This window comes from Carcharhinus amblyrhynchos, chromosome 4 (assembly GCF_965287045.1).
Source record: "Carcharhinus amblyrhynchos chromosome 4, sCarAmb.v2.hapA, whole genome shotgun sequence".
NCBI lineage: Eukaryota > Metazoa > Chordata > Chondrichthyes > Carcharhiniformes > Carcharhinidae > Carcharhinus > Carcharhinus amblyrhynchos.
Genome location: NC_137327.1, coordinates 70,984,762 through 71,128,940, shown reverse-complemented (window position 1 = coordinate 71,128,940; position 144,179 = coordinate 70,984,762). Strand labels below are relative to the sequence as shown.

Here is a 144,179-nt window from a genome sequence, read left to right as displayed (position 1 = left end):
GTTTTTGATAGGCAAGGGGATTAAGGGTTATGGGGAGGGGGCTGAGACACGACTGAGACACGACAGATCAGCCATGATCTTAGTGAATGGCGGGGCAGGCTCAAGGGGCTAGATGGCCTACTCCTGCTCCTATTTCTTATGCTCTTATTTTCTGAGGCTCGTCTTCTGTCACCAATCACCCTAGATTTATAGTGTGTTTGGAACGCCATTCAATGTCTACAGAGGGCAGGTCAGCTCTGAGTCTTTCAAATGCCACCTAAGTGGACCCAGCTGGTTTTAAACTCCACCTCTGCTCCTTCTGTATTGGGCAAAAAAAAGATGAGAGGACAGAGAGAAGTTAAAGACAAAGTTCTCAGTAATGGAAGAAGACAGAGAAAATATGAGACGTGCCTCAAAATTCTTTTATAGACTTGAGGTGTGCCATGACATATAAAAGTTTGGGAACCACTGCTCTACACACCTGAGGTTCTCCTACTTAAAATCCTCTTCACACATTGTGACACTCTCACTCTCCCCCTCAGATATGCCTGAAGACCCACTCCTCATTCCTCCCAGATATAGTTTTGTTGCACAGCCCCTCATGTACTCATACTATCCCACTTCACGCTCCCCTCAGTTCCACTCTACACCACGCTCAGGATATTACCACACAAGTTCACAAAATTACGTCCTACCGCCTTCATCTGTTTCATGAATAGCCTTTCCTCCATCAGAAGTGGGAATGTTTGCTAATGATCATACAATGTTCAGTTTAATTTGACTTCCAAGATATTGAAGCAGTTTTTGCTCGCAATGCAGCAAGACTTGGACAACATACAGCTGTGAGTTGATATGTGACAAGGAATATTTATGTTTTACAAGTGCTAGGCAATAGCTATCTCCACAAGAAAGAGTCGAAGTATTATCTCTTGACATTCATTAGCAGCACCATCGTCAAATACCCCACCATCAACATCCCGGGGTTACAATTGACCAGAAACTGAACTGGACTAGCCATATCAATACTGTGGCTACAACAATTGGTCAGAGCTTGGGTTTCCATGATCAGTAACTCACCTCCTGTCTTCCCAAAGCTCATTCAGCATTTACAAAGCACAAGTAAGGAATGTGATGGAATATGCTGCACTGGATACTGCAGCTCCAATTAACAATCTGGAAGTTCAACACCATCCAAGACAAAGTAGCCCAGATCCATCACCTTAAACATTTATGCCCTCCATCATCGAAGCACAGTGGCAAAATCTTGACAAGACGCGCTGCAGCAACTCATCACAGTTTCTTCCACAGCACTTTCCAAACCTATATCATCTATCATATAGAAGTACATAATAACATAGTTATTTGCATGTTTCCCTCTAAGCCACACACCATCCTGACTTGGAACTATATTGCATTCCCTCACTGTCACTGGGTCAAACTCCTGAACACACAGCATGGACAGCAAGAGTTCAAGAATAAAGTTCAGTGCCAGCCTCTCAAGGGAAATTGGGAATGGCAATTGGAGCTTTAGCAGTAATGAGCACATTTCAACCGACTATATCTTTTTAAAAAAAATTCAGTCCCTATCCCACTTGGGTCGGCCAACACTTCACTTTCATAGAATACACCTACAGTTCCACAGTACACTCTCCTCATTTACAACATCAGCTCCACTCCCTTTCCCCTTGGGTATTCCCACAGTACATTCCATACTGTCTCAGGTTATCTTGCATTCCCATTCTATTCAGATTTTTCTATACTTCCAATCTACACCCCATCATCAGATATTCCAACCAAGTCAGTTTGTATATCAGGTAGTCTGACAAGTTAGTCCTCAAATTCCTCCCTCTTCATGCTTTTCACAGTTCGAATCCCACTCTAGGTCTCAGCAGAGCACTCTTTAATCCCAATTCATTTCCACTTCAGTTACTCTGAGAAATCCTACTCCACACATTCTCAATGCAGAATCTCTGCAGTTCCACTCAGATCCAATCAACTACCCTGAGACCCCAACACCAAGCAGCCTTCTGCTCTTCCTACAGTCCCAGTCCATACTTCCCTCAATTACACCTACACTGTCCAATTCATCTCTCAGTCACCTGTCACCAATTAGTCATTTATGAGGGGACCTTTCCAATTTGTCAATTCCCCTCCCAGGCAAGTCTTGAGCTGTCAGCATCGTTTTTGACACTGGGTCAAATCCAATACATTCACCTGTTTTTCAATGTCATGTTTTGCTGCTTATTTTAAACATGTCATTTTGAGTTGTTTTGCGTTCTTCTTGAAGAGGCAGAATGGTTAAATCCAAGAATTTGTCAGTGACTTTTGCTGACCATTTCTTTGAATTGCAAGTGTAGAATATTTAGCTTTTTTTCCTTTGTGTTTAATATAATTACACAGAGCTGTAATCAGAAACAAATGGGACACCAACTCAATGGAGATAACAGTAAGGGTGTTGAAAACCACTCAGTGAGGTGGATTTACCACTCTATTTTCCTGGTGGCCTGTCCTACTCAAATTAAACATCACTTTTCTTTATTTCATCTCTCTGTTTTGTGCAGGGGCACAATCGTAAAAGTAGAAACTCCAACCCCCCACACCTCCCCCCGGCCCCCGCCCCCTGCCCCCACCACCCAACCTTATCGAATGCTCTCCAAAGCTGCTTGTGTGTGTGTGTGTGTGTGTGTGCTATTTGATTAACATTCACATGGTGAGGAAAGTTTCTGGAATCCTTCGTATCAAGTTACACTGCAAAGGACATGAGAGAATCAGGACTGCTGGAAATGTACAAACTGAAAATGTTGGCAAAACGTAGGCAGAGATTCCAGATGGAAGTTCTTCATCAGGACCATCTCCTCTTGGAACTTGGACCTATTTTTATTTTGACCTTTGTTTTCAGTTCCCCGACAAGGAGCTGTGTTGTTGTGTGTGGCTCAGACCAGCAGGTGGTGCTCTGAGCTCCCAATGAGGAGCAGCTTGCCGGTGTCTGGTTATGGCCACACTCTTTCTGCAAGTCCGAGCTCTTTTCTATGTCGGTGTGCACAGAATTAGAAGCAGTGCAGTTGCTGAAAACTTTGCTGAGTCATAATGACAATCTCTGTTTGATAGTTAAATAAAATGAAAAAGAGCTTGCCATTAAGTTAGTGTCTTTCACAACTTCAAAACATCCAAAGTGTGGTCCCTGGTGTCATGCAGGAAATGTGAATTCGGCAGACTAATGACTATCTGAGAGAATAAAAGCATGCTCCTTAGTTCAGTCTTAATGGGAGACCACTAATTTTTAAATTGTGTGCTTGGTTGTAGAATCATGCACAACAAGAAACATCCTCACAGCATCCCACTCAGTCAAAGCCCATAGCATAATATATGTTTCAGTCAGATCAACGCTCTTCTAAACCTCAATGGGCCAATCTGTTCAATATTTTCTCATTAGGTAACACCTTCTCCCCAGCAATCTGTCCAGTGAAACTTCTCTGAACTATTTATTTTATAAGAAGATCACTTTTTAAGTATAGAGGCCAAAACTATATACAGTGCTCCAGATGTGATTTCACAGAAGTCCTGTACAACTGCAGCATAACTTCCCTACTTTCATTTTTGATTTTCATTGCAAAGGACCCTGACATTCCATTTGCCTTCCTAATCATTTGCTGCATCTGCATACCAACATACTGTGATCCTTGTTTAAGGGCACCTGTTACTCAGAGTTTTGAAATCTTCCTTTGAAATGACGTACTTTATAATATTATAACATATTTTAAGTGTGTAACTTAAATAATTAGATGAAATGTATTACTGTTCGGAAGACATCGGAAAGCAGTACCTGAAGGTCCAGATTTTCTGTGTATAACTTTGTATTTTATTCCTTATTTAAAGACATAGAATTTTACAGCACAAAATGCCACAGAATGTAGTTGAGGCCGAAATATTGTCTGATTTCAAGAAGAAATTAGATCTAGCTCTAGGGATATAGGGGGAAGGGTGGGATCATGATATTGAATTTGATGTTAAGCCATGATCAAAATGAATGACAGAGCAGGTTCAAATGGTTGAATGGCCTTTTTTTGCTTCTCGTTTCTATGTTTCCATTAGGGGGATGTTCAGCTCATCCTGCTCTTTCTAGCTGTGGTGGAGGTGGGCAATTAATACAATTCCCCTTGCTCTTACCCCATAGCCCTGTAATTTTTTAACCTGAAGTACCTATCCATTTTATTTAGTCTGTTAGTGAATCTGTTTCCATCTTCATGAACTGCTTCAGGCACTGCATTCCAGATCGCAACAACTCATTGCAAAACTAAATGTTTCCTCCTGTTGACTTTTGTCAATCACCTGAATTCTCCAGTTACCAACCCCTAGGACACTGAATACAGATTCTTTACTCTCCAAAAACCAGTCAGAACTGCTTTTTGTTCAGTGACAATACTCTCACCTCTGGATCAGAAGTCATTGGTGTGAGTCTCAAAATCTATGATCTGAAGTTGCACTCCAGAGTCAGTGCGTGGTAGAATCCACAGTTACAAAGCTTGTATTTTTTGGATCAGACTCTAATTGAAAGCATTATGAACATTCAGGTCTCTAGGAAAACTGAAATACAAACATAAATGGAAATGTCAGATATCTGGAGAATTGAATCCTCCTTCAAAGTTTGAAGAGAATGTATGTGCACAAAGGAATACCCAGAGCGATGATAATTCTATGATGTTTGGATCCTGCTAAATTCTAATTGAGCCTACTGTTCCTACTAATTGTTAATTTGCTTGTCTTACCACATGTTACCTATACAATTTGTAATAAGTCATTTTTAAAATGTTTATGATGTTAGGAATTTACTGTACTTTGAAGCTTCTGGAAAAAAATTCACTACGGTAAATCTTTTTTTCCAAAGGTGAGGAGAGGGTGGGGAGAAATAGTTTGATGGAAGCCATGGTATAAAAGCTTGTATTTTTTATCTTCGAATCAAATTAAAGGGAAATTGAATCACCAGTCTTCATGGGAAATTAGAACTTAATTTAAATCTAAATCTGAAAGTAAAAGGTAAATTTTAGGTTGCTAGGGAAACTGAAACTGGTTGAAACAAAATTACAAGCCAGACCCAGCCAAGTTCAGATCCCAGTGGTGAAATTCAGGCAGGCTGAAGAAAATGAAAATTGAACCTAGGAGCTGGCAATAAGCAAATATAAAATTTTGGTGGCATTTTCCATCATTTAAAAATACGATAAAACATACAGGGCCCAATTTTACCATTTTGATTTTAAGTGCTGGGCGAACTTGAATCTGGGAGTGTTTCGGATCCAACTTTTAGTCTTGTTCTCCGGCGCCTCCATACAGACTCTGTCTGGAAAAAAAATCAGCAATTCTGAATTGTGGTGCAGAAGCCTGTGATACTTGTCACACCCTTAACCCTACAGCAGTGATGAAAGCGTTCAACTGTGCATGCACAGTTCGAAAAAGTAGAAAAACATTCGCTTGCCACATCGCTCTTGGGTCGGATAATGCCTCCCCCTGGTCTCCTCAGACATTGTCCCATCCCCACAACGTTACTGATGCCCTTATCCCCCCCACTCCACTCACCCCACTACTCAGACTGATTGCCCACCTACCCCTCCACCAATCGCACGCAGGGTGGCAGCAGACGCCTCCTTCTTCTCCACCGATCACTCACAGAGTAGCAACAAACCTCCCCTGCCTTAACACCCTCCCCCCACCACCAGAGAACCACTTGACCCATTCCTTCCCCCGCACCAGAGAGCCATCTGGCGCACCTCCCTCTCCCTCCAGAGAGCCATCTGACCCACCTCCCTGCTCCCTCAGTGACTTATCTGACCCGCCTCCTTCACCCGCAACAGAGAGCCACCTGACCCCTCCCTCCACCCACGACAGAGACCCATCTGACCCACTCTCTCCCCCTCCACCAGAGAGCCATCTGACCAGCCTCCCTCCCACGACTGCGAGCCATCTGACCCACCTCCCTAACCCCTCCACCAGACAGCCTTTGACCCATCTCTCCCTCTTTCCACCAGGGAACCATCTGACCTGCCACCTTCCCCCGCACCAGAGAGCCATCTGACGCAGCTCCTTCCCCCCGAGCAAGCCATCTGACCCGCCTCCCTAAACCCACCAGAGAGCCATTAGACCTGCCTCCCTCCCCCCACACCAGGGAGCCATCTGACCCGTCTCCCACCCCCCTCCAGTAGAGACCCATCTGACCCACCTTCCCACCCCCCACAACAGTGAGCCATTTGACCCGCCTCCCTAACGATTTGAGTCAGAGAGCACTTGGAAGCTCTGAACATACCTCCTCAGAAGCTGGAGTGTCTGAATTGGACCTTTATGGACCATGTCTGTTTTGTGCCAAATCTGGATGGGCGAACGTGGTGGTAAAGGGGAAAGTGCTGGTAAGTTTGAGTGTACAGCACATTAAGTCAATTTAAATGCAGTCCCAATGGTGCAGTCCCAACGGCGGCCATTTTTGGCGATTGATAAAGGGGGAAAAGGCACAGAGGCGTGCACGGATCGTGTTACTTGCCTCACGTCCAACTTTAACAAGTTTTTGTGCCTGAAAACGGGTGCAGCTTGATGGTAAAATCGAGCCCACAATGTCAGGGTTATAAATAAGAAATTTATGAAATGTTATGAGAAAAGCCAAGGACCCGGGCTTTTACCTTTTGAGAGAAGCGCAACTAATGGGATCAGAAGTGGATGCGATTTCCACTCATGCCCAGGATTGGCTCCTGGCATCAAGTATACATTGGCTGGTCAAAACATGCCAGCCATGAAGAAACATGTCCTGAGAAGCCTTAATGTTGTCGGTCAGAGTAAGAAGATGATGGGCACAGCGACCAATAAGGGTGCAGGTGAAGGTTTAAAATACCTGAAGGGTGGTAGTTGGTATTGAAGAGTCTCAAGGAGTTACTTTGACATTCAATCTTTGGATTACAGTTACTTGTGTTGTGACAATAGTGTGCATTTCAGAATTGTGTTTTTTAAATCATGTTCTCTGCAGTTAAGCAACACTGGGTTTTTATTGTTGCCGAACTGTCTGCTAAAGTCCTTTTACTGTTGCTTCAATGGTTTAAATAGAGTTTTGTTTATTTTTACTTTGGGCGATTTCTGGGATCTTTTTTATGACCCTGCACTGTTAGGGGGAACATTGATTGACAAGCCAAAGTCAAGTGGCTCCTCCCCAGAAGAATCCAAGGATTCAGTTTTAGTTTTGGGTTTAGAGTTAGAAGCTGTCCTGGTTGTCAAGTGGCGGGCAGGCTTTCTCTCTCCTCTCCTTGGTCTTGTAAATTCTGCTGGCCAGCTGGAAGCAAGTCTCTTGGCCTTTTTGGAATGAAAGTTGTTTTGAAGATGGTTTGCTAGTTAGTAAATAGAGTCTCTCTCTCTCTTCCCCCTGATAACTTCAAGCTTGTCTGTGTGTGTATCAAGAGAATTGCAGCATCCACCAAACGACTAAGTTCCAGCATCATGTAAGCATTTGTATTTTCTGTGCTAAACCAGTAGCAAATGTTTTATTTCAGGGATTTTTTTAGTTGGAATGGTATTTAGCTGCTAAGTTTATACAATGTCATGGTTGAGTTTTCTCTGGTTTGTAATGGGTAAAAGCTATTGCTAATTTTCTCTAGTTGGTCATTTGAATCATACTTGAAGTGCCAAATCTCATGTTTACCCTCACCAAATTCAAATTGCAAAATCTATGATCCAGATGGGCTTCATAAAATGCTCTGGAGTTTCTAAGCTGCGCAGTGCTGTCACGGTGGACAGTATGTCACGCACACTTGGAGCCCATGCCAGGCAGAATGAGACTGTCTGGAACCAGTCTGTCACCACACCTGACTTCTCCAACAATAAGGTCTCACTAGTGATAATTTCTCATCAGTATTGTATATTGGTAAAAAATGTACCTTTGTCTTTGTTTGTAAAATTTGAGATAATGTGCTTCATGAAATTATTGGGAAAGAGGCCTGGGAGTCATGTTGCACTCACATAGAAGTCTACAAAGTTTATTTCAGAGTTTCAGACTTGGGTGGAGAGTGACAGGGTTGCCTCATCAGTACCAGCTAAGGTGCTGTTTCCATGCCATCACCCTGCCTCCTTGCTTTAGCAGAACAGAAAGTCCTCTGAACAAGGCCTCCCTGCCTCCCATGAACATCCTCACATTGGTCTCTACCTCCTCACCATGGTGCTTCTAAGACCCTGGTGTAGCTTGCTTAAAGGTTGCCAGTACCAAATATTTTTCTTAGGCTATTGACTTCATGGCTGTTGACACAGTTGCACTACCATAAATGATCATTGAACAGTAAGTTGCTACAGAAACACCCTTCAAATTCCTTGGACTAACCCCCACCTCCCCCAGTTCTGAAATACGCCCTCCAGCAAACAGTGTCACACACAGCTGTCCCTTTGAACCCACTACAGCTCACTGGGACAGACACTAAACTCAGTGGAACCTACTTTAGCCTTGGCAGATCTAAGAATCCAGGTGGCCTACAGTTCATTGACAATCTCCTCCTCCAGGCTGCTGAGCAAGGCAGGAAGTCCTCTTACTGAAGACTGATGGGAAGAGACTTGCTCAATGAATAAAATGAGGAAGTAGTGGAGGCAGTCAGCAGCTGTCCAGAGAACCTGGATCCATGACCAAAAGCAGATCAAAAAACGTCTTCACAGGATCAGGGTGACTGACAACATTAAGAACAGAAAAAATCGGAGCAGCAGTAGACCATTCAGCCCCATTATCCTACTTCAGTGGTCAATAATATCTGAGGCTGGAGGCACGCTGTTACTATTGAGAAGGCACAAAAAGGTTTTAGGCATTGATAAGGTATATAGTCAACATCTTTTCTCAAAGGGAGGGGAGTCTAAAACTAGAAGGTATAGATAGGTTTAAGGTGAAAGGGGAGAAACACAAAAGGGTCCAGAGGGACAATTTTTTCCACACAGAAGGTGGTGTCTGGAATGAGCTGGCAGAAGCAGTAGTAGGGGCAGGTACAATTATGCCTTTTAAAAAAGCATTTGACAGTTACATGGCTAAGATGGGTATGGAAGAACATGGGACAAATGTGGACAATTGGGATTAATTTAGTGGTTAAAAACTGGGCAACATGGACAAATTGGGCCAAAGGACCTGTTTTCATGCTAAAAGCCTCTATGACTCTATGCGAAGCAGCAGGTAGGTTCATTTAATAGATGTTCACATGATAGCGTTCAAAACCCAACTGCTGGCAATCTGCGGAGGCCCAGATCATGTCACAGAGCGATCACATGACTATCCTCCTAAAAGGACCATGCCAGAACACAATAACTCCCCAAATGCAAGACAAAAAAAATTATGACTGATCTGAAGTGGCCTTAACTCTTTAATTTTCCTACCTGTCCCTCATAATGTTGACTCTCTTGTCAATCAAAATTCCATCTAACATAGCTCTGAATATATTCAAAGACTCACCTTCCACTGCACTTTGGGGACAAGTATTCCAAACACTCCAAACCCTCCAAGAGAAGACAGTCCTCCTCACTTCCACCTTATTTGATAGTGTGCCCTCTTGATCTAGATTGGCTATGAGGGGAAAAGTGTTTTCAGCATGGCACAGTCGGCCTGTGGAAAGGTTGCTGCTGAGTGGCAGAACGACACTGATCCTAGAAGCTGAAGCAAGCGGGCAAGGTGATGACATTGTGATTTCTATAGTCTGAATAATGAACCCATTCCATGCATTTCCACAGAAGAGGGCCCAGAATTTCAGAGAGAGGGCACAGATTGGTGGCAGTGTCCCCTAATTGTCATTCTAATAACCATGGAGGAACAGATGCTGCAGCTGGCTGGCTACCAGGAAGACTGCGCCATCACTGATGGTGAGGCTGGAGCACCCATGGAGGAACATGAGTCCCTGCAATGAACCTAATGGGGATCAAGTGGAAATTACAAATGACAGTGACAAACAGGTGCCTAAGCTATAGGCTCTGTGGGCTTACATTGGAATGGTCAGTGCAGTGACAGGCAGCTATTATCTCCGGGTCATACCCCAATCTGAGGAGGAGGAAGAAATGAAGGGAGGTTCTCAGAGGGTGCCCTATCCCACTCTTACTCTACACTCTCCACCAGCTCAAATACTGTCACCTCAAAGGGCATGAGGCGAGTTACAGAATTAGGGTCATCACCTGGTTTAAGCACTGTACGAATATCAGAGCAGCAGTCTGCCCTCTGACCCTCAGAGGACTGTGGGAGACTTAACCAATGCTGATCCCCAGGCTGATGATGAAGCTCTAGAGCTGTGACAAAAGAGAAAGTGCCTGGGGCTCTGCAGAACCCCCTCCCCTACCCCCCGCCCCACCCCACCCCAATCCCATATGTGACAGGATCTGGTAGAGATTCCAGAAAAAGTGATTGGCTGCACTGACTGCGGAATGTAGAGCTTTGGTTCACTAGGTTGCTGGAGTTCAGAAGAAGCTTTCATTATCAGAAATTTGTAAGCCTCCCTGGCATTTACAGCTTGCAGCATTCCAAGTGGAAGGAGAAGCAATAAAGCAGGGCTGCTTCATCCCAGATGGTGTTGAGCTTCCTGACTGTTATTTGAGCTGCACTCAGCCAGGCAAGTGGAGAGTATTCCAACGCACATATGCCCTGTAAATGGTGGGCAGGCTTTGGGAAGTCAGGAGGTGAGATACTAACAGCAGGATTATTAGCCAATATGCATAAAATGTTTGCAATTAAATTTTGAAGAAACTTATTTGGCTTTTCATTGGACCTTCTCAAATGGTGAACAAAGTTAACATCTAGCTTGCAATCCATTGCACATAGATTGGTGTTCAGATGTGATATCAATGACTAAACCTAACGTCATCTAATTCCATTTTACAGTCCCTTCCCCTGCCACAAGTAAATTCCCAATCCAGCCAGAGCTTGAAGTTACACACTTTCCTAAAACAAACATGTCCAAGTCACCTTCTCATAAACCTTAATGTTCAAATCTTCCAGCATTTTCCATAGTCCGGTGACACACTGGTTAGCATTGCTGTCTCCCAGTGCCAGAGACCCGGCATCAATTCCGGCCTTGGGTGACTGTGTGGAGTTTGCACGTTCTCCCCATGTTTGTGTGGGTTTCATCTGGGTGTTCCGGTTTCTTCGCACAGTCCAAAGATGTGTGGGTCAGGTGGATTGGTCATGCTAAATTACTCCTTAGTGTTCAAAGAGGTGTAATTTAGGTGGATTAGCCACGGTAAATATGCAAAGTGTGGGATAACCTTTCGCAGAGTCGATGCAGACTCAATGGGCCGAAAGTCCTTCTTCTGCACTGCAGGGATTCTATGGTTTTATGGTTTTCTAATCTTGCTTCAATATAGCTCGTGAAAAAAAAATCCAGTACAATCATCAAGATGAAATGTTCAGCATTTATTGCATCAGTACATGGCGTGTGGATATTACCTGTCCAAGTTAGTACACTATTGTCAACACTAATGTTGTGGAATCTCATTTCATACAGAATCTTCCACACATCTGTTTTCTAAACTGTGGCTTACAATACAATAAATCATGTCCATGTTTAGAATGTTACAATTAAATTGTTCATTACTTTCACTTGATTTGATTACCAGCAGTCTTGAAAATTACCAATAAGCATAAGTTCTCAATTAATACAGCAAAATATCTCTAATTAATGTCAAACAATTTCCAGAGTTATTGGCTGGAATTTTCTGACCTTATCCACAGCTGTGATTTTCCAGGCCCGCTGCAGTGACTGGAGTTTTGGCTGAACACCAAATTTTCCATTCTCGTTGGCTGTGGGGGAAGGCCGAACGAGATCAGGGAATTCTGGCCTTTCTCATCAACCAACAAGAAATGATACAAATGAATCAATGTCAATTAAATTAAGTTGAACCAAAATAACTGCAATGGAGGTTAAGAAGACAACGGTTCACATCAGTAATATTAATCCATTGTTGATATCGGTGACATTGGAGCATATGAGGTTCCAGTGAGTTAGTGTAACACATTCCAATACTTCTCCTGCCACAGTAACTGCTCTTCTGCTGCTATTTCAGGTCACTTTCCTCTTCCTCTTTCCAGCCAGCTGGAGCTAATGTATTGGCCATCATTCTGACAGTGAGTTTCACTCACTCTCTTGATCAATGTGTTGTCCATATAATGATGAGTGTCAGTGATGGCATCATTGCATGTCTGAAAGGTCGTGGCTGCTTTGGAGGATAGAGACACAAACCCCAATCAAAGAGTTTATGACTAATCAGGGCCTCATAGGGCATTGTTCCACAATGGAGTTGAAGTGATTATGTAACGTTGTTCAGCATTGGCTGGAGGTTATTGATTGTTACTGTGGTACAACCCACCCCCCCGCCCACATGAATCCTAATCCACCATCTGTAACATCTGCTTCTCTCCAATCAGTCACTGAGGATCAAGCGCCAATTTTGTTTGGTGGCAAACAGTACAGTAAATTTTGTGTTTATCTGGCATTTTACCAAGCCAAATTCTCTACTAACCGGAATTGCTGATGTTCCCTTAATAGTTGTCACTTTACCAACCAGAAGAAATTAGAAAGCTCCCCCATATATGTATATTACATTATTTTATATTTTAATTTTTGTTTGAATGTACAGTTGAAGGTTTGAAGCAAAGAATAATGTTCTTTACTTTAGGAGCATTCACATATTCATTCGTGTTACAAGTGTTTTGCTGTCTTCCAGTGGTAAAAGGACCTCCCATTATCTGGAATTTTTGCCTGACCAGCAAACCCATTTCTCGGGTATGCTGGAAGCAATGAAGAGTGATATTGGACTAGAAATGTTCATTTCTAGTCTCCACAGATGCTGCCAGGCCTGCTGAGTTCATTCAACATTTCTGTTTTTCAGATTTCCAACATTTGTAGTTTTTAAGTGAAAATCTCAGCAATACTCAAAATACGTCATAAAAGGAATGTTCATAATTAACGTATTTCCTCTCATTCCCATTCCCAGAGGTTTTCCTGTTCATGGTTCTCAGCTCTTCACCAAGTTAGGATGATGGACAGTCTGCATGAAGGACGGTCAGTGTGAGGGACGGTCTGTGTGAGGGATCATCTGTGTGAGGGATGATAAGGATGATTCTATATCTGGGTGGTGTCTCTATAGTAAAAAGTCTGACAACACCAGGTTTTAGTCCAACCGATTTATTTGATAGTAAACGCACAAGCTTTCGGGTTAGTCCCTTCGTCAGGTGAATGGAGAGTTCTGGCCTCAGACAGAGCATATAAAGCACAGACTGTTTAGAGATTACTGATTAGAATGCGAATCCTTACACCTAACCTGCTGTTCAAGATCTGAAGTGGCTAACAATGTGAGTGGAAGGAGTTACTATCAAATAAATCGGTTGGACTAAAACCTGGTGTTGTCAGACTTTTTACTGTGTTTACGCCAGTCCAACGCCGGCATACCCACATCATGGTGTCTCTATGACAGGGAATCTGTGTTCTTACTGCTGACAACAGTCTGATGCTGGTGCCTCTTCTTTACTGTTCCATTCTTGGAATCTGCTGCTTCTTGGACAGAACAAGATTCATTGGACTGGTAGAGAATTTATCCCTTTTCAAACAGACACTGTTTGCTGCAGCAATGGTTCTAAAGCTAGGACTGAGACAGATGTTCAGTGTAAGTGGATAATGGTTGAAAAACACTTCCTTAAAAGACTTCCTCTTAATAAATCTCTTTATTGTGTTCAGTGTGTGCCGGAAGAAAGACTGCATTGTTAACCTCATCACTGTTGGGAATAGAATTTGGCAATAAATGAGGCTGGAAAAAACAGCCAAATAATTTATCAAAAGGTGAACAAAACATATAATCCCAGTGCTTTTGACTCCACTATAGACCCAGGACCATCCATTTCAGTAATGATGCTGTTATGAATCAATCAGGGACATTGCAGAAAAGGGAGTGGACATTGATAGTGATGGATTCAGTGCCAGTGAAGAATACAAGCATTTCTAACACAAGCACAATGGGCTGAATGGCCACTCCTATTGTCTGATTCTATAATTCTTGGAACAAGACAAATTTCCTGGTCTTGTGTTTAATGGAGGGAATTGTATGGATGTAGTGAATTTCTGATGTTGACTGGATTCCTTTAAAGTTCACAGGTGGGATTTTCCGGCCGCACTTGTCCCAAAACCAGAAAATCCCACTCGCGGTCAACGGACCTTCCTATGGTCTGCCCCTCACCCACTTCGGTTCCTGTGGCAAGTGGAACAGGAAAATTTGCCTCTACAGCTTTTGGGTTCTCTCCTTAGATTACACCTAGACAAAATCTTTCACAAAATACTACAGCATGGAAATAGTTTCTTAAAATGGGCCAGTAAAAGGGAATATGAAAGTCCAGTGTTAGACCCTTTAATATATCAGCTACGGCATTGATTCATTGAATTGATGTTTACTTTGGATCATTTTCATCCGTCCCAAATGCAGCTTTCACCACTCTCCGTGCATTCTCTGTGAGATCATCCAGTGCTCCACTCAGCAACTTGTAGGTCATAAGAAATGATGATCCTGCTCCAAAGATGGATCCTACAATTGGAATGAAATCAAGTGCAAGCTCAAGACCAGTTATGACAACAGCACTGGATCCCCATGCTAATCTGTTTATTATATCTGGAGTTATTTCACCCACCATGGGACCTTTCATCACAGCTTTCAGTTCTTCCACAGGTTTCCCTGCCGTATCGGCCAGTCTTTGAAGGGAGGCATCATCCAAACACAGACATTTACGGAAATGTATGATTCCTCCAATCAGTATCCCAATATCACAACCAAGGGAGACTCCAGGAACTGGCACTGCTCCCAATACTCCAGAAAGTGATGCCAACCTCCAAACTTGCATCTTTAGCTCTTTCTTTTTCTTCTCCACAATTTCCAAGGTTAGTCTGGGGAGGGCCAAAATGTACACACTTCTCTTTAAACTGGGAAGATTATCTTCAAGAACTTTACTTAACAGGGCAAAATCATACAGATGCAGGTCAAAGTTTGAAATCAGGAAAACTTGGGGTGATGTGATCCCTGCCTCTTTCAAGCTCATGATATAGTAATTCCTGATCTTTTCCAATTCTTCCTCTTCATTAAATTTCCTCCTTCCCCTTTTCATTGCATCAAGGTCACTATCAATTTTAGATCGAACGAAGTAGAATTTCTTCCCCAGCCGTTTAATTGCTTGAGCGAGTTTTACATCATTTTCTGTGAATCGACAGTGCAAGATAATGATGAAGAAATCGTATTTGTCAAATTTTATGTGCGTTAGGTATTTGTTCGCTGGGAATTTCACTGTTCCAATTCCTGGCAGATCCCATAAAATAACATTTGGCAAACTGGGATGCTTGTATCCGGTTGGTTCCATTGTGTTTTCTGCGTTACCAACCTCAGCAGCACCCTCATCATTGATCTGAAGTCCTCTCATCGCATTGACGAAGGAGGATTTCCCTGTGCCTGCTTCTCCTGTCACTGCAATGTTCAGCTCTATGTTGTCCAGGTCATTAAATCTTTTCTGTATCAGCGATACTACCTTATCCACCCCACCTGATTCAAAATTAGATTTCAGATTCTTCAGTTCATCCTCACTGAACAATGAAGTGTTTGAAGCTTCAGCACTTTGATCTCTGAAAGGAAACATTTTACATGATTTGCACCAATTGAAAATAACTCCTATTTACAACACATTGTCACATCTTCAGAACGTCCTTACACATTTCATTGAATCCTTTTGCAAAACAAGTACAATTGTCACGTAGCTTATTAAGAAAGCTAATTTATGCACAGCAGATCCCAGAGTGAGCTATTAGATGAATGACCAGTTAAGTTGTCTCTGCGTGAAAGTTACCTTGCCCCTTTTTAATTATGGACCCTTTAAATATTGATCCCGAGATGCCCCAGCTAAGGGCAATCATCTCCTGTTTCTCCAGACAGCAGCAACTACAGACTCATCTCCCAGCCCAAATTCCTCTTCACCATCTGTGAAACACCTTAGCCTGCCCTTAGTCTGACTGAGGCCTCCCCAATGGTGCCTCTTACTTACTGATTGTGAGGCTCAGATGCATTGATAGGACTTGTGCAATGAGGGTTGGTTGAAGTCCAGACTAAGGGCCCTGTTTCTTGAGGCTTCACCTCCTCTGCTGAAGGGCTGAAGAAGAGGAGAGGTGAATGGAGGTACATGACCTGTAGAATTGCTCACGACATTCGCATTAATGTGCTGACATTGAGCAATGACAATAGTTTGCAATAACAAGTTGTGATGTAACTAAAGGAACTGAAGAGATACAATATGAGCAGTTTCTTGACCAACCTGGAGCTGGCTCCTCTCATCCTGCTTCTCTTTCTCTCGCTGCTTCCCTTGTGTTAGCGTCCAGTGATTCCAGAGTTTCCTCCCCAAAAAGGGCGAGAGGGCAGAGGCTTGTGGCTGCTCCCCCTGATGTCACTTCTTTAACTTTGGTTATGTTGGGTTTTCTCCTTTGAGAGGAAAGTAGAGAGTGACTGTGAATGGCAGAACTTTATTTACCATCAGATAAAGGACAAGACTGGTGTGAGGAATCATCTTTAATCAGGCTGTGAACGGGAGTAAACTGCAAAATTCCTAATGAAGGTTTTTCCATCTTCGCTAATTCAGAGTGTGAGGGAAGGAATATGGTAACAAAAATATTGAAATGTTTATGTTCTCATTACTGAATTGAAGCACTTCAAGTGTGCATCTTGATCTCTGGAGAAAATTCTGAGTATCATTGCACTTTCTTGCTATGACAATTTGAAATGTTTTCTAACATCGCTTTCAGGTATTTTATGAGTAAAATATATTGTTTGTAATAATAATAAAAGGACAGTTGGATGAGACCTGCAAAGAAGTCCTGTCTGGAGACAAGATGCATCTCTTTAACCTATGCTTAGTGCTATCTCCACTCACATTGTCTGCACCTTTAAGACTTGAATAGCAGGTTGGCTGTAAAGATTTGCATTCTAATCAGTATTCTGTAAACTGTGTGTGCCTTTATATGCCCTTCTCTGATCAGAACTTTCCACTCACCTCATGAAGGAACAGCATTCCGAAAGCTTGTGGGTTTACTATCAAATAAACTCCCTGGGCTTTAACCTGGTGTTGTGAGACTTCTTACCGTCTTTACCCCAGTCCAATGACGGCATCTCCATAGAATGGGCACTACCAGTGATTTGCTGTGGCCCTTTTGACCGTGTGGTCAGAGGCAGCAGACGGTGTGTTATTCAGTGACTTTGTTACCCATGAAAGCAAGTCAATGGCCACTTTAGGAAGGACTATTACTTACGTGGCGAAAAACTGCAGCAGGCGACGGTGCAGAGGGACCTCGGGGTCCTTGTGCATGAGTCGCAAAAACCCAGCTTGCAGGTGCAGCAGGTGGTCAGGAAGGCGAATGGGATGCTGGCCTTCATAGCGAGGGGGATTGAATATAAAAGTAGGGAGGTCTTGCTGCAGCTGTATAGGGCATTGGTGAGGCCGCAGCTGGAGTACTGTGTGCAGTTTTGGGCGCCGCACCTGCGCAAGGATATTTTGGCCCTGGAGGGAGTGCAGAGGAGGTTTACTAGGCTGATACCGGAGTTGAGGGGATTGAGCTATGAGGAGAGGCTGAATAAACTAGGCTTGTACTCGTTAGAGTTTAGAAGAATGAGGGGAGATCTCATTGAGACGTATAAGATGATGAATGGGATGGATAGGATAGAGGTGGAGAGACTCTTCCCGCTCAAAAAAGACAGTAGGACTAGGGGGCACAGCCTCAAGATAAAGGGGAGGCGGTTTAGAACGGAGTTGAGGAGGAACTTCTTCACTCAAAGGGTGGTGAATCTCTGGAATTCTCTGCCCGTTGAAGTGGTGGAGGCTGCCTCGCTAAATATTTTTAAGAAGCGGGTTGATGGGTTCTTGATAAGAGAGGGGATTAAGGGTTATGGGGAGAGGGCGGGAAAGTGGAACTGAGCCACGACAGATCAGCCATGATCTTATTGAATGGCGGGGCAGGCTCGAAGGGCTAGATGGCCTACTCCTGCTCCTATTTCTTATGTTCTTATGTTCTTAAAACCGTTGAAAACAAATGTGTTCTTTTAAAAAGCTGGCAAAGTATTCAACATCCATGCAATAATATCGAACAAAGTACTTCCTTCTTCCAAATTTTTCATCAGCTCTGCAAAGTAACAAAACATGAGCTGATCTGCCCACATCGCAACCACCGAAAACGGAAAGTTGCTGAACTCCTCTATTCACTAATAGCATTCAGATTGAGCTTTATCTATCTCTATGTCCTGTTTTAAAATGGTTTCCACTCCCCAATCCGATAAACATGCGGCTCGTCATTTCCTGCACTGTTTGTAAGTTTCACTTTCGCTGGCCGTCCTGAATCCTGAATATAAAACTTGCTTTTTGGCAACTTTTGAATTTTGAACACAGCCAGACCTTGCAAGGAAAGGGAACCTGATGGAGTGAAACACGCGCGAGTACAATCTTTAAAAGTTGTGCTGGAATTCTCTTCAAACCTGTTGAATATAATTCACCCTGAATTTTGACCACCGCGCCGAGTTTCAATGTCTTGATTGTTACCTGTGCGGCTCCTTGGCGAGAGGAGAGTGCTGATCAGGGAAATTCTCCCTCTATGAACATCTCCGTACAGTGTGCTTCCGTCTCGCATTCGCGCTGGGAATACAGTCGCAATGAAGAGATAAATTAACAGCTTTTCAATACGTCAGTGGGTAGGTTCCTGCACACTATCCAATGACAATCAAAACCCTGGAAGATCACTCGTTACTAGGGAGAATTTGCTTTTCCATTTTCCAGGCAGTATGAATCACAAAAGGTGCTCACTCACTCACTCAATAGTTTGAAAACTGGATGCTCTGAGTCTGAATTTCAGATAGTTGCTCTCGCAAGGTGGAACAGATAGATGGGTTCAAACACTTCCTACTCCCCAAAAAGATTGTGTTCTGCTTAAAAAATATCCTTCGTTCATTTCCTTCAGCTCTTCAGGCTTTACTTCGCTGGATTCCAAACACTGAATAGCATCTGGATGTCACTCAAGCCGACAATATTTAAATAATTTCCAGCTAATATTCTGCACTAAACACAACCCAGAAATTTCATGACACATTGTTGTTCAAAGGGTTATACAAGAGCACTCCTGTACCTATCCTAATGAAATGTTTAACGACTACATTAGTCAAAATCAATTGACAAACACTGGTCCTTTGTCAATCTGATAGAAAGAAATAGATTGTTGAGTAACTTGTGGTCCATTGTTATGTGAGCAGCAATACAAACTATAAAATAGTGGACATGAGGTCAGAATATAAATTGTCCTGCCTTGGCACATTAGAGTGGTAGTAGTGGTGAATGTTGGTGATACCAAGATCATTTGTAGAAACCTACTGTGACCAGGTCATCAATAGAATTCAACAGAAGCAATTATGCAATTTATTAAACAGGCTAATTATATCCTTCAAGCAAGAGAACTGATCCTCTGAAAAGTATTGTTGTCTTGTACAGATCTTAGATGGGACATCCCTTGTTTAAAAACTGCGTCCCCTAGTTCTAGATTCCCCCATGAGGGGAAACATGCTTTCAGAATCTATCCTGTCAAACCCTCGATAATCTTCCTTAACTTTACTAATCACCTACTCTAATTCAGGGCTGCAGGGAATCGGAGTCTCTCCTGGCAGACACTGTGCTTTACATAAGAACATAAGAACATAAGAAATAGGAGCAGGAGTAGGCCATCTAGCCCTTCGAGCCTGCCCCGCCATTCAATCAGATCATGGCTGATCTGTCGTGGCTCAGTTCCATTTTCCCGCCCTCTCCCCATAACCCTTAATCCCTTCTCTTATCAAAAACCCATCAACCCGCTTCTTAAAAATATTTAGCGAGGCAGCCTCCACCACTTCAACGGGCAGAGAATTCCAGAGATTCACCACCCTTTGAGTGAAGAAGTTCCTCCTCAACTCCGTTCTAAACCGCCTCCCCTTTATCTTGAGGCTGTGCCCCCTAGTCCTACTGTCTTTTTTGAGCGGGAAGAGTCTCTCCACCTCTATCCTATCCATCCCATTCATCATCTTATACGTCTCAATGAGATCTCCCCTCATTCTTCTAAACTCTAACGAGTACAAGCCTAGTTTATTCAGCCTCTCCTCATAGCTCAATCCCCTCAACTCCGGTATCAGCCTAGTAAACCTCCTCTGCACTCCCTCCAGGGCCAAAATATCCTTGCGCAGGTGCGGTGCCCAAAACTGCACACAGTACTCCAGCTGCGGCCTCACCAATGCCCTATACAGCTGCAGCAAGACCTCCCTACTTTTATATTCAATCCCCCTCGCTATGAAGGCCAGCATCCCATTCGCCTTCCTGACCACCTGCTGCACCTGCAAGCTGGGTTTTTGCGGTTATCCATCGCAGGGCATCACTCAATAATCTTACACATTTGAATAAGATCATCTCTCATTTGGCTAAGCTCCAATGAATATAGGCTCAACCTGTTCAACCTTTCCTCACATGACAAAGTACTTCTGAATTATCTCCAATGCAAGTATAACCCTCCCTAAATTAGGAGATCAAAACTGTTTGCTGTTATCCAGGTGTTCTCTCACCAATGCTCTGTACAGTTATTGACAGATTCCCTATTTTTATGCTCCATGTCCCTTGCAATAAATCCCCGAATTTGACTTGATCTCTTTTTTGTTATACCTGTGTGCTAACCTTCAGTGATTCATCTATGAGGCTATCCAAATCCCTTTGCACTGCAGCATTCTGCAGTCTCTCTATTCTTCCCTTAGTGTCCAATGAGATGCAGGTTATGTGGACTGGCAATGATTAATGCGTAGGGTTAGGATAGGGTGGGTGTGTAGGCCTAGGTAGAGTGATATTTTGGAGAATTAATGCAGATGTGATGGTTCAAATGGACTCCTGCACTGTCGGGATTCTGTGGTTCCCAAACACCATAATTTGCAATCCCACATTTTCACACATTATTCTCCATCTGTCTGTTTTTTGCCACTCATGTAATCTACCTAAATCCCTTTGCATTCTCCTTTCATTCTTCTGACAGCCTGCTTTCCTAACTTTCTTCGTATCATCAGCAATTTTGGCTGCAATACTCATAAGCCCTTATTACAAGTCATCAATTATAGGTTCAGCAGTTTGTAAAGCTGTTTGTAAAGATGAATACCATCCAACCTTTAGTTGCCTGTTAATTAACCAACCTACATTAATATATTATTCCAACACCATGAGTTCTGCTGTAGTAACTGTTTATGTGGCATCTTAATGAACACACTTTGGAAATCCAAATACAACACATCAATTGGTTCTCCTTTATCCACCTTGCTTGTTACCTCCTTAAAGAACTTTAATGTATTCAAAATAATTTCACTTTCATCATTGACTAAGTGTATTAAAAAGCAAATTCTCACATTCTTCCTTACAGGTCATCCATTCATTCTGTGAACAGTGACAGATGGACTAGAATACTATGACTGCTGAATGATTTGGTGTACTCATATGCTATTATGGGATACTTAGCATCCAATGTGAAAAAGCAAAGAGATTATATGCATGATTTTGGGAATTATAATGTGGGAGCTAAAAACAAAACAGGACATGTTGTTATGTTTTTATGTTCTTATTACATTATTAGATTTTCCGCTTCCATCTGCATTGTGATTGGAAATTTCCACAAAAATCAACAGACCTTTTGCTGGTTCATCAAATTATCCATCCTACCTGTGGTGCACAGCAAGTAGGATGGGAAAATTTAAGCCTTAGTGCGTGTGTAATGTGGATAATAATTGTGAAATGATTCACCAGCTTTGAAAGCAACCATTGATTCACCATGGTACACCCCAACTTAAGTAGTTTTTATCCCAAAATCATTTGTCATCTGAATTGCTATGTGACAATGAAAGGAACATTACAAGTCAGTTTATTTCAAGGGAGATATCAGGAGAAAGGCTTAATTCTTTTGTCAGGTGAATTTAGGAACAACCTTGACTGGTGAGGCTCTAGCCCCTCATGCTGGTGATAGAGGACTTACTTGTATTCTCATCTGGGTTGTCCAATAAAGTCTGTCAATTATTGGGTTTTGATTGTTTAATTATGGAGTCGTCCAAACTCATTTCACACTGTCAGCATCCTGAAATGGGGTTCTCCGAATATTTCCAGCAAATTGCCTTGATGATACATGTATCCTGGGAGAGGTCCAATGGGTGACCAGGATTTTGCTGTGAATTATGTTATGGGCAGTGGAGATTTGGATGAGCTTCAGTTCATGCTGTTGCTGCAGACATGGAGGCCAGGATTCTCTGACTTCAACAGTCTTTCTTGCGGTTTGAACTTTGTTGTAAAGCCTTAAAATTCAAGGTAACAACTTTGAATCATGAACACAACCTCACCAACTATGCTTATTTCTTTCATGTTAAGAAAACTTAACATCTCGGGACTCCTTTGCCTGTGAGAAAACACAAAATCATTCAGAAATTGGTTGGTTTGTCAGATCTACATTAAGTTAACGAATTTGGTTCTCCTGTTGACTTGGCTAGAGAGGAGAAAATTGGGTTCTTTCTTTGGTCAGTGCCCATCGATGCTTGCTAAAAGCATAGCTGTTTGAACATTGAATTATTGTGTGGGACACACACGGATGCCACAGTTCCCACAGGCACACAACCAGGCACTGCTGTCCTGGCTCGGCTTAGAAAGATATTCACAAAACATGGCAGATGCTGGAATCTGAAACAAAACAGTTAGGATTCTCCAGTTCTGCTGTTGTGAATGGAGATTTGGTTGAGCACCAAATTCTCCATTCTTGCTGGCAGTGGTAGCGGGGCGTGAACATCCAGACAACCCCAGCTAGAGTTTAATTACTCACAATGCAATCTCCAGAATGAACTTTTCACAAATCAGACTTGCAGCCTCAGCTCCAAAGATCCAAACTTCACCCACTGTCGGAGGTGAAATTTGAAAGTAAACAATTAGAGCTTCTGTCACCTGTTCTTTTGAGAATTCACCGGAAAAACTACTGTGATTTCCATACAGGATTCAATGTGTTACACTCCAGAAAGGTGAGAGCTGAGAACAGAGAATGTGGAACTCCCAGTGACAGAGAGATTCAGAAAGAAAGAAACTATGTGTTTCAGGGAAGTTAGTTAAGGTTTGTGAAGGGTAGGTCATGCCTTACTAACCTTATTGAGTTTTTTGAGAAAGTGACCAAAGAGGTGGATGGGGGTAAGGCAGTTGACGTGGTATATATGGACTTTAGTAAGGCGTTTGATAAGGTTCACCATGGAAGGCTTCTGCAGAAAATGCAGATGTATGGGATTGAGGGTGATTTAGTTAATTGGATCAGGAATTGGCTAGCAGATAGGAGACAGAGGGTGGTGGTTGATGGTAAGTATTCGTCATGGAGTTTGGTTACAAGTGGTGTGCCTCAGGGATCTGTTTTGGGGCCACTGCTATTTGTAATTTTTATAAATGATCTGGATGAGGATATAGTTGGGTGGATTAGTAAATTTGCTGATGACACCAAAGTCGGAGGTGTGGTAGTTAGTGAGGAGGGGTGTCATAGTTTACAGAGAGACTTGGACGAGTTGCAGAGCTGGGCCGAGAGGTGGCGGATGGAGTTTAATGCGGAAAAGTGTGAGGTAATTCACTTTGGCAGGTATAACAGATGTGTAGAGTATAGGGCTAACGGTAGGACTCTGAATAGTGTTGATGAACAGAGGGATCTAGGTGTATGTGTACATAGATCCCTGAAAGTAGGGAATCAAGTAGATAAGGTTGTTAGGAAGGCATACGGTGTCTTGGCGTTTATTGGTAGGGGGATTGAATTTAGGAGCTGCAACGTCATGTTGCAACTGTACAAAACTCTGGTGTGTCCACACTTGGAGTATTGTGTGCAGTTCTGGTCCACACGTTACAGGAAGGATGTGGAGGCATTGGAGAGGGTGCAGAGGAGGTTTACCAGGATGTTGCCTGGTATGGAGGGGAGGGCCTATGAGGAGAGACAGAGGGATTTGAGGTTGTTTTTGTTAGAAAGAAGGCGGCTAAGAGGGGACCTTATTGAAACATACAAGATGATTAGAGGTTTAGATAGGGTGGACAGTGATAGCCTTTTTCCTCGGATGGAGAAAGCTAGCACGAGGGGACATAGCTTTAAATTAAGGGGTGGTAGTTATAGGACGGATGTCAGAGGTAGGTTCTTTACCCAGAGGGTGGTGAGGGATTGGAACGCCCTGCCTGCTGCAGTTGTAAATGCGCCTAGTTTGGGGGCATTAAAGAGATCCGTGGATAGGTTTATGGATGGAAAGGGATTGGTTTAGGTTAGAGGGTCATTGCTTTTTAATTGGTCGGTGCAACATCGTGGGCCGAAGGGCCTGTTCTGCGCTGTAATGTTCTCTGTTCTATGTTCTAAGTAGGTGTGAATGAAAATAGAGGGTGCTACAACCACCCACCAGATGAAGGTCCCCAAAGTTCTTGATCCTAAAGAGACCCTTCAATTTGTTATCATCTGGCTGGGATACCCCCAAATTGTTACAAACCCAGTGAGGAGGGATGAACTTCCCCACCCCCGCCGTCTTTATCTGACTCACCCCCTTTGTTGGTTACAACATTTAAACTGAAAAGGATCCCTTTTCATGGATATCTTTTCCCAGACCCAATAGCTATGTTTTAAAAGGAGCACATTTAACCAGGTTTTCTTGTGGTAAAGATTGAGTTTATTAATTACAAAAGGCAAGAAAATGCTCAAATACATGCATTTACATTCAGAGTGAAAAGGAGAACTCAGTTCAAAATAAGCTAAAAAAAGAAAGGTATACAGAACAGCTTTTGATCCATGAGTAGGAGATGATGAAGAACTGCAGCCATTATGATTCAAGATTCCAGCAGAGTTGACTTCACCAAGTGAATAGGTGGTTCTGCAATTGCAGTGTTCTGTAGTTTGACAGTGAAGATTCCCAGTTCCCTTTTCTGCCTTGATTTTTTTTATGGACTGGGCTGAGTTCCAATCATCAGGAAGAGATTTTTGTGGTCAGACCGAGAGGACATGTCCTCTTTTCTTCATGCCCTGCCACTTTTTTGTGATGCCTTGGCCTTATCTTGTGGCTTGTTGTCCTCTTGCTTCCTGGGCCTTTTCCTTCTTAAAAATTATATATTATCATTCATGTTTGTTTCTTCTTATGTGGGATGGTGAATGGGGGGAGAGAGGAGAGAGGAGGAGTAGGTGGCGGGAGATAAAACAAAGTGAAACAGGGTGGTGGTCTGCTTCTGTTGTATTTTAGATGGTTGGGGGAGGTGGTTGTTGAGGTCATGTGTGTTAGGTGGAGGGGGGCTGCTAAGTTGGGGATTTACGTGTTTCTGGGCGCTGGGATGGATGTCCAAGTGGTGTGTGTGCTGGAGACTTGTTTTTGGGGGTTTCCTGGCTGGGGAGGTTTTGTGTTTGTCGCTGAGTCAAATTCTGTTTTTCACGGTGGGGGGTAGGTGTAGATGGGGGGAAGGTTCTGTTAGAGGTTGGGTTACTGAGTAGTCGTAGTACTGGGTAGTACTGAGTAGTCAGTGAGATATTGGGACAGGGCAAGAGGTCAGGTGGTGGGAAAAAATAGTCCTGGGGTTTCCTCAGAGGGATGTTTGTGGGTAGCTGTTGGCTGAAGGGTGGTTTGTTGTCCTCCCCTGCCTTTACACTTTCATTACCTGTGTGTGCCTGTTAGGGTGGGTGGGATGAGGGGGCTCCTAGAGCTGACGTGATGGGGTGATTTCTAATTTTTGTGGGTGTTTTATGCTGTGGTGGGCAGGAGAGAGAAATCTGCAAAATGGCTATTTGCTGGGGCATTGTGTGTCTGCTTACTGGCTCTTTTCCCTCAAAACATCCAGCACTTCTTCACATAGTGCAAACAGCGAACCTGGAGCAGCTTTGAATGGTTTTGAATCCATCTTTGTGTATTCCAAGTATACTCTTAGGGATCATTTCTGTAGTATTTTCCTAGAGAAATGTTTTTCTTCTTGCCCTGTTGGCTAAAATCAAGGGTAATAGTGTCGACATGTGTGCTTGGTTGAAGTCATTAGGTTACATTTTAGCATCATTTGAAGCAATTTTTAAAAGCGACATCTCAACCTTTTGGCTAAGATGCAAATGAGATCAAGCCTTGGAAGAGGAGCTATGCCTACTCCAATCAGCTTGGATCATGTAGATCAAGCCCAAGACAGGAGGTGAGATCCCTGTCTTGTCAGCTTGGATTGGGAATGTCCCAACTTGTTGAGCCTCTGAGTTGGACTTGATTTGATTGAATTGGAATAAAAACAAAAAGTGGGAAAGCGAATCCACAAAAAAAGAAGTTTGGGCATTCCACAGGAAATCCCTTGATGAGAGAGCCATTATGACTGTTTGGCTGTACCGGAGATGGCCATTAGTGTGTCGGGGTGATTTAGACATATCTTGTCCAGTAACAGAATGGGGTTTGATTGCCTATAAGAGAATTACTCTGCAGCAGTACAGCCAGAGTTTGTCTTTGTCAGTCATCTTTGGGATTGTGTATCCACTTAAAAAAAAAATTCGGGTGTTATTTAAAGTCCAATATTTCCTGGTAGGATTCCATCTTTTTCCCCATAATCGGGACAAAGTGAATAGTGATGGAGCTGGCTGGGAAAGGTGGAAGATGGTTAGTGTGGAGCATGAACACCAGTTAAATGATCTATTTTTGCAGTGTGAAATGTTATGCAATTTTAGTTAGATGGAAATGAAGCAGAAAAGAGTTTTATATTTATACAGCACCTTTCAGGACCCACGATAACTCAAAAGTGTTTTCCAGCCAATTATATACTTGAACAAGGCAGCTGATTGGCTCACAACGACCCCCACCCGCCCCCCCCAAGAACAATGATATTAATGGTTAGTTTTTCTGTTGACTGAGGGATAAATATTGCCCAGAACATGGGGAGGGGGACTTTCCTGCTCTTCTTCAGCACAATCCCATGGGATCTTTGACATCCACTCAAACAGGAAGATGAGTTTATTGTCTCATCCGATGTAAGTCACCCCTGACAATGCAACACTTCCTCATTATTGCACTGGGGGGTGGATTCTACGCTCAAGCCCTGGAGTGAGGATACAACCTCCGGAACCTTGTGATTCAGATGGGAATGTGCTACATGCTAAACCACAGTTCACACCGTGGAAAGGGCATTTTAAAATCCAAATCCTTCGCTGAAGAGTGGCAATTATTTGAAAGTAATTCATAATCGGAATGTATATCTCGATATCAGTCTCACGATTTGTTTCCAAGCATTGAGCGGGAGTCGAAATTTCTTTGACCCTGAGTCAGGATTGTAAAAGCAGCCACCTCCCTCCGTTCCCCCTCCCAGCAACAAGTGAGCTCCCGATTTCATTGGATATCGTACAGCAAACTGACATGACCATTGAAAGCTCTGTTCAATGTCACGACAGTCCTTACTCCTAATGTCAAAGAGACATGGAAGCAATGGGAGCAGTCAGAAATTAACTGAGAATTTCACTTAGTTTCACTCTTCTCCCTCCAGGGAAACAATGCGGGTAAGGAGCAAGAAATCAAACTTCGTGAAGTTAACTAAGTGACGAGAGTGAATCAAATTCAACAAGTTTAAAAATACAATTCAGAATAATTTAAAAGTGGTTAGAAGGGATTTCTCAAGCTCGCTCTATCTTCTTTCCCTCTGCAGATTCTGAACACATTCTTTCTGAAAAGTAAACTATTCACGGAGCGGATTCTTTGACTTTACGTGTGAAATAATCAAACCAGGAAGTGGCTGGTCCTGTCTTCTTAGATACAATATGGAGTGCTGCAGAATCCTAATCAGGATACAACCAGTGCAAATGACCCTTCCACACTAAACTAAAACCCTGAAAGCAAGAGTTAATCGAGAAAAAAAAACACTTTCATAACGATTTCAAACTCTTTGAGTGTCCGGATCACTTACTGAGATTCCGGGTGTGGGGTGGATGGGGCGGGCCGATGTGATCAATAGTTACGTATCCTATTGTAGAGGGAGGTTCATGTGCTCCTGATCGTTGTGCATTGTCGCCAATACCTGGGTTGGCAACATTTATATACTTTGCAATCCATCAGGGTGCTTATTCTAAAAAGGAAATGTCTCTCTTTCAAGTTTTTCCATCATTAAGTTAATCCTTGGAAATAGTTTTCTTTTCTCTCTGTCTGAACCCAGTCATATGGTCAGTGAGTAACACCTAGGCTCTGTTAGGTGCAGACTGTAAAGCAATGGTGGGCAACCTGGGGCCATACGCGACTTAGCAGGGTTCTGAGTGAGGCCCACCAGATATTTCTTTGACTGCTGCTTCCCGACCTTTTGGCTGAGCTCAAACGTTGGAACAAGTCCAGGATGAGGTGCAATGCCTTATCTTGTCAGCTTGGATCTTGTTTGTCTCTCTTGTGGGTTCCATGAATTGGATTCAATTGGAATTTGAATTTGGTTTTTGGAGCAAGCAAGGAATGGATTTGGATTTGCCTAGTCTGCTGAGCATTGGCTTTACAACATTGAGAATTGAGTAAAACATTTCAAAAACAATTATTGCCTGTTGCCCATGTGCAGGGTTGCCACATTGTGATTTCTATCTGCAAAGCTTTCTTCCTACCATGATGACTGAATTAATATATGTATAAAACAAGGGCAAGTGAGGTGTGTGCTGAGTGCTGGCAGCAGTGACTGTGAGAGCCCTGCTCTCCCTCTGTGTCCAAAGTGTCAATATTACTTCTGCTTTTACCATTTGAAGTTGATAGTTCTATTAGGAAATAAATGATTAAGCATTTTCTATTGTTCATTATGAAATATTTGCTGTATAGTAAATGTATTTGATTTTATGTATGGCGTGATTTTATTTACTGGGGCTGCTCTTGGTTGTTCGAGATTGGCCTAGTGCTTCGTGTCGTTGGTGTGTGCCTAAACTGGACAAGATACTGGGCAAGACGACAGCTCAGTGACTATCGCTGATTGCTGTGCAGACACATGGATTTGGGCCGGTGTCTGTGGGAGTTTGCGCATTCTCCCTGTGCTTGCGTGGGTTTTCTCCGGGTGATCCGGTTTCCTCCCACACCCCAAAGATGTGCTGTTAGGCTGATTGGCAGGAATAAATTGAGGGAATCTGATTTAGGGACAATCTGGATGGCCATAAAACATTAGACAGGGGTCGTGGGTGGAGAGGGGGACTGGTGGTGTTGAGACGGCGGCGCGGGCTCGTTGGGGTTACAGGGATCGGGCTTGAGTAAAATACTCTGTCATACAGTCGGTGTAGACTCGATGGGTTGAATCAGCTCCTTCTGCACTGTAAGAATTCTCTGATGCAGTGATCACAATTTTGGAAGGTGTTGTCGTAAGAGTCCTGGCAAATCCCTGCAGTGCATCTTGTAGATGGCACACAATGCTGTCACTGTTCACCATTGATGGAAGGAATGGATGCTTAAGGTGATGAAAAGGGAATAATCAAGCGTGCTTCTTTGTCCTGGATCCATTGAGCTTTGAGTGTTGTTGGATCTGCACTCATCTGGGAAAGTGGAGAGTATTCCATAACACTCCTGACTTGTGCCTTATAGGTGGTGGACAGACCTTGGGGATTCAGGAGGTGAGTTACTCAGCTCGGAATTGCAAACCTCAGATCTGTCAATGGTAAGCCCCTTGACGTTGATAGTGGGATATTGAGTGATGGTGATGCTATTGAATGTCAAAGGGAGATAGTTAGACTCTCTTTTGTTGAAGATCGTCATTGCCAGGAGCAAATATTATTTGCCACTTGTCAACCCAAGCCTGGATATCATGCTGGTCTTGCTGCATTTAGACATGAATTGTTTCAGTATCTGAGGAGTTGTGATTTTTATAGTGTATTTACATAATAGTATGTCAAAAGGCACTATATGACAGTAGTAACTTGTACTTAGAAAGCTTATTAGGCTTAGGAGTGTCATTTTTAAAAAAAATTGACTCTGATTAAAGTTTTAAGCAGTGACTCCAAGAAGGAAGTAGAAGCAGCAAGGTGGAGAGGTTATGGAATTCCAGAGTTTTGGGTCTAGCCAACTGAAGGCAGAGTGAAAGAATAAAAATTGGGGATGCTCAAGAGGATAGAATTTTATAAGCATATATATTTTGCAGGATTATGGAGTAGGAGGAGATCACCACCTAGGGAGGCTGAAAGCAGGGAGGAGAATTTTAAAATCGATACTATTACCAGAAGCCAGGGTGGGTCAGCAAGTTCAAGCTGAAAGGGGAAGGAGACTTGGTGTGAGAGGACATTGGTATCAGAGCTTTGGATGATTTTAATTTACAACACATGAGGCCAGCTAGGAGTCACTAAGTAGAGAAGTAATAAGATCAAATAAACTCTTTAGTGTCAGAAAAGCAAAGGCAGGAATGAAGTCGAGCAACATTACAGAGGTGGAAATAGGATGTCCCAACGAGGTGGAATGGCAAATTGCACGGAGGGTGTGGAGAGTCTACAGAAGGATCTAGATAGGCTGGGCGAATGGGCCAGGAAATGGCAAATGGAATTTAATGTTGGCAAGTGCGAGGTGGTCCAGTTTGGGAGGAATAATGGTAGGAAGGATTATTACTTACGTGGCGAAAAACTGCAGCAGGCGACTGTGCAGAGGGACCTCGGGGTCCTTGTGCATGAGTCGCAAAAACCCAGCCTGCAGGTGCAGCAGGTGGTCAGGAAGGCGAATGGGATGCTGGCCTTCATAGCGAGGGGGATTGAATATAGGGAGGTCTTGCTGCGGCTGTATAGGGCATTGGTGAGGCTGCAGCTGGAGTACTGTGTGCAGTTTTGGGCGCCGTACTTACGCAAGGATATTTTGGCCTTGGAGGGATGCAGAGGAGGTTTACTAGGCTGATGCCAGAGTTGAGGGGGTTGAGCTATGAGGAGAGGCTGAATAAACTAGGCTTGTACTCGTTAGAGCTTAGAAGAATGAGGGGAGATCTCATTGAGACATATAAGATGATGAATGGGATGGATAGGATAGAGGTGGAGAGATTCTTCCTGCTCAGAAAGGACAGTAGGACTAGGGGGCACAGCCTCAAGATAAAGGGGGGGCGGTTTAGAACGGAGTTGAGGAAGAACTTCTTCACTCAAAGGGTGGTGAATCTCTGGAATTCTCTGCCTGTTGAAGTGGTGGAGGCTACCTCGCTAAATATTTTTAAGACGCGGGTTGATGGGTTTTTGATAAGAGAGGGGATAAAGGGTTATGGGGAGAGGGCGGGAATGTGGAACTGAGCCACAACAGCTCAGCCATGATCTTATTGAATGGCGGAGCAGGCTCGAAGGGCTAGATGACCTACTCCTGCTCCTATTTCTTATGTTCTTATGTTTTTATGTTATATTTCATAGATCTGTTATTGAAAACTCATCTTGAAAAGCTATTCGCCAGAAATCTACCACCTCACTCATCACAGAATTGGAGCAGGTGAGAAGCGGACAATGGAAATGTCCGTTGACCTTAGACATGAATTTCAGGTCTTGCTCAAGTGGGGTGGCACAATGCTTAGCACTGCTGTCTCACAGCGCCAGGGACCCGGGTTCAATTCCAGCTTGGGCACTGTCTGTGTGGAGTATTCATGTTCTCCCCATGTCTGCGTGGGTTTCCTCTGGGTGCTCCGGTTTCCTCCCACTGTCCAAAGATGTGTAGGTTAATTGAATTGGCCATGCTAAATTGCCCCTTAGTGTCAGGGGGACTAGCTAGGGTAAATGCATATTGTTATGAGGATAGGATCTGGGTGGGATTATGGTCAGTGCAGACTCAAATGGGCTGAATGGCCTCCTTCTGCTCTGCAGGAATCTATGATCCCACCATTGTGAGTCGTCTTGTTTGGTCTCAGCCAGTTGTCATGGGGAGTGATGGAGTCATTCATTCAGGAACAGAGTTTGAAGTCGATGGTTTCTGTCTTCTCAATATTTAAATGACGATTCCTTCTCAGCCAGGACTGGATGTCAGATAAATAGTTTGATCATTTAAAATGGCATTGGATCTGAGAGGCAATGTTGAGGTTGATGATAATATTGTCAGTGTGAAGCTAACAATCTGATTTTGGATAATGTCACTGAGGGGCAGTATGTAGATGAGAATGAGAAGGGGTTGAGGATCGATTCTTGAGAAACAGCAGATGTAATGGTCCAGGAGAATGAAGAGAAGCCATTGCATATGACTGTGTGGCTACCGTGGAATTAAGTGTGGAAACGTATAATCAGCCATACCCAAGCTCGATAACAGGGAGAGAAGAGAGAGAACCATTAATAATGTCAACTCACATAGGAAGCAGAATGGAAAGTTGGGTGGTCAGCAGTTTGGTGGCAACAACAGGAGGTGTTTCTTATTGACAGGCTGAGCACAAAAAGGCTTCCTACAGAAGGAAAACGAGGCAACAATGTGCATTCTGGACCAGAGAGGGATGTTTAACCTCATGGGTGAGAAGAAGGATGAGAAGTGACAGGTGCAGCTGATCACATGGTCTCAATCTTAGTGATACAAAAGTCCATGAGCTCTGCACATGTCTGTTACTACACGCCTGCCCAGCAGTGTGACCTCGCTGGGATTTCTCACTGAATTACAATGTTTTTGGTCTGTGAGGGAAGGTGTCACACACAAGTTGTGGCCCAGTCTGTGTGGATGTGGCCCTGGGAATAAGTGCATCCATCAGTTAGGAACTCAAATGCTTCAGGAATTTTAGTTTCCTCGTGATGGAGCTAAGGTAAGATAGTTATGAGAGTTGAACTATGATTTGAACTGAATCAGACACAAACCCAGATTTTCCATTTCCACTCAGCTTGCTCTCCCTGTGATCCACATCAGGTGCTGCCCCCCTGAGATATTGAGGGGGAAGTACAACATTTTTCACATCCCATTCCTTCCCTCGGTCTGACTTAGTGAAGATGGAAAAAGCTCCATTAGGGATTTTCCAGCTTGTTACTCCTGTTCACAACTTGATTAAGGATGATCCCTCAAACTAGTTCTGTTCTTTATTTGTTGGTAAATAAAGTACTACCACTCACACTCTCTACTTTGCTCTCAAAGGGGAAAACCCAAGTCAACCAAAAACAAAGAAGTGACACCGGGGAGGAGCCACAAGCCTCTGTCCTCTCGCCCTTTCTGAGGTGGAAGCTCTGGAATCACTGGGCACTCACACAGGGAAAACAGTGAGAAACGGAAAAACAGATGGGACAAGCCAGCTCCAGGTTTGTCAAAAAGCTTTTCATATTGTGTCTCTTCAATTCTAACACAACCTGTCATTACAATACTTTGCCATTGCTCAGTGTCAGCACTTGTAACAAGAGTGTCCTAAACAGTTCTAGAGCTCACGTACCTCCATTAACCTTTCCTCTTCTTCAGCCTTCAACAGAGGAGGAGGAGCCTCAAGAACCAGGGCCGTCAGTTTGGGCTTCAGCAAACCCTCATTTCATCAAGCCCATCATTATGTCTGCATCTTACTTATGTCAGTCGAGAGATGTCTGCTCAGGAGGGCACTGTCAAACTGCGGGGGGACTTCATTATTCACAGGCTGAGAAGTAACTTGGGTGGTAGGTGAGGGGCAGCGGTTAATGTCTGAAAGATCAGGAAATATTTACTCTCTATTTACAGATCACAAGGATCTCAGAGAGCACCAGCTAAATGTTAGGAGTTTAAACACATCCAGTCAGGAAAGATAATGTCCAGTATTTGCAGCATATGATGGGCAGCAGGTGGGGCCTGAGACCAGTGATGGTGATTGGCTGTTGCAGGTAAGATTTGCATAGGTGCAGTCAATGTTCCCAGAAGATACCCTCTGTCTTTAAGTGAAGGCAAGTGTCAAGCTGAGGGCATCAGAGCAGCAATGCTGATTGGTGCTGCAGGCAAGATTTGCATAGACAGTCACTGCTACAAGAAGGTGGACCTCTGGAAGGCACCCTCCATTGTCCAGTAAATGTGAGTGTTCAGGGGAGGGTAGCTGATTAATGATGTTAATTAGTTGTTAGTGTAAAAATTGGCTAGTAACCCTAAGGCTAACTGACAGCTGTATGACTTTGATGATGTCACCTGTTTGCTGGCAGGGACCTGAGGCAGGGTGGGGTGGTTACATCAGGCCTGACACCCTGCAGAATTTTGTCAGCACCACAGGAATATGGAACCTGGTGCATGCTGTCTAACGGACATGTAAGAACTGCAAAATCTTTTTCTACTCAAAAAAATGTCTTTAAAGTTTGCCTTGGTTAATGTACGCAGTGTTAAAGACAGGTTGAGATGTGCGTCCACATTATCCTACCTGGCCAACGTCAAGGCCGACCTGCTGTTCCTGCAGGAGTGTGGGATACCCCACCTCACCAGCTACAGGCGTTGGTCGAGTGTGTGGTCCCACGGACCGTCCATCTGGTCAGGTAGAAACGACTGCCGTTCCTCGGGCCTCAGCATCCTGCTGCGGGGAGGTGGCTACACCATCTCCGAAGTTAGGGAGGTGGTGGGGGGACGCCTCCTCGTAGCAGATGTCACATACAAAACTGCCCTCTCAGGTTGATTAATGTGTATGCCCCTGCCGTCAAAACCGAGCGGCTGGCAGTCTTTGAGCAGCTGCCACAGCTGCTCACCACCTCCAGGTCGGTCATTCTGGGTGGGGATTTCAATTGTATCATAGACAAGGCTGACCGATCCAGCAGGGCTGAAAACAAACTGGACGCTACGTCCAGAGCCCTGCTGGAGACGATCAAAGATGCCAAGCTGCTCGACGTCTTCAGCAACCCAGCAGACGGAGGGCAGCGCAGGTACACATGGTCGCGGCCCGATGGGTCAGTTCGCTCCAGGATCGACTTTATGTTTGTGTCCCGCACGCTCACGGTCAGGCCCACCGACGTCAGGCCGGTGTTCTTCTCTGACCACTGCCTCCTGCTGGCCGACTGTCAGCTGGAGGCAAACCAGAAAGTGGGCAGGGGGTCCTGGAAGCTGAATGTAGAACTGTTGACCCCAGAGAACCTCGAGGAACTCAGGAGGGTTTACCACGGTTGGAGGACCGTCAAACCCTTCTTTGAGTCTCCATCGCTCTGGTGGGAAACCATCAAAGACAACATCAAAAGGTTCTTCATCCGCAAAGGGGTTCAGAAGGCCAGGGAGAGACAGGGGGACATGTCCCGACTCCAGAAAAGCATGCAGGAACTGCTCCAACTGCAGTCGATGGGGGTCGATGTCAGGGAGGAGCTCCAGGAGGTGAAGAGCCAGCAAGCCTCGCTCTTCGCCTCGGAGGCTGCCAAGGTCATCTTCCGGCCCAGGGTCCACTCTGTGGAGCAGGACGAAAAGTGCTCGCGCTTCTTCTTCCAGAAGGTACACAGAGAAACCTCTGTTATCAGCAGCCTGAAGGAAGAAGGCGGCTCAGTCAGGTCATCGCAGTCTGACATTCTGAGGATCTGCAAATCTTTCTATGCCGGAGTGTACGACCTGAAGCCGACAGACAGCACGGCCTCCCAGTCTTTCCTGTCGTCTATCATGCAGGTCTTAGACGACGGCGAGCGGGACAGCCTGGACAGACCGGTGTCTCTGGACGAGCTGACCAAGGCCGTTGAGTCCTTTCAGAAGGGTAAAACTCCCGGAAGCGACGGCTTACCGGCTGAGTTTTACTCGGCGTTGTGGGACTTGACGGGCCCGGACCTCCTGGAAGTATACGAGAGTATGCTTCTGGAGGGCAGGATGTCAGAATCCATGAGGAAAGGCATCATTACCCTCATCTACAAGCGGAAGGGGGAGAGGGAAGAAATTCGGAATTGGCGACCCATTTCGCTATTGAACGTGGATTACAAAATTCTGACCAAAGTCATTGCCAACCGGGTCAAGTCTGCTCTGGGGTCAGTGATCCATCCTGATCAAACCTGTGCTGTACCTGGCAGGAAGATCTCTGACAGCCTGGCGTTACTCAGGGATACGATCGCCTACGTGCAGGACAGGCAAGTGGATACCTGCCTCATCAGCCTCGACCAGGAGAAGGCGTTTGACAGAATATCGCACAGCTACATGATGGATGTGCTGTCCAAAATGGGCTTTGGGGAGGGAATCCGCAATTGGATCTGGCTGCTCTACACAGACATCAGTAGCGCAGTCTCAGTCAATGGGTGGGAAACAGATAGCTTCCAAATCAGGTCTGGAGTCAGACAGGGTTGCCCTCTCTCCTCCGTCCTTTTTGTGTGTTGCATTGAACCCTTTGCCGAGGCCCTCAGAAGCGACCCGGGCATCAAAGGGGTGACAATCCCAGGCAGCGGAGGCACGCAGGTCAAAGCCTCCCTGTACATGGATGATGTGGCTGTCTTCTGCTCGGACCCCTCATCTGTTCGCAGGCTCCTCCAGGTCTGCGAGCAGTTCGAGCTGGCCTCGGGAGCCAAAGTCAACCGGGGTAAGAGCGAGGCCATGTTCTTTGGGAACTGGGCCGACAAATCCTTTGTCCCCTTCACCGTCAGGGCAGAGTACCTGAAGGTGCTGGGGATATGGTTCGGAGCGGCAGGGGCATGCACCAAAAACTGGGAGGAGCACATCGCCAAAGCCAGACAGAAACTCGGCATGTGGGAGCAACGCTCGCTCTCCATAACAGGGAAAAACCTGGTGATCCGGTGCGAGGTGCTGTCTGTGTTGTTGTACGTGGCGCAGGTGTGGCCTATCCCCAAATCCTGTACTGCAGCAGTGACGCAGGCCATCTTCAAGTTTATCTGGAGATCAAAGATGGATCGCGTCCGGAGGGAGGCGATGCACAAATCTCCAGAGAACGGAGGGAAAGACGTTCCCAACGCCGCCCTCATCCTGATGGCCACCTTTGTGAGCGGCTGCATCAAGCTGTGCGTAGATCCTCGGTACACCAACAGCAAGTGCCACTATTTTTTGAGGTTCTACCTGTCCCGAGTGTTGCGGAGGATGGGTCTGGCCACACTGCCGCGGAACGCTCCGAGTAGTTGGACCGTACCGCAACACCTGTCCTTCGTAGAGAAATTTTTCCGCAAACACACCTTTGACCACACGGCGATTAAGCAGTGGTCAGTGCGTAACGTCCTTGGGGCCCTGAGAGAAAAGGAGACGGCGGATCCTGTCGGATGGTTCCCTGAGCGGACTGTCAGTGTCATCTGGCAGAACGCCTCATCACCAGAACTGACAAACAAGCACCAAGATCTGGCTTGGCTGGTGGTGAGAAGGGCACTCCCCGTCAGATCCTTTATGCACACTCGAGGTCTCAACAGAACCGCACGCTGCCCTCGAAGCGGCTGCGGGGCTGACGAGACGGTCGCACACCTCCTTGTGGAATGTGCCTTTGCAAAGAAGGTCTGGAGTGAGATGCAGTGGTATTTGTCGAGGTTCGTCCTGAACAGCTCGGTGACGCAGGACTCTGTGCTCTACGGGCTGTTTCCGGGGACGCACACCAAGACAAATATCAACTGCTGCTGGAAGGTCATCAACTCGGTGAAGGACGCACTTTGGTCCGCCCGAAACTTGCTGATCTTCCAGCTGAAAGAACTGCCCTCGACCGAGTGTTGCAGACTGGCACATTCCAAGGTCCAGGACTACGTGCTGAGGGACGGGCTGAAGCTTGGGGCAGCCGCCGCAAAGACACAATGGGGAAAGGCCACACTGGAAGGCCTTTTAACGGAGGCAGACCGAGGGCCCAGGAACTGCAGAATACCCTCGACCTGCGTAGCTGTGTGCCAATCTGAGCACTAACGGCACACAGTAATTTATTGAAGCATGTAGAAAGTTTTAAGTATTGAAATGCAATCATTGTAATTAGCACAAATCTGTAAATATTGAGACATGGACATAGTTTTTAAGTATTGAAGTGTAGTCACAGTAGTTTGGACAGACCTGCAAAAATGTTTTGATCCCGCACTGTTTTGCTATTCAAAGCTCTGTACATTGTAATAGTTTACTTGAGAATTTTTTGAATAAAGTATATTTTTGAAAAAAAAAAGTAGTTGCAATCATTGTTATGAGATGATTTCCTTCCTTTTGTTCTTGTATCAGGCTGTTGATCTGTTTTTCAGTTATTAACTGCTACCTCTGTAGTATCTATACCGCAGTCTCCTTCTTCCTGAGTCTTCTGGCACAGCCTTTGTGGTACCTTCTTTAGATTGTTGTGTGCCTCTGTGAGATGTTGCCCTCAGGATTGTGTTGTTGCTGCAATCACCCTTGCGTTTCAGGTCTTGTTGCTAGAATGCAACTTCTAAACTTCCTCATTGATGCTGTTGCTCCTGCAAGTTTTCAAAAGAATTCTCACCCTTTAAGAATTCAATTTTAGCCTTCAGGATTGGTTTGTTATGCAATGTCAAGTTATGGTAATTCTTCTTGCTGTTGGTATGTTCACTTGGCTTCAGATGCTGCTGCACATTGTAAAATTTTGGAGGAATATTGGTGTTCCAAACTGCACTCTGAACAAGTCCAACTCTTTTCATTCAGTCATGTGGATCAAATCCCATCCAAACATCCTTCATGAATTTCTGTGCTGGCTCCTTTTTCTCCTGTTGTTGCCATTGATTATGATCAGCAATCTTTTTATCCTTGTTGACTTTTAATGCATGAAGGAACTCAGCAGCTCCTTTTCCAAATGGAATATTCTTTTCATTGAACTTGAGGATTTCCTTACGGCAAGGAGTTTCGAGGTGCGCCTTGATTTCTTTTTGGTCTGTGGTTATGAATTTACAAAGTGAGCATGTAAACACATTCCGGTTATCCTCACTACATTTTTCAGTATATTTTTGACCTTCATTTTGTTCAAGCATTCATATGCATCTCCCATATAAGTCTTAATTCCTTTGTGTCTGCATCCTGAACCATATTTGTTACTGTATGCTCTGCCTTTGTTGCCGTGGTCCCAGCACTGCTAACCTGAGCCTTGGCCATGGCTGCTACTTCAGGCTTTTGGTTGGGCTTGCTTTGGACTCCGACATGAGATTCACCTTGGCCCAGTTTAGCCTGATTCTTTCCAGTTACCCTTAATGATGTGCAGGAACTGTGATCTATCCATTCAGCTGAACATTTACAACCCCACAACAGATCACTGCCCCTGTATACGCTTTGAGTATTATCTTTGAGGGTTTCAAGGCAGCATGTAACAGTTTCTTTTGGTAAACGGTTCTCAATACCAACAAAACAGCGACTCTGGTGACCATCTCCACTTTTACCAGTTGATCATTCAGTAAGGTAATGGCCCACTAACGGCAGGGTGCACCGTTAATTGACCATACGTTCAACAATGTCTCATCATCTGAGTGTGACTCTGGCCCTTTTTAATCCCTTTTCATATCACATGGCTACTCTCCCCTCTATTTGGTTTTCCACTTGATTCATTTGGATCATGTTTCTTATAATCATTGTTGGAAACTTGTTTCTTTCTCCAACACATATGTTCAATGTTCCCCTTTTAGCCACAATGCCAGCATTTTGCACCTTTACTCCAGCAATCTGCTGCTGTGTGCCCAGTTTTTGCAATCGATAGAAATTTCAAATCTGTGTCTGTGCTCAGGTTTCAGCTGGTACCTTATGGACTTCAATGTTTGAGCTTAATTAGCTGCTCGTTCCATGGAGAGCATAAAGCCTTCTTTAGGTCCAAGTTGCTTTCTGTTAACAGCCTTTTCTCAATGCTTCGCTTCTTAATCCACACAATAGCCTGTCTCTAATGGTATCATTCAAGACATCTCCAAGTTCACAGAATTCAGCTAATTTCTTCAAAGTAACTACAAATATTGTGATTGAATCCCTTTCTTGCTGGTTACATTGATGGATTCTGAACCTCTTGGCGATGACCCAGGAAAGATGTGGCTCTGTAACATCTCCGCAATCTCACTGTAAGTTTTGAGCCTGGTTTTTCCAGTTGTACCAAACTACTTTATCTATGATCTCAGAGTAAAGGCACCTCTGATAGTAACAACTACAATATGGTTGAATTTTACATCTAGTTTGAAAGGGAGAAGAGTGGGTTTAAGACTAGTATTTTGAACTTAAATAAGGTCAAATGTGTGGGCATGAAAGTTGAGCTAGCTGAAGTTAACTGCAATCCTAAGCTGGGGGTAATCAATAGAGAAGGAGTGGCAGACAGTTAAAGGACATTCCAGGGTATTCAGAATAAATATATTCCCACACTGTAATGAAAAATGATCAGAACATAAAGAATGGCAGAGAATGACTAAAAGGTTACTCGAGAAAGGAATTGGAGAATGAAAAGAGGCTAGCTAGAAATGTAAAAGTGAAAAGCAAGAGTTTCTGCAGGTATTTAAACAGGAAAAGAGAAGTAAAGTTAGTGTTGATCCTCGAGAGAGTGAGAATAGGGAGTTAATATTGGATAATAAGGAGTAATAATAAGTGGATAATAGGTGGAGGAAATGAACAGATATTTTGCTTTTGTCTCCACTATAGAGAATACAAGAGACATTCCAGTAATAGCTGTAAATCATGAGGCAGAAGGGAGATTCCCTAGGGAAGCATTACTGCGCAAACTGATGGAGATGCAGGCTGTCAAATATTGCGATCCTGATGGACTTCCTCCTGTTGTTCGTCCATCATCATCGAAGAGGACCTCAACACCATTAGTCATTTTGAGGCTGGTTGCGGTGTGTCCAAAGATGACAGATCAGGCCAATTCAGGCACAGAATGTCCTGGCACATTTTGGACAGACTTGTGTAGACACTGTAGTTGTTGCACTCGTGGCTCTGGACTTGCGCAGCTTGCGCTTAAGTTGTGCTTCAGCAATACATCTTGCTTCATGAGCTTGACAGCCATTGTGGATGAGGCAGCGCCAGGAAGGGCGGTTTTGTGCCAGCGTTTCCCAGGTGGTCATGTCAATGTCAAATGACTTCAGGGAGGCCTTGAGTCTGTCTTTGAAACGTTTCTTCTGCCCTCCCTGCGAGCGTCTTCCAGCAGAGATTTCCCCAAAAAGGAGCTGCTTGGGTCTGCGCTTGTCCGACTTACGGATGACATGACCTGCCCACCGGGTCTGCGCTCTCATCAGCAGCATGTGGACTGATGGTAGTCTTGCTCGAGAGAGAATTTCAGTGTCTGGTACTTTGTCTTGCCATCTGATGCGTAATATTCTGTGAAGACAAGTCATGTGGAAATGGTTGAGCTGTCTTGCATGCCTTTTATACACAGTCCACATTTCACAAGCATACAGGAGGATAGTGAGTACTGCGGCGCTGTAGACCTTCAGTTTTGTTGCTGGGCTGATTCCTTGACATTCCCATACAGTGGAGCGCAGTCTACCAAAAGCAGAACTTGCCTTTGCTATTCTGCAGTTAACTTCTGTATCAATAGTCACTGCTTGGGAGAGGGTGCTGCCAAGATAAGTGAACTAGTCCACTGCCTGTAGTTTCTGCCCTTTGTGATTATGGGTTCTGTGTACGGTGCGTGAGGAGCAGGCTGGTGCATGACTTTGGTGGTCTTAATGTTGATGGTGAGTCCAAAGTTGTTAGAAGCTGTGGAAAATTTGTCCATACTGACTTGCATCTCTGGCTGTGAGCCAGCATACAGGGCGCAGTCATCGGCAAAGAGGAAATCTCTCAGAACTGTCTCTTTCACTTTGGGAATAGCTTTAAGTCTCCTCAGGTTGAAAAGCTTCCCATCCACTCTGTACTTGAGGCTGATACCAGCAACACTGTCCTGGAAGGCATCATTTAGCATGGCAGTAAACATCATGCTGAACAGTATGGGTGCAAGCACACAGCCCAGTTTGATGCCATTGGTGACTGGGAATGCCTCAGAGGATTCTCCGCTGTCCAGTACTCTGGTCATACCATCATGGAACTGGCGTACCATCTGAATGAATTAGGGAGGGCAGCCGAACTTTGACATGATCTTCCACAGGCCTTGTAGGCTTACAGTGTTGCAGGCTTTTGCGAGGTCAACAAAGGTTGTGTAGAGCTCGCGATTCTGCTCCTGACACTTCTCCTGAAGTTGGCGTGCAGCAAAAATCATGTCAGTAGTCCCATGACCTTTGTGGAAGCCACACTGTGACCCTGGAAGTCGGCCCAGCTCCAGATGAATGACCAGACGATTTAGCAGGACTCTTGCGAGGGTTTTTCCTGTGATGGAGAGCAGCGAGATTCCTCGGTGGTTGTCGCATACTTGCCGATTGCCCTTCCTCTTGTAGAGGTGTATGATGGAAGCATCTTTAAGTTCCTGAGGAATGGATCCTTGCTTCCAAAAGGACTGGAAGAACTCGGTGAGCTTCTCGATAAGTGCAGGACCAGCAGCTTTATAGATCTCTGCAGGTATGGCATTTGCCCCTGGGGCTTTGATACTGGATAGCTGGCTGACAGCTTTCGTGACAAGCTACTACTGGTGGGTCATCCATGGTGCTATTGATATCAACCTGGGGAATCCTGTCTATTGCCTCATCGTTAATAGATGACGGTTGGTTGAGGATGGCTTCAAAGTGGTCAGCCCATCTCTGCAGGATCTGAGCCCTCTCTCTAATGAGAGTTGTACCATCTGTACTCAGGAGGGGGGAACTCCTGAGAGACTGAGGTCCGTAGAGAGTGTTGAGGGCTTCATAGAACCATTTCAAGCAGTTTCTGTCAGCATATCCCTGTATCTCATCTGCTTTGGGTGCTCAGCCAGACATCCTGCATTTTACGCAGTTTATTCTGGACTGTCCTGCAAGCACTGGTAAAAGCATTTTTCTTGGCAGCTGAAGATGGGTCCGTTCTGACAGGCCCGATGAAGATGGTGCTTTTCAACAAGTAGAGTCTGTATCTCCTCATCATTCTCATCAAACCAATGGTGCTGCTTGTGGGTGGAGGGCCCGAGTGTCTTCAGCGCAGATGCATGGATAGCATCCCTGAAGCGTTCCCAGTCATCCTCAGCGCTGCCTGCGAGGTGTAGGTCAACAAGCTTGATTTCTAAGTCTTCAGCCAGTGCCGAAGCTATGCTGGGGTTCTTTAGCTTGGCCGCATTGATTCTTTTCATAACCTTGCTTCCTTGTGGTCGCCTCTTGGGTCTGATGCGGAGCCTCATTTTGGAGACAATGAGCCTGTGATCTGTCCAGCAGTCAGCACCACACATGGACTTGGTCACTCTGACATCCTGCCTGTCTTTTCTCCTGACAATGACATAGTCGATAAGATGCCAATGCTTAGAATGGGGGAGCATCCAGGAGGTTTTGTTACAGGTAGGCAGACGGAAGGTTGTGTTGGTGATGAGGAGGTCGTGTACTGCACAGGTCTTTAGTAAGAGTAGGCTGTTACTGTTACACTTGCCCACTCCATGCCTCCCAATGACTCCCTGTCAGATTACAGAGTCACACCCTACTTTTTTGCACTGAAATCGCCAAGCAAGATGAGCTTGTCGGTGCTGCTCACTGCTGATAGTAGGGCATCTAGTTCTTTGTAGAACTTGTCTTTCATCTCGTCCAGGTTGTTCATTGTGGGCATAGGCGCTGATCAGGGTGGCTTGACTTCTGCTCTGTAGCTGAAGCTGGAAATTCATAAGCTGGTCGATGACACCCTTGGGCAGACTATCAAGTTTCTGAACAAGGTGACTCCTGACGGTGAATCCAACTCCAGCATCACGACGCTCATAGCGGCCTGAACCGCTCCAGAAAAAAGTGTATCCACCTCCAGTTTCGGTCAACTGACCTACGTTGGCAAGATGAGTTTCACTCAGGGCTGCAAAGTCAATGTTATATCTTGCAAGCTCTCTGGCAACTAAGGCTGTTCTTCTCTCTGGTCTGTCTGCTGTAGGGTTGTCCAAAAGCGTGCGCACATTCCAAGTGCCAACGGTGAGCGGTGTCACCTTGTGTTTTATTTTGTGTGTTCGACCACAAGACGTCTTCTGTGTCTTGTCCTGCTCTTCGCGTTCCACGACGCTTGCAGAGACCGCCTTCTTGGCCATTGGACCTTCCATTGGTCTCATCTGCTCAGTCCGCCGGAGTCTTTCTTCACATGCTGGAATAGACGTCTCCCTGTCTCACTGAGGGTTGAGACCCTTCGGCTACCCTCGCCTGGTTTAGCCGGCTTGTTCAGGCCGTTGCCCGGGGTGTGGCCGCTGTCGCACGTAAACAGCTACGGGGAGCCAGAGGTGGGAGCTGAGTGCCAGGTGGGGACAAAGGATGGACAAACTGCCCTGAAAGGATCTGACGTGTTCCCCCACCAAAGGTATTACCCCTCCCTGACACCCCATACACGCCCTACATAGGACTTCCTCCTAGGTTCTTAAGGGAGGTGGCTAATGAGATATGAGATGCATTGGTGTTAATTTTCCACAATTCACTAGATTCTGGAAAGGTTCCATCTGCCTGGAAAGTAGCAAATGTAACCTTTCTATTCAAGAGGGGAGGAAGGCAGAAAACTGGTGGTCGGTTAGTTTGGCATCTACACAGGAAAGGTGTTAGAATGATTATTAAAGGGGTTATAACTGGGTACTTAGAAGTAAAATGTGCTGTGGATGAAGAGGAACTGTTGACATATCGTACATGGATTTCCAGAAGATGTTTGATAAAATCCCACATTAGCTTTTATTTTCCACAATAAACATTCATGGTGTAGAGGGTAACACATTAGAAGATTTGGCTAGCTAACAGGATGTGGAGATGCTGGCATTGGACTGAGGTGGGCACAGTAAGAAGTCTCAGAATACCAGTGACTACCTTATTTATGATGTCAGAGTAAAGGCACCTCTGATAGTAACAACTACAATATGAGAACAGGTTTATTTGGAATCACGAAGGAGTAGTGCTCCGAAAGCTCATCAGGTGAGTTGGGGTAGGTTCAAAAACATGGCATGTAGAAACAAAGCCACAATTGCAAAGCAATTACAGATTGGAATGTGAAGAATGGTTGGAATGCGTGTCGTGCGTCTTGAAGCCACCTTGGAGAACGCTTACACGAAGATTGGAGGCTGAATGCCCTTTACTGCAGAAGGGAATACTCCTGCCTGGTGATTGTGGTGTCTGTTCACCCGTTGTTATTGCGTTAACATGGTCTCGCTGATGTACCATGCCTCGGAACACCCTTTCCTGCAGCGTATGAGGGAGGCAATGTTGGCTGAGACACATGAGTATGTACTGTGTATCTCGTGGATGGTGGTCAACGTGTACACAGCATGTAATGGTTGTATCCATGTCGATGATCCGGCACGTCTTGCAGAGGTTGCTGTGTCGAGTTGTGTGGTGTCATGGTTACTGTTCTTCTGAAGGTTGAGTAGTTTGCTGTGAACAATGGACTGTTGGAGGTTAGGCGGTTATTTGAAGCCGCGTGGAGGTGTGGGGATGGCCCTGGCGAGATGTTCATCGTCATTGATGACATGTTGAAGGCTCCAAAGAAGATGTCATAGTCTCCCCACTCCAGGGAAATACTGGACGATCAACATTGGTCATGTTCTGTGTTTGTCTTCTGAGAAGGTCGGTATGGTTTATCGCTGTGGCGCATCGGAACTGGCAATCGATGAGCGCCATATTCTGTTCTTCCGAGGGTGTCTGTTGCATTCCTCCTAATCTAAGCAGATCATGTTTAAATGGAGGGCTTGTCCATAGGGAATGGCTTCTTTAACATATTTGGGGTGGAAGCTGGGAAAGTGTAGCATCGCGCAGTTATCCATGGGCTTGTGGTAGAGTGAAATGCTGAGGTGAATGCCATTGATGGAAATGCATGTGTCCGAGAATCCAATCGATTCTGGAGAGTAGTTCATGGTGAGTCTGATGATAGGATGGAACTTGTTGATGTCATCACATAACCATTTCAGTGATTCTTCGCCATGAGTCCAATGGAAGAAAATGCCGTTGATGTATCTGGTTTATAGCATCGGTTGAAGGTCCTGTGTGGTGAAGGGATCTTGCTCAAACTTGTGTGTTAAGATGTTGGCATATTGAAGGGCGAATTTGGTCCCATGGCTATTCTGTAGGTCTGGATGAAGAACTGGTTGTTGAAGGTGAAGATGTTGTGGTCCAGGATGAAGCAGATGAGTTGTAAAATTGCTCCTGGCAGTTGTCGGTGTTTAGTACTGAGGGTGTTGCAGCAATGCTGTTGTTTGGGGGATGCTGATGTAGATTGCTGAGACATCCATTGTGATTCTATTTTGTTCAATCTAAAATCGATAATGATCTCAAATTGATGAAAACGCATTGGAGGAAAATGAATGAAGAGGAAGAACTGGAAAAGATCAGGAATGACTGTGTCAGCAAGTTGGAAGAGGCAGGAATTCCATCACCCTGTGTTTTCCTGATATCAAACTTTGATCTGAATCTGTATGATTTTGTTAAATTGAAAATGAGCATTAGAATAGGCCGTTCATCCCTTGGAGGCTGTTTCCCTTTTCAATTGGATCATGATTGATCAGTATTCTGACCAGTTGCCTTAGTTCTGTCACCTTTAAAAACGAACACTCTGCTTGCAGAGAGCAAAGCTTTATGAGGTTCTGTGACTGAGATTAATATTATTGATGCTGAAAGGTGACTTCATAAATCCTTGGGACTGCCCTTTGGTAAATCGGTCTTTAAAGTATAATTTACACTGTAATTAATTTCACAGTCTCCATGGATAGCAATTTTCCTGTTAATTTATACTAAGTTTGGTTTTGATTGTTTTTAAAAGCGTCAGGTTGTGTTGAAAGTTCTGTTCTTTCATTGGTCTCCGCCGTTGGGGTCGTAGCATGAAACATGTTCCTTCTCCAATTCCACTCCACTCACTCTTTATGCACTCCTTCTGTTCCACTCATATTCTCCTCAATACTGCCACTGTCCAACTCCAAACACTTTGTTATCCATCCTGCTCTGCCATTCCCAAAAATTCTCCTGCTCCCGATGCCCACACCTCTGTCCTCCTCCACATCACCCTTAATTCCAATTGAGTAACTCCCACTATGCAAATCCACACTCGACTCAGGTTTGCCTACGGTGCCACTTCACATCCCTTTCAATAGCTCCCAAAGTCCAATTCCTCAATCCTCAGGAATTCTTCTACATTCCCACTGCACACTTTCCTCAGATATTACAATCTCACTCCACTCTGGCTCTGAGCCTCTCAGTTACATTAGAGTCCCACTCAACATATGACCTACAGTTTGTCACTGTTTGGAAATCAGCCAGCATTGTTGTGGTTGCTATGAAGTGTTCAGTTCAGGAACCTGCTAATTACTGACCAGCTGCTCTTACATCTATCTTACATGTGTTTGGGCCTGATTTTACAGTCATGTTGCACCCGTTTTTGGGCACGAAAACTTGGTAAATTCGGGCATGAAGCGAGGATCGTGATCCTTTGCTATGGCCTAAAAATGGCCGCAATCGGGACTGTGCCCGAAATGGGCGCAATGGCCATTTAAATGTATTTACGTGCATTTGGGCTGCACATCCAACCTTACTGGCACTTTCCTCCCCCCCCCACCCCCCTTTACCACTGTTCACCCATCCAGAATCGGCACAAATCAGACACGGTTCACAAAAGTCCGATTCAGGTGCTCCAGTTAGTGAGGAGGTAAATGCCGAGTGTCCGACAGCGCTCTGCTCACGATTGATGGGGGGTGGGGGTCAGTGGTGGTGGAAGGTGAGTCTGACAGCGCACTGCTTGAGATCAGAGGGGGTGGGGAGGATGGGGGTGTCTGCTGCCACTCTGCCTGAGATCAATGGGGGAGAGGAATGGAGGGTCCAATGCCACTCTGCCTGAGATTGGTGGGGGGATGGGATGGGAGGGGCCCGTGATCAGTCTGGGTGGCGGAGAGGGTGGGGACATAATGGGGTCAATAATGTTGTGGGGGGGTGGGGTAATGTCTCTGTGAGAGCCAGAGGAAGGCAGCTGGCCCAGAAGCGATGTGGCTGGGAGTCACATCCTATCCTTTTTTTCTGTGCGTGTGCAGTTGGAGGCGCTGATCGGAGCTGCAAGCTTTTGGTGTGTTGAACCTCACCCACAGGCTTCTGCAGCGCGATTTGGAATCACTGATACTTTTGCAGGCAGAGTGCGTATGGGGGCATCTCAGAACAGGTCTAAAAGTCAGATCTGAAACACTCCCACTTTCAAGTCTGCCCAGCACTTCGAATCAAAATGGTAAAATTGTGTCAAAGTGCCTTTAAGAATCTTGTGTTTCACTTAGCAATCAGCTACACCTTGTCGATCAACTTCATAAAATCAGTAGGTGATACTGGTCTGACCTGGGTCCAGCTGATCCAATATCACACTGATAGATTAGATAAAATATTTTTGCTAGCTTCATTGATTTCAGTTTTTGATATCCTGCAACTATCATGCTTTTTGAGAAATTGAATGACCTTCATGTAAACCCTCCTCTCCCACTTTGGAAGAATGATTTCCCTCCTAACAGGATTCATTGGGAGTCAGTCTCTGGGATTTAGCCAAAGACAGCCCATGTGAACAGGTACAAGGTTACATGTCTCATCTTTACTTTTTATCGTCTATGCTGTTGACCAGAGACAGATGACAAAGCAGTGCTGAAGTATACTGATGATATGGTATTTGTGATTCTCATCTGGAAAAATGAAGCAATCTACAGGAACTTGGTACAAAGGTTCATAAGGAATTAGAACCATAGAATCGCTACAGTGAAGAAAGAAACTATTTGGCCCATCAAATCTCCAAAAGAGCATCCCACTGAGGAACTCCCCTACCCTGTCCCTGTAACCCCACGCATTTACCATGGCCAATTCACCTAACCTACTCATCTTACTAAGGGGCATCCACCGAATCTACATATCTTCGGACTGTGGGAGGAAACTGAAGCGCCCAGAGGAAACCCGTGCAAGTACAGGGAGAATGTGTAAACTTAACATACAGTCACTCAAGGCTAGAATTGAACCCTAATTCCTGACATTGTGAGACAGCAGTGCAAACCACTATGCCACCCTTTAGGGAAGAAAAGCTAATGATATGGTGGCAATAAAAATTAATGATGTGGACAGTGAACAAGTTCCTAACTACAAGTATCGAGGTATTAAAGTAGACTATGAGTTGAGTTGGGGGAACTGTGTACATATAAACATACAAAATAGGAGTAGGAGAAGGCCATTTGGTCCCTCAAGCTTAATCTGCAACGTGATGAGATCATGGTTGACCTGTTTGTGTTACTAATTCCACATTCCCATTTATCCCTGATAATCATTGATACCCTTGCCTAATACAAATCTTTCTGCCTCCACCTTAAAAATATTCAATGGCTCCATCTCCAATCCTTCGAAGTCGCACAACACTCTGAGAAAAACAAATTCTCCTGACCTTTATCCTAAAAGGGTGACCCCTAATTTTAAAACAGTCTCCCTCTATTCTGGAATTACCCACAAGAGGAAGCATCATTTCAACATCGAATTGTCAAGACTGTTCGGGATCTTAAATACTTCAACCCCCAAGTCACCCCTCACACTTCTGGTCTCCAGTAGAAACAAGCCCAGTCTGCCCAATCTATCCTCACAGGGCATCCCATTCATTCCAGAACATCCTCCAATGCATTTACATCCTTAAATGAGGAGACCAAATTGCATGTATTTGAAATATTGGGCAGAATTTTCCTCCCCTTTCATGGCTTGTTTTGTGGTGATAGGAAGCAATATGCCACTCATTGGCAGCGGGATTTTATGGTCCCACCGTTGTCAGTGGGGTTTCCCATCGAACACACTGCTCATCATTGGGAAACCCATGGCGGGTGTGCACCACCAATGGGAGTGTAATATCCCACTGGCGTAAAAGGCAGCAAGATTTCAGCAGTGGTCTCACCAATGCCCTATGTAACTGAAGCATAACATTCTTATTTTTATGTTCAATTCCCCTCATAATGTAGGGTAAGATTGTTGATTACATGCTGCACCAGCATATGAACATTTTGTGACTTATGCAACAAGAGCACTGAGTTCCTTCTGCACCTTGGAATTCAGAGAATTCCTACTGTGCAGAAGGAGGCCGTTTCGCCCATTGAGTCTGCACTGATCATAGTCCTGCCCAGCCACTTTTCCCATTACCCCACGTATTTACCTGGTAATCCCCCTGACACTAAGTGGCAATTTAACATGGCCAATTAACCTAACCTGCATATCTTTGGAATGTGGGAGGAAACCAAAGCATCTGGAGGAAACCCACACAGCCACAGGGAGAATGTTCAAACCCCACACAGTGACTCAAACTGGGAATCAAACCCAGGTCCCTGGTGCTATGAAGCAGCAGTGCTAACTATTGTGCCATCGTGTAGCCATGCTACAGCTGTTCTCCAGATATGGTAGCCAAAACATGATTGTACTACCTCAGAATATAATCGCATTTTAGTGGATCCAATAATCTATATGGCTGCAGTTGAATGTGTATGTTTTTGGGTATCTCTCCTGGAAATGTTGTCTCAGAAAAGTAGGCTCTTTAAGGGTACAGAGATTATTGAAACAGGCAGGGAGAATATTCCTTTCCCGACAATTTCTACTCCTGTCTCAGAATTTTGACAAAAATAAAAAACATCATGAACAATGAGAATCTCCCCCTGTCTCAGTGTTATTGTTGGATGTGATCAGGAAAGAGGCTACAATCTCTCAGAAGCAGGACAAATCACTTCCTCAACTCATAAGAACTTTTCACAGACAGTTGCTAAATTGATATAATCATGATGAGACTCACTAATTGATTATTTTAATGCACTGAAAGTTTTTTAATACATTTTAATTCAAGTTTGGTCTCTGTGATGGGATCATTTTTCTTTTTGTTATTATTTATTTTGATGTAATTTTGAATGAACAAGCAATGCGCCTGAAGTAAATTTCTGTGCAGACAATAAAGTGAATTGAATAGTTTTACTGTCCCATTTCATACAAACATGAGGTACCACCGACAGTTGCAATCTTCACATGTACGGTGGCTGCATGAGGTAATGTGAGTAAATTATTATTGCAGAGGTGACTAATAGTGACTATGAAACCACAGGATTATGTTCAAAATCCAACAGGTTTACTGGTGTTCTTTTGGGCATCTTCACCTGGTCTACTCTATATGTGACTCCAGCCCACAGCGAAGGCATGACTTTTAATTGCAAAGTGAAATATCCCAGCAAGTCATTCAATTGTATCAAACCACTACACAAAACTATAGCAGGACTAAAACTGGATGGACCACCCATGAGTAACCCTGACACCAGACAGAACAAAGGCATGTTGATTAAAGTCAACCTTGCTTTGAATAACATCTGGGGCCTTGTGCACAAACTGGGGAACTGACCCATATATCCATCATTCTGACATAGTCAAATATCGCAGCGGCTAGAATTCTCCAACCTCTCCTTTGGTTGGAATTCTCCGGTTCTGCTGCTATGAATGGAGATTTGGCTAAGTGCCAAATTCTCCATTCTTGCTGCAGCGGTAACAGCGGCATGAAAGATTGGAGAAATCTGGCCAGAATCAGCAACATTGCTCCAATAACATCCAAAACCGTGTACTTTCCTAACACTAGGACGGACCCACCAAGGGTGACTGCAGAATTTGCAATATTGATTATAGACCCCATGAAGTCCCGTGGCATTAAGTAAAAAATGGACAAAGAAACAATCTACTGATTACCATCTAACCACCCTCTTCTTAGCTGAGGAATCAGTACTCCTTCACATTGAACACCAGTTGGAAGAAGCACTGAGGGTGGCAAGGGCACAAAATGTACTTTGAGTTGGGGACTTCATTGTCCATGATCAAGAGTGGCTTTGTAGCAGCACTTCTGACTGGGCTATCTGAGTCCTGTCGGACATAGCTATCAGACTGTGACAAGAGGTGAGAGAACCAAAAAGACAAGAATGTCATGTTCACTAACCAACATTTACTGATGCATGTATCCATGACAGTATTGACAGAAATGACCATTACACCACTCTTATCAAAGCAATGAGACAAGTTTTGTCTCGGCAAGTTTACTAAAAGGGAAAATAACAGTATCAGTGGGGCATATTCATAAAGTAACTTGTGGTTCAGAACCAGTTTTTATGCTGAAATTGCACGGAAAAGCTTTGGACAACTAAAGAGATAAAATACCTAAACTGGAATAAAATAAAATATGAACATGTTGAAGAAATGCACAGATCTCTTACCGACTGCACATCAAAAACTATCTTTTATTGGTGTAATCATTCCTCATAATTTAATCCTTTTAGTCCAAATATCATTCTGGCAAACCTCCTCTGTACTCCCTCCAAGATCAATATATCCTTTCTAATACATGGTGTTACGAATTCCTTATGAACTCTAGGTGTGATCTAACCAGGGCTTTGTACAACTGAAACATGACTTCCACTCCCTTGTACTCTCATCCTCTAGGTATGAAGGTCAACATTCCACTAATTAACTATGAATCAGGACTCTGAGCTTTTGTTGAACCTCAATTGTTTCTAGCTTTTTACCATTTAGTGCCATATTCTTTTTTAGTTCCAAAGTGGATGATCTCACATTTGCTTACATTCAGATCCATTTAGTGATCCATGAATTTCTTAATCATTTTCTGATTTTATCTCATCTCGTTGGTGTCAGTTATTTAAAACAAGGCTGACCTCTGCTGGGTTTCATAGTTTGTGTGTCCTCAGGTTGCTCACCAGGGCCAATCCTGGAACCACAGCTCCTTGACGAGAGGAGAAGAGTTGCCACGAGGAAGAGGTGCTTCTTAAGACATGGTTCTGCTGTCTCTTTCCACTTTTGTCAGCAGCAGAGTTCATGTGGTTAGTTTCTGTCTGTGTTGTGGATGAAGTGCTGCTACATGGTGTGGTTTGTAAGAAGTTCCTCCCATGCATTAATGCCAATTAATTACCTATTACAAAAAACCTGCAGAGTTTCTGTGGGATTGGCTGTTACTCTTGAGTTGTGAAAAGGAGATTCTACTTTGGAAGGCAATTATTTGGCGTGTGGATGCAATGTCCAGACCAGCAGAAGTGATTCTGAATAATCCCAGTTGTGATGTTGGACGAATTGGCTTCGGTAAGGATGCCGGAGTTTGTCCTCCTGTCTTCCCACTTGATTTTGAGTATCTTGTGGAGACACCACTAATGAAAATTCTCTTATGCCTTGAGTAACCTGAGGCTCAATAGAATTGATTTCCATCTGCATTGCTCATACACTGCCAAACATGGTGTCGTTTGAAAATTTGGAGGAATGGTTTTCTCTTCCATCATCTAAGTTAATAAAGACAGTGAATAGCTGAAACCCCAACACAGATCCTTGATTGACACCTCTAGCCAATTAAAGTACCATTATCGCCTTGTGCTGCCTCCAAGCACTCAGTCAGTTTCTTAAACATGTCAATAATTTATCTTGAATTCCACAGGCTTCAAATTTAACTCGTAGTTTATTCTGAGGGATGTTATCTGGAAATCAAGGTAAATAATATGCATTGATGTCCATCACTTTAGTGGCATCTTTAAAAAACTTCAGTCAGGTTAATCAAACATGACTTACCCTCTACAAATCCCTGCTGGTTCTCTAATCAGCTGAAAATGCCCCATGCCACATTCCATGAATATATGAAAACAAATAGGCTTTTGTGTACCCTCCATTCACACTCTACAGTAATGGTTCTCAATCAGTATGTATGCCATGAGGACCCCCGAAGTGTGCTGTGAAAAAAGCTACAAAATGAATGTAATTATACTCAAACTAACTGTAATAATCTTACTGATAAGGATAGCATCAGGGTGGTAGTAAGGGATGATATAGGAACCAAAGAGCAGAAAGTGGAATCGTTGTGGGTGGAGATTAGGAACAGCAAAGGGAGGAAGACGTTAGTGGGTGTCATCTATAGGCCCCCAAATAATGATCTGGAGGTGGGGCGGGCTGTTAACGCACAAATAAATGAGGCGTGCAGGAATGGAACGGCAATAATTATGGGGGATTTCAATCTACATATTGATTGGTCGACCCATGTTGGACGCGGTGGGCTTAAGGAGGAGTTCTTGGAATGCTGCTGGGATAGTTTCCTTGAACAGTGTGTGTTGGAGCCGACGAGGGAGCGAGCTATCTTGGATCTGGTGTTATGTAATGAGGCGGGTAGAATTAGGAATCTTGTGGTGAAGGATACTCTTGGGAAGAGTGATCATTGTATGGTGGAGTTTCTGATGCAGATAGAGGAGGAGAAAGTGGGTTCCCGGACATGCGTCCTTTGTTTGAACAGAGGGGAGTACGGTAGGATGAGAGAGGAATTGGTGAATGTTGACTGGGGGAGCGCGTTGGAAGGTAGGTCTGCTGAGGAGCAGTGGAGGACCTTTAAGGAGATCTTTCTTGGTGCTCAGCAGAAATTTATTCCGATGGTTAAAAAGGATCGTAGGAGGAGAGATAATCAGCCGTGGATAACGAAGGAGGTGAAGGAAAGTGTTAAATTAAAAGCGGATGCGTTTAGAGTAGCTAAGAGTAGTGGGCGAGAAGAGGATTGGGAGAGGTTTAAATGTCAATAAAGAATGACAAAGAAGTTGAGAAAGAAGGGTAGGAGAAACTATGAAGCTGGGCTAGCGCTCAATATAAAAAAGGATAGCAAGAATTTTTATAAATATATAAAAAGGAAGAGACTGGCTAGGGTGAACGTTGGACCCTTAGAGGATGAGAGGGGGGACTTAGTGGTAGGGGATGGGGAAATGGCTGAGGCCTTGAATAACTTTTTTGTTTCGGTCTTCACGGAGGAGGACGTGAATAATTTGCCGGGTGTTAGAGATGGAAAGGTGGTAGGACTGGAGGGTCTCGATGACATTACTGTTACTAGAGAGGCGGTGCTCAACAGACTGGAGGGACTGATTGTGGACAAGTCCCCAGGACCGGATGGAATGCATCCAAGGGTTCTGAAAGAAATGACGGAGGTGATAGTAGATGCCTTGGTGATTATTTTCCAAACGTCGCTGGATTCTGGGGAACTGCTGGAAGATTGGAAAGCGGCTAATGTTACGCTGTTGTTTAAGAAGGGTGGCAGGCAAAAGACAGGGAATTATAGGCTGGTTAGTTTAACGTCTGTTGTAGGTAAAATGTTAGAATCCGTCATCAAGGAGAAAATAGCGAGGCATCTTGAGGAGAATTGTTTGATAGAGCAGACGCAGCACGGTTTCGTTAAGGGGAAGTCGTGTCTGACGAATTTATTGGAGTTCTATGAGGATGTGTCTAGGGCGGTGGATAGAGGAGAGCCGGTGGATGTGGTGTTTCTTGATTTTCAGAAGGCGTTTGACAAGGTGCCTCACAAGAGGTTATTACAGAAGGTCAGGGGGCATGGAGTTGGGGGTAGGGTGTTCGCGTGGATAGAGGATTGGCTGTCAAATAGGAGGCAGAGTGTGGGGGTCAAAGGGTGCTATTTGGATTGGCGGTTGGTGACTAGTGGAGTGCCCCAGGGGTCAGTGCTGGGGCCTCAGCTATTTACCATTTACATAGATGATCTGGAGGAGGGAACCGAGTGTATGGTGTTGAAATTTGCTGATGACACCAAGATTGGTGGAATGGCAAATTGTGCGGAGGGTGTGGAGAGTCTGCAGAAGGATCTAGATCGGCTGGGCGAATGGGCCAGGAACTGGCAAATGGAATTTAATGTTGGCAAATGTGAGGTTGTCCACTTTGGTAGGAATAATGGTAGGAAGGACTATTAATTACATGGAGAAATACTGCAGCATGCAACGGTGCAGAGGGACCTCGGGGTCCTTGTGCATGAGTCGCAAAAACCCAGCCTGCAAGTGCAGCAGATGGTCAGGAAGGCAAATGGGATGCTGGCCTTCATAGCGAAGGGGATTGAATATAAAAGTAGGGAGGTCTTGCTGCAGCTGTATAGGGCACTGGTGAGGCCACAGCTGGAGTACTGTGTGCAGTTTTGGTCGCCGCACTTATGCAAGGATATTTTGGCCTTGGAGGGAGTGCAGAGGAGGTTTACTAGGCTGATTCCAGAGTTGAGGGGGTTGAGCTATGAGGAGAGGCTGAATAAACTAGGCTTATACTCGTTAGAGTTTAGAAGAATGAGGGGAGATCTCATTGAGACATATAAGATGTTGAATGGGATGGATAGGATAGAGGTGGAGAGGCTCTTCCTGCTCAGAAAGGACAGTAGGACTAGAGGGCACAGCCTCAAGATAAAGCGGGGGTGGTTTAGAACGGAGTTGAGAAGGAACTTCTTCACTCAACGGGTGGTGAATCTCTGGAATTCTCTGTCCGTTGAAGTGGTGGAGGCTGCCTCGCGAAATATTTTTAAGATGCGGGTTGATAGGTTTTTGATAGGCAAGGGGATTAAGGGTTATGGGGAGAGGGCGGGAATGTGGAACTGAGACACGACAGATCAGCCATGATCTTATTGAATGGCGGGGCAGGCTCGAGGGGCTAGATGGCCTACTCCTGCTCCTATTTCTTAAGCTCTTATGTTCTGAGGCTAGTCTTCTGTCACCAATCACCCGAGATTTACAGTGTGTTTGGAACGCCATTCAATGTCTGCAGAGGGCAGGTCAGCTCTGAGTCTTTCAAATGCCACCTAAGTGGACCCAGCTGGTTTTAAACTCCACCTCTGCTCCTTCTGTATTGGGCAACCCTCTACTCACCTAATAGTGAGCTTGTATTCTATGAGAATATGAGGAGATGTATTGATGATCTCCCATGGCCAGCAAAACACTAATCTTCATCTTCAGTTCTGTGATTGGCACGTTAAAGACCTGACAAATATTGTGCCTCCCATGCAACTGAGAAAGAGCCACACATGTGTGGTTTAGATTTTTTTGATGTAGGTCAGGTCCATGTGATGGCCAATGGGACTTGGAGCTGAAAACAACAGCCCCATATACTCATAGAAAAAGCAAAAACTCAACAAGGGTGCAAAAACCCTGGGAGAAGTGAGACAGGGAAAGGTAAAAAAAAAGATGAGAGGACAGAGAGAAGTTAAAGACAAAGTTCCCAGTAATGGAAGAAGACAGAGAAAATATGAGACGCGCCTCAAAATTCTTTTATAGACTTGAGGTGTGCCATGACATATAAAAGTTTGGGAACCACTGCTCTACACACCTGAGGTTCTCCGACTTAAAATCCTCTTCACACATTGCGACACTCTCACTCTCCCCCTCAGATATGCCTGAAGACCCACTCCTCATTCCTCCCAGATATAGTTTTGTCACACAGCCCCTCATGTACTCATACTATCCCACTTCACGCTCCCCTCAGTTCCACTCTACACCACGCTCAGGATATTACCACACAAGTTCACAAAATTACCTCCTACCACCTTCATCTGTTTCATGAATAGCCTTTCCTCCATCAGAAGTGGGAATGTTTGCTAATGATCGTACAATGTTCAGTTTAATTTGACTTCTAAGCTATTGAAGCAGTTTTTGCCCGCAATGCAGCAACACTTGGACAACATACAGGTGTGAGTTGATATGTGACAAGGAATATTTATGTTTTACAAGTGCTAGGCAATAGCTATCTCCACAAGAAAGAGTCTAACTATTATCTCTTGACATTCAATAGCAGCACCATCGTCAAATACCCCACCATCAACATCCCGGGGTTACAATTGACCAGAAACTGAACTGGACTAGCCATATCAATACTGTGGCTACAACAATTAGTCAGAGCTTGGGTTTCCATGATCAGTAACTCACTTCCTGTCTTCCCAAAGCTCATTCAGCATTTACAAAGCACAAGTAAGGAATGTGATGGAATATGCTCCACTGGATACTGCAGCTCCAGTTAACAATCTGGAAGTTCAACACCATCCAAGACAAAGTAGCCCAGATCCATCACCTTAAACATTTATGCCCTCCATCATCGAAGCACAGTGGCAAAATCTTGACAAGACGCGCTGCAGCAACTCATCACAGTTTCTTCCACAGCACTTTCCAAACCTATATCATCTATCATATAGAAGTACATAATAACATAGTTATTTGCATGTTTCCCTCTAAGCCACACACCATCCTGACTTGGAACTATATTGCATTCCCTCACTGTCACTGGGTCAAACTCCTGAACACACATCATGCACAGCAAGAGTTCAAGAATAAAGCTCAGTGCCAGCCTCTCAAGGGAAATTGGGAATGGCAATTGGAGCTTTAGCAGTAATGAGCACATTTCAACCGACTATATCTTGTTAAAAAAAAATTCAGTCCCTATCCCACTCGGGTCGGCCAACACTTCACTTTCATAGAATACACCTACAGTTCCACAGCACACTCTCCTCATTTACAACATCAGCTCCACTCCCTTTCCCCTTGGGTATTCCCACAGTTCATTCCATACTGTCTCAGGTTATCTTGCATTCCCATTCTATTCAGATTTTTCTATACTTCCAATCTACACCCCATCATCAGATATTCCAACCAAGTCAGTTTGTATGTCAGGCAGTCTGACAAGTTAGTCCTCAAATTCCTCCCTCCTCATGCTTTTCACAGTTAGAATCCCACTCTAGGTCTCAGCAGAGCACTCTTTAATCCCAATTCATTTCCACTTCAGTTACTCCGAGAAATCCTGCTCCACACATTCTCAATGCAGAATCTCTGCAGTTCCACTCAGATCCAATCAACTACCCTGAGACCCCAACAGCAAGCAGCCTTCTGCTCTTCCCAGAGTCCCAGTCCATACTTCCCTCAGTTACACCTACACTGTCCAATTCATCTCTCAGTCACCTGTCACCAATTAGTCATTTATGAGGGGACCTTTCCAACTTGTCAATTCCCCTCCCAGGCAAGTCTTGAGCTGTCAGCATGGTTTTTGACACTGGGTCAAATCCAATACATTCACCTGTTTTTCAATGTCACGTTTTGCTGCTTATTTTAAACATGTCATTTTAAGTCATTTTGCGTTCTTCTTGAAGAGGCAGAATGGTTAAATCCAAGAATTTGTCAGTGACTTTTGCTGACCATTTCTTTGAATTGCAAGTGTAGAATATTCAGCTTTTTTTCCTTTGTGTTTAATATAATTACACAGAGCTGTAATCAGAAACAAATGGGACACCAAGTCAATGGAGATAACAGTAAGGGTGTTGAAAACCGCTCAGTGAGGTGGATTTACCACTCTATTTTCCTGGTGGCCTGTCCTGCTCAAATTAAACATCACTTTTCTTTATTTCATCTCTCTGTTTTGTGCAGGGGCACAATCGTAGAGGTAGAAACTCCAACCCCCCCACCCCTCCCCCCGGCCCCCGCCCCCTGCCCCCACCACCCAACCTTATTGAATGCTCTCCAAAGCTGCTTGTGTGTGTGTGTGTGTGTGCTATTTGATTAACATTTCAGATGGTGAGGAAAGTTTCTGGAATCCTTCGTATCAAGTTACACTGCAAAGGACATGAGAGAATCAGGACTGCTGGAAATGTACAAACTGAAAATGTTGGCAAAACGTAGGCAGAGATTCCAGATGGAAGTTCTTCATCAGGACCATCTCCACTTGGAACTTGGACCTATTTTTATTTTGACCTTTGTCTTCAGTTCCCCGACAAGGAGCTGTGTTGTTGTGTGTGGCTCAGACCAGCAGGTGGTGCTCTGAGCTCACAAGGAGGAGCAGCTTGCCAGTGTATGGTTCTGGCCACACTCGTTCTGCAAGTCCGAGCTCTTTTCTACATCGGTGTGCACAGAATTAGAAGCAGTGCAGTTGCTGAAAACTTTGCTGAGTCATAATGACAATCTCTGTTTGATAGTTAAATAAAATGAAAAAGAGCTTGCCATTAAGTTAGTGTCTTTCACAACTTCAAAACATCCAAAGTGTGGTCCCTGGTGTCAGACAGGAAATGTGAATTCTGTAGACTAATGACTATCTGACAGAATAAAAGCATGCTCCTTAGTTCAGTCTTAATGGGAGACCACTAATTTTTAAATTGTGTCCTTAGTTGTAGAATCATGCACAACAAGAAACATCCTCACAGCATCCCACTCAGTCAAAGCCCATAGGATAATATATGTTTCAATCAGATCAACGCTCTTCTAAACCTCAATGGGCCAATCTGTTCAACATTTTCTCATTAGATAACACCTTCTCCCCAGCGATCTGTCCAGTGAAACTTCTCTGAACTATTTATTTTATAAGAAGATCCCTTTTTAAGTATAGAGACCAAAACTATATACAGTGCTCCACATGTGATTTCACAAAAGTCCTGTACAACTGCAGCATAACTTTCCTACTTTCATTTTTGATTTTCATTGCAATGGACCCTGACATTCCATTTGCCTTCCTAATCGCTTGCTGCATCTGCATACCAACATACTGTGACCCTTGTTTAAGGGCACCTGTTACTCAGAGTTTTGAAATCTCCTTCCTTTGAAATGACGTACTTTATAATATTATAACATATTTTAAGCGTGTAACTTAAATAATTAGATGAAATGTATTACTGTTCGGAAGACATCGGAAAGCAGTATCTGAAGGTCCAGATTTTCTGTGTATAACTTTGTATTTTATTCCTTATTTAATGTCATAGAATTTTACAGCACAAAATGCCACAGAATGTAGTTGAGGCCAAAATATTGTCTGATTTCAAGAAGAAATTAGATCTAGCTCTAGGGATATAGGGGGAAGGGTGGGATCATGATATTGAATTTGATGTTAAGCCATGATCAAAATGAATGACAGAGCAGGTTCAAATGGTTGAATGGCCTTTTTTTGCTTCTAGTTTCTATGTTTCTATTAGCAGGATGTTCAGCTCATCCTGCTCTTTCTAGCTATGGTGGAGGTGGGCAATTAATACAATTCCCCTTGCTCTTACCCCATAGCCCTGTAATTTTTTAACCTGAAGTACCGATCCATTTTATTTAGTCTGTTAGTGAATCTGTTTCCATCTTCATGAACTGCTTCAGGCACTGCATTCCAGATCGCAACAACTCTGCAAAACTAAATGTTTCCTCGTGTTGACTTTTGTCAATCACCTGAATTCTCCAGTTACCAACCCCTAGGACACTGAATACAGATTCTTTACTCTCCAAAAACCAGTCAGAACTGCTTTTTGTTCAGTGACAATACTCTCACCTCTGGATCAGAAGTCATTGGTATGAGTCTCAAAGTCTATGATCTGAAGTTGCACTCCAGATTCAGTGCGTGGTAGAATCCACAGTTACAAAGGTTGTATTTTTTGGATGAGACTCTAATTGAAAGCATTATGAACATTCAGGTCTCTAGGAAAACTGAAATACAAACATAAATGGAAACGTCAGGTATCTGGAGAATTGAATCCTCCTTCAAAGTTTGAAGAGAATATATACGCACAAAGGAATACCCAGAGAATGATAATTCTATGATGTTTGGATCCTGCTAAATTCTAATTGAGCCTACTGTTCCTACTAATTGTTAATTTGCTTGTCTTACCACGTTACCTATACAATTTGTAATAAGTCATTTTTAAAATGTTTATGATGTTAGGAATTTACTGTACTTTGAAGCTTCTGGAAAAAAATTCACTACGGTAAATCTTTTCCAAAGGTGAGGGGAGGGTGGGGAGAAATAGTTTGATGGAAGCCATGGTATAAAAGCTTGTATTTTTTTATCTCAGAATCAAATTAAAGGGAAATTGAATCACCAGTCTTCATGGGAAATTAGAACTTAATTTAAATCTAAATCTGAAAGTAAAAGGCAAATTTTAGGTTGCTAGGGAAACTGAAACTGGTTGAAACAAAATTACAAACCAGACCCAGCCAAGTTCAGATCCCAGTGGTGAAATTCAGGCAGGCTGAAGAAAATGAAAATTGAACCTAGGAGCTGGCAATAAGCAAATATAAAATTTTGGTGGCATTTTCCATCATTTAAAAATACGATAAAACATACAGGGCCCAATTTTACCATTTTGATTTTAAGTGCTGGGCGAACTTGAATCTGGGAGTGTTTCGGATCCGACTTTTAGTCTCGTTCTCCGACGCCCCCATACAGACTCTGCCTGAAAAAAAAATCAGCGATTCTGAATTGTGGTGCAGAAGCCTGTGGGACTTGTCACACCCAAAACCCTTCAGCTGTGATGAAAGCGTTCAACTGTGCATGCACAGTTCGAAAAAGTAGAAAAACATTCGCTTGCCACATCGCTCTTGGGTCGGATAATGCCTCCCCCTGGTCTCCTCAGACATTGTCCCATCCCCACAACGTTACTGATGCCCTTATCCCCCCCACTCCACTCACCCCACTACTCAGACTGATTGCCCACCTTCCCCTCCACCAATCGCACGCAGGGTGGCAGCAGACGCCTCCTTCTTCTCCACCGATCACTCACAGAGTAGCAACAAACCTCCCCTGCCTTAACACCCTCCCCCCACCACCAGAGAACCACTTGACCCATTCCTTCCCCCACACCAGAGAGCCATCTGACCCACCTCCCTCCTCCCTCAGTGACTTATCTGACCCGCCTCCTTCACCCCCACCAGAGAGCCACCTGACCCCTCCCTCCACCCACGACAGAGACCCATCTGACCCACTCTCACCCCCTCCACCAGAGAGCCATCTGACCAGCCTCCCTCCCCCGACTGCGAGCCATCTGTCCCACCTCCCTAACCCCTCCACCAGAAAGCCTTTGACCCATCTCTCTCCTCCTTCCACCAGGGAACCATCTGACTCACCTCCCTCCCCCGCACCAGAGAGCCATCTGACGCAGCTCCTTCCCCCCGAGCAAGCCATCTGACCCGCCTCCCTAGCCCCCACCAGACAGCCATTAGACCTGCCTCCCTCCCCCCACACCAGGGAGCCATCTGACCCGTCTCCCTCCCCCCTCCAGTAGAGACCCATCTGACCCACCTTCCCACCCCCCACACCAGAGAGCCATTTGACCCACCTCCCTAACCGATCTGAATCAGAGAGCACTTGGAAGCTCTGAACATACCGCCTCAGAAGCTGGAGTGTCTGAATTGGACCTTTATGGACCATGTCTGTTTTGCGCCAAATCTGGATGGGCGAACGCGGTGTAAAGGGGAGAGTGCTGGTAAGTTTGAGTGTGCAGCCCAGTAAATCAATTTAAATGCAGTCCCAATGGTGCAGTCCCAACGGTGGCCACTTTTGGCGATTGATAAAGGGGGAACAGGTGCAGAGGCGGGCACGGATTGTGTTACTCACCTCACGTCCAACTTTACCAAGTTTTCGTGCCTGAAAACGGGTGCAGCTTGATGGTAAAATCGAGCCCACAATGTCAGGGTTATAAATAAGAAATTTATGAAATGTTATGAGAAAAGCCAAGGACCCGGGCTTTTACCTTTTGAGAGAAGTGCAACTAATGGGATCAGAAGTGGATGCGATTTCCGCTCATGCCCAGGATTGGCTCCTGGCATCAAGTATACATTGGCTGGTCAATTACATGCCAGCCATGAAGAAACATGTCCTGAGAAGCCTTAATGTTATCGGTCAGAGTAGGAAGATGATGGGCACAGTGACCAATAAGGGTGCAGGTGAAGGTTGAAAATACCTGAAGGGTGGTAGTTGGTATTGAAGAGCCTCAAGGAGTTACTTTGACATTCAATCTTTGGATTACAGTTACTTGTCTTGTGACAATAGTGTGCATTTCAGAATTGTGTTTTTTAAATCATGTTCTCTGCAGTTAAGCAACACTGGGTTTTCATTGTTGCCAAGCTGTCTGCTAAAGTCCTTTTAACGTTGCTTCAATGGTTTAAATAGGGTTTTGTTTATTTTTACTTTGGGCGATTTCTGGGATCTTTTTTATGATCCTGCACTGTTAGGGGGAAGATTGATTGACAAGCCAAAGTCAGGTGGCTCCTCCCCAGAAGAATCCAAGGATTCAGTTTTAGTTTTGGTTTGAGAGTTCGAAGCTGTCCTGGTTGTCAAGTGGCAGGCAGGCTTTCTCTCTCCTCTCCTTGGTCTTATAAATTCTGCCGGCTAGCTGGAAGCAAGTCTCCTGGCCTTTTTGGAATGAAAGTTGTTTTGAAGATGGTTTGCTAGATAGTAACTAGAGTCTCTCTCTCTCCCCCCCCCTTGATAACTTCAAGCTTGTCTGTCTGTGTATCAAGAGAATTGCAGCATCCACCAAAGGACGAAGTTCCAGCATCATGTAAGCATTTGTATTTTCTGTGCTAAACCAGTAGCAAATGTTTTATTTATGGGATTTTTTTAGTTGGAACGGTATTTAGCTGCTAAGTTTATACAATGTCATGGTTGAGTTTTCTCTGGTTTGTAATGGGTAAAAGCTATTACTAATTTTCTTTCTATACATGTTAACCGTATTCTTAAATAAACTTTGTTTGATAAAAGCTCTCTAGTGGGTCATTTGAATCATACATGAAGTGCAAAATCTCATGTTTACCCTCATCAAATTCAAATTGCAAAATTTATGATCCAGATGGGCTTCATAAAATGCTCTGGAGTTTCTGACCTGCACAGTGCTGTCATGGTGACCTTATTGAAACATATAAGATGATTAGAGGTTTAGATAGGGTGGATAGTGATAGCCTTTTTCCTAGGATGGAGAAAGCTAGCACGAGGGGGCACGGCTTTAAATTAAGGGGGGGTAGTTATAGGACTGATGTCAGGGGTAGGTTCTTTACCCAGAGGGTGGTGAGGGACTGGAATGCCCTGCCAGCTGCAGTTGTAAATGCGCCTAGTTTGGGGGCGTTTAAGAGATCTGTGGATAGGTTTATGGACGAAATGGGATTGGTTTAGATTAGTGGGTTACTGTTGTTTTTTTTTAAAAGCTGGTCGGCGCAACATCGTGGGCCGAAGGGCCTGTTCTGCGCTGTAATGTTCTATGTTCTATGTTCTATGGTGGGCAGCATGTCACGCACACTTGGAGCCCATGCCAGGCAGAATGAGACTGTCTGGAACCAGTCTGTCACCACACCTGACTTCTCCAACAGGCAGGTCTCACAAGAGATAATTTCTCATTAGTATTGTATATTGGTAAAAAATGTACCTTTGTTTTTGTTAGTAAAATTTCAGAAATTGTACTTCATGAAATTATTAGGAAAAAGACCTGGGAGTCATGTTGCACTCACATAGAAGTGTACAAAGTTTATTTCAGAGTTTCAGACTTGGGTGGAGGGTGACTGGGTTGCCTCATCAGTACCAGCTAAGGTGCTGTTTCCCTGCCATCACCCTGCCTCCTTGCTTTAGCAGAACAGAAAGTCCTCTGAACAAGGCCTCCCTGCCTCCCATGAACATCCTCACATTGGTCTCTACCTCCTCACCATGGTGCTTCTAAGACCCTGGTGTAGCTTGCTTAAAGGTTGCCAGTACCAAATATTTTTCTGAGGCTACTGACTTCATGACTGTTGACACAGTTGCACTACCATAAATGATCATTGAACAGTAAGTTGCTACAGAAACACCCTTCAAATTCCTTGGACAAACCCCCACCTCCCCCAGTTCTGAAATGCGCCCTCCAGCAAACAGTGTCACACACAGCTGTCCCTTTGAACCCAATCCAGCTCATTGGGACAGACACTAAACTCAGTGGAACCTACTTTAGCCTTGGCAGATCTAAGAATCCAGGTGGCCTACAGTTCATTGACAATCTCCTCCTCCAGGCTGCTGAGCAAGGCAGGAAGTCCTCTTACTGAAGACTGATGGGAAGAGACTTGCTCAATGAATAAAATGAGGAAGTAGTGGAGGCAGTCAGCAGCTGTCCAGAGAACCTGGATCCAAAACCAAAAGCAGATCAAAAAACTTCTTCACAGGGTCTGGGTGACTGACAACATTAAGAACAGAAAAAATCGGAGCAGCAGTAGACCATTCAGCCCCTTGATCCTACTTCAGTGGTCAATAATATCTGAGCCTGGAGGCACGCTGTTACTTTTGAGAAGGCACAAAAGGGTTTTAGGCATTGATAAGGTATATAGTCAACATCTTTTCTCAAAGGGAGGGGAGTCTAAAACTAGAAGGTATAGATAGGTTTAAGGTGAAAGGGGAGAAATACAAAAGGGTCCAGAGGGACAATTTTTCCACACAGAAGGTGGTGTCTGGAATGAGCTGGCAGAAGCAGTAGTAGGGGCAGGTACAATTATGCCTTTTAAAAAAGCATTTGACAGTTACATGGCTAAGATGGGTATGGAAGAACATGGGACAAATGTGGACAATTGGGATTAATTTAGTGGTTAAAAACTGGGCAACATGGACAAGTTGGGCCAAAGGACCTGTTTTCATGCTAAAAGCCTCTATGACTCTATGCGAAGCAGCAGGTAGGTTCATTTAATAGATGTTCACATGATAGCGTTCAAAACCCAACTGCTGGCAATCTGCGGAGGCCCAGATCATGTCACAGAGCGATCACATGACTATCCCCCGAAAAGGACCATGCCACAACACAATAATTCCCCAAATGCATGACAAAAAAAATTATGACTGATCTGAAGTGGCCTTAACTCTTTAATTTTCCTACCTGTCCCTCATAACGTTGACTCTCTTGTCAATCAAAATTCCATCTAACACAGCTCTGAATATGTTCAAAGACTCACCCTCCACTGCACTTTGGGGACAAGTATTCCAAACACTCCCAACCCTCCAAGAGAAGACAGTCCTCCTCACTTCCACCTTATTTGATAGTGTGCCCTCTCGATCTAGATTGGCTATGAGGGGAAAAGTGTTTTCAGCATGGCACAGTCGGCCTGTGGAAAGGTTGCTGCTGAGTGGCAGAACGACACTGATCCTAGAAGCTGAAGCAAGCGGGCAAGGTGATGACATTGTCATTTCTATAGTCCGAATAATGAACCCGTTCCATGCATTTCCACAGAAGAGGGCCCAGAATTTCAGAGAGAGGGCACAGATTGGTGGCAGTGTCCCCTAATTGTCATTCTAATAACCATGGAGGAACAGATGCTGCAGCTGGCTGGCTACCAGGAAGACTGCGCCATCACTGATGGTGAGGCTGGAGCACCCATGGAGGAACATGAGTCCCTGCAATAATGAGCCTAATGGGGATCAAGTGGAAATTACAAATGACAGTAACAAACAGGTGCCTAAGCTGTAGGCTCTGTGGGCTTACATTGGAATGGTCAGTGCAGTGACAGGCAGCTATTATCTCCGGGTCATACCCCAATCTGAGGAGGAGGAAGAAATGGAGGGAGGTTCTCAGAGGGTGCACTATCCCACTCTTACTCTACACTCTCCACCAGCTCAAATACTGTCACCTCAGAGGGCATGAGGCAAGTTACAGAATTAGGGTCATCACCTGGTTTAAGCACTGTACGAATGTCAGAGCAGCAGTCTGCCCTCTGACCCTCAGAGGACTGTGGGAGACTTAACCAATGCTGATCCCCAGGCTGATGATGAAGCTCTAGAGCTGTGACAAAAGAGAAAGTGCCTGGGGCTCTGCAGAACCCCCTCCCCTACCCCCCGCCCCACCCCACCCCACCCCACCCCAATCCCATATGTGACAGGATCTGGTAGAGATTTCAGAAAAAGTGATTGGCTGCACTGACTGCGGAATGTAGAGCTTTGGTTCACTAGGTTGCTGGAGTTCAGAAGAAGCTTTCATGATCAGAATTTTGTAAGCCTCCCTGGCATTCACAGCTTGCAGCATTCCAAGTGGAAGGAGAAGCAATCAAGCAGGGCTGCTTCATCCCAGATGGTGTTGAGCTTCCTGACTGTTATTTGAGCTGCACTCAGCCAGGCAAGTGGAGAGTATTCCAATGCACATATGCCTTGTAAATGGTGGGCAGGCTTTGGGAAGTCAGGAGGTGAGATACTAACAGCAGGATTATTAGCCATTGTGCATAAAATGTTTGCAATTAAATTTTGAAGAAACTTATTTGGCTTTTCATTGGACCTTCTCAAATGGTGAACAAAGTTAACATCTAGCTTGCAATCCATTGCACATAGATTGGTGTTCAGATGTGACATCAATGACTAAACCTAACGTCATCTAATTCCATTTTACAGTCCCTTCCCCTGCCACAAGTAAATTCCCAATCCAGCCAGAGCTTGAAGTTACACACTTTCCTAAAACAAACATGTCCAAGTCACCTTCACATAAACCTTAATGTTCAAATCTTCCAGCATTTTCCATAGTCCGGTGATACACTGTTTAGCATTGCTGTCTCCCAGTGCCAGAGATCCGGCATCAATTCCGGCCTTGGGTGACTGTGTGGAGTTTGCACGTTCTCCCCATGTTTGTGTGGGTTTCATCTGGGTGTTCCGGTTTCTTCCCACAGTCCAAAGATGTGTGGGTCAGGTGGATTGGTCATGCTAAATTACTCCTTAGTGTTCAAAGAGGTGTAATTTAGGTGGATTAGCCACGGTAAATATGCAAAGTGTGGGATAACCTTTCGCAGAGTCGATGCAGACTCAATGGGCCGAAAGTCCTCCTTCTGCACTGCAAGGATTCTATGGTTTTATGGTTTTCTAATCTTGCTTCAATGTAGCTCGTGAAAAAAAAAATCCACTATAATCATCAAGATGAAATGTTCAGCATTTATTGCATCAGTACATGGCGTGTGGATATTACCTGTCCAAGTTAGTACACGATTGGCAACACTAGTGTTGTGGAATCTCATTTAGTACAGAATTTTCCACACACCTGTTTTCTAAACTGTGGCTTACAATACAACAAATCATGTCCATGTTTAGAATGTTACAATTAAATTGTTCATTACTTTCACTTGATTCGATTACCAGCAGTCTTGAAAATTACCAATAAGCATAAGTTCTCAATTAATACAGCAAAATATCTTTAATTAATGTCAAACAATTTCCAGAGTTATTGGCTGGAATTTTCTGACCTTATCCACAGCTGTGATTTTCCAGGCCCGCTGCAGTGAATGGAGTTTTGGCTGAACACCAAATTTTCCATTCTCGTTGGCTGTGGGGGAAGGCCGAACGAGATCAGGGAATTCTGGCCATTCTCATCAACTAACAAGAAATGATACAAATGAATCAATGTCAATTAAATTAAGTTGAACCAAAATAACTGCAATGGAGGTTTAGAAGACAACGGTTCACATCAGTAATATTAATCCATTGTTGATATCGGTGACATTGGAGCATATGAGGTTCCAGTGAGTTAGTGTAACACATTCCAATACTTCTCCTGCCACAGTAACTGCTCTTCTGCTGCTATTTCAGGTCACTTTCCTCTTCCTCTTTCCAGCCAGCTGGAGCTAATGTATTGGCCATCATTCTGACAGTGAGTTTCACTCACTCTCTTGATCAATGTGTTGTCCATATAATGATGAGTGTCAGTGATGGCATCATTGCATGTCTGAAAGGTAGTGGCTGCTTTGGAGGATAGAGACACAAACCCCAATCAAAGAGTTTATGACAAATCAGAGCCGCATAGGGCATTGTTCCACAATGGAGTTGAAGTGATTATGTAACATTGTTTAGCATTGGCTGGAGGTTATTGATTGTTACTGTGGTACAACCCACCCCCCGCCCACATGAATCCTAATCCACCATCTGTAACATCTGCTTCTCTCCAATCAGTCACTGAGGATCAAGCGCTAATTTTGTTTGGTGGCAAACAGTACAGTAAATTTTGTGTTTATCTGGCATTTTACCAAGCCAAATTCTCTCCTAACCGGAATTGCTGATGTTCCCTTCGTAGTTGTCACTTTACCAACCAGAAGAAATTAGAAAGCTCTCCCATATATGTATATTACATTATTTTATATTTTAATTTTTGTTTGAATGTACAGTTGAAGGTTTGAAGCAAAGAATAATGTTCTTTACTTTAGGAGCATTCACATATTCATTCGTGTTACAAGTGTTTTGCTGTCTTCCAGTGGTAAAAGGACCTCCCATTATCTGGAATTTTTGCCTGACCAGCAAACCCATTTCTCAGCTATGCTGGAAGCAATGAAGAGTGATATTGGACGAGAAATGTTCATTTCTAGTCTCCACAGATGCTGCCAGGCCTGTTGAGTTCATTCAACATTTCTGTTTTTCAGATTTCCAACATTTGTAGTTTTTAGTGAAAATCTCAGCAATACTCAAAATACGTCATAAAAGGAATGATCATAATTAACATATTTCCTCTCATTCCCATTCCCAGAGGTTTTCCTGTTCATGGTTCTCAGCTCTTCACCAAGTTAGGATGATGGACAGTCTGCATGAAGGATGGTCAGTGTGAGGGACGGTCTGTGTGAGGGATCATCTGTGTGAGGGATGATAAGGATGATTCTATATCTGGGTGGTGTCTCTATGACAGGGAATCTGTGTTCTCACTGCTGACAACAGTCTGATGCTGGTGCCTCTTCTTTACTGTTCCATTCTTGGAATCTGCTGCTTCTTGGACAGAACAAGATTCATTGGACTGGTACAGAATTTATCCCTTTTCAAACAGACACCGTTTGCTGCAGCAATGGTTCTAAAACTAGGACTGAGACAGATGTTCAGTGTAAGTGGATAATGGTTTAAAAACATTGGAAAATTGACTTCCTCTTAATAAATCGCTTTATTGTGTTCAGGGTGTGCCGGAAGAAAGACTGCATTGTTAACCTCATCACTGTTGGGAATAGAATTTGGCAATAAATGAGGCAGGAAAAAATAGCCAAATAATTTATCAAAAGGTGAACAAAACATATTATCCCAGTGCTTTTGACTCCACTATAGACCCAGGACCATCCATTTCAGTAATGATGCTGTTATGAATCAATCAGGGACATTGCAGAAAAGGGACTGGACATTGGCACTGAATCCATCACTATCAATGAAGAATACAAGCATTTCTAACACAAGCACAATGGGCTGAATGGCCACTCCTATGGTCTTATTCTATAATTCTTGGAACAAGGCAAATTTCCTGGTATTGTGTCTAATGGAGGGAATTGTACGGATGGAGTGAATTTCTGATGTTGAGGGGATTCCTTTAAAGTTCACAGGCGGGATTTTCCGGCCGCACTTGTCCCAAAACCAGAAAATCCCACTCGCGGTCAACGGACCTTCCTATGGTCCGCCCCTCATCCACTTCGATTCCTGTGGCAAGTGGAACGGGAAAATTTGCCTCCACAGCTTTTGGGTTCTCTCCTTAGATTACACCGAGACAAAATCTTTCACAAAACACTCCAGCATGGAAATAGTTTCTTAAAATGGGCCAGTAAAAGGGAATATGAATGTCCAGTGTTAGACCCCTTTAATATATCAGCTATGGCATTGATTCATTGAATTGATGTTTGCTTTGGATCATTTTCATCCGTCCCAAATGCAGCTTTCACCACTCTCCGTGCATTCTCTGTGAGATCATCCAGTGCTCCACTCAGCAACTTGTAGGTCATAACAAATGATGATCCTGCTCCAAAGATGGAACCTACAACTGGAATGATATCAAGTGCAAGCTCAAGACCAGACACAACAACAGCAGTGGCTCCCCATGCTAATCTTTTTATTATATCTGGAGTTATTTCACCCGCCATGGGACCTTTCACCACAGCTTTCAGTTCTTCCACAGGTTTCCCTGCCTTATTGGCCAGTCTTCGTAGGGAGGCATCATCCAAACCCAGACATTTACGGAAATGTACGATTCCTCCAATCAGTATCCCAATATCACAACCAAGGGAGACTCCAGGAACTGGCACTGCTCCCAATATTCCAGAAAGTGATGCCAACATCCAAACTCGCTTCTTTAGCTCTTTCTTTTTCTTCTCCACAATTTCCAAGGTTAGGTTAGGAAGGGCCAAAATGTACACACTTCTCTTTGAATTGGGAAGATCATCTTCAAGAACTTTACTTAACAGGTCAAAATCATACAGATGCAGGTCAAAGTTTGAAATCAGGAAAACTTGGGGTGATGAGATCCCTGCCTCTTGCAAGCTTGTGATACAGTAACTCCTGATCTTTTCCAATTCTTCCTCTTCATTAAATTCCCTCCTTCCCCTTTTCATTGATTCAAGGTCACTATCAATTTTAGATCGAACGAAGTAGAAATTCTTCCCCAGCCGTTTAATCTCTTGAGCGAGTTTTACATCATTTTCTGTGAATCGACAGTGCGAGATAATGATGAAGAAATCATATTTTTTAAATTTCATTTCCTTTAGGTATTTATTCGCTGGGAATTTCTTTGTTCCAATTCCTGGTAGATCCCATAAAATAACATTTGGCAAACTGGGATGCTTGTATCCGGTTGGTTCCATTGTGGTTTCTGTGTTACCAACCTCAGCAGCATCCTCATCATCGATTTGAAGTCCTCTCATCGCATTGATGAAGGAGGATTTCCCTGCGCCTGTTTCTCCTGTCACTGCAATGTTCAGCTCTGTGTTGTCCAGGTCATTAACTTTTTTCTGTATCAGCGGTGTTACCTTTTCCGCCCCACCTGATTCAAAATTAGATTTCAGATTCTTCAGTTCATCCTCACTGAACAATGAAGTGTTTGAAGCTTCAGCACTTTGATCTCTGAAAGGAAACATTTTACATGATTTGCACCAATTGAAAATAACTCCTATTTACAACACGTTGTCACATCTTCAGAACGTCCTTACACATTTCATTGAATCCTTTTGTAAAACAAGCACAATTGTCACGTAGCTTATTAAGACAGCTAATTTATGCACAGCAGATCCCAGAGTGAGCTATTAGATGAATGACCAGTTAAGGTGTCTTTGCGTGAAAGTTACCTTGCCCCTTTTTAATTATGGACCCTTTAAATATTGATCCTGAGATGCCCCAGCTAAGGGCAATCATCTCCTGTTTCTCCAGACAGCAGCAACTACAGACTCATCTCCCAGCCCTAATTCCTCTTCACCATCTGTGAAACACCTTAGCCTGCCCTCAGTCTGACTGAGGCCTCCCTAGTGGTGCCTCTTACTTACTGATTGTGAGGTTCAGATGCATTGATAGGACTTGTGCAATGAGGGTTGGTTGAAGTCCAGACTAAGGGCCCTGTTTCTTGAGGCTTCACCTCCTCTGCTGAAGGGCTGAAGAAGAGGAGAGGTGAATGGAGGTACATGACCTGTAGAATTGCTCACGACATTCTCATTAATGTGCTGACATTGAGCAAAGGCAATGTTTTGCAATAACAAGTTGTGATGTAACTAAAGGAACTGAAGAGATACAATATGAGCAGTTTCTTGACCAACCTGGAGCTGGCTCCTCCCATCCTGCTTCTCTTTCTCTTGCTGCTTCCCTTGTGTTAGCGTCCAGTGATTCCAGAGTTTCCTCCCCAAAAAGGGCGAGAGGGCAGAGGCTTGTGGCTGCTCCCCCTGATGTCACTTCTTAAACTTTGGTTATGTTAGGTTTTCTCCTTTGAGAGGAAAGTAGAGGGTGACTATGAGTGGCAGAACTTTATTTACCATCAGATGAAGGACAAGACTGGTGTGAGGAATCATCTTTAATCAGGCTGTGAACGGGAGTAAACTGCAAAATTCCTAATGAAGGTTTTTCCATCTTCGCCAATTCAGAGTGTGAGGGAAGGAATATGGTAACAAAAATATTGAAATGTTTATGTTCTCATTACTGAATTGAAGCACTTCAAGTGTGCATCTTGATCTCTGGAGAAAATTCTGAGTATCATTGCACTTTCTTGCTATGACAGTTTGAAATGTTTTCTAACATCGCTTTCAGATACTTTATGAATAAAGTACATTGTTTGTAATCATAATAAAAGGACAGTTGGATGAGACCTGGGAAGAAGTCCTGTCTGGAGACAAGATGCATCTCTTTAACCTATGCTTAATGCTATCTCCACTCACATTGTCTGCACCTTTAAGACTTGAATAGCAGGTTGGCTGTAAAGACTTGCATTCTAATCAGTATTCTGTAAACTGTGTGTGCCTTTATCTGCCCTTCTCTGATCTGAACTTTCCACTCACCTGACGAAGGCACAGCGTTCCGAAAGCTTGCGGGTTTACTATCAAATAAACTCCCTGGGCTTTAACCTGGTGTTGTGAGACTTCTTACTGTCTTTACCCCAGTCCAATGCCGGCATCTCCATAGAATGGGCATTACCAGTGATTTGCTGTGGCCCTTTTGACTGTGTGGTCAGAGGCAGCAGACGGTGTGTTATTCAGTGACTTTGTTACCCATGAAAGCAAGTCAATGGCCACTTTAAAACCGTTGAAAACAAATGTGTTCTTTTAAAAAGCTGGCAAAGTATTAAACATCCATGCAATAATATCGAACAAAGTACTTCCTTCTTCCAAATTTTTCATCAGCTCTGCAAAGTAACAAAACATGAGCTGATCTGCCCACATCGCAACCACCGAAAACGGAAAGTTGCTGAACTCCTCTATTCACTAACAGCATTCAGATTGAGCTTTATCTATCTCTGCTTTTATATGGTTTCCACTCCCCAATCCGATAAACATGCGGCCCGTCATTTCCTGCACTGTTTGTAAGTTTCACTTTCGCTGGCTGTCCTGAATCCTGAATATAAAACTTGCTTTTTGGCAACTTTTGAATTTTGAACACAGCCAGACCTTGCAAGGAAAGGGAACCTGATGGAGTGAAACACGCGCGAGTACAATCTTTAAAAGTTGTGCTGGAATTCTCTTCAAACCTGTTGAATATAATTCACCCTGAATTTTGACCACCGCGCCGAGTTTCAATGTCTTGATTGTTACCTGTGCGGCTCCTTGGCGAGAGGAGAGTGCTGATCAGGGAAATTCTCACTCTATGAACATCTCCGGACAGAGCGCTTCCGTCTCGCATTCGCGCTGGGAATACAGTCGTAATGAATACATAAAGTAACAGCTTTTCAATACGTCAGTGGGTAGGTTCCTGCACAATATCCAATGACAATCAAAACCCTGGAAGATCACTCGTTACCAGGGAGAATTTGCTTTTCCATTTTCCAGGTTGTATGAATCACAAAAGGTGCTCACTCACTCACTCAATAGTTTGAAAACTGGATGCTCTGAGTCTGAATTTCAGATAGTTGCTCTCACTAGGTGGAACAGATAGATGGGTTCAAGCACTTCCTACTCCCCAAAAAGATTGTGTTCTGCTTAAAAAATATCCTTCGTTCATTTCCTTCATCTCTTCAGGTTTTACTTTGCTGGATTCCAAACACTGAATAGCGTCTGGATGTCACTCAAGCCGACAATATATAAATAATTTCCAGCTAATACTCTGCACTAAACACAACCCAGAAATTTCATGACACATTGTTGTTCAAAGGGCTACAGAAGTGCACTCCTGTACCTATCCTTCTAATGAAATGTTTAACTACTACATTAGTCAAAATCAATTGACAAACACTGGTCCTTTGTCAAACTGATAGAAAGAAATAGATTGTTGATAACTTGTGGTTCATTGTTACGTGAGCAGCAATACAAACTATAAAATAGCAGACATGAGGTCAGAATATAAATTGTCCTGCCTTGGCACATTAGAGTGGTAGTACTGGTGAATGTTGGTGATACAAAGATCATTTGTAGAAAACTACTGTGACCAGGTCATCAAAAGAATTCAACAGAAGCAATTATGCAATTTATTAAACAGGCTAATTATATCCTTCAAGCAAGAGAACTGATCCTCTGAAAAGTATTGTTGTCTTGTACAGATCTTAGATGGGACATCCCTTGTTTAAAAATTGCGTCCCCTAGTTCTAGATTCCCCCATGAGGGGAAACATGCTTTCAGAATCTATCCTGTCAAACCCTCGATAATCTTCCTTCACTTTACTAATCACCTACTCTAATTCACGGCTGCAGGGAGTCGGAGTCTCTCCTGGCAGACACTGTGCTTTAGGTGGGGTACATCCAGCACAGGATGTCAATCCATCGCAGGGCATCACTCAATAATCTTACACATTTGAATAAGATCATCTCTCATTCGTCTAAGCTCCAATAAATATAGGCTCAACCTGTTCAACCTTTCCTCACATGACAAGGCACTTCTGAATTATCTCCAATGCAAGTATAACCCTCCTAAAATTAGGAGATCAAAACTGTTTGCTGTTATCCAGGTGTTCTCTCACCAATGCTCTGTAGAGTTATTGACAGATTCCCTACTTTTATGCTCCATGTCCCTTGCAATATATCCCCGAATTTGACTTTATCTATTTTGTGTTGTACCTGTGTGTTAACCTCCAGTGATTCATGTATGAGGCTATCCAAATCCCTTTGTACTGCAGCATTCTGCAATCTCTCTATTCTTCCCTTAGTGTCCAATGATATGCAGGTTATGTGGACTGGCAGTGATTAATGCGTAGGGTTACGAGGATAGGGTGGGGGTGTAGGCCTAGGTAGAGTGCTATTTTGGAGAATTGATACAGATGTGATGGTTCAAATGGAGTCCTGCACCGTCGGGATTCTATGGTTCCCAGACACCATAATTTGCAATCCCACATTTTCACACATTATTCTCCATCTGTCTGTTTTTTGCCACTCATGTAATCTTCCTAAATCCCTTTGCATTCTCCTTTTATTCTTCTTACAGCTGGTTTTCCTACCTGTCTTTGTATCATCAGCAATTTTAGCTACAATACTCATAAGCCCTTCATACAAGTCATCAAATTTAGGTTCAGCAGTTTGTAAAGCTGTTTGTAAAGATGAGCACCATCCAACCTTTAGTTGCCTGTTAATTAACCAACCTACATTAATATATTATTCCAACACCATGAGTTCTGCTGTAGTAACTGTTTATGTGGCATCTTAATGAATATACTTTGGAAATCCAAATACAACACATCTATCGGTTCTCCTTTATCCACCTTGCTTGTTACATCCTTAAAGAACTTTAATGTATTCAAAATAATTTCATTTTCATCATTGACTAAGTGTATTAAAAAGCAAATTTTCACACTCTTCCTTACAGGTCATCCATTCATTCTGTGAACAGTGACAGATGGACTAGAATACTATGACTGCTGAATGATTTGGTGTACTCATTTGCCATTATGGGATACTTAGCATCCAATGTGAAAAAGCAAAGAGATTATATGCATGAATATTGGGAATTATAATGGGCAGCTAAAAACAAAACAGGACATGTTGTTATGTTCTGATTACATCATTAGATTTTCCACTTCCATCTGCATTGTGACTGGAAATTTCCACAAAAATCAACAGACCTTTTGCTGGTTCGTCAAATTGTCCATCCTACCCATGATGCACAGCAAGTCGGATGGGAAAATTTAAGCCTTAGTGCGTGTGTAATGTAGATAATAATTGTGAAATGATTCACCAGCTTTGAAAGCAACCATTGATTCACCATGGTACACCCCAACTTCAGTAGTTTTTATCCCAAAACCATTTGTCATCTGAATTGCTATGTGACAATGAAAGGAACATTACAAGTCAGTTTATTTCAAGGGAGATATAAGGAGAAAGGCTTAATTCTTTTGTCAGGTGAAATTAGGAACAACCTTGACAGGTGAGGCTCTAGCCCCTCACGCTGGTGATAGAGGACTTACTTGTATTCTCATCTTGGTTGTCCAATAAAGTCTGTCCAATAAAGTGGGTTTTGATTGTTTAATTATGGAGTTGTCCAAACTCATTTCACACTGTCAACATCCTGAAATGGGGTTCTCCCAATATTTCCAGCAAATTGCCTTGATGATACATGTATCCTGGGAGAGGTCCAATGGGTGACCAGGATTTTGCTGTGAATTATGTTATGGGCAGTGGAGATTTGGATGAGCTTCAGTTCACGCTGTTGCTGCAGACATGGAGGCCAGGATTCTCTGACCTCACCCACAGTTAGGATTCTCCAGTTCTGCTGTTGTGAATGGAGATTTGGTTGAGCACCAAATTCTCCATTCTTGCTGGCAGTGGTAGCGGGGCGTGAACATCCAGACAACCCCAGCTAGAGTTTAATTACTCACAATGCAACCTCCAGAATGAACTTTTCACAAATCAGACAATGAGAGCTTCTGTCACCTGTTCTTGGTGAGAATTCACCGGAAAAACTACTGTGATTTCCATACAGGATTCAACGTGTTACACTGCAGAAAGGTGAGAGCTGAGAACAGAGAATGTGGAACTCCCAGTGACAGAGAGATTCAGAAAGAAAGTAATTTTGTGTTTCAGGGAAGTTGGTTAAGTAGGTGTGAATGAAAATAGAAGGTGCTCCAACCACCCACCAGATGAAGGTCCCCAAAGTTCTTGATCTTAAAGAGACCCTTCAATTTGTTATCATCTGGCTGGGATACCCCCAAATTGTTACAAACCCAGTGAGGAGGGATGAACTTCCCCCCACCGTCTTTATCTGACTCACCCCCTTTGTTGGTTACAACATTTAAACTGAAAAGGATCCCTTTTCATGGATATCTTTTCCCAGACCCAATAGCTATGTTTTAAAAGGAGCACATTTAACCAGGTTTTCTTGTGGTAAAGATTGAGTTTATTAATTACAAAAGGCAAGAAAATGCTAAAATACATGCATTTACATTCAGCGTGAAAAGGAGAACTCAGTTCAAAGTAAGCAAAAAAAAAAGAAAGGTATACAAAACAGCTTTTGATCCATGAGTAGGAGATGATGAAGAACTGCAGCCAATATGATTCAAGATTCCAGCAGAGTTGACTTCACCGAGTGAATAGGTGGTTCTGCAATTGCAGTGTTCTGTCGTTTGACAGTGAAGATTCCCAGTTCTCTTTTCTGCCTTGATTTTTTTTATGGACTGGGCTGAGTTCCAAACATCAGGAAGAGATTTTTGTGGTCAGACCGAGAGGACATGTCCTTTTTTCTTCATGCCCTGCCACTTTTTTGTGATGCCTTGGCCTTATCATGTGGCTTGTTGTCCTCTTGCTTCCCGGGCCTTTTCCTTCTTAAAAATTATATATTATTATTCATGTTTGTTTCTTCTTATGTGGGATGGTGAATGGGGGGAGGGGTACGCCCACGTCGCAGAGAGGAGGAGTTAAGTGGGGGGAGATAAAACAAAGTAAAACAGGGTGGTGGTCTGCTTCTGTTGTATTTTAGATGGTTGGGGGAGGTGGTTGTTGAGGTCATGTGTGTTAGGTGGAGGGGGACTGCTAAGTTGGGGATTTACGTGTTTCTGGGCACTGGGATGGATGTCCAAGTGGTGTGTGTGCTGGAGACTTGTTTTTGGGGGTTTCCTGGCTGGGGAGGTTTTGTGTTTGTCGCTGAGTCAAATTCTGTTTTTCATGGTGGGGGGTAGGTGTAGATGGGGGGAAGGTTCTGTTCGAGGTTGGGTTACTGAGTAGTCGTAGTACTGGGTAGTACTGAGTAGTCGGTGAGCTATTGGGACAGGGCAAGAGGTCAGGTGGTGGGAAAAAATAGTCCTGGGGTTTCCTGAGAGGGATGTTTGTGGGTAGCTGTTGGCTGAAGGGTGGTTTGTTGTCCTCCCCTGCCTTTACACTTTCATTACCTGTGTGTGCCTGTTAGGGTGGGTGGGATGAGGAGGCTCCTAGACCTGATGTGATGGGGTGATTTCTAATTTTTGTGGGTGTTTTATGCTGTGGTGGGCAGGAGAGAGAGAGAGAGAAATCTGCAAAATGGCTATTTGCTGGGGCATTGTGTGTCTGCTTACTGGCTCTTTTCCCTCAAAACATCCAGCACTTCTTCACATAGAGCAAACAGTGAACCTGGGGCAGCTTTCAATGGTTTTGAATCCATCTTTGTGTATTCGAAGTTTCCTCTTAGGGATCATTTCTGTAGTATTTTCCTAGAGAAATGTTTTTCTTTTTGGCCTGTTGGCTAAAATCAAGTGTAATAGTGTGCTTGGTTGACGTCATTAGGTTACATTTTAGCTTCATTTGAAGCCATTTTTAAAAGCAACATCTCAACCTTTTGGCTAAGATGCAAATGAGATCAAGCCTTGGAAGAGGAGCTATGCCTACTCCAATCAGCTTGGATCATGTAGATCAAGCCCAAGACAGGAGGTGAGATCCCTGTCTTGTCAGCTTGGATTGGGAATGTCTCAACTTGTTGAGACTCTGAGTTGGACTTGATTTGATTGAATTGGAATAAAAACAAAAAGTGGGAAAGCGAATCCACAAAAAAAGAAGTTTGGGCATTCCACAGGAAATCCCTTGATGAGATAGCCATTATGTCTGTTTGGCTGTACCGGAGATGGCCATTAGTGTGTCGGGGTGATTTAGACATATCTTGTCCAGTAACAGAATGGGGTTTGATTGCCTAGAAGAGAATTACTCTGCAGCAATACAGGCAGAGTTTGTCTTTGTCAGTCATCTTTGGGATTGTGTATCCACTTAAAAAAAAATTCAGGTGTTATTTAAAGTCCAATATTTCCTGGAAGGATTCCGTCTTTTTCCCCATAATCGGGACAAAGTGAATAGTGATGGAGTTGGCTGGGAAAGGTGGAAGATGGTTAGTGTGGAGCATGAACACCAGTTAAATGATCTATTTTTGCAGTGTGAAATGTTATGCAATTTTAGTTAGATGGAAATGAAGCAGAAAAGAGTTTTATATTTATGTAGCACCTTTCAGGACCCACGATAACTCAAAAGTGTTTTCCAGCCAATTATATACTTGAACAAGGCAGCTGATTGGCTCACAACGACCTCCACCCGCCACCCAAGAACAATGATATTAATAGTTAGTTTTTCTGTTGATTGAGGGATAAATATTGCCCAGAACATGGGGAGGGGGACTTTCCTGCTCTTCTTCAGCACAATCCCATGGGATCTTTGACATCCACTCAAACAGGAAGATGAGTTTATTGTCTCATCCGATGTAAGTCACCCCTGACAATGCAACACTTCCTCACTACTGCACTGGAGGGTGGATTCTACGCTCAAGCCCTGGAGTGAGGATACAACCTCCGGAACCTTGTGATTCAGATGGGAATGTGCTACATGCTAAACCACAGTTAACACCGTGGAAAGGGCATTTTAAAATCCAAATCCTTCGCTGAAGAGTGGCACTTATTTGAAAGTAATTCATAATCGGAATATATATCTCGATATCAGTCTCACGATTTGTTTCCAAGCATTGAGCGGGAGTCGGAAATTTCTTTGACCCTGAGTCAGGATTGTAAAAGCAGCCACCTCCCTCCGTTCCCCCCTCCCAGTAACAAGTGAGCTCCCGATTTCATTGGATATCGTACAGCAAACTGACATGACCATTGAAAGCTCTGTTCAATGTCACGACAGTCCTTACTCCTAATGTCAAAGAGACACGGAAGCAATGGGAGCAGTCAGAAATTAACTGTGAGAATTTCACTTCGTTTCACTCTTCTCCCTCCAGGGAAATAATGCGGGTAAGGAGCAAGAAATCAAACTTCGTGAAGTTAACTAAGTGACGAGAGTGAATCAAATTCAGCAAGTTTAAAAATACAATTCAAAATAATTTAAAAATGGTTAGAAGGGATTTCTGAAGCTCGCTCTATCTTCTTTCTCTCTGCAGATTCTGAACACATTCTTTCTGAAAAGTAAACTATTCACGGAGCGGATTCTTTGACTTTATGTGTGAAATAATCAAAATAAAAAGTCTGACAACACCAGGTTTTAGTCCAACCTATTTATTTGATAATATTCTCACAAGCTTTCGAGGGGTTACCCTCTTCGTCAGGTGAATGGAGAGTTCTGGCCTCAGACAGAGCATATAAAGCACAGACAGTTTAGAGATTACTGATTAAAATGCGAATCCTTACACCTAACCTGCTGTTCAAGACCTGAAGTGGCTGACAATGTGAGTGGTAGGAGCACTGATCACAGTTTAAAGAGATGTGTATTGTCTCCAGACAGTACAGTAAGTGAGGTTTTGCAAACCCAGGCAAGTCACGGGGGTTACAGATAGTGCGACATGAACCCAAGATCCCTGTTGAGACCGTCCTCATGTGTGCGGAACTTGGCTATCAGTCTCTGCTCAGCGACTCTGCGCTGTCGTGTGTTGTGAAGGCCGCCTTGGAGAATGCTTACCCGAAGGTCAGAGTAAGCATTCTCCAAGGCGGCCTTCACAACACACGACAGCGCAGAGTCGCTGAGCAGAGACTGATAGCCAAGTTCCGCACACATGAGGACGGTCTCAACAGGGATCTTGGGTTCATGTCGCACTATCTGTAACCCCCGTGACTTGCCTGGGTTTGCAAAACCTCACTTACTGTACTGTCTGGAGACAATACACATCTCTTTAAACTGTGATCAGTGCTCCTACCACTCACATTGTCAGCCACTTCAGGTCTTGAACAGCAGGTTAGGTGTAAGGATTCGCATTTTAATCAGTAATCTCTAAACTGTCTGTGCTTTATATGCTCTGTCTGAGGCCAGAACTCTCCATTCACCTGACGAAGAGGGTAACCCCTCGAAAGCTTGTGAGAATATTATCAAATAAATAGGTTGGACTAAAACCTGGTGTTGTCAGACTTTTTACTGTGTTTACGCCAGTCCAACGCCGGCATACCCACATCATGAAATAATCAAACCAGGAAGTGGCTGGTACTGTCTTCTTAGATACAATATGGAGGGCTGCAGAATCCTAATCAGGAGACAACCAGTGCAAATGACCCTTCCGCACTAAACTAAAACCCCGAAAGCAAGAGTTAATCGAGGAAAAAAAAACACTTTCATAACGATTTCAAACTCTTTGGGTGTCCGGATCACTTACTGAGATTCCGGGTGTGGGGTGGATGGGGCGGGTCGATGTGATCAATAGTCACGTATCCTGTTGTAGAGGGAGGGTGATCTGCTCCTGATTGTTGTGCATTGTCGCCAATACCTGGGTTGGCAACATTTATATACTTTGCAATCCATCAGGGTGCTTATTCTAAAAAGGAAATGTCTCTCTTTCAGGTTTTTCCATCATTAAATTAATCCTTGGAAATAGTTTTCTTTTCTCTCTGTCTGAACCCAGTCATATGGTCAGTGAGTAACACCTAGGCTCTGTTACGTGCAGACTGTAAAGCAATGGTGGGCAACCTGGGGCCATCCGCGACTTAGCAGGGTTCTGAGTGAGGCCCACCAGACATTTCTTTGACTGCCGCTTCCGGACCTTTTGGCTAAGCTCAAACGTTGGAACAAGTCCAGGATGAAGTGCAATGCCTTATCTTTTCAGCTTGGATCTTGTTTGTCTCTCTTGTGGGTACCATGAATTGGATTCAATAGGAATTTGAATTTGGTTTTTGGAGCAAGCAAGGAATGGATTTGGATTTGCCTAGTCTGCTGAGCATTGGCTTTATAACATTGAGAATTGAGTAAAACATTTCAAAAACAATTATTGCCTGTTGCCCATGTGCAGGGTTGCCACATTCCACTGATTTCTATCTGCAAAGCTTTCTTCCTACCATGATGACTGAATTAATATATGTATAAAACAAGGGCAAGTGAGGTGTGTGCTGAGTGCTGGCAGCAGTGACTGTGAGAGCCCTGCTCTCCCTCTGTGTCCAAAGTGTCAATATTACTTCTGCTTTTACCATTTGAAGTTGATAGTTCTATTAGGAAATAAATGATAAAGCATTTTCTATTGTTCATTATGAAATATTTGCTGTATATTAAATGTATTTGATTTTATCTATGGCGTGATTTTATTTACTGGGGCTGCTCTTGGTTGTTCGAGATTGGCCTAGTGCTTCATGTCGTTAGTGTGTGCCTAAACTGGACAAGATACAGGGCAAGACGACAGCTCAGTGACTACCACTGATTGCTGTGCAGGCACGTGGATTTGGGCCGGTGTCTGTGGGAGTTTGCGCATTCTCCCCGTGCTTGTGTGGGTTTTCTCCGGGTGCTCCGGTTTCCTCCCACACCCCAAAGATTTGCTGTTAGGCTGATTGGCAGGGATAAATTGTCCCTAAATCAGATTCCCTCAATCTGGATGGCCATAAAACATTAGACAGGGGTCGTGGGCGGAGAGGGGGACTGGTGGTGTTGAGATGGCGGCGTGGGCTCGTTGGGCCAAAGGGCCTGTTTCCCGGGCTGATTTTGTTCTTTGTTTTTCTTTGTTCTCTTTGTGATGAGTAGTGAACTAGCCTAATTTCAATCTTGTGGCCCACTGAGGTGAAGGAGGGGCCACTCATGTGGCCCTCTCACGAGCCTAAGTTGCCCATCATTGCTGTATGCTGATGGGTGAAGGGAGCCCAATGCAAACTCCTACTCATTTACCCTGTCTGTTAAAATGATGCGAGAAGTCTCATAACACCAAGTTAAAGTGTAGAAACTTGATGTCTTGTCGATATGCGCGATCTTCTTGGAGATCCTCTCCACTTGGAGCCGCCAGTTTGCGGTGTCGATGGTAGTCATCTCCACGTCATGTTAAAATGACCACAGCCAATCACTGATCTGCTCCCTCTCCCAGCTCCCGGATCCAGCTGCTAATCAAAATCACCAATTCTGTATTGAACTGATTCTGTGATCTGAACCTGAAAGCTCGGGCTGTCTTTTCGAAAATTTTGTCAATCCAGCTCAGAACACATTGTACCAGTCAATCAAACAATACTTTAATAATGTCCAAGTAGAAAAGCGAATCTGCAAGAAACATCAGGCGTTATACAGAAAATCTCTGAATGAGATTCAATCAACATCATCAGAATAATCTCCCTGTGACTGAAACTAATTAGGTCGAGAATTTTCGCTGTGGTTGCAATAACAACAGTTTTTTTTATTCAGTCATGGGATGTGGATGTCACTGGCAAGGCTAGCATTGATTGCCTCTCTCTAACTGCTCTTGAGTAGGTGGTGGTGAGCTGCCTTCTTGAACTGCTGCAGTCCCTGTGATGTAGGGTACTGTTACAGTGCTGTTAGGGAGACGGTTCCAGATTTTGACCCAGCAACAGTGAAGGAACAGTGATATATTTCCACATCAGTATGTTGAGTGGTTTGGAGGGGAACTTTGAGGTGGTGGTGTTCCCACATGTCTGCTGCCCTTGTCCTTCTAGATGGTTAAGAGTGGCATGGTGGCACACTGCTGTCACACAGTACTAGGGACACAGATTCAATTCCAGCCTTCAGTGACTGTGTGGAATGTTTACATTCTCTCCATATATGTATGGGTTTCCTCCCATAGTCCAAAGACGTACAGATTAGGTGGATTGGCCATGCTAAATTGCCCCTTAGTGTTACAAGATGTGTAGGTTAGGGGGAGTAGTGGGACAAATAAATACATGGGGTTACAGGGATAGGGCTTGAGTAAAATGCTCTGTCACACAGTCGGTGTAGACTCGATGGGTTGAATCAGCTTCTTCTGGACTGTAAGAATTCTGTGATGCAGTGATCACAAGTTTGGAAGGTGTTGTCATAAGAGTCCTGGCAAGTCCCTGCAGTGCATCTTGCAGATGGCACACAATGCTGTCACTGTTCACCACTGATGGAAGGAATGGATGCTTAAGGTGATGAAAAGGGAATAATCAAGCGTGCTTCTTTGTCCTGGATCCATTGAGCTTTGAGTGTTGTTGGATCTGCACGCATCTGGGAAAGTGGAGAGTATTCCATCACACTCCTGACTTGTGCCTTATAGGTGGTGGACAGACTTTGGGGATTCAGGAGGTGAGTTACTCAGCTCGGAATTGCAAACCTCAGATCTGTCAATGGTAAGCCCCTTGAAGTTGATAATGGGGTATTGAGTGATGGTAATGCTATTGAATGTCAAAGGGAGATAGTTAGATTCTCTTTTGTTGAAGATCGTCATTGCCAGGAGCAAATGTTATTTGCCACTTGTCAACCCAAGCCTGGATATCATGCTGGTCTTGCTGCATTTAGACATGAATTGTTTCAGTATCTGAGGAGTTGTGATTTTCATAGCGTATTTACATAATAGTATGTCAAAAGGCACTATACGACAATAGTAACTTGTACTTAGAAAGCTTATTAGGCTTAGGAGTGTCATTTTTAAAAGAAATTGACTCTGATTAAAGTTTTAAGCAGTGACTCCAAGAAGGAAGTAGAAGCAGCAAGGTGGAGAGGTTATGGAATTCCAGGGTTTAGGATCTAGCCAACTGAAGGCAGGGTGAAAGAATAAAAATTGGGGATGCCCAAGAGGATAGAATTAAATAAGCATATATATTTTGCAGGATTATGGAGTAGAAGGAGATCACCACCTAGGGAGGCTGAAAGCAGGGAGGAGAATTTTAAAATCGATACTATTACCAGAAGCCAGGGTGGGTCAGCAAGTTCAAGCTGAAAGGGGAAGGGGACTTGGTGTGAGAGGACATTGGCATCAGAGCTTTGGATGATTTTAATTTACAACACATGAGGCCAGCTAGGAGTCACTAAGTAGAGAAGTAATAAGATCAAATAAACTCTTTAGTGTCAGAAAAGCAAAGGCAGGAATGAAGTCGAGCAACAACACAGAGGTGGAAATAGGATGTCCCAACGATTTCATAGATCTGTTATTGAAAACTCATCTTGAAAAGCTATACGCCAGAATTCTACCACCTCACTCATCACAGAACTGGAGCAGGTGAGAAGCGGACAATGGAAATGTCCGTTGACCTTGGACAGGAATTTCAGGTCTTGCTCAAGTGGGGTGGCACAATGCTTAGCACTGCTGTCTCACAGCGCCAGGGACCCGGGTTCAATTCCAGCTTGGGCACTGTCTGTGTGGAGTTTTCATGTTCTCCCCATGTCTGTGTGGGTTTCCTCTGGGTGCTCCGGTATCCTCCCACTGTCCAAAGATGTGTAGGTTAACTGAATTGGCCATGCTAAATTGCCCTTTAGTGTCAGGGGGACTAGCTAGGTTAAATGCATATTGTTATGAGGATAGGATCTGGGTGGGATTATGGTCAGCGCAGACTCAAATGGGCTGAATGGCCTCCTTCTGCTCTGCAGCAATCTATGATCCCACCATTGTGAGTAGTCTTGTTTGGTCTCAGCCAGTTGTCATGGGGAGTGATGGAGTCATTCATTCAGGAACAGAGTTTGAAGTGGAGACTGAAGTCGATGGTTTCTGTCTTCTCAATATTTAAATGGAGATTTCTGCTCAGCCAGGACTGGATGTCAGATAAATAGTTTGATCATTTAAAATGGCATTGGATCTGAGAGGCAATGTTGAGGTTGATGCTAATATTGTCAGTGTGAAACTAACAATCTGATTTTGGATAATGTAACTGAGGGGCAGTATGTAGATGAGAATGAGAAGGGGTTGAGGATCGATTCTTGAGAAACAGCAGATGTAATGGTCCAGGAGAAGGAAGAGAAGCCATTGCATATGACTGTGTGGCTACCGTGGAATTAAGTGTGGAAACATGTACAATCAGCCATACCCAAGCTCGATAATAGGGAGAGAAGAGAGAGAACCATTAATAATGTCAACTAACATCGGAAGCAGAATGGAAAGTTGGGTGGTCAGCAGTTTGGTGGCAACAACAGGAGGTGTTTCTCATTGACAGGCTGAGCACAAAAAGGCTTCCTATAGAAGGAAAACGAGGCAACAATGTGCATTCTGGACCAGAGAGGGATGTTTAACCTAATGGGTGAGAAGAAGGATGAGAAGTGACAGGTGCAGCTGATCACATGGTCTCAATCTTAGTGATACAAAAGTCCATGAGCTCTGCACATGTCTGTTACTACACGCCTACCCAGCAGTGTGACCTCGCTGGGATTTCTCACTGAATTATGATGTTTTTGGTCTGTGAGGGAAGGTGTCACACAAAAGTTATGGCCCAGTCTCTGTGGATGTGGCCCTGGGAATAAGGGCATCCATCAGTTAGGAACTCAAATGCTTCAAGAATTTTAGTTTCCTCGTGATGGAGCTAAGGTAAGATAGTTATGAGAGTTGAACTATGATTTGAACTGAATCAGACACAAACCCAGATTTTCCATTTCCACTCAGCTTGCTCTCCCTGTGATCCACATCAGGTGCTGCCCCCCTGAGATATTGAGGGGGAAGTACAACATTTTTCACATCCCATTCCTTCCCTCAGTCTGACTTTGTGAAGATGGAAAAAGCTCCATTAGGGATTTTCCAGCTTGTTACTCCTGTTCACAACTTGATTAAGGATGATCCCTCAAACTAGTTCTGTTCTTTATTTGATGGTAAATAAAGTACTGCCACTCACACTCTCTACTTTTCTCTCAAAGGGGAAAACCCAAGTCAACCAAAAACAAAGAAGTGACACTGGGGAGGAGCCACAAGCCTCTGTCCTCTCGCCCTTTCTGAGGTGGAAGCTCTGGAATCACTGGGCACTCACACGGGGAAAACAGTGAGAAACAGAAAAACAGATGGGACAAGCCAGCTCCAGGTTTGTCAAAAAGCTTTTCATATTGTGTCTCTTCAATTCTAACACAACCTGTCATTGCAATACTTTGCCATTGCTCAGTGTCAGCACTTGTAACAAGATTGTCCTAAACAATTCTATAGCTCACGTACCTCCATTAACCTTTCCTCTTCTTCAGCCTTCAACAGAGGAGGAGGAGCCTCAAGAACCAGGGCCATCAGTTTGGGCTTCAGCAAACCCTCATTTCATCAAGCCCATCAATATGTCTGCATCTTACTTATGTCAGTCGAGAGATGTCTGCTCAGGAGGGCACTGTCAAACTGTGGGGGGACTTCATTATTCACAGGCTGAGAAATAATTTGGGTGGTAGGTGAGGGGCAGTGGTTAATGTCTGAAAGATCAGGAAATATTTACTCTCTATTTACAGATCACAAGGATCTCAGAGAGCACCAGCTAAATGTTAGGAGTTTAAACACATCCAGTCAGGAAAGATAATGTCCAGTATTTGCATCATATGATGGACAGCAGGTGGGGCCTGAGACTAGTAATGCTGATTGGCTGTTGCAGGTAAGATTTGCATAGGTGCAGTCAATGTTCCAGAAGATACCCTCTGTCTTTAAGTGAAGGCAAGGGTCCAGCTGAGGGCATCAGAGCAGCAATGCTGACTGGTGCTGCAGGCAAGATTTGCATAGACAGTCACTGTTACTAGAAGGTGGACCTCTGGAAGGCACCCTCCATTGTCAAGTAACTATGAGTCTCCAGATTAGGGTAGCAGATTAATGATGTTGATTGGCTGTTGGTGGGTAGTAGTTGCAATCATGGTTATTGGATGACGTACTTCCTTTTGCTCTTGTATCAGGCTGTTGATCTGTTTTTCAGTTGTGAACTGCTACTTCTGCAGTCTGTATACCATAGTCTCCTTTTTCCTGAGTCTTCTGGCACAGCCTTTGTGGTGCCTTCTTTAGATTGTTGTGTGCCTCTGTGAGATGTTGCCCTCAGGATTGTGTTGTTGCTGCAATCACCCTTGTGTTTCAGGTCTTGTTGCTGGAATGCAACTTTTAAACTTCCTCATTGATGCTGTTGCTCCTGCAAATTTTCAAAAGAATTCTCACCGTGTAAGAATTCAAATTTAGCCTTCAGGATTGGTTTGTTATGCAATGTCAAGTGATGGTAATTCTTCTTGCTGTTGGTATGTTCACTTGGCTTCAGATGCTGCTGCACATTGTAGAATTTTGGAGGAATATTGGTGTTCCAAACTGCACTCTGAACAACTCCAACTCTTTTCATTCAGTCATGTGGATCAAATCCCATCCAAACATCCTTCATGAATTTCTGGGCTGGCTCCTTTTTCTCCTGTTGTTGCCATTGTTTATGATCAGCAATCTTTTTATCCTTGTTGACTTTTAATGCATGAAGGAACTCAGCAGCTCCTTTTCCAAATGGAATATTCTTTTGATTGAACTTGAGGATTTCCTTACGGTAAGGAGTTTCGAGGTGCGCCTTGATTTCTTGTTGCTCTGTGGTTATGAGTTTACAAAGCGAGCACATAAACACATTCCGGTTATCCTCACTACATCTTTCAGTATATTTTTGACCTTCATTTTGTTCAAGCATTCATATGCATCTCCCATATAAGTCTTAATTCCTTTGCGCCTGCATCCTGAACCATATTTGTTACTGTATGCTCTGCCTTTGTTGCCGTGGTCCCAGCACTGCTAACCTGAGCCTTGGCCACGGCTGCTACTTCAGGCTTTTGGTTGGGCTTGCTTTGGGCTCCGACATGAGATTCACCTTGGCCCAGTTTAGCCTGATTCTTTCCAGTTACCCTTAATGATGTGCAGGAACTGTGATCTATCCATTCAGCTGAACATTTACAACCCCACAACGGATCACTGCCCCTGTATACGCTTTGAGTATTATCTTTGAGGGTTTCAAGGCAGCATGTAATAGTTTCTTTTGGTAAGCGGTTCTCAATACCAAGAAAACAGTGACTCTGGTGACCATCTCCACTTTTACCAGTTGATCATTCAGTAAGGTAATGGCCCACTAACGGCAGGGTGCACTGTTAATTGACCATACGTTCAATAATGTCTCATCATCTGAGTGTGACTCTGGCCCTTTTCACTCCCTTTTCATATCACATGGCTCCTCTCCCCTCTATTTGGTTTTCCATTTGATTCATTTGGATCATGTTTCTTATAATCGTTGTTGGAAACTTGTTTCTTTCTCCAAACATGTATGTTCAATGTTCCCCTTTTAGCCACAATGCCAGCACTTTGCACCTTTACTCCAGCAATCTGCTGCTGTGTGCCCAGTTTTTGCAATTGATAGAAATTTCAAATCTGTGTCTGTGCTCAGGTTTCAGCTGGTACCTTATGGACTTCAATGTTTGAGCTTAATTAGCTGCTCGTTCCATGGAGAGCATAAAGCCTTCTTTAGGTCCAAGTTGCTTCTGTTAACAGGCTTTTCTAGATGCTTTGCTTCTTAATCCACACAATAGCCTGTCTCTAATGGTGTCATTCAAGACATCTCCAAGTTCACAGAATTCAGCTAATTTCTTCAAAGTAACTACACATATTGTGATTGAACCCCTTTCTTGCTGGTTACATTGATGGATTCTGAACCTATTGGCGATGACCCAGGAAAGAAATGGCTCTGTAACATCTCCACAATCTCACTGTAAGTTTTGAGCCTGGTTTTTCCAGTTGTACCAAACTACTTTATCTATAATCTCAGAGTAAAGGCACCTCTGATAGTAACAACTACAATATGGTTGAATTTTACATCGAGTTTGAAAGGGAGAAGAGTGGGTTTAAGACTAGTATTTTGAACTTAAGTAAGGTCAAATGTGTGGGCATGAAAGTTGAACTAGCTGAAGTTAACTGCGATCCTAAGCTGGGGGTAATCAATAGAGAAGGAGTGGCAGACAGTTAAAGGACATTCATAGAACATAGAACACTACAGCACAAACAGGCCCTTCGGCCCACGAGTTGCGCTGATCACATCAACACCTACCAATCTATAGACCTATCTATAACCCCCAATCCCATTAAACCCCATGTACTCATCCAGAAGTCTTTTAAAAGACCCCAGCGAGTTTGCCTCCACCACCACTGACGGCAGCCGATTCCATTCACTCACCACCCTCTGAGTGAAAAACTTACCCCTAACATCACTTCTGTACTTTCCTCCCCGCACCTTAAATCTGTGTCCTCTCATAGCGACCATTTCAACCCGGGGAAATAGCCTCTGAGAATCCACCCTATCTATTTCTCTCAACATTTTATAAACTTCTATCAGGTCGCCTCTCAACCTTCATCTCTCCAGGGAAAAGAGTCCCAGCTCCCTCAACCTAACTTCATAAGGCATGCCTCCCAATCCAGGCAACATCCTTGTAAATCTCCTCTGTACCCTTTCAATAGCTTCTACGTCTTTCCTATAGTGAGGCGACCAGAACTGCGCACAGTACTCCAAATGAGGCCTGAGAAGGGTCTTATAAAGTTGCAGCATTATCTCCCGACTCCTAAACTCAATCCCTCGATTAATGAAGGCCAGTACACCATACGCCTTCTTGACCACATCCTCCACCTGCGAGGGCGATTTAAGAGTCCTGTGGACCCGGACCCCAAGATCCTTCTTCTCTTCAACACTACTAAGACTCCTGCCCTTGATAGTGTACTTGTTCATCCTGTTGGCTCTGCCAAAATGGATGACTACACATTTATCCGCGTTGAAGTCCATCTGCCACTTTTCCGCCCAGTCCTGCATCCTATTTATGTCCTGCTGCAACTTTTGACATCCTTCCAGACCATCCACAACACCACCGACCTTTGTGTCATCAGCGAGGGTATTCCAGGGTATTCAGAATAAATATATTCCCACACTGTAATGAAAAATGATCAGAACATAAAGAATGGCAGAGAATGACTAAAAGGTCACTCAAGAGAAAGGAATTGGAGAATGAAAAGAAGCTAGCTAGAAATGTAAAAGTGAAAAGCAAGAGTTTCTGCAGGTATTTAAACAGGAAAAGAGAAGTAAAGTTAGTGTGGATCCTCGAGAGAGTGAGAATAGGGAGTTAATATTGGATAATGAGGAGTAATAATAGGTGGAGGAAATGAACAGATATTTTGCTTTTGTCTCCACTATAGAGAATACAAGAGACATTCCAGTAATAGCTGTAAATCATGAGGTAGAAGGGAGATTCCCTCGGGAAGCATTACTGCGCAAACTGATGGAGATGCAGGCTGTCAAATATTGCGATCCTGATGGACTTCCTCCTGTTACATGAGAACATAAGAAATAGGAGCAGGAGTAGGCCATCCAGCCCTTCGAGCCTGCCCCGCCATTCAATAAGATCATGGCTGATCTGTCGTGGCTCAGTTCCACATTCCCGCCCTCTCCCCATAACCCTTAATCCCCTCTCTTATCAAAAACCCATCAACCCGCGTCTTAAAAATATTTAGCGAGGTAGCCTCCACCACTTCAACGGGCAGACAATTCCAGAGATTCATCACCCTTTGAGTGAAGAAGTTCTTCCTCAACTCCATTCTAAACCGCCCCCCCTTTATCTTGAGGCTGTGCCCCCTAGTCCTACTGTCCTTTCTGAGCGGGAAGAGTCTCTCCACCTCTATCCTATCCATCCCATTCATCATCTTATATGTCTCAATGAGATCTCCCCTCATTCTTCTAAACTCTAACGAGTACAAGCCTAGTTTATTCAGCCTCTCCTCATAACTCAACCCCCTCAACTCCGGTATCAGCCAAGTAAACCTCCTCTGCACTCCCTCCAAGGCCAAAATATCCTTGCGTAAGTGCGGCGCCCAACACTGCACACAGTTCTCTAGCTGCGGCCTCACCAATGCCCTATACAGCCGCAGCAAGACCTCCCTACTTTTATATTCAATCCCCCTCGCTATGAAGGCCAGCATCCCATTTGCCTTCCTGACCACCTGCTGCACCTGCAAGCTGGGTTTTTGCGACTCATGCACAAGGACCCCGAGGTCCCTCTGCACCGTTGCCTGCTGCAGTTTTTCTCCACGGAAGTAATAATCCTTCCTACCATTATTCCTACCAAGGTGTACCACCTCGCACTTGCCAACATTAAATTCCATTTGCCAGTTCCTGGCCCATTCGCCCAGCCTATCTAGATCCTTCTGCAGACTCTCCACACCCTCCGCGCAATTTGCCGTTCCACCAATCTTGGTGTCATCAGCAAATTTCGACACCATACACTCGGTTCCCTCCTCCAGATCATCTATATAAATGGTAAATAGCTGAGGCCCCAGCACCGACCCCTGAGGCACTCCACTAGTCACCAATCGCCAATCCGAAAAGTACCCATTGACCCCCACTCTCTGCCTCCTATTTGACAACCAGTCCTCTATCCACGCTAACACCCTACCCCCAACTCCATGTCCCCTGACCTTCTGCAATAACCTCTTGTGAGGTACCTTGTCAAACGCCTCCTGAAAATCAAGAAAGACCACATCCACCGGCTCTCCTCTATCCACCGCCCGAGACATATCCTCATAGAACTCCAGTAAATATGTCAGACACGACTTCCCCTTAACGAAACCGTGCTGCGTCTGCTCAATCAAGCAATTCCCCTCAAGATGTTGTTCGTCCATCATCATCGAAGAGGGTGTCGACACCATGAGTCATTTTGAGGCTGGTTGCGGTGTGTCCGAAGATGACAGATCAGGCCAATTCAGGCACAGAATGTCCTGGCACATTTTGGACAGACTTGTGTAGACACTGTAGTTGTTGTGCTGGTGGCTGTGGACTTGCGCAGCTCGCGTGTAAGTTGTGCTTCAGCAATACATCTTGCTTCGTGAGTTTGACAGCCGTTGTGGATGAGGCAGCGCCAGGTAGGGTGGTTTTGTGCCAGCGTTTCCCAGGTGGTCGTGTCAATGTCAAATGAGTTCAGGGAGGCCTTGAGTGTGTCTTTTGAAACGTTTCGTCTGCCCTCCATGCGAGCATCTTCCAGCAGAGAGTTCCCCAAAAAGGAGCTGCTTGGGTATGCGCTTGTCTGACATACGGATGACATGACCTGCCCACCAGGTCTGTGCTCTCATCAGCAGCGTGTGGACTGATGGTAGTCTTGCTCGAGAGAGAATTTCAGTATCTGGTACTTTGTCTTGCCATCTGATGCGTAATATTCTGTGAAGACAAGTCATGTCGAAATGATTGAGCTGTCTTGCATGCCTTTTATACACAGTCCACATTTCACAGACATACAGGAGGATAGCGAGTACTGCGGCGCTGTAGACCTTCAGTTTTGTTGCTGGGCTGATTCCTTGACTGTATGGGAATACAGTGGAGCGCAGTCTACCAAAAGCAGAACTTGCCTTTGCTATTCTGCAGTTAACTTCTGTATCAAGAGTCACTGCTTGGGAGAGGGTGCTGCCAAGATAGGTGAACTGGTCTACTGCCTGTAGTTTCTGCCCTTTGTGATTATGGGTTCTGTGTATGGTGCGTGAGGAGCAGGCTGGTGCATGACTTTGGTGGTCTTAATGTTGATGGTGAGTCCAAAGTTGTCACAAGCCGTGGAAAATTTGTCCATACTGACTTGCATCTCTGGCTGTGAGCCAGCATACATGGCGCAGTCATCGGCAAAGACGAAATTTCTCAGAACTGTCTCTTTCACTTTGGGAATAGCTTTAAGTCTCCTCAGGTTGAAAAGCTTCCCATCCACTCTGTACTTGAGGCTGATACCAGCAACACTGTCCTGGAAGGCATCATTCAGCATGGCAGTAAACATCATGCTGAACAGTGTGGGTGCGAGCACACAGCCCAGTTTGATGCCATTGGTGACTGGGAAAGCCTCAGATGATTCTCCACTGTCCAGTACTCTGGTCATACCATCATGGAACTGGCGTACCATCTGAATGAATTTGGGAGGGCAGCCGAACTTTGACATGATCTTCCACAGGTCTTGTCGGCTTACAGTGTCGCAGGCTTTTGCGAGGTCAACAAAGGTTGTCGAGCTCGCGATTCTGCTCCTGACACTTCTCCTGAAGTTGGCGCGCAGCAAAAATCATGTCAGTAGTCCCACGACCTTTGTGGAAGCCACACTGTGACTCTGGAAGCAGGCCCAGCTCCAGATGACTGACCTGACGATTTAGCAGGACTCTTGCGAGGGTTTTTCCTGTGACGGAGAGCAGCGAGATTCCTCGGTGGTTGTCGCATACTTGCCGATTGCCCTTCCTCTTGTAGAGGTGTACGATGGAAGCATCTTTAAGTTCCTGAGGAATGGATCCTTGCTTCCAAAAGGACTGGAAGAACTCAGTGAGCTTCTCGATAAGTGCAGGACCAGCAGCTTTATAGATCTCTGCGGGTATGGCATCTGCCCCTGGGGCTTTGATACTGGATAGCTGGCTGACAGCTTTCGTGACAAGCTACTACTGGTGGGTCATGGTGCTGTTGATATCAACCTGGGGAATCCTGTCTATTGCCTCATCGTTAATAGATGACGGTTGGTTGAGGATGGCTTCAAAGTGTTCAGCCCATCTCTGCAGGACCTGAGCCCTCTCTCTAATGAGAGTTGTACCATCTGTACTCAAGAGGGGGGAACTCCTGACAGACTGAGGTCCATAGAGAGTGTTGAGGGCTTCATAGAACTGTTTCAAGCAGTTTCTGTCAGCATATATCTGTATTTCATCTGCCTTGGGTGCTCAGCCAGACATCTTGCATTTTACGCAGTTTATTCTGGACTGTCCTGCGAGCACTGGTAAAAGCATTTCTCTTGGCAGCTGAAGATGGGTTGTTCTGACAGGCCTGATGAAGATAATGCTTTTCAACAAGTAGAGCCTGTGTCTCCTCATCATTCTCATCAAACCAATCATGCTGCTTGTGGGTGGAGGGCCCGAGCGTCTTCAGCGCAGATGTATGGATAGCATCCCTGAAGCGTTCCCAGTCGTCCTTAGTGCTGCCCGCGAGGTGTAGGTCAGCAAGCTTGATTTGTAAGTCTTCAGCCGGTGCTGAAGCTATGCTGGGGTTCTTTAGCTTGGCCGCATTGATTCTTTTCATAACCTTGCTTCCTTGTGGTCACCTCTTGGGTCTGATGCGGAGCCTCATTTTGGAGACAGTGAGCCTGTGATCTGTCCAGCAGTCAGCACCACACATGGCCTTGGTCACTCTGACATCCTGCCTGTCTTTTCTCCTGACAATGACATAGTCGATAAGATGCCAGTGCTTAGAGTGGGGGTGCATCCAGGAGGTCTTGTTACGGGTAGGCAGACGGAAGGTTGTCTTGGTGATGAGGAGGTCATGTGCTGCACAGCTGTTCAGTAAGAGTAGGCCATTACTGTTACACTTGCCCACTCCATGCCTCCCAATGACTCCCAGCCAGATTACAGAGTCACACCCTACTCTTGCATTGAAATCGCCAAGCGAGATCAGCTTGTCGGTACTGCTCACTGCTGATAGTAGGGCGTCTAGTTCTTTGTAGAACTTGTCTTTCATCTCGTCCAGGTTGTTCATTGTGGGGGCATAGGTGCTGATCAGGGTGACTTGACTTCTGTTCTGTAGCAGAAGCTGTAATGTCATAAGCCGGTGATTCACACCCTTGGGTAGACTAGCAAGTTTCTGAACAAGGTGACTCCTGACGGCGAATCCAACTCCAGCATCACGATGCTCATCGCTGCCGCGACCGCTCCAGAAAAGTGTATCCACTTCCAGTTTCAGTCAACTGACCTACGTTGGCAAGATGAGTTTCAGTCAGGGCTGCAATGTCAATGTTGTATCTTGCAAGCTCTCTGGCAACTAAGGCTGTTCTTCTCTCTGGTCTGTCTGCAAAGAGCAAAGGTCTGTCTGCTGTAGGGTTGTCCAAAAGCGTGCGCACGTTCCAAGTGCCAACGGTGAGCGGTGTCACCTTGTGTTTTATTTTGTTTGTTCGACAGCAAGATGGGATCCCCGCCAGCCGTGGTAAACTGGCCAGGGTGTAGTGAAGCAGGCAATGTTTAGGGCAGCTTTTCTAGCCCCTTCCTCATTCTACAGAGGTGAGCAGTGCGTTCCTGAAGAGGACTACTCAGCCGCCCAGGTAGGCACAGAGTTTCACTGCTGCTTCAGTCAGCGGAAAACGACCATTAGACCTGAGCCGCCTGCGTGCAGGTCCGTGACTACAGCTCCCAGTGTATCCACGCCTGCTTCATCACTCATCCATCGCCACAGGACTTCAAAGGTTGAACAGGATGATGATGATGATGATGTCTAGACTGGCGCTTGATTTGGATTAAAGTGAGGGAGAGTTGTGCAGCGTCAGCCTCACTCTCTCTTCCCAATTCCCATCTAGATCCAGTGGCAAGACAAGAGTCATAATGGATGGAGGTGGGACTAGGTGCAGTGGATGACTAGGACGTCTTCTGTGTCTTGTCCTGCTCTTCGCGTTCCACGACGCTCGCAGACACTGCCTTCTTGACCGTTGGACCTTCCGTTGGTCTCTTCCGCTCAATCCGCCAGAGTCTGTCTTCACATGCTGGAATAGACATCCCTCTATCTCACCAAGGGTTGAGACCCTTCGGCTACCCTCATCTGGTTTAGCCGGCTTGTCGAGGCTGTTGCCCGGGGTGTGGCTGCTGTCGCATGTAAACAGCTACGGGGAGCCAGAGGTGGGAGCTGAGTGCCAGGTGGGGACAAAGGATGGACAAACTGCCCTGAAAGGACGCGACATGTTCTCCCACCAAAGGTATTACCCCATACACATCCTACATAGGACTTCCTCCTGGGGTCTTAAGGGAGGTGGCTAATGAGATATGAGATGCATTGGTGTTAATTTTCCACAATTCACTAGATTCTGGAAAGGTTCCATCTGCCTGGAAAGTAGCAAATGTAACCTTTCTATTCAAGAGGGGAGGAAGGCAGAAAACTGGTGGTCGGTTAGTTTGGCATCTACACAGGAAAGGTGTTAGAATGATTATTAAAGGGGTTATAACTGGGTACTTAGAAGTAAAATGTGCTGTGGATGAAGAGGAACTGTTGACATATCGTACATGGATTTCCAGAAGATGTTTGATAAAATTGCACATTAATGTTTATTGTGGAAAATAAAAGCTAATGGTGTAGAGGGTAACACATTAGAAGATTGGCTTGCTAACAGGATGTGGAGATGCCGGCATTGGACTGAGGTGGGCACAGTAAGAAGTCTCACAATACCAGTGACTACCTTATTTATGATCTCAGAGTAAAGGCACCTCTGATAGTAACAACTACAATATGAGAACAGGTTTATTTGGAATCACGAAGGAGTAGTGCTCCGAAAGCTCATCAGGTGAGTTGGGGTAGGTTCAAAAACATGGCATGTAGAGACAAAGGCACAATTGCAAAGCAATTACAGATTGAAACGTGAAGAATGATTGGAATGCGTGTCGTGCGTCTTGAAGCCACCTTGGAGAACGCTTACACAAAGATCGGAGGCTGAATGCCCTTTACTGCAGAAGGGAACACTCCTGCCTGGTGATTGTAGTGTCTGTTCACCCGTTGTTATAGCGTTAACATGGTCCCGCTGATGTACCATGCCTTGGAACACACTTTCCTGCAGCGTATGAGATAGGCATTGTTGGCTGAGACACGTGAGTATGTACTGTGTATCTCGTGGATTGTGGTCAACATGTACACAGCATGTAATGGTTGTATCCATGTCGATGATCCGGCACGTCTTGCAGAGGTTGCTGTGTTGAGCTGTGTGGTGTCATGGTCACTCTTCTTCTGAAGGTTGAGTAGATTGCTGTGCACAATGGTCTGTTGGGGGTTAGGCGGTTATTTGAAGCCGCGTAGTGGAGGTAAGGGGATGGCCTTGGCGAGATGTTCGTCGTCATTGATGACATGTTGAAGGCTCGAAAGAAGATGTCATAGTCTCCCCACTCCAGGGAAATACTGGACGATCAACATTGGTCATGTTCTGTGTTTGTCTTCTGAGAAGGTCGGTATGGTTTATTTCTGTGGCGCATCGGAACTGGCAATCGATGAGTGCCATATTCTGTTCTTCCGAGGGTGTCTGTTGCATTCCTCCTAATCTAAGCAGATCCTGTTTGAATGGAGGGCTTGTACATAGGGGATGGCTTCTTTAACATATTTGGGGTGGAAGCTGGTGGTAGAATGAAATGCTGAGGTGAATGCCCTTGATGGAAATGCATGTGTCTGAGAATCCAATTGATTCTGGAGAGTAGTTCATGGTGAGTCTGATGGTAGGATGGAACTTGTTGATGTCATCACATAACCATTTCATGATTCTTCGCCATGAGTCCAATGGAAAAAAATGCCGGTGATGTATCTGGTGTATAGCATCGGTTGAGGTCCTGTGTGGTGAAGAGATCTTGCTCGAACTTGTGTATTAAGATGTTGGCATGTTGAAGGGCGAATTTGGTCCCATGGCTGTTCTGTAGGTCTGGATGAAGAACTGGTTGTTGAAGGTGAAGACGTTGTGGTCCAGGATGAAGCAGATGAGTTGTAAAATTGCTCCTGGCAGTTGTCGGTGTTGAGTACTGAGGGTGTTGCAGCAATGCTGTTGTTTGGGGGATGCTGGTGTAGATTGCTGAGACATCCATTGTGATGAGGATTGTTGCTGGTTCAACTACTCCATAGGTGCTGAGTTTCTGTAAGAAATTCATAGTGTCGCAACAGAATCTGGGGTTTCTTGTACGATGGGTTTCAGGATATTTGACGCAGCCAGAGAGGTTCTCTGATCGGGTGCTGTTGCCTGATACAATGGGATGGTTGGGTGTGTTGCCTTGTGTATCTTCAGGAGGCAGTGGAGGATCTCCAACACGGGCAGTATGTGGGATGAGAGCACGTAGGGTGCTCTGAATGTTTGGATCAAAGGTCTTGTCAATCTGTTGAGCTGACGGGTGTGTTCTTTAGTCAGATTTGTGTCTGTGCTGTTCCTGGTTGTTCAGTTGTTGGTACACTCCTTTTGCAGTAGTCCGTTCTCTTCAGCATGACAATGGCTCCTCCTTTGCTGGTACGATGATCATGTTGCGATTGGTCTTGACAGCGCGGATGGCGTTGCATTGTGCTTGGGTGATGTTCGGGGCTATCTTGTGAGCACAGCTGATGAACAAAGAACACCCCAGCACGGGAAACAGGCCCAACGAGCCCGTGCCGCCATTTTAACAAAGCATTTTCTTACACCTAACTTGCCCGTGTGTATGCGAATGGTAGCCCTATTGTAACCAGATTTAGGGGAGAATAGTGTAGGGTCAATTTGGTACACCAATCAGCCTAAGAGCAATCTTTGGGGTGTGGGAAGAAACCGGAGCACCTGGAGGAAACCCACGCAACCACAGGGAGATTGTGCAAACTCCCACAGACACTGGCCCAAATCCATGTATCTGCACAGCTAGCAGTGATGGTCACTGAGCTGTTGTGGCACCCTGATGAGGCTGGCATTGGTGCATCTCCTGACTACTTGCCTTCAAACAACCACCAAACTCAAATAGACCATTGTATGCAGCAAACTACCCAGCCTACAGGAGCACAGCGACACCACACAACCCTGCCACAGCAACCTCTGCAAGACATGCTGGATCATTGACATGGACAGCACCATCACATGTGACCGCGTCACCCAACAGGTACACGATGCATAATCATTTGACTCGGCCAATGTTGTCAACCTCGTACACTGCAGGAAAGGATGTCCTGAGGTGTAATACATCGGTGAGACCATGCAGACACTATGGCAATGGATGAACGGACACCGTGCAGCAATTGCTAGGCAGGAGCGTTCCCTTCCAGTCAGGGAATACTTCAGTCAAGGGCATTCAGCTTCCGATGTTTGGGTAAGCATTCTCCAAGGTGGCCTCCAAGACACGTGACAATGCAGAATCCCTGAGCAGAAACTGATAGCCAAGCTCCGCACGCATGAGGACAGCCTCTTGGGTTTATATCTCTACGTGTAACCCCCACCATACTGCCTGGGTTTGCAAGATCCTACTAACTGTCCTGCCTTGTGACAATTTAACCTGTGCTTATCCCTCTCTCCATGCACACTGTTTGTACATTTAAAACCTTGATTACCATAAAAACTCATATTCCAATCTGTAATTATCTTGCAATTGTGTCTTTGCTTCTATATTGCCATGTTTGTGAACCTGCCTCCACTCACTTGATGCAGTAGCAGCACTCTGAAAGTTCTTGATTTCAAATAAACCTGTTGGAGTTGAACCTGGTGTTGTGAGACTTCCTACTGTGCCCACCCCAGTCCAACGCCGGTGTCTGCACACCTTTTATTATGAGAGAAATTGAACCTAAAGGAAAGGATGCTATGCTTCAGGTGTACAGGGCATTCGTGAGTTCACATCTCAAATACTACCTGCGGTTTTGCTCTCCTTATTTAAGGCACAATGTAAATATGTTGGAGGAGGTTTATAAAGGTTTCCTAGATTGATATCTGGAATGAGTGCGTTATCTTATGAGGAACAGTTGAACAAACTGGGCTTGTTTCTACTGGGGTTCAGACGAATGAAGGCATAGCTTAATTGAAGAATAAAAGATCCTGAACAAGGTGGACACTGAACTATATCTTTCTTGTTAAAGATAATTTATTAGTGTCACAATAGGCTTATACTGCAATGACGTTATTGTGAAAATCCCCTAGTCGCCACACTCTCGTGCCTGTTTGGGTGCACTGATGGAGTATTTGACATGGCCAATGCACCTAACCATTGTCTTATGGACTGTGGAAGTAACTGGAGCACCCAGAGGAAACTCACGCAGACACCGGGACAATATGCAGACTCTGCACAGTGACCCAAGCCGGGAATCGAACCAGGTTCCTGATGCTGTGAGGCAGGATTGCTAACCACTGTACCACCTCGCTGCCATCTGTGTGACTGAGTCCAGAACTAGGGGTCACTCTCTTAAAATTAGAGGTTACTGTTACATGTCAGAGATGTGACTTTGGAGCTCCCTGTCTCAGAAGGCAGTGGAAGCAGGATCACTGAATATTTTAAAGGCCGAGCTAAATAGGTTTTTTAAAAGGGTCAATGGACTCAACATTAACAGTGTTTCTCTTTCCACAGATGCTGCCAGACCTCCTGATTCATCCAGCTTTTTCTGTTTTTATTTCAGATTTCCAGCAACTGCAGTATTTTGATTTTAGTTAGCTTGCTATTAGGAAAGGATACAAAGATTACTGGGGACAGATGGAATGTAGAATCGGAAACACAGACAGATCAACCATGATTTTATTGAATAACGGAGAAGCCTAAAAGGGGCTGAATGGCCTACTTCTATTCATATTTCATATGTTTGTATGTTCAAGAGTAGTATGCATCCTGTGTTTGCTGGAGCTTGTCAGCTTGACATCTATCTGGTGTAGTGAACATTACACCCCCTCTGCCAGATCTATTGGTTCATTGAACCCTTTTAATGGCACTGGATCCAGATTGTATTTAATCCACTTCTTCCACTGATGATGGCATTGATGTGGATCCAGGCCTCTAATTTCAGCTGGTAACCTCCGCCTTCCCATGCAACTGCCAGATTGGCATTAGTGAAGTGAGGGCCTAACCTATACTAGGTACCAGGCCAGTGTCTCCCCTGACTCATCTCACTTCCCTCTGTTGCTGTCTGAGGTTTTGACACAAACCACAGATCTCTCCCTGCGGACAACCGGCAGCCTTGATGACGGTTGCTATAAGGATATCTAAATCAGTCTCACACTTCACATGGCCCACGTACAATCCCACTGCCCCTATCTCGAATTGGGTAGGGAACCCATTTTGATAAGTGAGCCCCCTCCAGCCCTCAAGTCACTCCCTGCATGGTGAAAGTTTAGCTGCATTTGCTGGCCCTGTTATACAGATCCCAGACCCCCAGCAGAGGATTCAATACTGTTTTGGATTTCTAAACACCTCATGTTCCAATGCAAAAAATCCATAGAAAGTCATTGAGAAACGTATAAGTTTAATGAATGACTGAGGTCAATCACTCTCCATAAAATCTAGTCCAATGTGCGACATAATTGTAATTCTTTCTTTTAATCCATTGCAAAACATATTATAAAATGGTTTCTTTCAGTCAGCAGCTGGTTCCGTCTTCCTATTCTGGTCTGGAAGAGCTCAAATCTAATGATGGAAAGGGTCGGGTGATTAATCCACTGATACAGAAGAAGTTAGATGATCTGGATAATACAGAGCTTAACATCGCAGTGACAGGAGAATCAGGTGCAGGGAAATCCACCTTTATCAATGCACTGAGGGGACTTCAGAATGGTGATGAGGGAGCAGCTGAAACTGGAACTACAGAAACTACAATGGAGCCAATCGGATACAAACATTCCAACCTGCCGAATGTTCGTTTCTGGGACCTGCCGGGAATTGGAACGACAAAATTCCCAGCGGATAAATATCTCAGAGAAATGGAATTTGAAAGATACAATTTCTTCATCATTATTTCACACTGTCGATTCAGAGAAAATGATGAAAAACTTGCCAAAGAGATTAAACGACTGGGGAAGAAATTCTATTTTGTTCGATCTAAAATCGATAATGATCTCAAATTGATGAAAACGCATTGGAGGAAAATGAATGAAGAGGAAGAACTGGAAAAGATCAGGAATGACTGTGTCAGCAAGTTGGAAGAGGCAGGAATTCCATCTCCCTGTGTTTTCCTGATATCAAACTTTGATCTGAATCTGTATGATTTTGTTAAATTGAAAATGAGCATTAGAATAGGCCGTTCATCCCTTGGAGGCTGTTTCCCTTTTCAATTGGATCATGATTGATCAGTATTCTGACCAGTTGCCTTAGTTCTGTCACCTTGAAAAACTAACACTCTGCTTGCAGAGAGCAAAGCTTTATGAGGTTCTGTGACTGAGATTAATATTATTTATGCTGAAAGGTGACTTCATAAATCCTTGGGACTGCCCTTTGTTAAATCGGTCTTTAAAGTTTAATTTACACTGTAATTAATTTCACAGTCTCCATGGATAGCAATTTTCCTGTTAATTTATACTAAGTTTGGTTTTGATTGTTTTTAAAAGCGTCAGGTTGTGTTGAAAGTTCTGTTCTTTCATTGGTCTCTGCCGTTGGGGTCGTAGCATGAAACATGTTCCTTCTCCAATTCCACTCCACTCACTCTTTATGCACTCCTTCTGTTCCACTCATATTCTCCTCAATACTGCCACTGTCCAACTCCAAACACTTTGTTATCCATCCTGCTCTGCCGTTCCCAAAAATTCTCCTGCTCCTGATGCCCACACCTCTGTCCTCCTCGACATCACCCTTAATTCCAATTGAGTAACTCCCACTATGCAAATCCACACTCTACTCAGGTTTGCCTACGGTGCCACTTCACACCCCTTTCAATAGCTCCCAAAGTCCAATTCCTCAATCCTCAGGAATTCTTCTACATTCCCACTGCACACTTTCCTCAGATATTACAATCTCACTCCACTCTGGCTCTGAGCCTCTCAGTTACATTAGAGTCCCACTCAACATATGACCTACAGTTTGTCACTGTTTGGAAATCAGCCAGCATTGTTGTGGTTGCTATGAAGTGTTCAGTTCAGGAACCTGCTAATTACTGACCAGCTGCTCTTACATCTATCTTACATGTGTTTGGGCCTGATTTTACAGTCATGTTGCACCCGTTTTTGGGCACGAAAACTTGGTAAATTCGGGCATGAAGCGAGGATCGTGATCCTTTGCTATGGCCTAAAAATGGCCGCAATCGGGACTGTGCCCGAAATGGGCGCAATGGCCATTTAAATGTATTTACGTGCATTTGGGCTGCACATCCAACCTTACTGGCACTTCCCCCGCGCCCCCCCCCCCCCCCCCCCCCCCGGCTTTACCACTGTTCACCCATCCAGAATCGGCACAAATCAGACATGGTTCACAAAAGTCCGATTCAGGTGCTCCAGTTAGTGAGGAGGTAAATGCCGAGTGTCCGACAGCGCTCTGCTCACGATTGATGGGGGGTGGGGGTCGGTGGTCGTGGAAGGTGAGTCTGACAGCACACTGCTTGAGATCAGAGGGGGTGGGGAGGACAGGGGTGTCTGCTGCCACTCTGCCTGAGATCAATGGGGGAGAGGAATGGAGGGTCCAATGCCACTCTGCCTGAGATTGGTGGGGGGATGGGATGGGAGGGGCCCATGATCAGTCTGGGTGGCGGAGAGGGTGGGGGGATAATGGGATCAGTAATGTTGTTGGGGGGGGGGGTGGGGTAATGTCTCTGTGAGAGCCAGAGGAAGGCAGCTGGCCCAGAAGCGGTGTGGCTGGGAGTCACATCCTATCATTCTTTTCTGCGCGTGTGCAGTTGGAGGCGCTGATCGGAGCTGCAAGCTTTTGGTGTGTTAAACCTCACCCACAGGCTTCTGCAGCGCGATTTGGAATCACTGATATTTTTGCAGGCAGAGTGCGTATGGGGGCATCTCAGAACAGGTCTAAAAGTCAGATCTGAAACACTCCCACTTTCAAGTCCGCTCAGCACTTTGACACAATTTTACCATTTTGATTCTCAGTGCCTTTAAGAATCTTGTGTTTCACTTAGCAATCAGCTACACCTTGTCTATCAACTTCATAAAATCAGTGGGTGATACTGGTCTGACCTGGGTCCAGCTGATCCAATATCACACTGATAGATTAGATAAAATATTTTTGCTAGCTTCATTCAGTTTTTGATATCCTGCAACTATCATGCTTTTTGAGAAATTGAATGACTTTCATGTAAACCCTCCTCTCCCACTTTGGAATAATGATTTCCCTCCTAACAGGATTCATTGGGAGTCAGTCTCTGGGATTTAGCCAAAGACAGCCCATGTGAACAGGTACAAGGTTGCATGTCTCATCTTTACTTTTTATCCTCTATGCTGTTGACCAGAGACACATGACAAAGCAGTGCTGATTTATACTGATGATATGGTATTTGTGAGTCTCATCTGGAAAAATGAAGCAATCTACAGGAACTTGGTGCAAAGGTCCATAAGGAATTAGAACCATACAATCGCTACAGTGAAGAAAGAAACTATTTGGCCCATCAAATCGTCAAAAGAGCATCCCACTGAGGAACTCCCCTACCCTATCCCTGTAACCCCACGCATTTACCATGGCCAATTTACCTAACCTACTCATCTTACTAAGGGGCATCCACCTTATCTACATATCTTCGGACTGTGGGAGGAAACTGAAGCGCCCAGAGGAAACCCATGCAAGTATAGGGAGAATGTATAAACTTAACATACAGTCACTCAAGGCTAGAATTGAACCCTAATTCCTGACATTGTGAGGCAGCAGTGCTAACCACTGTGTCACCCTGTAGGGAAAAAAAGCTAATGATATGGTGGCAATAAAAATTAATGATGTGGACAGTGAGCAAGTTCCTAACTACAAGTATCTAGGTATTAAAGTAGGCTATGAGTTGAGTTGGGGGAAATGTGTACATATAAACATACAAAATAGGAATAGGAGTAGGCCATTTGCTCCCTCAAGCTTAATCTGCAAAGTGATGGTTGACCTGTTTGTGTTACTAGTTCCACTTTCCCATTTATCCCTGATAATCATTGATACCCTTGCCTAATACAAATCTTTCTGCCTCCACCTTAAAAATATTCAATGGCTCCATCTCCAATCCTTCGAAGTCGCACAACACTCTGAGAAAAACAAATTCTCCTGATCTTTATCCTAAAAGGGTGACCCCTAATTTTAAAACAGTCTCCCTCTATTCTGGAATTACCCACAAGAGGAAGCATCATTTCAACATCAAATTGTCAAGACTGTTCGGGATCTTAAATACTTCAACCCCCAAGTCACCCCTCACACTTCTGGTCTCCAGTAGAAACAAGCCCAGTCTGCCGAACCTATCCTCATAGGGCATCCCATTCATTCCAGAACATCCTCCAATGCATTTACATCCTTAAATGAGGAGACCAAATTGCATGTATTTGAAATATTGGGCAGAATTTTCCTCCCCTTTCATGGCTTGTTTTGTGGTGGTAGGAAGCAATATGCCACTCATTGGCAGCGGGATTTTATGGTCCCACCGTTGTCAGTGGGGTTTCCCATCGAACACACTGCTCATCGTTGGGAAACCCATGGCGGGTGTGTGCCACCGATGGGAGTGTAATATCCCACTGGCGTAAAAGGCAGCAAGATTTCAGCAGTGGTCTCACCAATGCCCCATGTAACTGAAGCATAACATTCTTATTTTGATGTTCAATTCCCCTCATAATGTAGGGTAAGATTGTTGATTACATGCTGCACCAGCATATGAACATTTTGTGACTTATGCAACAAGAGCACTGAGTTCCTTCTGCACCTTGGAATTCATAGAATTCCTACAGTGCAGAAGGAGGCCATTTAGCCCATTGAGTCTGCACTGATCATAGTCCTACCCAGCCACTTTCCCCATTACCCCACGTATTTACCTGGTAATCCCCCTGACACGAAGTGGCAATTTAACATGGCCAATCAACCTAATTTGCATATCTTTGGAATGTGGGAGGAAACCAAAGCATCTGGAGGAAACCCACACAGCCACAGGGAGAATGTTCAAACCCCACACAGTGACTCAAACCAGGAATCAAACCCAGGTCCCTGGTGCTATGAAGCAGCAGTGCTAACCATTGTGCCATCATGTAGCCATGCTACAGCTGTTCTCCAGATATGGTAGCCAAAACATGATTATTCTACTTCAGAATATAATCGCATTATAGTGGATCCAATAATCTATATGGCTGCAGTTGAATGTGTATGTTTTTGGGTATCTCTCCTGGAAATGTTGTCTCAGAAAAGTAGGCTCTTTAAGGGTACAGAGATTATTGAAACAGGCAGGGAGAATATTCCTTTCCCGACAATTTCTACTCCTGTCTCAGAATTTTGACAAAAATAAAGAACATCATGAACAATGAGAATCTCCCCCTGTCTCAGTGTTATTGTTGGATGTGATCAGGAAAGAGGCTACAATCTCTCAGAAGCAGGACAAATCACTTCCTCAACTCATAAGAACTTTTCACAGACAGTTGCTAAATTGATATAATCATGATGAGACTCACTAATTGATTATTTTAATGCACTGAAAGTTTTTTAATACATTTTAATTCAAGTTTGGTCTCTGTGATGGGATCATTTTTCTTTTTGTTATTATTTATTTTGATGTAATTTTGAATGAACAAGCAATGCGCCTGAAGTAAATTTCTGTGCAGACAATAAAGTGAATTGAATAGTTTTACGGTCCCATTTCATACAAACATGAGGTACCACCGACAGTTGCAATCTTCACATGTACGGTGGCTGCATGAGGTAATGTGAGTAAATTATTATTGCAGAGGTGACTAATAGTGACTATGAAACCACAGGATTATGTTCAAAATCCAACAGGTTTACTAGTGTTCTTTTGGGCATCTTTACCTGGTCTAGTCTATATGTGACTCCAGCCCACAGCGAAGGCATGACTTTTAATTGCAAAGTGAAATATCCCAGCAAGTCATTCAATTGTATCAAACCACTACACAAAACTATAGCAGGACTAAAACTGGATGGACCACCCATGAGTAACCCTGACACCAGACAGAACAAAGGCATGTTGATTAAAGTCAACCTTGCTTTGAATAACATCTGGGGCCTTGTGCACAAACTGGGGAACTGACCCATATATCCATCATTCTGACATAGTCAAATATCGCAGCGGCTAGAATTCTCCAACCTCTCCTTTGGTTGGAATTCTCCGGTTCTGCTGCTATGAATGGAGATTTGGCTAAGTGCCAAATTCTCCATTCTTGCTGCAGCGGTAACAGCGGCATGAAAGATTGGAGAAATCTGGCCAGAATCAGCAACATTGCTCCAATAACATCCAAAACCGTGTACTTTCCTAACACTAGGACGGACCCACCAAGGGTGACTGCAGAATTTGCAATATTGATTATAGACCCCATGAAGTCCCGTGGCATTAAGTAAAAAATGGACAAAGAAACAATCTACTGATTACCATCTAACCACCCTCTTCTTAGCTGAGGAATCAGTACTCCTTCACATTGAACACCAGTTGAAAGAAGCACTGAGGGTGGCAAGGGCACAAAATGTACTTTGAGTTGGGGACTTCATTGTCCATGATCAAGAGTGGCTTTGTAGCAGCACTTCTGACTGGGCTATCTGAGTCCTGTAGGACATAGCTACCAGACTGTGACAAGAGGTGGGAGAACCAAAAAGACAAGAATGTCATGTTCACTAACCAACATTTACTGATGCATGTATCCATGACAGTATTGACAGAAATGACCATTACACCACTCTTATCAAAGCAATGAGACAAGTATTGTCTCGGCAAGTTTACTAAAAGGGAAAATAACAGTATCAGTGGGGCATATTCATAAAGTAACTTGTGGTTCAGAACCAGTTTTTATGCTGAAATTGCACGGAAAAGCTTTGGACAACTAAAGAGATAAAATACCTAAACTGGAATAAAATAAAATATGAACATGTTGAAGAAATGCACAGATCTCTTACCGACTGCACATCAAAAACTATCTTTTATTGGTGTAATCATTCCTCATAATTTAATCCTTTTAGTCCAAATATCATTCTGGCAAACCTCCTCTGTACTCCCTCCAAGATCAATATATCCTTTCTAATACATGGTGTTACGAATTCCTTATGAACTCTAGGTGTGATCTAACCAGGGCTTTGTACAACTGAAACATGACTTCCACTCCCTTGTATTCTCATCCTCGAGGTATAAAGGTCAACATTCCATTAATTAACTATGAATCAGGACTCTGAGCTTTTGTTGAACCTCAATTGTTTCTAGCTTTTTACCATTTAGTGCCATGTTCTTTTTTAGTTCCAAAGTGGATGATCTCACATTTGCTTACATTCAGATCCATTTAGTGATCCATGAATTTCTTAATCATTTTCTGATTTTATCTCATCTCGTTGGTGTCAGTTATTTAAAACGAGGCTGACTTCTGCTGGGTTTCATAGTTTGTGTGTCCTCAGGTTGCTCACCAGGGCCAATCCTGGAACCACAGCTCCTTGACGAGAGGAGAAGAGTTGCCACGAGGAAGAGGTGCTTCTTAAGACATGGTTCTGCTGTCTCTTTCCACTTTTGTCAGCAGCAGAGTTCATGTGGTTAGTTTCTGTCTGTGTTGTGGATGAAGTGCTGCTACATGGTGTGGTTTGTAATAAGTTCCTCCCATGCATTAATGCCAATTAATTACCCATTACTAAAAACCTGCAGAGTTTCTGTGGGATTGGCTGTTACTCTTGAGTTGTGAAAAGGAGATTCTACTTTGGAAGGCAATTATTTGGTGTGTGGATGCAATGTCCAGACCAGCAGAAGTGATTCTGAATAATCCCAGTTGTGATGTTGGACGAACTGGCTTCGGTAAGGATGCCGGAGTTTGTCCTCCTGTCTTCCCACTTGATTTTGAGTATCTTGTGGAGACACCACTAATGAAAATTCTCTTATGCCTCAAGTAACCTGAGGCTCAATAACATTGATTTCCATCTGCATTGCTCATACACTGCCAAACATGGTGTCGTTTGAAAATTTGGAGGAATGGTTTTCTCTTCCATCATCTAAGTTAATAAAGACAGTGAATAGCTGAAACCCCAACACAGATCCTTGATTGACACCTCTAGCCAATTAAAGTACCATTATCGCCTTGTGCTGCCTCCAAGCACTCAGTCAGTTTCTTAAACATGTCAATAATTTATCTTGAATTCCACAGGCTTCAAATTTAACTCGTAGTTTATTCTGAGGGATGTTATCTGGAAATCAAGGTAAATAATATGCATTGATGTCCATCACTTTAGTGGCATCTTTAAAAAACTTCAGTCAGGTTAATCAAACATGACTTACCCTCTACAAATCCCTGCTGGTTCTCTAATCAGCTGAAAATGCCCCATGCCACATCCCACGAATATATGAAAACAAATAGGCTTTTGTGTACCCTCCATTCACACTCTACAGCAATGGTTCTCAATCAGTATGTATGCCATGAGGACCCCCGAAGTGTGCTGTGAAAAAAGCTACAAAATGAATGTAATTATACTCAAACTAACTGTAATAATCTTACTGATAAGGATAGCATCAGGGTGGTAGTAAGGGATGATATAGGAACCAAAGAGCAGAAAGTGGAATCGTTGTGGGTGGAGATTAGGAACAGCAAAGGGAGGAAGACGTTAGTGGGTGTCATCTATAGGCCCCCAAATAATGATCTGGAGGTAGGGCGGGCTGTTAACGCACAAATAAATGCGGCGTGCAGGAATGGAACGGCAATAATTATGGGGGATTTCAATCTACATATTGATTGGTCGACCCATGTTGGACGCGGTGGGCTTAAGGAGGAGTTCTTGGAATGCTGCTGGGATAGTTTCCTTGAACAGTGTGTGTTGGAGCCGACGAGGGAGCGAGCTATCTTGGATCTGGCGTTATGTAATGAGGCGGGTAGAATTAGGAATCTTGTGGTGAAGGATCCTCTTGGGAAGAGTGATCATTGTATGGTGGAGTTTCTGATGCAGATAGAGGAGGAGAAAGTGGGTTCCCGGACATGCGTCCTTTGTTTGAACAGAGGGGAGTACGGTAGGATGAGAGAGGAATTGGTGAATGTTGACTGGGGGAGCGCGTTGGAAGGTAGGTCTGCTGAGGAGCAGTGGAGGACCTTTAAGGAGATCTTTCTTGGTGCTCAGCAGAAATTTATTCCGATGGTTAAAAAGGATCGTAGGAGGAGAGATAATCAGCCGTGGATAACGAAGGAGGTGAAGGAAAGTGTTAAATTAAAAGCGGATGCGTTTAGAGTAGCTAAGAGTAGTGGGCGAGAAGAGGATTGGGAGAGGTTTAAATGTCAATAAAGAATGACAAAGAAGTTGAGAAAGAAGGGTAGGAGAAACTATGAAGCTGGGCTAGCGCTTAATATAAAAAAGGATAGCAAGAGTTTTTATAAATATATAAAAAGGAAGAGACTGGCTAGGGTGAACGTTGGACCCTTAGAGGATGAGAGGGGGGACTTAGTGGTAGGGGATGGGGAAATGGCTGAGGCCTTGAATAACTTTTTTGTTTCGGTCTTCACGGAGGAGGACGTGAATAATTTGCCGGGTGTTAGAGATGGAAAGGTGGTAGGACTGGAGGGTCTCGATGACATTACTGTTACTAGAGAGGCGGTGCTCGACAGACTGGAGGGACTGATTGTGGACAAGTCCCCAGGACCGGATGGAATGCATCCAAGGGTTCTGAAAGAAATGACGGAGGTGATAGTAGATGCCTTGGTGATTATTTTCCAAACGTCGCTGGATTCTGGGGAACTGCTGGAAGATTGGATAGTGGCTAATGTTACGCTGTTGTTTAAGAAGGGTGGCAGGCAAAAGACAGTGAATTATAGGCTGGTTAGTTTAACGTCTGTTGTAGGTAAAATGTTAGAATCCGTCATCAAGGAGAAAATAGCGAGGCATCTTGAGGAGAATTGTTTGATAGAGCAGATGCAGCATGGTTTCGTTAAGGGGAAGTCGTGTCTGACGAATTTATTGGAGTTCTATGAGGATGTGTCTAGGGCGGTGGATAGAGGAGAGCCGGTGGATGTGGTGTTTCTTGATTTTCAGAAGGCGTTTGACAAGGTGCCTCACAAGAGGTTATTACAGAAGGTCAGGGGGCATGGAGTTGGGGGTAGGGTGTTAGCGTGGATAGAGGATTGGCTGTCAAATAGGAGGCAGAGTGTGGGGGTCAAAGGGTGCTATTTGGATTGGCGGTTGGTGACTAGTGGAGTGCCCCAGGGGTCAGTGCTGGGGCCTCAGCTATTTACCATTTATATAAATGATCTGGAGGAGGGAACCGAGTGTATGGTGTTGAAATTTGCTGATGACACCAAGATTGGTGGAACGGCAAATTGTGCGGAGGGTGTGGAGAGTCTGCAGAAGGATCTAGATAGGCTGGGCGAATGGGCCAGGAACTGGCAAATGGAATTTAATGTTGGCAAATGTGACGTTGTCCACTTTGGTAGGAATAATGGTAGGAAGGACGATTAATTACATGGAGAAATACTGCAGCATGCAACGGTGCAGAGGGACCTCGGAGTCCTTGTGCATGAGTCGCAAAAACCCAGCCTGCAGGTGCAGCAGATGGTCAGGAAGGCAAATGGGATGCTGGCCTTCATAGCGAGGGGCATTGAATATAAAAGTAGGGAGGTCTTGCTGCAGCTGTATAGGGCACTGGTGAGGCCGCAGCTGGAGTACTGTGTGCAGTTTTGGTCGCCGCACTTATGCAAGGATATTTTGGCCTTGGAGGGAGTGCAGAGGAGGTTTACTAGGCTGATTCCAGAGTTGAGGGGGTTGAGCTATGAGGAGAGGCTGAATAAACTAGGCTTGTACTCGTTAGAGTTTAGAAGAATGAGGGGAGATCTCATTGAGACATATAAGATGTTGAATGGGATGGATAGGATAGAGGTGGAGAGGCTCTTCCTGCTCAGAAAGGACAGTAGGACTAGAGGGCACAGCCTCAAGATAAAGCGGGGGTGGTTTAGAACGGAGTTGAGAAGGAACTTCTTCACTCAACGGGTGGTGAATCTCTGGAATTCTCTGTCCGTTGAAGTGGTGGAGGCTGCCTCGCGAAATATTTTTAAGATGCGGGTTGATAGGTTTTTGATAGGCAAGGGGATTAAGGGTTATGGGGAGAGGGCGGGAATGTGGAACTGAGACACGACAGACCAGCCATGATCTTATTGAATGGCGGGGCAGGCTCGAGGGGCTAGATGGCGTACTCCTGCTCCTATTTCTTAAGCCCTATGTTCTGAGGCTAGTCTTCTGTCACCAATCACCCTAGATTTACAGTGTGTTTGGAACGCCATTCAATGTCTGCAGAGGGCAGGTCAGCTCTGAGTCTTTCAAATGCCACCTAAGTGGACCCAGCTGGTTTTAAGCTCCACCTCTGTTCCTTCTGCATTGGGCAACCCTCTACTCACCTAATAGTGAGCTTGTATTCTATGAGAATATGAGGAGATGTATTGATGATCTCCCATGGCCAGCAAAACACTAATCTTCATCTTCAGTTCTGTGATTGGCACCTTAAAGACCTGACAAATATTGTGCCTCCCATGCAACTGAGAAAGAGCCACACATGTGTGGTTTAGATTTTTTTGATGTAGGTCAGGCCCTTGTGATGGCCAATGGGACTTGGAGCTGAAAACAACATATACTCATAGAAAAAGCAAAAACTCAAAAAGGGTGCAAAAACCCTGGGAGAAGTGAGACAGGGAAAGGTAAAAAAAAGATGAGAGGACAGAGAGAAGTTAAAGACAAATTTCCCAGTAATGGAAGAAGACAGAGAAAATATGAGACGCGCCTCAAAATTCTTTTATAGACTTGAGGTGTGCCATGACATATAAAAGTTTGGGAACCACTGCTCTACACACCTGAGGTTCTCCGACTTAAAATCCTCTTCACACATTGCGACACTCTCACTCTCCCCCTCAGATATGCCTGAAGACCCACTCCTCATTCCTCCCAGATATAGTTTTGTCACACAGCCCCTCATGTACTCATACTATCCCACTTCACGCTCCCCTCAGTTCCACTCTACACCACGCTCAGGATATTACCACACAAGTTCACAAAATTATGTCCTACCACCTTCATCTGTTTCATGAATAGCCTTTCCTCCATCAGAAGTGGGAATGTTTGCTAATGATCATACAATGTTCAGTTTAATTTGACTTCTAAGCTATTGAAGCAGTTTTTGCCCGCAATGCAGCAACGCTTGGACAACATACAGGTGTGAGTTGATATGTGACAAGGAATATTTATGTTTTACAAGTGCTAGGCAATAGCTATCTCCACAAGAAAGAGTCTAACTATTATCTCTTGACATTCAATAGCAGCACCATCGTCAAATACCCCAACATCAACATCCCGGGATTACAATTGACCAGAAACTGAACTGGACTAGCCATATCAATACTGTGGCTACAACAATTGGTCAGAGCTTGGGTTTCCATGATCAGTAACTCACTTCCTGTCTTCCCAAAGCTCATTCAGCATTTACAAAGCACAAGTAAGGAATGTGATGGAATATGCTCCACTGGATACTGCAGCTCCAATTAACAATCTCGAAGTTCAACACCATCCAAGACAAAGTAGCCCAGATCCATCACCTTAAACATTTATGCCCTCCGTCATCGAAGCACAGTGGCAAAATCTTGACAAGACGCGCTGCAGCAACTCATCACAGTTTCTTCCACAGCACTTTCCAAACCTATATCATCTATCATCTAGAAGTACATAATAACATAGTTATTTGCATGTTTCCCTCTAAGCCACACACCATCCTGACTTGGAACTATATCGCCATTCCCTCACTGTCACTGGGTCAAACTCCTGAACACACATCATGCACAGCAAGAGTTCAAGAATAAAGCTCAGTGCCAGCCTCTCAAGGGAAATTGGGAATGGCAATTGGAGCTTTAGCAGTAATGAGCACATTTCAACCGACTATATCTTATTAAAAAAAAATTCAGTCCCTATCCCACTCGGGTCGGCCAACACTTCACTTTCATAGAATACACCTACAGTTCCACAGCACACTCTCCTCATTTACAACATCAGCTCCACTCCCTTTCCCCTTGGGTATTCCCACAGTTCATTCCATACTGTCTCAGGTTATCTTGCATTCCCATTCTATTCAGATTTTTCTATACTTCCAATCTACACCCCATCATCAGATATTCCAACCAAGTCAGTTTGTATATCAGGTAGTCTGACAAGTTAGTCCTCAAATTCCTCCCTCCTCATGCTTTTCACAGTTCGAATCCCACTCTAGGTCTCAGCAGAGCACTCTTTAATCCCAATTCATTTCCACTTCAGTTACTCCGAGAAATCCTGCTCCACACATTCTCAATGCAGAATCTCTGCAGTTCCACTCAGATCCAATCAACTACCCTGAGACCCCAACACCAAGCAGCCTTCTGCTCTTCCTACAGTCCCAGTCCATACTTCCCTCAGTTACACCTACACTGTCCAATTCATCTCTCAGTCACCTGTCACCAATTAGTCATTTATGAGGGGACCTTTCCAATTTGTCAATTCCCCTCCCAGGCAAGTCTTGAGCTGTCAGTGTGGTTTTTGACACTGGGTCAAATCCAATACATTCACCTGTTTTTTCAATGTCACGTTTTGCTGCTTATTTTAAACATGTCATTTTAAGTCATTTTGCGTTCTTCTTGAAGAGGCAGAATGGTTAAATCCAAGAATTTGTCAGTGACTTTTGCTGACCATTTCTTTGAATTGCAAGTGTAGAATATTTAGCTTTTTTAACTTTGTGTTTAATATAATTACACAGAGCTGTAATCAGAAACAAATGGGACACCAAGTCAATGGAGATAACAGTAAGGGTGTTGAAAACCGCTCAGTGAGGTGGATTTACCACTCTATTTTCCTGGTGGCCTGTCCTGCTCAAATTAAACATCACTTTTCTTTATTTCATCTCTCTGTTTTGTGCAGGGGCACAATCGTAAAAATAGAAACTCCAACCCCCCCACCCCTCCCCCCGGCCCCCGCCCCCTGCCCCCACCACCCAACCTTATTGAATGCTCTCCAAAGCTGCTTGTGTGTGTGTGTGTGTGTGTGTATGCTATTTGATTAACATTTCAGATGGTGAGGAAAGTTTCTGGAATCCTTCGTATCAAGTTACACTGCAAAGGACATGAGAGAATCAGGACTGCTGGAAATGTACAAACTGAAAATGTTGGCAAAACGTAGGCAGAGATTCCAGATGGAAGTTCTTCATCAGGACCATCTCCACTTGGAACTTGGACCTATTTTTATTTTGACCTTTGTTTTCAGTTCCCCGACAAGGAGCTGTGTTGTTGTGTGTGGCTCAGACCAGCAGGTGGTGCTCTGAGCTCCCAATGAGGAGCAGCTTGCCGGTGTATGGTTCTGGCCACACTCTTTCTGCAAGTCCGAGCTCTTTTCTATATCGGTGTGCACAGAATTAGAAGCAGTGCAGTTGCTGAAGACTTTGCTGAGTCATAATGACAATCTCTGTTTGATAGTTAAATAAAATGAAAAAGAGCTTGCCATTAAGTTAGTTTCTTTCACAACTTCAAAACATCCAAAGTGTGGTCCCTGGTGTCATGCAGGAAATGTGAATTCTGTAGACTAATGACGATCTGAGAGAATAAAAGCATGCTCCTTAGTTCAGTCTTAATGGGAGACCACTAATTTTTAAATTGTGTCCTTGGTCGTAGAATCATGCACAACGGGAAACATCCTCACAGCATCCCACTCAGTCAAAGCCCATAGGATAATATATGTTTCAGTCAGATCAACGCTCTTCTAAACCTCAATGGGCCAATCTGTTCAATATTTTCTCATTAGATTACACCTTCTCCCCAGTGATCTGTCCAGTGAAACTTCTCTGAACTATTTATTTTATAAGAAGATCCCTTTTTAAGTATAGAGACCAAAACTATATACAGTGCTCCAGATGTGATTTCACAAAAGTCCTGTACAACTGCAGCATAACTTTCCTACTTTCATTTTTGATTTTCATTGCAATGGACCCTGACATTCCATTTGCCTTCCTAATCACTTGCTGCATCTGCATACCAACATACTGTGACCCTTGTTTAAGGGCACCTGTTACTCAGAGTTTTGAAATCTCCTTCCTTTGAAATGACATACTTTATAATATTATAACATATTTTAAGTGTGTAACTTAAATAATTAGATGAAATGTATTACTGTCGGAAGACATTGGAAAGCAGTATCTGAAGGTCCAGATTTTCTGTGTATAACTTTGTATTTTATTCCTTATTTAAATTCATAGAATTTTACAGCACAAAATGCCACAGGATATAGTTGAGGCTGAAATATTGTCTGATTTCAAGAAGAAATTAGATCTAGCTCTAGGGATATAGGGGGAAGGGTGGAATCATGATATTGAATTTGATGTTAAGCCATGATCAAAATGAATGACAGAGCAGGTTCAAATGGTTGAATGGCCTTTTTTTGCTCCTAGTTTCTATGTTTCTATTAGCAGGATGTTCAGCTCATCCTGCTCTTTTTAGCTGTGGTGGAGGTGGGCAATTAATACAATTCCCCTTGCTCTTACCCCATAGCCCTGTAATTTTTTAACCTGAAGTACCTATCCATTTTATTTAGTCTGTTAGTATATCTGTTTCCATCTTCATGAACTGCTTCAGGCACTGCATTCCAGATCGCAACAACTCATTGCAAAACTAAATGTTTCCCCGTGTTGACTTTTGTCAATCACCTGAATTCTCCAGTTACCAACCCCTAGGACACTGAATACAGATTCTTTACTCTCCAAAAACCAGTCAGAACTGCTTTTTGTTCAGTGACAATACTCTCACCTCTGGATCAGAAGTCATTGGTATGAGTCTCAAAGTCTATGATCTGAACTTGGACTCCAGATTCAGTGCGTGGTAGAATCCACAGTTACAAAGCTTGTATTTTTTGGATCAGACTCTAATTGAAAGCATTATGAACATTCAGGTCTCTAGGAAAACTGAAATACAAACATAAATGGAAATCAGGTATCTGGAGAATTGAATCCTCCTTCAAAGTTTGAAGAGAATATATGTGCACAAATGAATACCCAGAGCGATGATAATTCTATGATGTTTGGATCCTGCTAAATTCTAATTGAGCCTACTGTTCCTACTAATTGTTAATTTGCTTGTCTTACCACATGTTACCTATACAATTTGTAATAAGTCATTTTTAAAATGTTTATGATGTTAGGAATTTACTGTACTTTGAAGCTTCTGGAAAAAAATTCACTACGGTAAATCTTTTTTTCCAAAGGTGAGGGGAGGGTGGGAGAAATAGTTTGATGGAAGCCATGGTATGAAAGCTTGTATTTTTTATCTTAGAATCAAATTAAAGGGAAATTGAATCACCAGTCTTCATGGGAAATTAGAACTTAATTTAAATCTAAATCTGAAAGTAAAAGGCAAATTTTAGGTTGCTAGGGAAACTGAAACTGGTTGAAACAAAATTACAAGCCAGACCCAGCCAAGTTCAGATCCCAGTGGTGAAATTCAGACAGGCTGAATAAAATGAAAATTGAACCTAGGAGCTGGCAATAAGCAAATATAAAATTTTGGTGGCATTTTCCATCATTTAAAAATACGATAAAACATACAGGGCCCAATTTTACCATTTTGATTTTAAGTGCTGGGCGAACTTGAATCTGGGAGTGTTTCGGATCCGACTTTTAGTCTCGTTCTCCAGCGCCCCCATACAGACTCTGTCTGAAAAAAAAATCAGCGATTCTGAATTGTGGTGCAGAAGCCTGTGGTACTTGTCACACCCAAAACCCTACAGCAGTGATGAAAGCGTTCAACTGTGCATGCACAGTTCTAAAAAGTAGAAAAACATTCGTTTGTCATATTGGTCTTGGGCCGGATCATGTGTCCCCCTGGTCTCCTCAGACATTGTCCCATCCCCACAACGTTACTGATGCCCTTACCCCCCCCACTCTCACCCCACTACTCAGACTGATTGCCCACCTTCCCCTCCACCAATCGCACGCAGGGTGGCAGCAGACCCCTCCTTCTGCTCCACCGATCACTCACAGAGTAGCAACAAACCTCCCCTGCCTTAACACCCTCCCCCGACCACCGGAGAACCACTTGACCCATTCCTTCCCCCACACCAGAGAGCCATCTGACCCACCTCCCTACTCCCTCAGTGACTTATCTGACCCGCCTCCTTCACCCCCACCACAGAGCCACCTGACCCCTCCCTCCACCCACGACAGAGACCCATGTGACCCACTCTCTCCCCCTCCACCAGAGAGCCATCTGACCAGCCTCTCTCCCCCCACTGCGAGCCAGCTGACCCACCTCCCTAACCCCTCCACCAGAAAGCCTTTGACCCATCTCTCTCCTCCTTCCACCAGGGAACCATCTGACTCGCCTCCCTCCCCCACACCAGAGCGCCATCTGACGCAGCTCCTTCCCCCCGAGCAAGCCATCTGACCCGCCTCCCTAAACCCACCAGACAGCCATTAGACCTGCCTCCCTCCCCCAACACCAGTGAGCCATTTGACCCGCCTCCCTAACCAATCTGAGTCAGAGAGCACTTGGAAGCTCTGAACATACCTCCTCAGAAGCTGGAGTGTCTGAATTGGACCTTTATGGACCATGTCTGTTTTGCGCCAAATCTGGATGGGCGAACGCTGTGGTAAAGGGGAAAGTGCTGGTAAGTTTGAGTGTGCAGCACATTAAATCAATTTAAATGCAGTCCCAATGGTGCAGTCCCAACGGTGGCCATTTTTGGCGATTGATAAAGGGGGAACAGGCGCAGAGGCGGGCACGGATCGCGTTACTCACCTCACGTCCAACTTTACCAAGTTTTCGTGCCTGAAAACGGGTGCAGCTTGATGGTAAAATCGAGCCCACAATGTCAGGGTTATAAATAAGAAATTTATGAAATGTTATGAGAAAAGCCAAGGACCCGGGCTTTTACCTTTTGAGAGAAGCGCAACTAATGGGATCAGAAGTGGATGCGATTTCCGCTCATGCCCAGGATTGGCTCCTGGCGTCAAGTATACATTGGCTGGTCAATTACATGCCAGCCATGAAGAAACATGTCCTGAGAAGCCTTAATTTTGTCGGTCAGAGTAGGAAGATGATGGGCAAAGCGACCAATAAGGGTGCAGGTGAAGGTTTAAAATACCTGAAGCGTGGTAGTTGGTATTGAAGAGCCTCAAGGAGTTACTTTGACATTCAATCTTTGGATTACATTTACTTGTCTTGTGACAATAGTGTGCATTTCAGAATTGTGTTTTTTAAATCATGTTCTCTGCAGTTAAGCAACACTGGGTTTTTATTGTTGCCGAGCTGTCTGCTTAAAGTCCTTTTACTGTTGCTTCAATGGTTTAAATAGAGTTTTGTTTATTTTTACTTTGGGCAATTTCTGGGATTTTTTTATGACCCTGCACTGTTAGGGGGAAGATTGATTGACAAGCCAAAGTCAGGTGGCTCCTCCCCAGAAGAATCCAAGGATTCAGTAGTAGTTTTGGGTTTCGAGTTAGAAGCTGTCCTGGTTGTCAAGTGGCAGGCAGGCTTTCTCTCTCCTCTCCTTGGTCTTGTAAATTCTGCCGGCTAGCTGGAAGCAAGTCTCCTGGCCTTCCTGGAATGAAAGTTGTTTTGAAGATGGTTTGCTAGTTAGTAACTAGAGTCTCTCTCTCTCTCTCCCCCCTGATAACTTCAAGCTTGTCTGTGTGTGTATCAAGAGAATTGCAGCATCCATCAAAGGACTCAGTTCCAGCATCATGTAAGCATTTGTATTTTCTGTGCTAAACCAGTAGCAAATGTTTTATTTATGGGTTTTTTTAGTTGGAACGGTATTTAGCTGCTAAGTTTATGCAATGTCATGGTTGAGTTTTCTCTGGTTTGTAATGGGTAAAAGGTATTGCAAATTTTCTTTCTATACATGTTAACCGTATTCTTAAATAAACTTTGTTTGATAAAATCTCTCTAGTGGGTCATTTGAATCATACTTGAAGTGCAAAATCTCATGTTTACCCTTGCCAAATTCAAATTGCAAAATTTATGATCCAGATGGGCTTCATAAAATGCTCTGGAGTTTCTGACCTGCGCAGTGCTGTCACGGTGGACAGTATGTCACGCACACTTGGAGCCCATGCCAGGCAGAATGAGACTGTCTGGAACCAGTCTGTCACCACACCTGACTTCTCCAACAGTCAGGTCTCACAAGAGATAATTTCTCATTAGTATATTGGTAAATAATGTATCTTTGTCTTTGTTAGTAAAATTTCAGATAATGTGCTTCATGAAATTATTAGGAAAGAGGCCTGGGAATCATGTTGCCTTCACATAGAAGTCTACAAAGTTTATTTCAGAGTTTCAGACTTGGGTGGAGGGTGACAGGGTTGCCTCATCAGTACCAGCTAAGGTGCTGTTTCCATGCCATCACCCTGCCTCCTTGCTTTAGCAGAACAGAAAGTCCTCTGAACAAGACCTCCCTGCCTCCCATGAACATCCTCACATTGGTCTCTACCTCCTCACCATCGTGCTTCTAAGACCCTGGTGTAGCTTGCTTAAAGGTTGCCAGTGCCAAATATTTTTCTTAGGCTATTGACTTCATGACTGTTGACACAGTTGCACTACCATAAATGATCATTGAACAGTAAGTTGCTACAGAAACACCCTTCAAATTCCTTGGACAAACACCTACCTCCCCCAGTTCTGAAATGCGCCCTCCAGCAAACAGTGTCACACACAGCTGTCCCTTTGAACCCACTACAGCTCATTGGGACAGAAACTAAACTCAGTGGAACCTACTTTAGCCTTGGCAGATCTAAGAATCCAGGTGGCCTACAGTTCATTGACAATCTCCTCCTCCAGGCTGCTGAGCAAGGCAGGAAGTCCTCTTACTGAAGACTGATGGGAAGAGACTTTCTCATTGAATAAAATGAGGAAGTAGTGGAGGCAGTCAGCAGCTGTCCAGAAAACCTGGATCCATTACCAAAAGCAGATCAAAAAACCTCTTCACAGGATCAGGGTGACTGACAACATTAAGAACAGAAAAAATCGGAGCAGCAGTAGACCATTCAGCCCCATGATCCTACTTCAGTGGTCAATAATATCTGAGGCTGGAGGCACACTGGCACAAAAGGGTTTTAGGCATTGATAAGGTATATAGTCAACATCTTTTCTCAAAGGTAGCAGAGTCTAAAACTAGAAGGTATAGATAGGTTTAAGGTGAAAGGGGAGAAACACAAAAGGGTCCAGAGGGACAATTTTTTCCACACAGAAGGTGGTGTCTGGAATGAGCTGGTAGAAGCAGTAGTAGGGGCAGGTACAATTATGCCTTTTAAAAAAAGCATTTGACAGTTACATGGCTAAGATGGGTATGGAAGAACATGGGACAAATGTGGACAATTGGGATTAATTTAGTGGTTATAAACTGGGCAACATGGGCAATTTGGGCCAAAGGACCTGTTTTCATGCTAAAAGCCTCTATGACTCTATGCGAAGCAGCAGGTAGGTTCATTTAATAGATGTTCACATTATAGTGTTCAAAACCCAACTGCTGGCAATCTGCGGAGGCCCAGATCATGTCACAGAGCGATCACATGACTATCCTCCGAAAAGGACCATGCCACAACACAATAATTCCCCAAATGCATGACAAAAAAAATTATGACTGATTTAAGGTGGCCTTAACTCTTTAATTTTCCTACCTGTCCCTCATAACGTTGACTCTCTTGTCAATCAAAATTCCATCTAACACAGCTCTGAATATGTTCAATGACTCACCTTCCACTGCACTTTATGGACAAGTATTCCAAACACTCCAAACCCTCCAAGAGAAGACAGTCCTCCTCACTTCCACCTTATTTGATAGTGTGCCCTCTTGATCTAGATTGGCTATGAGGGGAAAAGTGTTTTCAGCATGGCACAGTCGGCCTGTGGAAAGGTTGCTGCTGAGTGGCAGAACGACACTGATCCTAGAAGCTGAAGCAAGCGGGCAAGGTGATGACATTGTGATTTCTATAGTCTGAATAATGAACCCATTCCATGCATTTCCACAGAAGAGGGCCCAGAATTTCAGAGAGAGGGCACAAATTGGTGGCAGTGTCCCCTAATTGTCATTCTAATAACCATGGAAGAACAGATGCTGCAGCTGGCTGGCTACCAGGAAGACTGCGCCATCACTGATGGTGAGGCTGGAGCACCCATGGAGGAACATGAGTCCCTGCAATAATGAGCCTAATGGGGATCAAGTGGAAATTACAAATGACAGTAACAAACAGGTGCCTAAGCTATAGGCTCTGTGGGCTTACATTGGAATGGTCAGTGCAGTGACAGGCAGCTATTATCTCCGGGTCATACCCCAATCTGAGGAGGAGGAAGAAATGGATGGAGGTTCTCAGAGGGTGCACCATCCCACTCTTACTCTACACTCTCCACCAGCTCAAATACTGTCACCTCAGAGGGCATGAGGCAAGTTACAGAATTAGGGTCATCACCTGGTTTAAGCACTGTACGAATATCAGAGCAGCAGTCTGCCCTCTGACCCTCAGAGGACTGTGGGAGACTTAACCAATGCTGACCCCCAGGCTGATGATGAAGCTCTAGAGCTGTGACAAAAGAGAAAGTGCCTGGGGCTCTGCAGAACCCCCTCCCCTACCCCCCACCCCACCCCACCCCAATCCCATATGTGACAGGATCTGGTAGAGATTCCAGAAAAAGTGATTGGCTGCACTGACTGCGGAATGTAGACCTTTGGTTCACTAGGTTGCTGGAGTTCAGAAGAAGCTTTCATTATCAGAATTTTGTAAGCCTCCCTGGCATTTACAGCTTGCAGCATTCCAAGTGGAAGGAGAAGCAATCAAGCAGGGCTGCTTCATCCCAGATGGTGTTGAGCTTCCTGACTGTTATTTGAGCTGCACTCAGCCAGGCAAGTGGAGAGTATTCCAATGCACATATGCCCTGTAAATGGTGGGCAGGCTTTGGGAAGTCAGGAGGTGAGATACTAACAGCAGGATTATTAGCCATTGTGCATAAAATGTTTGCAATTAAATTTTGAAGAAACTTATTTGGCTTTGCATTGGACCTTCTCAAATGGTGAACAAAGTTAACATCTCGCTTGCAATCCATTGCACATAGATTGGTGTTCACATGTGACATCAATGACGAAACCTAACGTCATCTAATTCCATTTTACAGTCCCTTCCTCTGCCATAAGTAAATTCCCAATCCAGCCAGAGCTTGAAGTTACACACTTTCCTAAAACAAACATGTCCAAGTCACCTTCTCATAAACCTAAATGTTCAAATCTTCCAGCATTTTCCATAGTCCGGTGATACACTGTTTAGCATTGCTGTCTCCCAGTGCCAGAGACCCGGCATCAATTCCGGCCTTGGGTGACTGTGTGGAGTTTGCACATTCTCCCCATGTTTGTGTGGGTTTCATCTGGGTGTTCCGGTTTCTTCCCACAGTCCAAAGATGTGTGGGTCAGGTGGATTGGTCATGCTAAATTACTCCTTAGTGTTCAAAGAGGTATAATTTAGGTGGATTAGCCACGGTAAATATGCAAAGTGTGGGATCACCTTTCGCAGAGTCGATGCAGACTCAATGGGCTGAAAGTCCTCCTTCAGCACTGCAGGGATTCTATGGTTTTATGGTTTTCTAATCTTGCTTCAATGTAGCTCGTGAAAAAAAAAATCCAGTACAATCATCAAGATGAAATGTTCAGCATTTATTGCATCAGGACATGGCGTGTGGATATTACCTGTCCAAGTTAGTACACGATTGGCAACACTAATGTTGTGGAATCTCATTTAATACAGAATTTTCCACACACCTGTTTTCTAAACTGTGGCTTACAATACAACAAATCATGTCCATGTTTAGAATGTTACAATTAAATTGTTCATTACTTTCACTTGATTCGATTACCAGCAGTTTTGAAAATTACCAATAAGCATAAGTTCTCAATTAATACAGCAAAATATCTTTAATTAATGTCAAACAATTTCCAGAGTTATTGGCTGGAATTTTCTGACCTTATCCACAGCTGTGATTTTCCAGGCCCGCTGCAGTGAATGGAGTTTTGGCTGAACACCAAATTTTCCATTCTCGTTGGCTGTGGGGGAAGGCCGAACGAGATCAGGGAATTCTGGCCATTCTCATCAACTAACAAGAAATGATACAAATGAGTCAATGTCAACTAAATTAAGTTGAATCAAATATCTGCAATGGAGGTTAAGAAGACAACGGTTCACATCAGTAATATTAATCCATTGTTGATATCGGTGACATTGGAGCATATGAGGTTCCAGTGAGTTCGTGTAACACATTCCAATACTTCTCCTGCCACAGTAACTGCTCTTCTGCTGCTATTTCAGGTCACTTTCCTCTTCCTCTTTCCAGCCAGCTGGAGCTAATGTATTGGCCATCATTCTGACAGTGAGTTTCACTCACTCTCTTGATCAATGTGTTGTCCATATAATGATGAGTGTCAGAGATGGCATCATTGCATGTCTGAAAGGTAGTGGCTGCTTTGGAGGATAGAGACACAAACCCCAATCAAAGAGTTTATGACAAATCAGAGCTTCATAGGGCATTGTTCCACAATGGAGTTGAAGTGATTATGTAACGTTGTTCAGCATTGGCTGGAGGTTATTGATTGTTACTGTGGTACAACTCACCCCCAGCCCAGATGAATCCTAATCCACCATCTGTAACATCTGCTTCTCTCCAATCAGTCACTGAGGATCAAGCGCCAATTTTGTTTGGTGGCAAACAGTACAGTAAATTTTGTGTTTACCTGGCATTTTACCAAGCCAAATTCTCTACTAACCAGAATTGCTGATGTCCCCTTCGTAGTTGTCACTTTACCAGCCAGAAGAAATTCGAAAGCTCTCCCATATATGTATATTACATTATTTTATATTTTAATTTTTGTTTGAAAGTACAGTTGAAGGTTTGAAGCAAAGAATAATGTTCTTTACTTTTGGAGCATTCACATATTCATTCGTGTTACAAGTATTTTGCTGTCTTCCAGTGGTAAAAGGACCCCCCATTATCTGGAATTTTTGCCTGACCAGCAAACCCATTTCTCGGGTATGCTGGAAGCAATGAAGAGTGATATTGGACTAGAAATGTTCATTTCTAGTCTCCACAGATGCTGCCAGGCCTGTTGAGTTCATTCAACATGTCTGTTTTTCAGATTTCCAACATTTGTAGTTTTTAGTGAAAATCTCAGCAATACTCAAAATACGTCATAAAAGGAATGTTCATAATTAACATACTTCCTCTCATTCCCATTCCCAGAGGTTTTCCTGTTCATGGTTCTCAGCTCTTCACCAAGTTAGGATGATGGACAGTCTGCATGAAGGACGGTCAGTGTGAGGGATCATCTGTGTGAGGGATGATAAGGATGATTCTATATCTGGGTGGTGTCCCTATGACAGGGAATCTGTGTTCTCACTGCTGACTACAGTCTGATGCTGGTGCCTCTTCTTTACTGTTCCATTCTTGGAATCTGCTGCTTCTTGGACAGAACAAGATTCATTGGACTGGTAGAGAATTAATCCCTTTTCAAACAGACACTGTTTGCTGCAGCAATGGTTCTAAAACTAGGACTGAGACAGATGTTCAGTGTAAGTGGATAATGGTTTAAAAACATTGGAAAATTGACTTCCTCTTAATAAATCTCTTTATTGTGTTCAGGGTGTGCCGGAAGAAAGACTGCATTGTTAACCTCATCACTGTTGGGAATAGAATTTGGCAATAAATGAGGCAGGAAAAAATAGCCAAATAATTTATCAAAAGGTGAACAAAACATATAATCCCAGTGCTTTTGACTCCACTATAGACCCAGGACCATCCATTTCAGTAATGATGCTGTTATGAATCAATCAGGGACATTGCAGAAAAGGGACTGGACATTGACAGTGATGGATTCAGTGCCAATGAAGAATACAAGCATTTCTAACACAAGCACAATGAGCTGAATGGCCACTCCTATGGTCTGATTCTATAATTCTTGGAACAAGGCAAATTTCCTGGTATTGTATTTAATGAAAGGAATTGTATGGATGGCGTGAATTTCTGATGTTGACTGGATTCCTTTAAAGTTCACAGGCGGGATTTTCCGGCCGCACTTGTCCCAAAACCAGAAAATCCCACTCGCGGTCAACGTACCTTCCTATGGTCTGCCCCTCATCCACTTCGATTCCTGTGGCAAGTGGAACGGGAAAATTTGCCTCCACAGCTTTTGGGTTCTCTCCTTAGATTACACCTAGACAAAATCTTTCACAAAACACTCCAGCATGGAAATAGTTTCTTAAAATGGGCCAGTAAAAGGGAATATGAATGTCCAGTGTTAGACCCCTTTAATATATCAGCTACGGCATTGATTCATTGAATTGATGTTTGCTTTGGATCATTTTCATCCGTCCCAAATGCAGCTTTCACCACTCTCCGTGCATTCTCTGTGAGATCATCCAGTGCTCCACTCAGCAACTTGTAGGTCATAAGCAACGATGATCCTGCTCCAAAGATGGATCCTACAACTGGAATGACGTCAAGTGCAAGCTCAACACCAGACACGACAACAGCAGTGACTCCCCATGCTAATCTGTTCATTATATCTGGAGTTATTTCACCCACCATGGGACCTTTCACCACAGCTTTCAGTTCTTCCACAGGTTTCCCTGCCTTATTGGCCAGTCTTCGAAGGGAGGCATCATCCAAACCCAGACATTTACGGAAATGTACGATTCCTCCAATCAGTATCCCAATATCACAACCAAGGGAGACTCCAGGAACTGGCACTGCTCCCAATATTCCAGAAAGTGATGCCAACATCCAAACTCGCTTCTTTAGCTCTTTCTTTTTCTTCTCCACAATTTCCAAGGTTAGGTTGGGAAGGGCCAAAATGTACACACTTCTCTTTGAATTGGGAAGATCATCTTCAAGAACTTTACTTAACAGGTCAAAATCATACAGATGCAGGTCAAAGTTTGAAATCAGGAAAACTTGGGGTGATGAGATCCCTGCCTCTTGCAAGCTCGTGATACAGTAACTCCTGATCTTTTCCAATTCTTCCTCTTCATTAAATTCCCTCCTTCCCCTTTTCATTGAATCAAGGTCACTATCAATTTTAGATCGAACGAAGTAGAAATTCTTCCCCAGCCGTTTAATCTCTTGAGTGAGTTTTACATCATTTTCTGTGAATCGACAGTGCGAGATAATGATGAAGAAATCGTATTTTTCAAATTTCATTTCCTTTAGGTATTTATTCGCTGGGAATTTCTTTGTTCCAATTCCTGGTAGATCCCATAAAATAACATTTGGCAAACTGGGATGCTTGTATCCGGTTGGTTCCATTGTGGTTTCTGTGTTACCAACCTCAGCAGCATCCTCATCATCGATTTGAAGTCCTCTCATCGCATTGATGAAGGAGGATTTCCCTGCGCCTGTTTCTCCTGTCACTGCAATGTTCAGCTCTGTGTTGTCCAGGTCATTAACTTTTTTCTGTATCAGCGGTGTTACCTTTTCCACCCCACCTGATTCAAAATTAGATTTCAGATTCTTCAGTTCATCCTCACTGAACAATGAAGTGTTTGAAGCTTCAGCACTTTGATCTCTGAAAGGAAACATTTTACATGATTTGCACCAATTGAAAATAACTCCTATTTACAACACATTGTCACATCTTCAGAACGTCCTTACACACCTCATTGAATCCTTTTGCAAAACAAGCACAATTGTCACGCAGCTTATTAAGACAGCTAATTTATGCACAGCAGATCCCAGAGTGAGCTATTAGATGAATGACCAGTTAAGTTGTCTTTGCGTGAAAGTTACCTTTCCCCTTTTTAATTATGGACCCTTTAAATACTGATCCCGAGATGCCCCAGCTAAGGGCAATCATCTCCTGTTTCTCCAGACAGCAGCAACTACAGACTCATCTCCCAGCCCAAATTCCTCTTCACCATCTGTGAAACACCTTAGCCTGCCCTCAGTCTGACTGAGGCCTCCCCAGTGGTGCCTCTTACTTACTGATTGTGAGGTTCAGATGCATTGATAGGACTTGTGCAATGAGGGTTGGTTGAAGTCCAGACTAAGGGCCCTGTTTCTTGAGGCTTCACCTCCTCTGCTGAAGGGCTGAAGGAGAGGTTAATGGAGGTACATGACCTGTAGAATTGCTCACGACATTCTCATTAATGTGCTGACATTGAGCAATGGCAATGTTTTGCAATAACAAGTTGTGATGTAACTAAAGGAACTGAAGAGATACAATATGAGCAGTTTCTTGACCAACCTGGAGCTGGCTCCTCCCATCCTGCTTCTCTTTCTCTCGCTGCTTCCCTTGTGTTAGCGTCCAGTGATTCCAGAGTTTCCTCCCCAAAAAGGGCGAGAGGGCAGAGTCTTGTGGCTGCTCCCCCTGATGTCACTTCTTTAACTTTGGTTATGTTGGGTTTTCTCCTTTGAGAGGAAAGTAGAGAGTGACTATGAGTGGCAGAACTTTATTTACCATCAGATAAAGGACAAGACTGGTGTGAGGAATCATCTTTAATCAGGCTGTGAACGGGAGTAAACTGCAAAATTCCTAATGAAGGTTTTTCCATCTTCGCGAATTCAGAGTGTGAGGGAAGGAATATGGTAACAAAAATATTGAAATGTTTATGTTCTCATTACTGAATTGAAGCACTTCAAGTGTGCATCTTGATCTCTGGAGAAAATTCTGAGTATCATTGCACTTTCTTGCTATGACAATTTGCTATGACAGAAATTAATTTTCTAACACAGTCCATTATAAAGTCAGTCAGGTATTTCCTCTTCCTCTGGGAGTAACACAGCTCAACAGAAGGTGCCCCAATAGCAAGGGTGAATTTGGTTTGAATTTCAGGGAGCAGACTTCCAATTTGTAAAGATGCATCAGTGCAGATCACTTCTCCAGTTCCTACTGGAACATTACTCGGTCCTTCCTCAGACTGAGTTTTCTCCATACTGCTTTCAACCACGACAATATCACTGGTGTGCAGATTTTGGGTAGACTGCCTCACTGGTTCTCCATGTGACTCCCTTCTTCTCAAATGATCGAGATACTTCTTCAGTCTTTTATCTTGAACTTATATTTCATATGATACTGGGCCTGTCCTGGCCATGACAACACCTGGGCCCAACTCTGACCAGTCCCAAAATTTTCTATTTGTATTAGATTATCAGCTTTGGGTGTTTTCTCAGACTTTGTTGAATCATGATATTTCTTTCACACACTCTGTTTAGCCTCCACCCTCCCCGCTAAATTTGGAAACACCAGAATTGGTTTGAGTACACCTATCCATCACCAACTCAGCAAGATTTGGACAAAGGAGAGCCAGTGGACGTGATTTCTTTGGATTTCCAGAAAGCCTTTGACAAGGTGTGTTACAGAAGGCTGCTAAATAAGCTAAGGGCCAATGTGTTAGAGTCAACTGGCATGGATAAAAGATTGGCTGACAGACAGAAAGCAACGAGTGGGGATAAGGAAGCCCTTTTCAGGATGGCAACCAGTGACTAGTGGTGCTCTACAGGGGTCAGTGTTGGGACCACAACTTTTCACTATGCACATTAATGAGCTGGAAGATGGAACTGATACAAAAATATGTAGAGGGACTGGTAGTGTTGAGGAAGTGGGAGGCTGCAGAATAAATTGAACAGGCTGGGAGAGTGGGCAAAGAAGTGGCAGATGGAATACAATGTGGGAAAGTATGAGGTTATGCACTTTGGTATGAAGAATAGAGGTGTAGACTATTTTCTAAATGGGGAAAGGCTTTGGAAATCTGAAGCACAGAAGGACTTGGGAATCCTGGTTCAGGACTCTCTTAAGGTTAACATGTAGAGTCAGTTGGCAGTTAGGAAGGCAAATTCAATGCGAGCATTCATTTCTGGAGGTCTAGAGAACAAGAGTGGAGATGCACGGCATCGTGGGGGTGAAGCGGAGCAGGGTTTGAAATGCGTATACTTTAATGCGAGGAGTATTCGCAATAAAGTGGATGAACTTGCAGCGTGGATGAGTATCTGGGGCTTTGATGTTGTGGCCATTTCAGAGACATGGATAGAGCAGGGTCAGGAATGGTTGTTGCAGGTTCCAGGGTTCAAATGCTTCAGTCAAAGTAGAGAAGGAGGTAGAAGGGGGGGAGGGGTAGCATTATTAGTCAAGGATTGTATTACGGTGTCAGAGAGGAAGTTTGATGAGGACTTGTCTGTTGAGGTAGTATGGGCTGAGATTAGAAATAGGAGAGGAGAGGTCACCCTGTTGGGAGTCTTTTATAGACCTCCTAAAAGTTCTAGAGAGGTTGAGGAAAGGATTGCTGAGACGATCCTGGATAGGAGTGAAAGTAATAGCGTAATTGTTATGGGGGACTTTAACTTTACTAATATTGGTTGGAATAGCTATAGCTCTAGCTCATTAGAGGGGTCAGTTTTTGTACAAAGCATGCAGGAAGGTTTTTTGACTCAGTATGTAGATAGGCCAACTAGAGGTGAGGCTATATTGGATTTGGTGCTGGGAAATGAGCCAGACCAGGTGCTAGACTTGGAAGTTGGTGTGCATTTTGGTGATAGTTACCACAATTCGGTTACGTTCACCTTAGTGATGGAAAGGGATAGGCATGAACCTCGGGTCAGTAGTTTTAGCTGGGGGAAGGGTAATTATGAGGCTATTAGGAGTGAATTAGGAAGCATAGGTTGGACTAGGAGACTACAGGGTCTCGGAACGTCCGAAATGTGGAGTTTTTTCAAGAAGCAGCTACTGCGCGTCCTTGATATGTATGTCCCTGTCAGGCAAGGAGGAATTGGTCGAGCTAGGGAACCGTGGTGCACTAGGAAAGTTGATTCGCTGGTTAAAAAGAAAAAGGAGGCTTATGTCCGGATGAGACTTGAGGGCTCAGGTAGTGCACTAGAAAGCTTTAGATTGGCTAGGAGGGAGTTAAAGAGTGAGTTAAGAAGGGCTAAAAGAGGACATGAGAAGACTTTGGCTGATAGGATTAAGGAGAATCCTAAGGCGTTCTATAGATATGTTAAGAACAGAAGGTTGGTTAGGGCAAGATTAGGGCCAGTTAGAAACAGCAGTGGGAATTTATGTGTGGAACCAGAAGAGATTGGAGAGGGATTGAACCAATATTTCTCTTCGGTGTTCACGCAGGGGGACATAAATGTAGCTGTGGAGAACACTGGGTTACAGGGTTGTAAACTGGACAGTATTGCAGTTGATAAGGAGGATGTGCTAGATATTCTTGAGGGTTTGAAAATAGATAAGTCCCCTGGGCCGGACGGGATTTACCCTAGGATTCTCTGGGAGGCAAGAGAGGCGATTGCAGAGCCTCTGGCTCTGATCTTCAGGTCGTCGTTGGTCACTGGTATAGTGCCAGAAGATTGGAGGATAGCGAATGTTGTCCCATTGTTTAAGAAGGGGAACAGAGACTTCCCCAGGAATTAAAGACCGGTGAGTCTTACTTCTGTTGTGGGCAAGGTTTTAGAAAAAATTATTAGGGACAGGATTTATAGTTATTTGGAGAGTAATGAATTGATTGGAGATAGTCAGCATGGTTTTGTGGAGGGTAGGTCGTGCCTTACTAACCTTATTGAGTTTTTTGAGAAAGTGACCAAAGAGGTGGATGGGGATAAGGCAGTTGACGTGGTATATATGGACTTTAGTAAGGCATTTGATAAGGTTCACCATGGAAGGCTTCTGCAGAAAATGCAGATGTATGGGATTGAGGGTGATTTAGGAAATTGGATCAGGAATTGGCTGGCGGATAGGAGACAGAGGGTGGTGGTTGATGGTAAGTATTCGTCATGGAGTTCAGTTACGAGTGGTGTGCCTCAGGGATCTGTTTTGGGGCCACTGCTGTTTGTAATTTTTATAAATGATCTGGATGAGGGTATAGTTGGGTGGATTAGTAAATTTGCTGATGACACCAAAGTCGGAGGTGTGGTAGATAGTGAGGAAGGGTGTCATAGTTTACAGGGAGACTTGGACAAGTTGCAGAGCTGGGCCGAGAGGTGGCGGATGGAGTTTAATGCGGAAAAGTGTGAGGTAATTCACTTTGGCAGGAATAATGGATGTGTAGAGTATAGGGCTAACGGTAGGACTCTGAATAGTGTGGATGAACAGAGGGATCTAGGAGTATGTGTACATAGATCCCTGAAAGTTGGGAATCAAGTAGATAGGGTTGTTAGGAAGGCATACGGTGTCTTGTCATTTATTGGTAGGGGGATTGAATTTAGGAGCCGCGGTGTCATGTTGCAACTGTACAAAGCTTTGGTGCGGCCGCACTTGGAGTATTGTGTGCAGTTCTGGTCCCCACATTACAGGAAGGATGTGGAGGCTTTGGAGAGGGTGCAGAGGAGGTTTACCAGGATGTTGCCTGGTATGGAGGGGAGGTCCTATGAGGAGAGACTGAGGGATTTGAGGTTGTTTTCGTTAGAAAGAAGGCGGCTACGAGGGGACTTTATTGAAACATATAAGATGATTAGAGGTTTAGATAGGGTGGACAGTGATAGCCTTTTTCCTCGGATGGAGAAAGCGAGCACGAGGGGGCATAGCTTTAAATTAAGGGGTGGTAGTGATAGGACGGATGTCAGGGGTAGGTTCTTTACCCAGAGGGTGGTGAGGGATTGGAATGCCCTGCCTGCTGCAGTTGTAAATGCGCCTAGTTTGGGGGCGTTTAAGAGATCCATGGATAGGTTTATGGATGGAAAGGGTTTGGTTTAGGTTAGAGGGTCATTGCTTTTTAACTGGTCGGTGCAACATTGTGGGCCGAAGGGCCTGTTCTGCGCTGTAATGTTCTATGTTCTATGTTCTATGTTCTATGTACTGCTGAGGCTGTATAAGGCTCTGGTAAGACCCTAATTGGAATATTATAAGCAGTTTTGGGCCCCATATCTAAATAAGGATGTGCTAGCCTTGGAGGGGGTCCAGGGTGTGTGGGGGGTTGGGGGGGCTGCTGGTTCACAAGAATGAAGGCTTTGTCATATGGGGAGGAGTTGAGGAGCCTGGATCTATACTCAGTGGAGTTTAGAAGGATGAGGGGAGATCTAATTGATATTTACACAATACTGAGAGGCCTAGATAGAGTGGGCATGGAGAGGATATTCCCACTAGTGGGAGAGACTAGAACTTGAGGGCACAACTTCAGAGTGAAGGGATACACCTTAAAAATTGAGATGAGGAGAGATTTCTTCAGTCAGAGGATGGTGAGTCTGTGGAAATCATTGCCACATAGGGCTGTGGAGGCCAGGTCATTTAATGACTTTAAGTCAGACATATATAGGTTCTTGATCAATAAGGGGATCAAGATTATGAGAAGAAGGCAAGAGAATGGGGATGAAAATCATATCAGCCATTATTGAATGGCAGCTCAGACCCAATGGGCCAAATGGCATATTCTGCTCCTATATCTTATGGTCTTATGTGGGGCGTCATTCTATAGGTAATAAGAAAACTCATTAACTTGGTCTGTAGGAATGTAAGTGTTGTGTTTTCATGGCTGCTTTAAAAGTTTGCATTGCCCTCTCTGCCAATCCCTTTGAGGAATGTGGTATGGTGTAGTATGTATAGGCTTGATGTCAGTTGACCACATGAAATGCTGGAAATCTTAGCAGGTAAATGCTGTCCCATTGTCCAAAACCAACACCTCCAGCAAACCATGCATGGTGAAGGTTTGCCTTACCTTGTTAAGGTAAGTTAAGAAAGCCTACCAATGCCTCTACTTTCTCAGAAGACTATCACCAATTTTTACAGATGCACCATTGAAAGCATTCTTTCTGATATGTTATAGCTTGATATAGCTCCTGCTCTGCCCAAGATAACAAGGAACTATAAACCATCATACAAACCAGCCTCCCATCTATTGGCTCTGTTTACATTTCCTGTTATCTCAACAAAGCAGCCAGCATAATTAAGAACCCCACACACCCACACATTCTCTGTTCCACCTTCTTTCTTCAGAAAAAAGGATACAAAGTCAGAGGTCACGTACCAGCTGACTCAAGAACAGCTTCTTCCCTGCTGCTGTCAGACTTTTGAATGGACTTATCTTGCATTAAGTTAATCTTTCTCTACACTCTAGATATGACTGTAACACTACATCCTGCACTCTCTTGTTTCCTTCTCTATGAACGGTATGTTTTGTCTGTATAGAGCACAAGAACAATACTTTTCACTACGTGTTAATATGTGACAATAATAAATCAAATCAAATCAAAAATATATGCAGTTGCCTTCAACCACCTCCCATTGCTGGAAAGTATGCTGCCCCTGCCAGTGCCACATGAAATTATCCTTGCCTTGAATTTCCTTGACACAATACCCTGCATCATCACAACAAATCAAATACTGGGCTCAGAAGAATTCAATATTGTCCAAGGTTAAGCATATGGCTCTTCATGGCTGATGTTGACTAAACAACTAAAGCCTTTTCAAACAAGAAAGGATGAATTGATTCGTGAAGGCAGTGTCCTTCTGTGGGGAGTGAGGGTGGTCATCCCCATACCTAACTGAAAGTTATTATTGGAGGAACTACATAGCACCCACCCAGGGATGTCCAAGATGTAAATGTTGACTCACAGCTATGTATGGTGGCCCAGGTTAGATGCAGACATAGAAAGCATGGTTGAATACTGTGTCAATGCCAAGTACAACAAAGCTTACCATTTACAGCTCTAATGCACCCTTGTGAGTGGTCAGGTCAGCCGTGGGTGCGACTCCACATTGATTTTGAAGGCCCATTCGGCATGGGGGGATCAGGACAGGTTATTAGTGATCTGGACATCTAAAAACTTGAAGCCCTCGACCCTTTCTACTTTATCCCCATTGATGTAGACAAGAGCATGTTCTCCTTTACATTTCCTAAATTTGATGACATTCTCCGTTGTTTTGATAACATTAAGGGAGAGATTATTTTTGCCGCACCAGATTCTCTATCTCATTCCTGTACTCTGTCTCAGCTTTGCTTGAGATCCAACCTACTATGCCAGAAAACTTCAAAATCAAATTAGAGGGGAATTTAGCCGCACAGTCATAGGTGTATAAAGAGTAAGGAGCTGTGGTTGCCTATCCTTACTGATGGTTGTCTGTGAGTTAGGAAGTCCAGTCACAGAGGGAAGTGCTGAGGATCAGGGTATAGAGTTTGGAAATGAGTTCTGTGGGAATAATAGTATTGAAGGCTGAGCTGTAGTCAATAAATAGGAGTCTGACATAGGTATCTTTGTTATCTAGGTGTTCCAGGGTTGAGTGCAGGGCCAGGGAAATGGCGTCTGCTATGGACCTGTTGCAGCGGCATGCAAACTGCAGTGAATTTAGGTAGTCCAAGAGGCTGGAATTGATTTGTTTTTAACCTTTCAAAGCACTAGAGTGTCATTAGAGTGTCAGAACCACCGGCCGATAGTCATTAAGGCACGCTGCTTTGTTTTTCTTAGGTACCAAATGATGGCCTTCTTGAAGTAGATAGGAACCTCAGATTGTTGTAAGGAGAGGTTGAAGTTGTTGGTGAATCCTCCGCGCAGGATCTGAGTGCACATCGGGGTACCTCATCTGCTTTCTGTGGTTTGACCTTCAAGAAAACTGCTCTGACATTTGCAATGGTGAACCCAGATACAAGTTCATCCAGGGCTTCCAGGGTAGAGGGCACGCTCTCGCTGACCTCTTGCTCAAAATAGGCGCGAAATGCATTGAGCTCATCAGGGAGGGGTACGTTGGAGCCTGCAATTTTACATGCCTTCATCTTGTAGCCTATTAAGTCTTGCAAACCTTGCCACAGTCAGCAGAGGTCGTTGCGGCTAGCCTGGGACTCTAGCTTGGTCCGGTATTGTCTTTTGGCATCTTTGATGGATCTCCTTAGATTGTAACTGGCTTTCTTGTACATGTCAGGGTCCTCTGACTTGAACACCTCAGACCTGGACTTCAGCAAGCAGTGGATATCCCTGTTCATCCACTGTTTCCGATTGGGGAACATACAGATTTGCTTCTTTGGTACACAGTCCTCTACACACTTACTAATGAAGTCAGTTACTGTACTGACATACTCGTTCAGGCTGGTCACAGTGTTTTTAAATACTGACCAGTCCACTGACTCCAAGCAGCAGCATAGGACATCATTCAATTCCTCAGACCAATGTTGCATGACTTTCTTTGATGGATTCTCCCGCTTCAGTTTTTGCTTGTAAGCTGGGAGCAGGAGACCTTGTGGTATGTTTTAATATCTGTGTATCTGGTTTGTATATTCTTAAGTGGCCAACAATAAAGCCCAGTGTTGTATCCTTGTTGACAATATTGGAGGGATGGCTTTATCTTCTCTAAATAGGCCTAAGAAGGTTATCTGTAAATATACTGGTGGAATTTCTTTATCCCAGTTTTGATAAAAAAAATCAGGGTGTCCTGTTGGAAATGCGGCATTACCATTAATACAGGGGGAGGAAACTAATTAGGAACAGAAGAAAAGAAACAAAAAGTACAGATTTCCTCTTGTCATTATTCAACTTTCCTTTCGGTCTAAGATTTGCAAATAACCTTTTAATGAGATTTTAAAAATATTGTTTAGTGTGATGTGAGCATCACTAGAAAGGCAAGTCTTTGCTGTCATTATATTACTGTTTGATATGTTAGGAAATGAATACTTAGCGCATTCATAAAAAGTCATCTAGACTCAAAACGTTGGCTCTATTCTCTCTTCACAGGTACTGTCAGACCTTTTGAGTTTTTCCAGCTTTTTCTCTTTATGTTGCATTCATAATATTCCTCTGTATTTTCTCACAGGAAATCATTTTCAATGGATTTATGAATACTCATAAACTTGCGTTCATGTCTAAACAGTCATAGTGTTGGATTAAATACTCTTCACCCGATGGTGAGCTTGGAGGTGGGGAGGACATTTAATGTGGGGAGCATTGCGCCAGACCCCCAACACCTTTCCCCACAACATCAATTATGCCCGTGGTAGACATGCCTGAGTATACCTTCCTCGTCTCAAGTAGCAAGTTAAAGCCATTTCTGTTCTCTTTTATTCATTCACAGATGTGGGTATTGCTGACAAGGTCAGCATTTGTTGCCCATCTCTAATTACCTGAACTGAGAGATTTGTAAAGCTATTTTACAGGCAACAGAGTCAACTGCATTGCAGTAGATCTGGGGTCACATGTAGGCCAGACCAGGTAAGCTTGACAGATTTCCTTCCCTAAAGGGCATTAGTTAATGAGATGGATTTTTACAACAATTGATAGTTTCATGATCATCATTACTGAGACTAGCTTTATACAACAGTTTTATTAATTGAATTGAAATTCCACCAGCTGCTGTGGTGGGGTTTGAACCTGTGTCTCTTTTAGAACATTAGACTGGGGCTCTGAATTACTGATTCATCGACAAAGCCACTACACCACCATCTCTCCAGCAGCTTACTGACCTTCATTAGAATTAAGCAACATGCAGGCAGGACTATCACCACATAGGGAGCATGACATGCTCTTTGCTTCTAGTCTCAGGCTGATATGTTTATTCAAAGGCATGCAATGCTTGAATGACAGGCCAGACATCAGAAAGGGCAGTATCTTCTGAGCAACATCTCCCTGCTCTTGCTGCTGATCCCATACAACACTGTCTTCTACAACCCTCACCCTGTGAAACCCTTCCCACCTTCACTTACTTGTGGCCTCTATCCAAGTGTGATCTTTGGTTTCCAGTGGGTGTCGTTCCATCAGCTGCCATCATCTTTCCTGATCCCATGGAAGGCCCACCATTGGTCTGTTAATTGCCTGATTGGCATGTAGTATTCAAGCCCTCCTGAAGGGAGGGAACACAGGTCTCTCTCCAGCCAGCAGCTGACACCGCCCCTTGCCTCCATGAAATTGTCCCCACACAGAGTAACACCTCGTCTCTGCTACTTGCAGTCTATACACTGACTCATGGGTGAAGTAAAGGGAGCCCAATACAAACTCCTGCTCACTCACCCTGTCTGGAAAAATGATCACAGCCAATCATTGAGCTGCCCCTTCTTCTAGTTCTCACATCCAGCTGCCAATCAAAATCACCAACTCCAGACTGAACTGATTCTGTGATCTTAACCTGAAAACTCTGTCTGTTTGAAGATTCTGTCAGTCCAGCTCAGAACAACACATTGTACCAGTCACAGTCAATCAAACAATAATTTAATAATGTCCAAGTGAGAAAGTGAATCTTCAAAAACTATCTACGCATCACACCAAAATCTCTTAATGAGATTCAGTCGATATAAGCAGAATAATCTCTCTGTGATTGAAGATAAATTATAGATTTTCCCCATAGGGTGGAGTTTAATTGACATTCATCAAAGGCAGATGGTGGGCTGGAGAAGCAGTGTTGAGTCTGTCGATGGTAATGGTTGTTTCCATGCTGTATCATATGGCACTGAGACAAAAACATTTTTGGTCACAGGATTCACGCTGACTTGGTGATGGGCAACCTCTGATTCACCCACTTTACCATCACCCCAGTGCATTAATAATAGGGATGCTACATTTAAAGGTTTCCACAGCACTCACCAGCTACTTCTCGTTGGTCAATAGCAAATGGTGACTGCTGCCAAGTTTTCTGAGCCTCTCTCAAGAGATATAGGAGGAATCAGACAGGGGTAAATCAGAAGGAATCTAAGGTGGAGTCTATTTACAAAAATGCACAGAGTGGTAAATGAGGTCAGTGAGCTGCACATATTACCACATAGAACTATAATAATGGCTATGTAGAGGGTGGTGAATGATCAACAATTAATGAAACTATGATAGTGCTGACATAATTGGGGGCCATAACCAAAATCCATACAGTTTGAATTAAGGAACAACAGAGGAAATATGACACTATTGGATATACACTAGACATCACCAAGCAGTGGGAAAAAGCTGCAGGGAAAATACAGAAAGGTATGAAAACCACAGAGTAGTGATAATGGAGTTTCAATTACAGATATTCGGTGACAATGATCATAGAATCCCTACAGTGCGAAAGGAGGCCATTTGGCCCATCGAGACTGTGCTGAGAACAATTCCACCCAGGCCCCCCGTACCCCGCAATCCCACGCATTCATCCTGCTAATGACGCTAACACTAAGGGACAATTTAGCATGGGCAATCGACCTAGCCTTCACTTCTTTGGAGTGTGAGACGAAACTGGAGCACCTGGAGGAAACCCAAGCAGACATGGGGAGAACATGCAAATTCCATACAGACAGTCATCCGAGGCTGGAATTGAACTCCGATCCCTGATGCTGTGAGGCAGCAGTACAAACCACTGTGCCACGGTGCTGCCCATGATGTGCCCACATTGTACATATATTTTTTGAAGGAGGGAATAGAGCACCATGCTCCTGTTAGCCTTGAAGAGTTCCTCAGAACATTTGCTTCAACGCGCTAATAATCTGCTCCAGGACATTCCTTGTGGTAGCATTGCACTAGGTCTATTAACTTGCTGTTTTGATTGGTAGAGTAGAATCATCAGCTGTGGAGACAAGGCATATTTATTAAGAACATACAAAATAAGTGCAGGAATGGGCCGTCCACACCTTGAACTTGCTCAGCCATTCAATACGAATAAAGTTTTAAAGTTTACTTATTAGTACAAGTAGGCTTACATTGCAATGAAGTTACTGTGAAAATCCCCCAGATGATCATGGTTCATCTGCTATCTCAAACCACTTTCCCATCTCCTGCCCATATTCATAGTTTCACTGAGAGGTCAAAACTCTAACAATCCTAGTTTTAACTACACCTAATGAATTGGAATCCACAGGGCCGCGATTCTCCCAAAAGTTCTGAATTGGTGGGAAAACTGTTCTAAATCCTGACTGTTTTATCAGTTCAGCTTCTCACCCAAATCTCTGCACTCTGTGCACTGTAGAGGTCCCAGTCATGAATATAATTAAAAACCCAAGGGGACAGGGCACATTCGCGCCAGAGTCTGACGTTGTGGAATTCTGCACATGAGCAGTGGCCCCGATCTGTCAGACTCCCTGTTTGCTAACCAGCTCAATCGCTGGCCAGCCTGGGACCCCTGCCACTCCAGTCAACCTCTCTTCCCCACCCCACAGTCCAATCGCAGTCTCGCAACAATTCCCAGGCCAGCCCTGATATCCCTGTTCCAGGGCATAAGAACATAAGAACATAAGAAATAGGAGCAGGAGTAGGCTATCTAGCCCTTCGAGCTTGCCCCGCCATTCAAGAAGATCATGGCTGATCTGTCGTGGCTCAGTTCCATTTTCCCGCCCTCTCCCCATAACCCTTAATCCCCTCGCTTATCAAAAACCCATCAACCCGCATCTTAAAAATATTTAGCGAGGCAGCCTCCACCACTTCAACGGGCAGAGAATTCCAGAGATTCACCACCCTTTGAGTGAAGAAGTTCCCCCTCAACTCCGTTCTAAACCGCCCCCCCTTTATCTTGAGGCTGTGCCCCCTAGTCCTACTGTCCTTTCTGAGCGGGAAGAGTCTCTCCACCTCTATCCTACCCATCCCATTCATCATCTTATATGTCTCAATGAGATCTCCCCTCATTCTTCTAAACTCTAACGAGTACAAGCCTAGTTTATTCAGCCTCTCCTCATAGCTCAACCCCCTCAACTCCGGCATCAGCCTAGTAAACCTCCTCTGCACTCCCTCCAAGGCCAAAATATCCTTGCTTAAGTGCGGCGACCAAAACTGCACACAGTACTCCAGCTGCAGCCTCACCAGTGCCCTATACAGCTGCAGCAAGACCTCCCTACTTTTATATTCAATCCCCCTCGCTATGAAGGCCAGCATCCCATTAGCCTTCCTGACCACCTGCTGCACCTGCAGGCTGGGTTTTTGCGACTCATGCACAAGGACCACGAGGTCCCTCTGCACCGTCGCCTGCTGCAGTTTTTCGCCAAGTAAGTAATAGTCCTTCCTACCATTATTCCTACCAAAGTGGACCACCTCGCACTTGCCAACATTAAATTCCATTTCCCACCCCAACCCCTCCAAAACTAATCCCAGTACCTCATCTTTCCCTTATATTCCTGAAAACATTTTCCCTTCATGAAATGATCCAATCACCTTTTGAAAGACACGATTGCATTTGCCTCCACCTCAGGTAATGCATTTGAAACCCTAACCATTCGCTGTGTGAAAACTATTTTCCTAATGTCACCTCTGGTTCTTTTACCATTTATTTCCTGTCAGTATCTTGTAGTCCTCCATCTTTTCACCAATGGAAACCAAGTTTTGCCCTCTCTATTCTGTCTAGATAATTCATGATTTTGAACATCTCTGCATCAAATCTTCCTTTCTGTCCAACTTCTTCAATGTATCTACTCAACTGAAGTTTGCCCTTCCCCCCCACCCCGGAACAAATCTCTTTAATCCTTTCTGCACTCCTTTAATACCTTTGTATTATTTCTAAAATCCAGGGCCCAGAATTGATTTGATTTGATTTATTATTGTCACATGTATTAACATACAGTGAAAAGTATTGTTTCTTGTGTGCTATACAGACAAAGCATACAGTTCGTAGAGAAGGAGAGAGTGCAGAATGTAGTGTTACAGTCATAGTTAGGGTGGAGAGAAAAATCAACTTAATGCAAGGTAGGTCCATTCAAAAGTCTGATGGCAGCAGGGAAGAAGCTGTTCTTGAGTTGGTTGGTATGTGACCTCAGACTTGTGTACGTTTTTCCTGATGGAAGAAGGCGGAAGAGAGAATGTCCAGGGTGTGTGGGGTCCTTAATTTTGCTGGCTGCTTTGCTGAAGCAGCGGGAAATGTAGACAGAGTCAATAGATGGGAGGCTGGTTTGTGTGATGGATTGGGCTACATTCATGACCTTTTGTAGTTTCTTGTGGTCTTGGGCAGAGCAGGAGTCATACCAAGCTGTGATATAACCAGAAAGAATGCTTTCTATGGTGCATCTGTAGAAGTTGGTGAGAGTTGTAGCTGACATGCCAAATTTCCTTAGTCTTCTGAGAAAGTAGAGGCGTTGGTGAGCTTTCTTAACTAGTGTCAGCATGGGGGTCCAGGACAGGTTGTTGGTGATCTGAACACCTAAAAGCTTGAAGTTCTCACCCCTTTCTGCTTCGTCCCCATTGATGTAGACAGGAGCATATTATCCTCTATGCTTCCTGAAGTTGATGACAATCTCCTTCGTTTTGTTGGCATTGAGGGAGAGATAATTCTCGCCGCACCAATTCACCAGATTCTCTGTCACATTCCTGTACTCTGTCTCATCATTGTTTGAGATTTGTTCTACTACTGTGGTGTCATCAGCAAACTTGAAAATCGAATTGGAGGGGAATTTGGACACACAGTCATAGGTATATAAGGAATATAGTAGGGGATTGAGAACACAGCCTTGTCAATAGAGGATGAGGATGATTGTGGGGGAGGTGCTGTTGCCTGTCCTTGTTGATTGCGGTCTGTGAGTTAAAAAGTTCAGGATCCAGTCTCAGAGGGGGGAGGCAAGGCCCAGGCCATGGGATTGGAGATGAGTTTCATGGGAATAATAGTGTTGATGGCTGAGCTGTAGCCAATAAATAGGAGTCAGACATAGATGTCTTTGTTATCTAGGTGTTCCAGGATTGAGTGTCGGGCCAGGAAGATGGCAGTAGGCAAACTGTAGTGGATCCGGGTAGACTGAGATGCTGGAATTGATTCATGTCATGACTCGTCTTTCAAAGCAATTCATAATGATGGATGTCAGAGCCACCGAATGATAGTCATTAAGCTACTCTGTTTGGTTTTTCTTAGATAGCGGGATGATGGTTGTCTTCTTCAAGCAAATAGAGACCACAGATTGTTGTAAAGAGAGGTTGAAGATTTGAAGGAAGGAACTGAAGGCACTGTGGCTAAATTTGCAGATGATACAAAGATACGTAGAGGAACAGGTAATATTGAGGAAGCAGGGGGGCTGAAGAAGCACTTGGACAGGTTAGCAGAATGGGCAAAGAAGTGGCAGATGGAATACAATGCAGAAAAGTGTGAAGTTATGTACTTTGGAAGG

The 144,179-nt window shown here is 44.1% G+C and overlaps 4 protein-coding genes across 9 annotated transcripts; 1 reads left to right on the top strand and 3 right to left on the bottom strand.

Moving 5' to 3' along the window:
* Window positions 1–14,353: 14,353 nt before the first annotated feature.
* Window positions 14,354–18,643, bottom strand: LOC145342629 (interferon-inducible GTPase 5-like). Of its 2 annotated transcripts, none has more exons than XM_080188172.1 (3): window positions 18,557–18,643; window positions 16,289–16,452; window positions 14,354–15,605 (listed from the first exon to the last, which is right to left on the bottom strand). In XM_080188172.1, the coding sequence occupies exons 2-3, from the start codon at window positions 16,306–16,308 to the stop codon at window positions 14,390–14,392; spliced, it is 1,236 nt and encodes a 411-aa protein (XP_080044298.1). In that variant the 5' UTR covers window positions 16,309–16,452; window positions 18,557–18,643; the 3' UTR covers window positions 14,354–14,389. The 2 variants fall into 2 exon arrangements, 1 of the variants encoding a protein (XP_080044298.1); XR_013886583.1 differs by lacking the exon at window positions 14,354–15,605 and adding an exon at window positions 15,892–16,126.
* A 14,501-nt stretch (window positions 18,644–33,144) lies between these two features.
* On the top strand, window positions 33,145–103,453 carry LOC145342107 (T-cell-specific guanine nucleotide triphosphate-binding protein 2-like). Of its 2 annotated transcripts, none has more exons than XM_080187326.1 (2): window positions 33,145–33,194; window positions 102,744–103,453. In XM_080187326.1, exons 1-2 carry the CDS (start codon window positions 33,175–33,177, stop codon window positions 103,447–103,449), a joined length of 726 nt encoding a protein of 241 aa, XP_080043452.1. In that variant the 5' UTR covers window positions 33,145–33,174; the 3' UTR covers window positions 103,450–103,453. The 2 variants fall into 2 exon arrangements, with proteins under 2 accessions (XP_080043452.1, XP_080043451.1); XM_080187325.1 differs by lacking the exon at window positions 33,145–33,194 and adding an exon at window positions 87,583–87,749.
* LOC145342626 (interferon-inducible GTPase 5-like) lies at window positions 70,673–74,359 on the bottom strand. 2 transcript variants are annotated; one of them, XM_080188170.1, is made up of 4 exons: window positions 74,276–74,359; window positions 72,794–72,957; window positions 72,527–72,631; window positions 70,673–72,110 (listed from the first exon to the last, which is right to left on the bottom strand). In XM_080188170.1, exons 2-4 carry the CDS (start codon window positions 72,811–72,813, stop codon window positions 70,880–70,882), a joined length of 1,356 nt encoding a protein of 451 aa, XP_080044296.1. In that variant the 5' UTR covers window positions 72,814–72,957; window positions 74,276–74,359; the 3' UTR covers window positions 70,673–70,879. The 2 variants fall into 2 exon arrangements, with proteins under 2 accessions (XP_080044296.1, XP_080044297.1); XM_080188171.1 differs by lacking the exon at window positions 72,527–72,631.
* A 21,473-nt stretch (window positions 103,454–124,926) lies between the features above and the next one.
* On the bottom strand, window positions 124,927–129,641 carry LOC145342104 (interferon-inducible GTPase 5-like). Of its 3 annotated transcripts, XR_013886510.1 has the most exons (4): window positions 129,482–129,641; window positions 129,220–129,324; window positions 127,357–128,803; window positions 124,927–125,343 (listed from the first exon to the last, which is right to left on the bottom strand). XR_013886510.1 is itself a non-coding variant. In XM_080187322.1 (3 exons), the coding sequence occupies exons 1-3, from the start codon at window positions 129,499–129,501 to the stop codon at window positions 127,573–127,575; spliced, it is 1,356 nt and encodes a 451-aa protein (XP_080043448.1). In that variant the 5' UTR covers window positions 129,502–129,641; the 3' UTR covers window positions 127,262–127,572. The 3 variants fall into 3 exon arrangements, 2 of the variants coding, with proteins under 2 accessions (XP_080043448.1, XP_080043449.1); XM_080187322.1 differs by lacking the exon at window positions 124,927–125,343 and having other exon boundaries at window positions 127,262–128,803; XM_080187323.1 differs by lacking the exons at window positions 124,927–125,343; window positions 129,220–129,324 and having other exon boundaries at window positions 127,262–128,803.
* Window positions 129,642–144,179: the final 14,538 nt, after the last annotated feature.

Coding starts and splice junctions, on each gene's coding strand:
- LOC145342629 (XM_080188172.1), bottom strand. CDS start 16,308: ATGAGAGGAGCCAGCTCCAG. Junction 15,606..16,288: donor ATGAGAGGAGCCAGCTCCAG/GTTGGTCAAGAA, acceptor GTTTCCTTTCAG/AGATCAAAGTGCTGAAGCTT.
- LOC145342107 (XM_080187326.1), top strand. CDS start 33,175: ATGGGACAAGCCAGCTCCAG. Junction 33,195..102,743: donor ATGGGACAAGCCAGCTCCAG/GTTTGTCAAAAA, acceptor GGTTTCTTTCAG/TCAGCAGCTGGTTCCGTCTT.
- LOC145342626 (XM_080188170.1), bottom strand. CDS start 72,813: ATGGGAGGAGCCAGCTCCAG. Junction 72,632..72,793: donor ATGGGAGGAGCCAGCTCCAG/GTTGGTCAAGAA, acceptor CCTCTTCTTCAG/CCCTTCAGCAGAGGAGGTGA. Junction 72,111..72,526: donor GCATCTGAACCTCACAATCA/GTAAGTAAGAGG, acceptor GTTTCCTTTCAG/AGATCAAAGTGCTGAAGCTT.
- LOC145342104 (XM_080187322.1), bottom strand. CDS start 129,501: ATGGGAGGAGCCAGCTCCAG. Junction 129,325..129,481: donor ATGGGAGGAGCCAGCTCCAG/GTTGGTCAAGAA, acceptor CCTCTCCTTCAG/CCCTTCAGCAGAGGAGGTGA. Junction 128,804..129,219: donor GCATCTGAACCTCACAATCA/GTAAGTAAGAGG, acceptor GTTTCCTTTCAG/AGATCAAAGTGCTGAAGCTT.